Source organism: Prionailurus viverrinus, chromosome B2, assembly GCF_022837055.1.
Source record: "Prionailurus viverrinus isolate Anna chromosome B2, UM_Priviv_1.0, whole genome shotgun sequence".
NCBI classification, from domain to species: Eukaryota; Metazoa; Chordata; class Mammalia; order Carnivora; family Felidae; genus Prionailurus; species Prionailurus viverrinus.
Genome location: NC_062565.1, coordinates 140,392,500 through 140,536,678, shown reverse-complemented (window position 1 = coordinate 140,536,678; position 144,179 = coordinate 140,392,500). Strand labels below are relative to the sequence as shown.

At 41.6% G+C, this 144,179-nt stretch overlaps 1 protein-coding gene and 1 non-coding gene across 2 annotated transcripts; one reads left to right on the top strand and one right to left on the bottom strand.

Annotated features, from left to right (window-relative positions):
- The first annotated feature begins 42,561 nt into the window (after positions 1-42,561).
- NOX3 (NADPH oxidase 3) lies at positions 42,562-103,769 on the top strand. The gene is made up of 13 exons (XM_047860202.1): positions 42,562-42,606; positions 43,237-43,332; positions 43,437-43,547; positions 44,591-44,675; positions 53,567-53,712; positions 57,000-57,181; positions 60,402-60,531; positions 65,817-65,909; positions 68,377-68,630; positions 75,965-76,124; positions 88,626-88,772; positions 92,934-93,058; positions 103,643-103,769. Exons 1-13 carry the CDS (start codon positions 42,562-42,564, stop codon positions 103,767-103,769), a joined length of 1,701 nt encoding a protein of 566 aa, XP_047716158.1.
- On the bottom strand, positions 73,023-73,107 carry TRNAQ-UUG (transfer RNA glutamine (anticodon UUG)). The gene has a single exon. It is a non-coding gene; the product is annotated as a tRNA-Gln (tRNA).
- Positions 103,770-144,179: the final 40,410 nt, after the last annotated feature.

Genomic DNA, 144,179 nt, shown 5'->3' with positions numbered 1-144,179 from the left:
TTCTCGGAGTGCTAAGGTGGCTCAGTCGATTGAGTGTCCAACTCTTGGTTTCCGTTCAGCTCATGATTTCACGGTTTCGTGAGTTCGAGCCCTGTATCGGGTTCTGTGTTGGCAGCACAGCGCCTGCTTGGGATGCTCTCCCTCTCCCTCTCTCTTTGCTCCTCCCCCACTCATGCTGTCTGCGTCTCTCTCAAAATAAATACATAGACTTTTAAAAAAGAATAAAATAAAACAAAAGTTCAGGGTTTCTCAGCCATGAGACAAACCCACTCATCCGCATCATACCCATGGGTCTCAGGGTACAAAGGAAATATCATAAGCATAAAGTTCATGCTTCTCACTGTGCCATGAGTAATAACATCCTCTGTCTCTGACCCAGGAGTCTCATATCTTCTGCAAGCATCCATAAAACTGTAACAGGCTAACTTATTAGCTTGCAAATAGGATAAGATCTCAGACTTTTCATAGTTCTTGGCAGCTGTAACATTTACAGTGAGGTGACACCTTCAGATAAATATCTTCCCATGTAATAGCAGGAAAGGTTTGAAGGTGTCAGTGGAGGATTGAATGACACAAATGGAGAAGGGATGTAGAGGCTTAGTCTTTTTGAAGGGACCAAATTCATAGCATTGGTTTCTAGGGACTGTCAATGGAAGATACAATGACAAAGAAAGAATATGATAGAGGCAGAATTTCAGAACACAGTGATTTTGTTTTCATGGTCCATACCCTCCACACAGTTTATGGAGTTCACAAACAGAAAGAGTTGGCAGGGAGCCAGAATTGGGGAGGGTTGTGACAAGTATATTTTATAAGTCTGCAAAAAAAACAAAAAAACAAACAAAATATACACACACACACACACACACACACACACACACACACACTGTGACCATACAATGTCAATACCTTTCTAATCCTTTCTCCCATTTTTAAATTGCAAGCATGCAGTATATATTCTGATCATGCCAGGACATATAGATAGATATAGATATAGATGTAGATATAGATATATCTAAAGTAGTTCTACATGGAAACCATAACCTCTTTTTTCTTTTGGTTGTCCTGGCATGATCAGAATATATATTGCATGCTTGCAGTTCAAGAATTGAAGAAAGGATTAGAAAGGTACCCTTGTAGGGACAAACTGTAAAGCACAATATTCCAGAAGAATAAATGCTGTGGAATTGGAAAAATAAGTTGCACTGTCTACACTCATGGTTAGCACCTAACAGGGTGTCCCTATATCGTGTGTTCACTTTGTTCTTTTAGGACAAAAAAAAAAAAACATACCAAGATTTTGGATTATGAAACTCCTTGTCTTGTACTCAATACTATAATAAGCAGAATAATAACCCCTTATACATGCCATGCCTTAATCCCCAGAACCTATATAAAAGCCGTAATTCATGGCAAAAGAGACTTGCTAATATACTCAAGGTTTCAAACTTAAAAAAAAATTTTAATGTTTATTTTTGAGAGAGAAAGAACGTGAGCAGGGGAGGGGCGGCGGGGGGGGGGGGGTAGGCACAGAGGATCAAAGCAGGCTTTGTGCTGACAGCAGCTATCCTGATGTGGGGCTTGAACTCACTCACGAACCGTGAGTTCATGCCCTGAGCCAAAGTCGGATGCTTAACCAGCTGAGCCACCCAGGCACCCCAAGGTTTCAAACTGTTAAATGGGGAGATTATTCTGGATTATTTGGGGGGACCTATCTAATTGCTCCAGCCCCTAAAAGCAGAGAACTTTTTTAGCTAGAGGCAGGAAAGATGCCACAGAGGAGAAGGGAAGGAGATTTGAAGCACGGAAGGGATTCCATTCATTGTTGCTGGAAAGGCACCGCATGGAACACTCAAGAAACAATGCGGGCAGCCTCTAGGAGCAAAGGCTGGCTAGGAGTAAAGACTTTGCTGAAAGTCAGCAAGAAAATAGAGACCTCAGTCCCACAACCACATGGAGCTGAATTTAGCCATGAGTGAAACAAGTTCAGAAGTAGACTCATCCCCAGAGTCTCCAGAAAAGAGTACAACCCTGCCATCATGTTGATTTCTGCTTTATAGTACTCGAAGCAGAGGACCCAGCTACACTAAGCTGCACTGGGACATCTGACCCACAGAACTGTTCGCTAATAAATGTGTGTTGTTTTAAGTGCTAGATTTGCGGGAATTTGTTATGGCAGCAGTAGAAACGAATACAAATACCAAATACAAGAACTCCCTCTACGACCGCTGATACACAATTTGTATGAGGCTTTCATATTTGAGGGTTTAAGCAGTGATGACCCGATAAGCAAACCTATAGAGATGTTGCCAGTTTTTAATTCCAGTGTCATTTATTTGCCTACAGACATTTGTATAGTAAATGAAATAACTTGATGAATAATTGAAACTTTGCTATTTGATACCTTTTCAATTATTCAATAACAAAGGAGAATAAGAGTATCACTGCCAGAGAGTTTAAATAAATATTTCTCTCCTGAATTTATTTAGCTCTTACACTGTGACCATACAATGTCAAGGCTACTGCACTGGTAGTGAAGATTGGAAACTTCATTTGAATTACTCTTGTCGGCATTGAACATGAGGTCATTGTAGGTTAGGGGAGCACATAAGTTAGTATTTGCATCTTGTCCAGCAAATGACCTCATCCTTCTAAAAGGATCCTGTGGGGGTGCCTGGATGGCTTAGTCGTTTGAGCACCTGACTTCGGCTCAGGTCATGATCTTGCATTTGTGGGTTTGAGCCCCGCATCAGGCTCTGTGTGACAGCTCAGAACCTGGACTCTGCTTTGGATTCTGTGTCTCCCTCTCTCTCTGCCCCTCCCCTGCTTGCACTCTATCTCTCTCTGTCTCTCAAAAAATAAAATAAAACATTAAAAAATTTTTAATAATAAAATAAAATACAAGGATCCTGTTACTTTGAGCTAACGAAGCTAACTTTACCTTGAGAATAAAATCCTTCGACAATCTAAACAGCCACAAGATTGGAGTATTGTAATCTGCACTGTGGAGAGATGATAATATAACTGATCATTAGTTAACTCACAGCAAGATTATCTTTATTAACATACTACAAGAATAATACTAAAGAACTGCAAAGAGAGGAGAGGTGTCTCTGGGGTGCAGTGGATGATTTGGAAAGATCACATGTATTTATTTGGTAACTGAGTGAATACTCCAGAGGAGGGAATGAATTTCTGGATCATTAACAAGGTCTTAGCTTTTCACATGGCTTATCCCCAGGCTTTGATTCAATATTAAGGTAGAGTGGCTAATAGCAACAAATACCAATTCCCTCCTTCGTAAGGTAAATATTTCAGAGGCAAGGAGATTCAGCCCACTTTCAGTCGTTTGATGTCAACAACCACCAGGCTAGAATAGGGAAAGTGCTGGTACCTCCCTAGAGAACATCCTGCGAGAGCAGAACTCGCTAGCAAGAATTGCACCCCTGCAATGAAATCCAGTAAAGGAATATCAGAGAAATTTAGAGGGAAATTTCCATATTGAGTCAATTATTTCTAAAATTTCACGTGGACATCAGTAAAGGGCAAACTCAAAGGGGAGCTTACGGACCGAAGTCATGTAATCCTTCCTCTTCTCAACAACACCGACACCATCTCAGGCAGATAAAAATTTTTCCTGTTTGAAAAAGCCCTCCAGAAAGAGGAATTTCACAGTGTCCTATGACAACCCATATATCAATATGGCATTTTCAGAATTTTTATTTTCATATATAACTCCTCTGTTGAAGTCTGCTGCTTCTTGAAAAGTCATGCAATAAATATTTATTAAGTATCTATCATGGTCTCATTCTCTCTTTCCTTTATTTTCACAACTTTATTGAACTATAATTCGTATACCAAAAATTCACCCATTTCAAGTGTTTTTAAAGTGGTTTTAGTATATTCGGGGTTGTATAACCATCACCCATAATCTGCTTATATATAACCATCACCCCTAATCATCGCTCCAGAAAGAAACACATTAACTGTCATTCCATCATTCTTCCCTCCCCCTAGCCCCGGGCAACAATCAATCTGCTTTCTGTATCTATACATTTGTTTATTTTGGATATTTGATAAACATAGGAAATCCCACAAGATGTGGCCTTTTATCATTTTTTTTCACTTAGCCTAATGTATCAAGGTTCATCTGTGTTGTGGTACGTATCGGTACCACATTTCATTTTTATAGCTACATCACATTCTCTTATATAAATATGCTACCTTTTATTTACCATTTATCGAATCGATGGGCATTTGGGGTAATTTCCTTTTTTGATCATTATGAATAATACAGCTGTAATCGTTCATGTACAAGTTTTGTTAGACATATGTTTTCATTCCTCTTAGGTATATACTAGGAGTGAAATAATAGACCATACAGTATGGCTAACATGTTGAGGACTACCACACTGTTTTCTAAAGTGGTTGCATGATGTGACATTCCCACCAGCAATGTCCTACACATTTTTATCACACCTGCTCTTATCTTTTTTTTTTTTATTATAGCTATGTTGGTCAAAAGGACATGGTATCTCATTGTGGGTTTAACTGGCATTTTTGAAGTTAATAATTACGTTGATCATCTCTTCATGTGCTAATTAGCCATGATATATCTTCTTTGGAGAACTGTCTATACCTTCTGCTATTCTGAGTTCCTTGAGATTCCATATGGGTTTTGGGATCACCTTGTCAACGTCTAGAAAATAAAAAGTGGTTTTTGATAGATTTTTGATAGGGATTACATTGAATCGATAGATCAATTTGGAGAGTATTGACATTTTAACAATATTAAGTCTTCCAATCCATGAATATGGGATATCTTTCTTCATTCATTTAGATCTTCTTCAATTTCTTTCAGCAGTGTTTTGTGGTCTTCAGTGCACAACTTTTGCACTTTTTCTGTTAATTTGCCTTACTTTAATTTCCCTAATCATTTTTAAGTTATTTATTATTTCGTGTAATAGCCTTTTAAATCATCAGTCCTGTAAATTAACTGCCAGTATGCCAACTAGCCAGGTAGTTTGAAGTGTTATATATAAAAGCTCTTTAGGGACAAGAATTTTCTTTTCTATTGACTTTGAGTCTCTCTCTCTCTCACAGTATGCAAAGTAAAAGGTACTCTACAGGAAGCTAATTTGTAAGTGCTGAATGAATAATTTTTACTGAAGGTTAATTTATTATAAATTGCAGGAACTGAATGACTGTGAACATGGAAATTAAGATAATATGCCAAGAGATATGGGGGAAAGTCACCCCACAAATGGCTGTGGAAGACGTAAAATCTGCAGTCCCTGACTTACAAATGACCTTTGGCTGTATAGCAAGTTCTTTAGTGTATAAATCTCTTTTTCCCTTCCACCAACATGCATATCCATGACAGTCAGGGGCTTAGTCACAAGAAGGCCCTTCAGTCAACAACAGTGAGCAGCATTTTCGTTTTCAGATAGCAAATATTTTAGACACTGTGGCTATCAGTTCTCTGTTACAATTACTCAACTCTGCCATTATATATGGCACAAAAGCAGCCACAGACAATATATAAGTAAATGAGTGTGCCTGTATTCCAATAAAACTTTATCTATGAAAACAGGCAACGGAGCCGAGTTGGGCCACAGAACGTAGTTAGTCAACCTGGTCTCTTCAGGATGTGCCTATAACACCCTACGGTCCTTATTGACCTGTAGAACTAAATGCCACGTGCAGGGGTGGTGTTTCAGGAAAGAAAAAAAACTGTTTCATTCTTACAACACAGAGTATTAGAAGCACCTGTCCACCAGGCATCCAGCAAACCAAGAGGAAGACACACTGCCAACCCTACACATTTGGTGATGACCAGCTCCTGAGAGGGGAGCAGGTTCATGCGACCAGAGAAAGAGGAGTCACGTCTTTTCAAGCCCAGATTAGTCTGCGAGGGCGGTCATCGCAAAGTGCCACAAACTGCGGGCTGAAACAACAGAAATTTGTTTTCTCACAATTTTGGAAGTTCAAGATCAAGGTGATCAAGATCAGGGTGATCAAGGTGATCAAAGCGGTGTCTGTTTCTTCTGAGGCATCTCTCCTTGGCTCATAGATGACCGTTTTCTCCCCGGGACTTTACATGGTTTTCCCTCTGGGCGTGTCTGTCTCACAATTTCCTCTTCTTAGAATGACACTAGCCGTATTGGGTTAGGGCCCATGCTAATGACTTCGTGCTGATGTAATCATCACATTTTCAAAGACCCTATCCCCAAATACAGTCACATTCTGAGATACTTGGGGTTAGCACTTCAATATGTGAATTTGGAGCTGGCACAATTCAGCCTATAATAGCCTTCTCTTAGAGACCACTCAGAAATGCTGAAATCTAAAGCCCGTTCCTAAGTCCCCCTTTTATTTTTGTTTCACCTGTCCCTGGACCTATACATCCCATGTCCCTTTCCATGGCCACCACCAGCTGTGTAGAATCGTGATTTCCTCCTACTCTACTCTGCCAAAGTACAGATACACCCTGCCACCTTCCCTCTGATTTCTCTAGCCCATAAAGCACACGTAAGGCCATCTGAAGATTTTTAAAGGTTTAAAGTAGCAGGTAATAAATGCCCTTTTCCTCTTCCATAACTTAAATCTTGTTAGGATAGATACAGTCATACCAAGAGAGGTCATTCTATATATAATGGACCAAAGAAAGAGTTGCTTATTTTACTGCTAATGACAGTAATTCACATTAACATAGAACTTTACCACCAAAGTATATATGTAGCATCACTATTGATCCTGTCAACCTAAAAATTGAAAGCAACAGTGAGAGATAAACAAGCATTTCTTTGGGATTAAAGAATTATAATTCTTGGGGTGCCTGGGTGGCTCAGTCGGTTAAGCATCAGACTCTAGGTTTCAGCTCAGGTGGTGACCTCATGGTTTTGTGAGTTCCACCCATTTCGGGCTCTGCTCTGACGGTACAGAGCCCACTTGGGATTCTCTGTCTCTTTCTGCCCCTCCCCTACTCATGCTGTCTCTCTCTCAAAATAAATAAATAAACTTAAAAAAAAAAAAAGAATTGTAATTCAGGGAACACAGACTCAGGCCAAAACCCAGATAGTGTCTTACTTGTAGGTAAAAGCAAGGAGTTTTATGAGGAAAGGGTGGGGACAATCACCTGAGTTGAAGAAAAGGAAAAAAGTTCTCTATGGGTGTTAACAAGTTAAGCTACACAATTATACATTGATTGGCTGCTGCTTTTATCTTCAGAAAGTCTACAACTATCAGACTATGATCAGAATGTCTGTTCTCCTGCTGACTTCTCAAGCAGTGGCTTAAAAAGTTGCCACTTGGCCCAGTCTGAAGACTTTGGCCCAGTTCAAAGGAGGGCAGGGCAGGGCAGGTTTTCTGCAGTGGCCCCTCCGCCATTTTAAAATGGCTCCATTCATGTCAGTTTTTCATAATCCCCATGGTAGCCGTGAGGAACTAGTAAATCGGACCTCCCCAGTATACCAATGTGAAAGCTAGCTTTAGAGAATTTCGGTGATTTTGCCCTAGGATATGCGGCTAGGTTACACAACCGGAAAGATGCAGGGCTCTGACTCCGATTTGGGGTTATTGGGTCCTGATGTTGCCCATAGAGTGTAAACTGCGGCCTCCTTATTTTAAATGACAGTGAGGGTGTGGCATTGCTAATCGGGATAAAGGAAGTGAGGGTGGAGGGTAGACTCACTGAAGATTCAGTCCTTGGAGAAGGGGGACAAGGTAAGTAGGCTGAAATGTTCAGGAAGCACCAAACCTCAATCATGAGAGGGACCAGTGTTGTTCTCCTCCCTCCACATCTGCTAGGTTAATGGTCACCAGACAAAAGTCTGACATACTAGCATAGAACAAAAGGTGGGGGAGAAGATATATAGAGCTGCCTGGGCTCCCCAGAACCATTCCCTGAGAGGAAAGATGCAGAAGACTAGCCCAAGAGGTAGCTGTCTGCATGACTACAGGAGAGCAGGCTAGGAGAGCTATTTCAGACATGCCCAGCTAATGTTTCTTTTTTTAAAAAAAATTTAAGTTTATTTATTAATTTAGAGAGAGAGAGAAAGAGCACGAGCAGGGGAGGGGCTGAGAAAGGAGGAGAGAGAATCCCAAGCCGGCTCTGCACCGTCAGCTCCAGGATTGACCTGGTCCTCGAACCCCCAAACCATGAGATCATGAACCTGAGCCGAAGCCAAGAGGCCGTCACTTAACCGACTGAGCCACCCAGGTGCTCCCCGGCTGATGTTTCTTAAAGTGCAGCCTTCACAGGCACATGTTAGGCACAAGTTAGCCTGGGTCTGCCTGTAGCCTGTTTACAGAAGAAATGGTCTGTGGGGGACAAGACCTAAGGAGAAATCCTCACATCTGAATACCTTATGTCAAAAAGAAATTGTACAATCCTTCCCTCCCTATCTTTCAGAAAAGGCTTTTTTTTTTTTTTTTTTTTTTTTTTTTTTTTTCCTAAAGGGCACGATGCTTAAATCGTTCCAACCAAGACTGTGCAGAGCTCTTCAAAGGGGCTTCTATGGCTGCCCTTGGGAGATAGTGCCAAAACACATTAGATTGTGAAGCTCTAATTTGAAAAAATGTTTCTAATTCAGATCCTACAGTTTCCTTTAGTAAATTTCATGGTATTATTTCTCATTATACTTCCTCTTGGCACTATATATAATCCTACCCTTCTTTTTACCCTTCAGATGGCAGTCAAGAGTTATTGTGTCTCTCCAATTCATCACTTAGCTAAGACATATAAAGCATATTGAGTTATTTTAGCCACCTTCTTCAGGCGTAAGCCCTTAATATGATCTCTTTATCGTCCCCAGCACTCTGCTGGCAAAAGATCTCAAAAATGTGGAGGAATTTTAAAGATCACCTCAGTCCAGCCACGTAATTAATATCTAAACCCTGTTCCAGCAGACCAATAAAAAGAACCCCGAATAGCTATTCAGCCTGCAGGTAACTCAGAATCTTATGAGTCAATCTTTTCTTTATTTGCACAACGGAAGGAAATCTATTTTCTTGGGGTTTGTCATTGCTGTTACTTTTGTTCTAGTGGCAAAAAAAAAAAAAAAAATCTGTGGCTTCCAACTGTTGTTCTGGGTTCTCAGAGCAAAACAGATATTTAGTTTTCACATATGAAGCTGAGCAAATAGTGAAAATCACCTTCAGGTCCACTGAAATCTCCAAGCTTCTAGCTATAGTCAGGGAGTTAGGGTATACATTAGGTTGAATTATGAATCAAGCAATTTGTTTCCCTACCTGCTCGTCAGCTTGACCAGAGAACACAAAGAAAGCATCGAAGTGCTATTTCCTGAATTTCCATCCCACCCATGCCTTTTTCTGTCTCTGCATTGCTTCTTCCTCCAGAAGAGCCCTTACTTTACACATTTCCCCAATATTCACCTATATTTCCCCTAAGATCCCACTAGGGGATTGGTGAAAACTCTAACATGTGAATTCAGACCAAAAGTGAACTGGGCAGAGGACTTAGCCTTTTCTGGCCACATCATTACATGTTCCAGAGACCATCGAGATATAACGTGACTAAGTACATGATGTTGCAAACATCAGATGACCTAGCAGTCTGAAAGGAGTAAGACCTTAAGATCTGGAAAGTGCTTTTGATCCTTTTAAAGTAAACTTTCTTTGTCTAGCCTAGGGCCCAGCGCTGGAGATTAATAGTAATATGTCTCGGATTCTAGAGCAAACCTACATTTCAATGTTGAAAGAATCGCTTATGCAATTTGTTTTGGGAGATGACTCAACACTTCTGGCATAAGCTGCAAATCAGCTCAGCTGAACTGCATTTGCATCTGGGAAGTAAGAAGCTTACCATAAGCGTTCTCCTGTGATTACTCATATATTCAAGGGAAGAAAATTCTTTACCCTCATTTCTAGAAATCCCTTCATTCTATGGATGGAGAGGCCCGTTAGCTCAGCTGTCTATCAGGGCAGAACTCCTAAACCCTTCCTGACTGATGAGAAGTTAGAGGTCTCCCAGCAAGGAAATGCCACTGTATCCTGTGTTTATTTTCACCAATGTGGCCGAAGACATTATTTAACATATCATTATTGAATAAATATTATTGAAAAATAAGGCACATCCCCCCGCCCTTCTCACCCTGATTCCAAACCCCCTGAGTCTCCCCGCCTTTTTCTGTTCTTCCAGGAATGACACTTTCACTCTCCAGGAACTGTCAAGCCAGCACCGATCTGCTTAAAGAACTCCAGTGGTCACATGTGCTTCCAGAATGAAAGCCCAACTCTAAACTGGGAATCCAGGTTCTTCATGAGCCACCTGGCTCCTCCTTTTCTGGGCTGACCGCCCACATTTCTTCCATAAACCCTCTGAGCAAGGCAAAGCTACGCATTGTACCCGCCTCTGCAAACACACAGAAACCTTTTCATACCAGCGTTGACGTCCGCTGGGTCCGCTACTGTTTCCAAATGAATAGGTCCTACCTTCCTTCAGAGCCTAACACCGGCGCCGCCGTGGAGATTTCTTTGAAACTGCTCATCACCCCTGCTTCTAAACTCTCTGGGAACCGGTGTGATTGCTCTCTTGTGGCAGTTGTAGTCTAACACGTACTGTGTTCTCCTCTTCCTCCCCGCCCCTCGGAATGTCCTGTGCCAGAGCCTAGTACCGTGTTCGACTCCCTCGGCCCTCAGTGTTTATCAGATGGCATCAAACCTAGGCCAGGAACAAGTTTACTCGTCAACTCACATGCCACTGAAAAGGAAACCAAGAGAGAACGGATATATACATCGCATCCATACACGTTCATCTTAGGCCCAAGGCCAGCGTTTTAGAATACTGACCTTGGGCACTTGATCCAAGGCATGTGGGTGATTATCACCGGGTCTTTTGTTATGTACGTCTGTTGCTGTTAGAAGAAAATGACAAAAAAAAAAAAAAAAAAAAAAAAAAAAAAAAGCTCCTGAGTTGCTCTCATCAAGCTCAGGTCCTGATGAACCATCCTGGAGGCTGCTTTGCATTTCATTCACTGCTGGCTCCTTGACAGCTTTTATTCTACTGCAATGCCTCTTGCTTGCATTCCTCCTAACATACCTGGGTCTTTCCCTTAAAGCCTTTGGAGTTGTTGCAGAATCGCATTTTGTCTTGTCATCTTGAGAAAAATGGGGCGATTCAATTTCCTACCAACGTACCTGGATAATCCCCCTTTGCCGCTAATTCTGAAAAGGACCGGAGAGCGCAAAGAAAACATCCAAGTGCTATTTCCTGAAATAATTTTGTTCTCCCCAGTGCCTTCTCAAAAGTGACAGCAGAAGCAGAAGAAACAAGGTGCGGCTTCCAGAAGCTAATGACAGTGCCGCCATGCAGGAGGCAATAATTGAGTTTTAATGTCCTGAGCCGTTGCTGGTCATAAATCCTCTATATGTAAAACTCAAGCCTCTGCTAGGCAAGATTGATGGTTAGCAGTGTATATAATATTTATTAAACCTCTTTTTATGTTGCTTGGCAATCTGTGCACCATCAAACAAGTCGAAATAATTGACATTTAGCACATCAACCTGCTTTTGACTGAGAAGCATGACATTCATGTAGATAGTAAACATTTGGCAATTGCTGTAAATGTCTCCAAATTTAACGTCATGACCTTTTCTCAGGTAAATGTTTTTGGATAAAATGTAAATAATGATTCACTGTATGTCAAATACCACAGTATGTCAAATACTGTGCAATGTCAAGTTTACTGTCTTGCTACCCTCCAGAGGTTCATAGATTGGTTGACCTGTTGCATCTTTCAGTGAGTTTTATATTAAGACTCGCTATTATTTATTATAATCCCTCGGCTTTCCAAACTTCCCCACACACACACACACACACATGATATTTCTGACTAAGAAGAAGTGTGGTTTGGGTTTCATTGTTCAATTAAATGAAACTTGGCATTTAAAAAAAATCCATACTCCAGCATGGAAACGTGAATTCTATTTACAGGAAGGACGCATAGATGCCTCAGCATCCCTAGAAGAGGTGGCTTCGAACCATCCAGTGGAGAATGTGACTAAAGAATTCAAGGGGCCCACCTTTCACTTTCCAACATCTCTGGGTTCTGCCACCACATAACAAATGCCAATGTTATCAAAGCGCAATATAACTGTGTCTCGTTGAGCTGGTCTGTAAAAATTCCTCCTCATTGATCAATGTGAAAAAGGATCACTCTGATTAATAATCCAGAAGGTCCTTCCAACTGCACCACTGCATTTAAATGGTTTCCCCAAGAGGAGCTAGACATCTCCAATAATGTTCAGTCTCCACATGCCAAGTGCAGATGGAATTCTTCATGCACCCACCAGCTCCTTGACGTTCACCAGGTACTCTAGGCAGAGCATTTTGCAACTGTCGAAGTGGTTCCATTAGAGTATTTTAATATGACAGTAGAAAAAGATATGCATTGATGTGCTAAGAATAAAACTGTCGATGTACATTTTTTCTGATGTTGACCGATTAGACATAAAGCTTATCTGCTGGGGGAAGCTTTATATTATATGTGTGCCTTCTCTTTTTTTCCATCATATGCCAAGTCACAGTCAGAGCTATCAGGAACTTAGAGACCATTTCTTCCAACACCGTCATTTGGTGCATAGAGAACGCAAATGTTCCCGGGATTTGTCTGTAGTCCCAGGATTTCTCTATGACTTGTCCAAAGCTGTAGTCTTCAGTGACAGAGTGAAATTGAGACCCAAGTTCTCCTGCCTCCTAGGGGGAGAGGCACTCCCTCCCTCACGCCACTGAATTCATTCTCCAGTTCATTTAAAATTAAGGGGCACCTGGGTGGCGCAGTCGGTTAAGCGTCCGGCTTCAGCCAGGTCACGATCTCGCGGTCGGCGAGTTCGAGCCCCGCGTCGGGCTCTGGGCTGATGGCTCAGAGCCTGGAGCCTGTTTCCGATTCTGTGTCTCCCTCTCTCTGTGCCCCTACCCCGTTCATGCTCTGTCTCTTTCTGTCCCAAAAATAAATAAACGTTGAAAAAAAAAATTTTTTTAATTAAACTACCAGTGTCGTTGCATACAAAAGTTTGAAAACAATCATCTGACTCTCATGAAGTTGCCACTACAGGCAAATCCAAACACTGTGTACATATGTGAATATCTCTTGGAAGAGTGGTGGATTGTGGTTAAAAATAATGACGACGATGATGATGATATCCAACCTTTTTATGATGCGTACTACCTTCCGGACACATTTCTAAGCCCTTTACCTCTACGAACACCTTTAATCCTCATGGCAATATGATTATACAGGCGCTGTTATTATCCCCACTTTACAAATGAAAAAAAAAATGAAGCACGGAGAAATAAAGAAACTTGCTGTTAAATAAAATGTTCATCAAGTTAATGAGTCATTGCAGCTATTAAAAAGAATGAGCTTTCCATGTATATTCATGCTATAAGGCTTCCAGAGAATATTTTTAAGTGAAAAATATTCATTTATCTGTGTTCGTGTATGCGCATATGCATTGCTGTTGTTTGTTTTGTTTTAATCGTTTGTCAAAATATACTTTCCACGGTCCTGATCCTAAACTACCAAATCAGGATATCTCTACATAGGGTCTACACTACGGATTACAAAGAGACGATTGATATGAGCACTCTTGGTTAAGATTGCCTGCTTCCTGCTATTGAACTCAGCAGAGAGGCAGAGTTCTAATTAGCGGGTTAGAACAAGTTACATTAAGTCGTGAAATCCAAAAACCTTAAGTCCTCAAGACATTCATATTTTTATAAAGGAACAAATATACCCCACCTCCTGAGCTGGCAAAATACACACGAGCAGGAGAAGAGCCTGGAGCCTTTGCTAACAGTAAGCATCCATGAAATCTCTCCTATCACCAATAGGCCCGAAAAACAGCATTCGGAATTTTAATTGTTAATCCTTGATTTAGACCATTGAACTGCAATGCCCTTTAAGGCTAAACCAAATTTTAAATTGAATTCACTTGAAGGAGTTCATTGGTGACCTTTGAGAAATCAATTGGATAGTATCCCAGGAAAATAGATGATCTAACTTCCCTATGAACCGATGACCTTAAGAAACATGAGCTGTCCCTACCAAATACGGGAGAGCACTTTTCACAGTTAGATTTTGATGACAGCCTGTTACGTCCTGATGGGAAACTTTGAGTCCCCACGAAAAGAAGGAGCAAAGGGATGGACGGCTCTGAATTGGTAGTTGGCAGAAATACTGAGCAATTTTCTTAAGTACTTATTTTCGCCTTACCCACTCATTGCTTTGACTACTTGAATAAAAATTAAAGTCACTTTTGGGGCACTTGGGTGGCTCAGTCGTTAAGTGTCCGACTTCAGCTCAAGTCATGATCTTGTGGTCCGTGAGTTCGGGCCCCACGTCGGGCTCCGTGCTGACAGCTCAGAGCCTGGAGCCTGCTTCAGATGCTGTGTCTGCCTCTCTCCCTGCCCTTCCCCTGCTTGCATTCTCTCTCTGTTTCTCAAAAATAAGCATTCAAAAAATGTAAAAAAGTTAAAGTCACTTTTATATGTTTTTATTTTAACTCCAGTGAGTAAGTTAACATACACTGTAATATTAGTTTCAGATGTACAATATAGTGATTCAACACTCCCTATACATCACCCGGTGTTTATCTCATCACAAGTGCACTCCTTAATATCCATCACTTATTCACCCATGCTCCCTCTCCCCTCCCCTCTGGGAACCATCAGTTTGCTTCCTATAAAGTACTTTCTGTATTGAAACCTTTATTGTATTTTTTAAAAATATTTATGTATTTATTACTTATTTATTTTGAGAGAGAGGAAGAGTGCCCATATGTGTTAGCAGGAGAGGGGCAGAGAGAGAGGGAGAGAGAGAATCTCAAGCAGGCTCCGTGCTGCCAGTGCAGAGCCCGACGCGGGGCTCGATCTCGAGGTCACAGATTGTGAGATCATGACCTGAGCCAAAATCAAGAGTCAGATGCTTAACCGACTGAGCCACCCAGACACCCAAAATCTTTATTTTAAAAGCAATACATTTTCTTTTCTACAAAAGATGAAAGTCATTTGTACATAGGCAAACACTAGAGGTAGTCATGGAAATGAAATTTTCAGAGTGTAGATACAAAACATAGTAGCTATCACCATGAATTGTCATACCTATCCAGTGAATACACCTCCCATGAGTGGCCCTAGCCTGACCCTGTGTTCTTTCTGTCAGGGGCCCAGGATCCCTGAATATCCAGATTCAAGAGTCGCTTTCTAGTGACTGAACCTTATTTCCATTCTATTTCTCACCGATGGCGATGGACCTCTCTAAATGCCATACAACTTATTGCTGAAAATCCCCATCTTTAGAGACCCCTGACCTCCCAAGCAGCCCTAGACCCCTGGAAGCCCAAATCAGGCTCCGGTGTTTTAGTCCGAGACAGAGGCGGGACTTCCAAATACCTCTGTGACTGACTGCAACCGTTAGTTCCTAATTTTTGTGACATTTACTCATTTAATATATTTACCAATAAGTTTAGACAGAACAATGAGTTGACTCTTGCTGATCTGTGAGATCAGCAGAATCTTGGAGGTAAACTGAGAACTCGTCCGGAAGATAATGACAGAGGTGTTAAGATGCCCCCCACTCCCTTGGCTTTCAAAAAAGTGTTTGTCAGTCACCCTCTGACTCTCAGTAAGCCACGACCCGGGTCCCAACTCTTATCGGCCTAGGCGGCAGAGTTAAACACTGCTTCTCAGGACAGCCTTATATAAATAAGTTATGGACAATATATTGCCAGCTTCCACCACCTAATAACATCATGTATTTTTTATGTATTGTTGGGATTGGTGAGTTGGAGGCATATCCATTGAGATGGATAATGGTTGTCCTCTTTTATTTTATGCACTTAAGCCTTCTTATTGAGAACTGCATTAATCTTGTGTTTTATAATGGTGGATGCCAAAGAGGTGTCTCTCCCTCTCTGTTAAAAAAATTTTTTGCTTTTGTTTCTAAAGTACTTGCTACTTCTGTTTATCCCCTGCTTAGACATTTTTATTAGTATAATTGTTTTTGGAAGCATAAAGCAAAAGCTGGAACCTACAGAGACCAAACTCCTGTGGAGCAGATTTATGATCCAATACGAAAAACTCCCGTACTTTGAAATGCAGTCCCCAAAGTCAAGAAGGATTTGATGTCAGAGCGTTTTTAAATCATTTCCTAGAGGAGATCTAATGCAAGCGCCTGGAGATTGCAAGGTTCCAACAAATGGAGTTACATTTCCGATTAATTTGCATTGATATCAAGGAGTATTAGGTGATTTCACCATCATTAGTTTCAAATTGTTATACAGATTAAATAGCTATTTTACTCTAAATGCAAACACAGTGGCAAAACACAGAGCTCTGATTTAATTGGTTTAAATAGATTGTAATTTTGAGTATTTCTAGTATGACAGATTTTCCCAACCTGTCTCAGATAGGCGATGCTGCAAATGTGAGAGAGCAAACACCAGTCAGTATAAACACACCGTTACACTGTAGGAGAGAGAGCCGGAGCAGACATGGGGAACTTGGCAACTGCAAGTCTGCCCTGACTTTCTGACCAATGTCCCAGCTTACAGGACATCGGCAGTACAAAGGGACCCTTAAAAGATGCTGGAGACTGGCGTCTTTATTTTGTAGCAGACAAACCTGAGTAGGTAACTGCATTACCACACAGCTGTTTAGAGGAAGAGGTTGGGTAAGAATACAGGGCTCTGTCTCCTACAATGTTCTTTCCACCAGACCGTACTAGATCTACATGACCTTAGAAAACCAAGGCAGTTGTGTGTGCATGACCTTCTCTGCCATCTCTGAATGATGATCTGAAGGATCCCATGATCACTACCAGGGAATCTCATGTTAATATTGTTTCAAAATGAAACTAAGTGATAAGCGAATTGTTTTTGTCTGTCACCATACAAAACCATACTAAACACTTTTTTCTATTTTTGTTCTTTTCATTTTTATTGATGGTGCATGGAACTTATTTTTACTGTTTCTCTAACCTTGAAACCCTCCTTTTTTTTTTTTTTTTTGAAGTTTTTGTTTTAATTCCAGGGAGTTAACATACAGTGTTATGTTAGTGTCACAATATACAGTGTTAGGTCAGCGTACAATATAGTGATTCAACAATTCGACCCATCAATCGGCATTCATCATCTATTTAAGCCATTCCCCCCACCCCGGTAACCATCAGTTTGTTCTCTGTCATTAAAAGTCTGTTTCTTGGTCGCTCTCTCTCTCTCTCTCCCTTTGCTCATTTGTTTCTTAAATGCCACATGTGAGTGAGATCATACGGTATTTCTTTCTTGAAACCATCTTTAAGAAGTTGATGCTTTCTGCTCTTTGTCTATCACTTTGGCCTAGGGTGGAGTCATTGTGAATACTATTTTAAGATTTGAAAAGGAATATCAGTATCATTCCGATAAGGCTATGAAGAGCTGTCACATCTCTACCATCAATTACATAGCCAAAAACATGGCTATGTTGTCATGCTAAGCCTAAGAATGTAATTAAGATCATCAGAATAAGGGTCTGAGAGGACAAATCTAATGTTTATAAGCTGCCATGGTATGGCAATTTCTCAAAAATTAAAAATAGAGCTACCATAGGATACATCAATTCTACTTCTGAGTATTTATCTAAAGGAAACAGAATCGCTATTTCAAATAGATATCTGCACCTTCATGTCCCCTGTAGCATTACTTACAATAGTCAAGACACAGAAATAAACTAAGTGTCCACCAATGGATAAATGGATAAATAAAATATGATATATATATATATATAATTACATACTTTATATTATAGATTTGTGTAAATATATTAATAAAGAAAATATACACGTAATCATATATTGTATATGTAATATATCATAAAATAAATAAATAAATACATGAAATATTATTCAGCTGTAAGAAAAAGAAAATCCTGCCGTTTGTGGCGACACGGATGCACTTTGAGGGCGTTATGCTAAGGGAAATAAGTCAGACAGAGAAAGACCAACCACGGTATGATCTCACTTACACATAGAATCTTATAAAAACTCAACTCAGAGACACAGAGACCAGACTGGTGGTTGCCAGAGGCAGGGGTTGGGAGTGGGCAAAATGAGAGAAGGTGGTCAAAAGGTACAATCTTCCAGTCGTAGCATAATTAAGTCCTGGGGCCGTAACGTACGGCATGATCGCTACAGTTAATTATACTGTATTGTATATTTGGAGGTTGCTAAGAGAGTAGAAAGCAAAAGTTCTTACCACAAGAAAAATTCGTAACTGTGACATCACGGATGTTAATTTAACTTATTGCAGTGATCATTTCACAATATGTACATCTATCACATCATCAGGTTATACACTTAAAACTAATACAATGTTGCATGTCAATTATCTCAATTTTTAAACATTGAAATGTGTATGTTTTGCAATAGCCAAAATGTACTGAGCACTTACTGTGTGCCATCCCCTTGCCAGTGTCTTATATATCTTTTGCCATTTGATTTCTAGAATAAAAACTGTAAGGTGAATAGCATTAATGTTCCTGTGCTCCGTTGAAGAAAAAGAAGTTTGGAGAGAACTTGGTCAAGATCATACTGCTGGCCAAAGACAGAATGAGATTCTGATCTTTGCAATCTGATTCCAGAAGCTTTGCTATTGACCACTGTGATCTAACTGCTGTGGCATCCTTCCTGTCCTAGATTCTGTTGCGGGTAATTGACAACCCAAACTTGGTCAAAATAGCGTCCTGGGCAAATCTGACTCCAAAAATAGCATAATCAGAAAACAGCAACGTGGTTTCATTGAAGGGGTCCAAAGGCAATTCACTAGAGCAGATTTAGGAACTTTCCATCCTCAACTGTGCAGATAACAACTTCATAAGATTTGAAAGCTCTTTTTTCCAGTAGCCTCAATCAATTGCTTTTGATTCCTTATGCAAATGAACTTACAGATATGTAAATGCCAACTCACAGCAGAAACACAAACCTGATAAATCTGTAATGAATGCAACCCTTATTAACAGTCCATGGTTCCAATGAGAAGTCTTGTAATTTACAGCAATGACATAGTATTCTATTTCCTGTAAACAGCTACTGTAGTGATCCCAAGTTTGTAGCCTGTCACATGGGTGACAGCACAAGTACATATATAGCTGTTTGTTTTAATAAGTCAGATACATTGATGAGTATACTCTAGCAATAACATTACGAAATATATTTGTGAATGTGCAGGAACATTTACTTAATGGAACAAATTAAAACATTAAATAAGAAGTAAATATGATAGACAATGAAATGCAGCATACAAATAAAATGTTTTTGTGTGTTTTGTAATATTTGCCTGGTTACCTCTACATTTATCCATTTGTGCCATGTTTTTGGTTAACCTCAGGGTGACAGATGTCACCACGATCACATCCCATGTGAAGAAAACCAATCGTATCAATGTAGTTATAAATGGAACGGTAAGCCTACAACCAGTCAGCATACATAAGCACATGTAGAAATACCTTGGAGTCCTATTTCTGAAATATCGCTACCAAATACCAAAGAATGACTAGATTATCTGATGTCACTGCTTTGAGTAAGCTTTCCATTATTTTACTTCCAAGTCTAAAATATTGATAATGAGATGATTCATAGAGAGTGATGACAGTAATCTTTTACCTTTGTTATATCGTGAAAGGTCACTTGGTTTATGGACTTTTATAGTCACTTCTTTCAAGTAATTGTGTACTATATATCAGTGAAATCAGATGTATAATGTCAGAAGAGGAAAAGATGCTCCAGCCTAATTTTACTCTCCATTTTCCAGGTTGAAGGTCACAGTGATGTGTTTACACAGTAACTTAGTCTGTTCAAAGAAATACATCTTGGATAACTCCAGGACAACAGAAAACGATGTCATGAATCTTGAGTTAGTGATCCTCAAGCTTTCCCCCTGACACCATGGGCTTTGTTCTGTCTTCTCGCTCTGTAGTTGTCTGTTTACTGGTCTCTCCCCTACCCTAACTCATAAGCTCCTTGAGACGGTGGATTGTAACTTCTTCCTCACTGAATCTTCACGTTCCTCTTTGGATCCCCAGTGCTGGGACACAATAGACATGTGATATGCATTTGTTGAATTGATAAAGGAGGGATAAAAGGAGAGAAAAAAGGAAGGAAGGAAGCAAGGAAGGAAGGAAAGAAGGAAGGTAGAAAGAAACAGCGGAGAGAAGGAGGGAAAGGAGACAGGATGTAAAGGAATGGGGAGGGCAAAGGAAGGAAAGAAAGGAGGGAGGAAGGGAAGAGAGAGGAAGAAATTCTGTTCCATCCCCTTCATAAACTGAGAGACCCCACCCTTGAAGTCCTAGCAATGGCATAAATGTGAAGGAAATAGGAATTTCCAGATGAAGATATCCATGCAGATACTAATGATGCCAAGAAAAAGCATCAACCCAGTGTTCTGCTGCTTGTAATTTAGAGAAAATTCCTCTGGTTACAGTGTACTTGGAGTTCCATTCAATTAGGTTAATCAAGCATGAGATCATACTGATCATTGTTTTTTAATAATAATTTTAAAACACTCCAGTAGTGTTTATTAAGTGTCTGGTAAGGGTCCGATATGATGCTAGCCACTGAAAGAAAAGCAAAAGAAGTTGTGCAATCATCTATTCATTCAGCATTTATTGAGTATTTAGTAATTTGCCAGATGTGCTAACACTTTCTCTGCCCTTGAGATAATTACATTGTTCCTGGGAAGCCAGAGCCTGTAAAATAGAACACTATGAGATCACTGAGATAAATATAAGCATCTAATAACAAAGGTAGTATTAGCCAACATTTAGGAAGTACTTGCTATGTGTCAGCATGCTAAGCTCTGTACACGCACTATTTTATTTATTTCTCACTGTGTTATATACCCATTGTCATCGAAATCCACATTTTGCGGCTGAGAAAGCTCAGCTCGAAGCAGTTAAATAATTTGCCAAAGTCGACAGCTACTCGATTGTCTTTCTGGCTCCAAAGTTGATGTACTTAAACATCATACACTACAACCTCTGATCAGCTGCCTAAAGTTTGGGTTGTAGATAATATATTCTAGTGAATAGATACTCTGTTTGGACTAAAGTTATTGTTCTTAAAAAAGTTTCATGGAAGAGGGGCGCCTGGGTGGCTCAGTCAGTGAAGCGTCTGACTTTAGCTTGGGTCCTGATCTCACGGTTTGTGCGTTCCAGCTCCATATCGGTCGGGCTCTGTGCTGACAGCTCAGAGCCTGGAGCCTGCTTTGGATTCTGGGTCTCCCTCTCTCTCTATCCCTCCCGACTAGTGTGCTCTGTCTCTCTCTGTCTCTCAAAAATAAATAAATGCTGGGGTGGGGGGTGGGTGATGGGTATTGAGAAGGGCACCTGTTGGGATGAGCACTGGGTGTTGTATGGAAACCAAGTTGACAATAAATTTCATTAAATATATAAACAAATAAATGTAAAAAAATTTTTTTAATAAAAAAAAGTTTCATGGGAGAGATAAAACTTAAGATACAAGTCTTGAAGTGTCGACAGGATGTATATTATTTGAATAAATAGAAGGAAAATGCGATGATATAAAGGGGAAGGCACAGGATGGTAAGTTCAAACACGTGAGTTCAAGTTTATGCAAAATGATGAGATCTGTCAAGAAGCAGATAATTTAATTTTTTTTAATGTTTACTTCTTTTTGAGACAGAGACAGAGCGTGAACAGGGGAGGGGCAGGGAGAGAGGGAGACACAGAAGCTGAAACAGGATCCAGGCTCTGAGCTGTCAGCAGAGAGCCCGACGCGGGGCTCGAACCCACGAACTGTGAGATCATGACCTGAGCCGAAGTCAGACGTTAAACCGACTGAACCACCCAGGCTCCCTCACCACTCACTTAATGATACCAAATTCTGCTCCCTTTTGAATCCGTTTTCTGATTCGATTCATTGGTAGATTAATTTTAAAAATAAAGAAGCCCCTCCCATGTGCCAGGAAGTATTCTAGATATGTAACAACAACAGAACAAAACAAAACAAAACGACAATAGGCTATATTTTTAGGTCCTTTTTGGTGAAGTGAGAGATCTCTCCACTCCCACCCCTGTATCCCCATTCAGCCAAAGGCTGAATTTTCTCCGGCCAGCAGTTTTCAACCCAGGCTGCTTAGTAGAACCGCTTCAGGAAACTTTAAGAGATAATGACGCCCAGGCCAAATGCGAAAATTTGTACCCAACTGATTTTGAAATACCGCTGACATCTATGTGGTTTTAAAGCTTCAAAAGTGAGGGGCACCTGGGTGGTTCAGTCAGCTAAGTGTCTGACTCTTGATCGCAGGGTCTTAAGTTTAAGCCCTGCACTGGGCTCCACACTGGGCTTGGAGCCTACTTGAAAAAAATATATTAAAGCTTCAAAAGTAGTTTGAATTTGCAGCCCAGATTGAGGAGTATTGTCATAGGTGACAGGGAAGGGAGCAAGTACAAAGCCTCCCTGCTGGCTCGTGGAAGAAATTCGTAGATTCCTGTTGCACGGCAGGGACTATCAGTAAAAATAACTAACATGTTGTGTGCATGGATGGTGCACTATACCCAGGAACTGATGGACACAGCCTGATGTACCTTTACTATCACCCTATAAGTATTCATCATCCCGCTTACATGGCTGTGGAAACTGAGGGTCAGGAAGGTTGGTAGTTCAGCCAAAGTCAGCCGGCTGGTAGCAGCAGAGCCAGGAGTCACAGGAGCCCGAGCTGTGTGCCTCAATCCGCTGCCGGTCGTGTTCAAATCACCAATCGCCCCACCAAAGTGCCAAGGCTGGCAATGCCGAACAACCAAATCATTAATGCCCGCAGGTACACAGACCAAGGGAAAAAGCCAGAAGTGGACATTTAGGACTAACGCAAAATGAACTCTATTATAGGTTCTACTAGAATATTCAGGAATGTCATGCTGTCAGTTTCCAAAGTTGTCCTTACATCAGTTACTTGGCTGACTATGTACGGCGCAAATTTAATTAGCAGATCCAGCACAATCCAGATAAACCGCTAGACAGATAATTAATTCTGCTTAAACCTAACACTGAACCTGAATGGCATTTCTATTCTACCGTCCTAAGTGACCCAAAACTGAATGGATACAATGACATAAACTTAAATAATGATTTAGTAGAGCAATTACCAAACATTTAAATTTTCCCCCCAAATTATCTGCATGATAAAGAGTACTAACTTTGCACGAAAGTGAAAGTTTGTAAATTACTCAAGACAGGTGAGCAGAAGAGCATCACCAGCTGCCTTAAATTGTAACTCATTGGAACTAAAATTCATTTCAGCGCACACACAAATAAATCATGCCTGTCCTCAAGGAGCAGACATAAATATGTTCGTGTGTGTGTGTGGATGAAGCATGTTCCTTAACATGGAAGAGCTTAGATCAATCACAGCGTCTGCAGTTGCACTGGCAGCCACAGCGTTACCGGATCTAAATAAACAATGGATACTTTTTTAATTTGCAAGTGACAGAATGAAGAATATTGTAGAGTTTCCCCAGCAGACTGTAACAATATTAAGGTAAATCAAATTTTGCACCTCATTTATTTAACAACGTTGTTTTTCACTTGCTATAGGGTTTTTTAGCCTCTCAGAATACAAGGCTGCACAAATTTCCCAGAACTTATTTTTGAAAAGAAAAAGAAAAAAAACCGTTAGCTCTCGAACACTTAATTATAATTGGCTACGCTTCTTTTCTTTTATTAAGTGATAATTTATGAAAGACTACTTCAAGATCGTCTAAAATGCCTGCCTTTGGAAAGACTGAAGCAAGGGAATATGTAATCACTATGTAATGTAATCAGAATATTTAATTAACATGTAATCATAAAAGAAGAAAACAGTCTCATAGCATGTGTGCCCCAAAGTCAACAACAGGACTGTATTTAAAAGGCTATATATGCTTTTAGAAATATTTTTAATGGAGATACCATGTTTTTTTAATAAAATGTTTGCTCAATAATTCTTCTATTTCAAACGGAAAATAAAACGCTTGACCTGGAACAGTATTGAAAGGCGACTGCCTCTGGTTCTTAAATCAGTTCACACACCCTTCCACAGTCCCCAGCAGCCACAGGGCTCTGATCACTGTTCATTTCAAACGTTCGCTCCACCCCATAAATTTCTTCTTTCTCTTGAGTCCTGGGTTACTCTTCGGGACTATCCTCCAAAACAAGTCTTTGTTATTTTTAGTTTCTGGTCATTTGTTTTCCTACTTAAAGATCTATCGGAACATAAAGAAATGTAATCAAAGAAAATCACTGAGGAAAGAGGAGGCCACATAATTTTATATACCAAATCAGTGGCAAAATGCAGGTCAAGAGATGAATTTGATTAGGAATCATAAAGGCAGGGGTGTCCGGGTGGCTCAGTCGGTTCAACATCCGACTCTTGATTTCGGCTCGAGTCATGATCTCACGGTTCATTGAGATCGAGTCGTCCAGTGGGCTCTGTGCTAATGGTGAGGAGCCTGCTTGGGATTCTCTCCCTCTCCCTCTCTCTCTCTACCCCTCCCCTGCTTGTGTGCTCTCTCTCTCTCTCTCAAAGTAAATAAACTTTTAAAAAAAGAATCATGAGGGTAATACTCAGAATCATAACAACAAAGGTAGCTCAGAATCAAGTGTGTTTTGTACATTCTCCTATCCCTGGACACCAAGGGGGCTTAAAGCGTATTACTTTTTTTGAAAAGCTGCAACAAACGTCTTGCATATGTCTCCTTGGATACATGTGTGCAAGTTTCTCTAAAGCGAGTACCTAGCAGACTTGCTGGGTGGCAGGGTGTGCAGATATTGGGGACAGCCATTACCAAATGGTTTTCCAAGGTTGTTGTAACAATGAACACACCCACCCACGGTTTGGGACAGTTCCTTTCCCCTTATCTTTGCCAACTCCGTAGAGTCTGGCATTTTAATACTTGCCAATCAAGCAAGTATAAAAGGATACTTTGTTTCTTCAGTGTGTGTATCTCTAATTATTAATAAAGTTAAATTTCCTTTTACATGTGTATTGGCCAATTTGATTTCCTTTTCACATCCTCACTGAAACTCATTGTCCAGTTTCATTTGCCTAGTTTTCTGGTGGGTTTTTTTTTTTTAATAAGAATTTTCTTATATCTTCCTTATATTAAAGATGCTAATTCTATATCAGTTACATATGTTAAAATTTTTTCTTAATGTTTACATTGCTTTAAGTACATATTTCATGCATTATCATATCAGTTAGAACTTTAATTTCGATGTAGTCACACGTATACATCTTCTTTAGAGTTGTATTTTTTGTACCTTGCTGAAGATGTCCTTTTCTTTCCCAGATGATAAATTTATCTCCTGTATTTTCTTCTAATGGTTTCAAAATTTTGTTTTTCACCTTTAGGCACTTAATCCACACAGAAGTGATGTGTGCGTGATGTGAGATAAGGGAACCGATTATATTCTTCCTGTCTTGAAAGCCATGTTATCTTCTTATCATGTATTAAACAGCCCATCTCCTGCCCATTCGCAGAAGGTACCTCTCATATAAGTTTTCATACAAGACGAATATGCTTCTAGACATTATATTCTGTACCGTTCAACAATTGTTCTTATTCTTAACCCCTTCTTTTTATATTGCTTTATATTATATCATAGGTTTTTAATTGAGCTTTATATTGTCTTGTTACCTGATACAGTAATTGTCTTATCTTTGTTTGCACCTGTTTCTTCTGTTTATTTTGTTTTTAGGATTGTCTTAAATATTTGGGGGGAACTATTTTCCATTTTAATTTTTGAACATCACTCAAATTCTAAAAACTTAGTGACAGGATTTTAATTGCAAGTGCATTGCACTTAAAAACTGATTTGGAAGGACAATGGCATCTTCATCATTGTGAATCTTCCCATTCATGAAAATGGATATATTTTTTTATTATGCCAAGACTCCTTCAATGTTCTTCAACAAAGTTTTGTAATCTTCTCCATACCTTTTGTTAAATTTGCTCCTGGCTACCTTACAAATGATTTTGCCATTGTGGATGGGATTTTCTAATTGATTATATCTTAGAAATCGGAAATATATTAATTTGCATTTGTTAATCTTATATATATAAACTTTCCTGAAATCTTTTAGTAGCTATAATGTTTTGTCAGTTGATTCTCCCAGAGTATGTTTGTACATGATCATTTGCTGTCTGCCTTTTTCTTTGCAATTTCTCTATAAGTTGTAATTCTATTTCTTATCTTGGTAGCTGGGTTCATGAGAACAAGGTTGCATGATTATAATGAACACCTGTGCCTTATAAAGTATATTAATGGAAATGCTTTAAAATTGTAACTCTTACTATGAGATTAATATACTTTCTGTTAGATGCCCTGCTTTAGCTTGAACCCTTTCTACTCCTAGTTTAATAAGAGTTTTATCATAAATGAATATTTAATTTTATAGAATGATTTTTCTCCAATCACTGAAATGATTATATGGATTTTGATCTGAATTTGTTAATGTAGTGAGTAATATTTAGAGATTTCCAGATCTTTAAAAAAAAATACTTGAATTTCTTAAATAAACACTAGTTGGTCCTAACAAAATATTCTGTACAATCTTATATTCAATTTGCTGGTATTTTGCTTATGAATTTTACATCATGTTTCAAAACAAACGCCTATAATTTCCTTTTCTTTTACTTCCCTTATCTAATTTGATTGCCAGTCTTATACTAGAATGGGGTTGTTTTTATAAGATAGAGATCTCTTTTAAAGTTTCCATAAAACTTTCTTCTAGGGGCATCTGGGTGACTCAGTCGGTTCAGCATCCGACGTTGGCTCAGGTCATGATCTCACGGCTCACGAGTTTGAGCCCCGCGTCGGGCTCTGTGCTGACAGCTCGGAGCTTGGAGCCTGCTTCGGATTCTGTGTCTCCCTCTCTCTCTCTGCCCTTCCCCTGCTCACACTCTGACTCTCTCTCTCTCTCAAAAATAAAAATAAATACACATTAAAAAAAAAAATTTTTAAACTGTCTTCTAAAACTTCTTGGGCCTATTGTCTCATCATTGTTTGGGGAAAGGAGAGGGTAGGATTTTGACTATTCATTTTATGAATCATTATTGTTCTACTCGGGTCTTTTATTTTCCTTGTGTATGTTGCACTAATTTATATTTTCTTGGAAATCATATATTTTATCTATTTTTTCAAAATTGTACATTTGTTCATAATAACTCTGATGCTTTAAAAAAATCTCCATTTTGTTTGGTTAGTGGCTTCAGTTTTATCTTTGTCATTTTGCTATACTTACCTTTTATCATTTCATCCTATTAGTGATCACCATCCCTTTATTACTTCTTTGTCTAGAACTCTTTACTGTGTTACAGATCAGAGAGGATAATATTATGAACCCCCCATGTCCCTGTCTCAGACTCAAAGATAATGCAACTCTTGGCCAATCTTTATTTATTTGTTGCCCCATTCCATCTTCTCTTACCCCTTGATTAGTTTGAAACAGACCTCAGATATTATATCATTGCATCCATATATATTTCAGTATGTATCTCTAACAGTAAGGACTCTTTAAAAATATAACCACAGTAGCATGGTCATACCTGAAGATTCAAATGTATGTAATTAATGCCACCAGATCCACTCAGTGTTCAATTTTCCTTACTGGCTCATAAGTTTTATAATTTTATTTTTCTGTCAGATTTTTATTAAGGTCCATATACTGCAAATGGTTAGTGTCTCTTAACTCTCTTTAGATGTATAGATTTCCTCCAACTTTTGCATTGGTGTGTGAAGAAACCAAGTAGGTTATCCTACAGAGCATCTCTTAGTCTGGAATTTGCTAAATACAACGAGATATGAGTTTAAATAGTCCTCCTTTTATAGCCCATATTTCCTGAAAATTGGTGGTTAGGTACAGAAATCTAACCAAATAAAAGCTTAATATTTGGTTTGGGAAGTACTTCATAATGTTATGTACCATAAAGAGATTTGTAATGTCTGCTTGAATTTCTTTTTTCTTTCTCTCTCTCTCTCTCTCTCTCACTTGTTTTTTTTTTTTTAATGTTACCAGCTAATGGCAAAATTTGCCTAAATCCATTCTTAGTTGGAATTAGCGTTGGAGTTACAGTCAGGGTGCAAAACGATAATTTAACAATGTTATTATTTCCTTTGGAACCATAAACTTTCAGAAAACTTTTCTGAAAAAGAGGAATTTTTCTTCATCAATTGTTTGGTTCCCCTCAGTACAATTTAAACAGAAATATAAAATTAAAATGTAAAACTGTTTGGGCACCTGAGTGGCTCAGTCGGTTAGGCATCCAACTCTTGGTTTTGGCTCAGCTCATGATCTCAGTTTGTGGGATCGAGCCCCACGTCGGGCTCTGTACTGGCAGTGTGGGGCCTGCTTGGGATTCTCTGTCTGCCTCTCTCTCTCTGCCCTCCCACCCTCACTCATGCTATCTCTGTCTCTCTCAGAGATAAACTTAAAAAATTAAAAAATAAACTTAAAAAAAATTTTTTTAATGTAAAAATGTTTGATTTTTTCCCTCTATTTATCACTTTTCAAATGAATGAACTGGTGTTCCAACAGCTTCCAGAGGTGACCAAAAGGTGCTTCTTTTTAAATATCTTTTATGAAGTCATGCATTTAAACATATATTTGCTATTTTTATTGATCCTCAAATTGTCTCATCTCCGGCCAGTGGGAACTTTTCAATTTGGCTCTTACGTCTTCCTGACATGTCACTGGGAGTCTTTGAATAGATAGTTCCTTTGATTTCTGATATGACAAGATATTCTAGGCTCTCATAAGTTTCCTGCTCCAGGACCTGGATTCAGCACTTCTCCATGGATTTGTGGTTTCTCTTATTGGTAAATGGTATTTAGAAACCACAACCTGAGCCAACAGATGCTCATTGTCCATTGTCATGTCATTGTTCTTTTTTCCTCCCCTTAAGCCTTCTTAATTCACAAATGAGAAGCTAACCTTTTAGATAAATACATAGCTTGACTTTATACGAATGCCTCTGGTTCAACTTTGTAATTATAGAGTTTCTTCTTAGCCCCATTGGTCTCACTCTGGTGTCAGTTTTTCCTCACCATTGAAAGCCTTGGTTTTCCATGACGTCAATATAAATATTCATTTTCTTTATCCTTCATTACACACCACAGTCTCAGAATGATATTACCACTAAATGTGTATTTTAGTTATTTTTGTCTTTACGGTGTACACCTCCAAATGTAGTCCGGTTATCTTCTAAAAATAACTTGGAACAATCCCTCTTTGCATAGCTATTGTTCTTTCATCTTAATAATTCAGACTGAGCCCCCAGGCGCACCAGGAGTGTTTAGAAATAGCGTCCTGGGGGACCTGGGTGGCTCAGTCGGTGAAGCATTCAGCTCTTGATTTCTGCTCAGGTCATGACTTCACAGTTCGTGAGTTGGAACTCCGAGTTGGGCTCCACAGTCAGCATGGGACCTGCTTGGGAGTCTCTCTCTCTCTCCCTCTCTCTCTGTTCCTCCCCCACTTGTGCTCTCTCTCTCAAGACAAATAAATAAACTTAAAAAAAAGAAGAAGAAGAAGCGATGGAATCCCCTGCATCTAGCAAGGTCACCGCCTTGACCAGAAGTCTCAGAAATTAAAGTCATACAGATACATATTCACACAATCCATAAAATCCAGATGAAGTTTGGAAGCTTTCTTCATCCAGATGTTTTGATATTTGCAAACAGCTGAATCACTGAATTTTTTTTACCTGGACACTTGAGTTCATGCAGATAAACATTCAGTTTAATTTCTGGTGTTTATTTCAAAAGGTTTTTAAACGTTTAATGTATGTCCTGTAATATTTTGACCTTGAGCGTGATACTTAAGCACTGAGGCACTCAATGAGGATGCTCTATTGCATTCTAGATCATGTGACTTGAACCGAGGTATAAATGCACCGAAGAAAACCTAATAGATCCTACAGGTTTCAAAGCTTTTTCTCTGGGTGTACATTAAGTGGTTTTTAGGGGCGCTATCTTTTCCAGTTCATTATTTAGTCAATTGTCTGATGGAGACTTCACAGCTCCTCAGATGCATCATTTTCCTTTATGTTATCAGGTTCCTCAAACTTAAGGCCCATCTCATCCTAAAAGTTCTATTTCTTTTTTTTTTAATTTTTTTTTTAACGTTTATTTATTTTTGAGACAGAGAGAGACAGAGCATGAATGGGGGAGGGTCAGAGAGAGGGAGACACAGAATCTGAAACAGGCTCCAGGCTCTGAGCCGTCAGCACAGAGCCCGACGCGGGGCTCGAACTCACGGACCGCAAGATCGTGACCTGAGCCGAAGTCGGCCGCTTAACCGACTGAGCCACCCAGGTGCCCCTAAAAGTTCTATTTCTTAAAGGAGAAAGAGTCATATGTTTCAGCACTTCCTTTTTCTATGTCTTAAACACATCTTAACACAATTTTAAAAAGATATTTAAAAATTAAATTTATCAGGGTGCCTGGGTGGCTCAGTAGGTTAACATCCAACTTTTGGTTTTGGCTCAGGTCATGATCTTATGGTTCATGGGTTTGAACCCTGCATCAGGTTTGGTGCGGACAACATGAAACCTGCTTGGAATTCTCTCTCTTCCTCTCTCCCCATCCTCCCCTGTCTATTCTCTCTCTTTCTCTCTCTCTCAAAATAAATAAATAAACTTAAAAAATAATGATAGGAAAAAAAAACTTCTTTAAAAAAATTAAATTTATCCCTTGGCAATTTGATTTGTAGGCTAAGGAGAGCAAAGTTTTACAAATGGAATACTTTTAAATAAATCATAATTAATTAACTATGCAAATATATCAAATAAATTTGGATACATAGTTAGATGGCTAATTACAGTTCAGGAAGGTTAGAAATTGTAATACTATTTTTTAGATTGGTTAATATAATATTATAATTGGGGTTGCTTTGATCATGGGGAATGTTGGAGACAATAATTTTCCAAGCTTGGCTGATTTTGAAATCATATGGTTATGAGTATTAGCAGCTTAATATAAAATGTGGTGCTGTCCACAGAGTTAAAAGAAATTATTTTTGTCATAATAAACTATATTAATTTAATTAGTTGTATGTACAGTTATATTTTTCATTTGAAAATGAAAACAGAATGTTAGCTGATAGATCTGGTTTCTAAAAGCGACAAATCTTAGATATTTTAAGTCCATAGGAAAATATTTCTGCTTCCTTAGGTTTTATTATTTCATATGCCCTAGAATTTGTAGATAACCATTAATTCCTGTATTCCTTCGGTAAGTGTTCATATGGGTCTTGGCAACGTGTTAAGGGCTTCCCTCCTTGGTTTAACTTTCAAGCACACTCTCCTGGGCCATTGCAACAGCCTGCTACTTTACCTTCTGGTCTCCAGGCTCATCCATCCTCCACCCAGACACCAGGGTCATCTTCCGCTATAGCAATCTGGGGCCCGTACCCCTCTGGTTCATGCTTTGACATGGTTTGTCATCCCCTACGGTGGCAGTTCTAGGCTAACAGTCTATGAGTCACTTCCAGCCAATGGATGTGTTTCTTGGCCTCATACTGTGATGTAAGTCCTGTTTTTTGTTTTTTGTTTTTAAGGAGATTTCAGGGGCACCTGGGTGGCTCAGTTGGTTGAACATCTGACTTCGGCTCAGGTCTTGATCTCATGGATCGTGAGTTCCAGCCCCAGGTCGGGCTCTGTGCTGACAGCTCAGAGTCTGGAGGCTGCTTCAGATTCTGTGTCTCCCTCTCTCTCTGCTCTTCCCCGCTCATGCTCTGTCTCTGTCTCTCAAAAATAAAGAAACATTAAATTTTTTTTTAATTTATAAAATAATGAGATTTCATATAAAATTCTAAAAACCTAACTATTCTTCAAAAATTAAAAAAAAAATCTGATAATGTTGGCCCACACTGCTTCTGGAGCTAAGCAGAGGCACCTGGGGGGCCCCGGACTCCCTGACATCAGCTCCCTGCGATCTGAGTCAGTGATCTCTGAATGCTCACTCAGATCCAAATCTATTATTCTTCCTACAAGGCAGGAGTAGGTCGTATTGTGGCCCCCAAAGGATATGTCCACCTGGAATGTTGAAATGAGACTTTTATTTGGAATAAGTGTCTTTGCAGGTGCAATACGGTAAGTAATACAATAAAGGTAAATGATCTCAGGATGAGGTCATTCTGGATGAGGATGGGCCTTGAATATGATGACCAGTGTTCTTATAAGAGACAGAAAAGGAGAAGACACGGGGACACCCAGGGGAAAGAAGGCCACACGAAGGCGGAGACAGAGGTTGAGATTATGCAGCCCCACACTGAGGATCATGAAGAGTCCCCACAACCACCAACAGCCACGGGCGAGGCACACAAGGGATCCCCCCCTCAGAGCTTCCAGAGGAAATCAATCCTGCACAGGTTTGGACTTCAGACTTCTGATCTCCAGAGCTGTGAGACAACACATTTCTGTGATTTGAAGCTGCCAACGTTATAGTACTTTGTGAAGGCCGTCCTAAGAAACTAATAAGGGCCTTCAGGGATCTGGCCTACACCCCCACTGCCCTCTCTGGCCCATTCTGTCTTCTTTACCTCTGTGAGCATGCACACTGCCCTCACATCCATGTGGCTTTGAGACTGTGTTTGACACCTGCCTCCCTCCATGCCTGCCTTGGAAGACTCTTACATCTCTTTCTGCCTGGTTGAATTCCAATTTGTTGTTCAAGGCTCATAACACAGGACAAACTCCTTATAGAACTCCTCCCCCGCATCCCCCTAATGGAGCAGATCGCTGCCTCCTGCTGGTGATAGGGCACCTTGCCGTACAGCTCCTCTTTCTGCTGCTTACCACACAAGCTGAAATTATTCCAGGATAAGAAACCTTCCGGAGGAGCTCATATTTGAACTCACCATTGACGGGGGTTAAGGTCATGAGGGACGTGCTGGTTAATGTCATGGGCCAACTTGACGAAGCTGTGGCGCCCAGTCGTGTGGTCACAAACCAGTTGGATGTTACTGTGAAGGCATTTTTTTTAATGTACTTAATATATATATTTTTTAACTTCCAGAGAGAGAACGTGAGAGTAGAGGAGAGGGGCAGAGGGAGAGGGAGAGAGAGAGAGGGAGAGAGAATCTCAAGCGGGCTTCATGCTCAGCGTGGAGCCCGATGCGGGGTTCGATCCCATGACCCTGGGATCATGACTGAGCCCAAATCAAAAGTCAGATGCTCAACCGACTGAGCCACCCAGGTGCCCCAAAACGTATTTAATATTTAAACTAGTGGGGCACCTGGGTATCTCGGTTGGTTAAGCATGTGACTTTGGCTCAGGTTATGAGCTCACGGTTCTCGAGTTCAAGCCCCACTTTGGTGTCTCTGCTGTCAGCACAGAGCCTGCTTCAGAGTCTCTGTTCCCCTTTTTATCTCTGCCTCTCCCCCACTTGCGCTCTCTCTCTCTCTGTCTCAAAAATAAATAAACATTAAAAAAAAATAGTTTAATATTTAAACCAGTAAACTTTGAGTAGAGTATATCACTCTCCATCATGTGGGTAGAGCTCATTCAGTCAGTTGAAGGCACTAAGAGCAAAGCCTGAGGGTCCTCACCGCAGAAGGAATTCTCCCCAAGACGTCAGTGTAGAAACCCTACTTGAGTTTCGAGCCTGCTGCCCTACGTAACTTGGACTCAAGACTAACATCAGCTCTCGCCTGATTTTCCAGCCCGCCCGCCTACTCAACACATTTCAAACTTGCCGGCCCCCACAGTCACATGAGAGAGCTGCTTAAAATAAATAAATGTGTGCGAGTATGTGTCCCTGACTCATGGGTGTGCCCCTGACTGATTCAAGGCAGAAACAAGAGGGAAGAGCATTCCAGAAAGCCGGGACAAAAATACAGATGTGCTTCTGAGTTCGCACGTGCCCGAAACATGCAAGGAGACAAAGCTGACGTGGGGGCTCCAGGGCTACCGGAGTCATTTCAGACACAGACACAGTCAGAACACGAGACCTACCTACACAAGGGGGAGAGGCGGAAGATGAGGAAGATGCCAAGGCACCACAGGGCGTTTTGCAGTCATCCGACAAAACCATCTGAACCCGGTAGGAGTTTGGCCACGCGGTGTTGAGAAAGGCCAAATTGCACGCTGTACCACCTTCGTCACCTTGACAACACACCATCTTTCTTATGCCAATAATAGCACATCAAGAAACACCTAATACTAATTATAAGCCGAATAGTATATGGCTAAGACAGCTCCGCCTAAGGAAATGGGGGGTGGGGGGTGGGGGGTGGTATCTGAAAGGGGTTTGTGCCACTAACCCAGAGTGAGACAAGGAGGGAAAATTGAAGTTATGGACACAAGGGGTAAAGTCCGAAGGACAGATGGGTTTTATTCACAACCGGTATCAATCAGTCAAATAATGTGCACCCGTGATTTGGGATCCGTTGGATCCATTGGATCCAGTCACCTCGTGGAAGGGACTTTGAGCTGAAAACTAGAAGAGTGGCAGTCAGGGGCACCTGGGTGGCGCAGTCGGTTAAGCGTCCGACTTCAGCCAGGTCACGATCTCGCGGTCCGTGAGTTCGAGCCCCGCGTCAGGCTCTGGGCTGATGGCTCGGAGCCTGGAGCCTGTTTCCGATCCTGTGTCTCCCTCTCTCTCTGCCCCTCCCCCGTTCATGCTCTGTCTCTCTCTGTCCCAAAAATAAATAAAAAACGTTGGAAAAAAAAAATTAAATAAAAAAAAAAATCAAAAAAGAAGAGTGGCAGTCAGAGACTATAGCTGTTGTAGCTAGTATTTGCAGCCTCAAATAACACCTCCACTGGCTGGAAGGGTGGGTGGAGAGGCATGTGGGACTCAAACCAGCCTCAAAAGCAACAAGAGACGGATGTACTGATCTTCAGCTGGCTTACAGGAGGTCACCGTGCTTGACGAGCCCTCTAAGGTAGATTCTGCCGTTATTTGGCTTTCTCTCCATGGCCAAAAGAACTCCTAAGATATTGCAATGGGAAAACTACTTCTTAGCTTCAAATGATCCACAAGGCATCTTCGAGACAATTATCCTACCAAATGGCATTCTTCCACTGGGAAAACTACTTTGTAAGTATCGACTTTTAAACTTTGACATCAAAGGTACGCTCTCCCAGACGTTATGCTGTCAGTGGGGTAGGGCAGACTAGCACTAGATGACTGATCCTGTCTTTACATGTGCCAGAAACAGCTTAATGGCACCCATCTTCCTGAATAACATTTTTTTCTTTATTTGTTCAAGTTAATCAGCCAGGCAATCATGAAATGCCCCCAGCTCTGAAGACCAATCAAAACAGAAGCATTCACACACATAGGGGAAGTTGTCATCGGTGGTGTGGGAAATTCCTCTGTGCATCTGTCTTAAAAGCAACATGATCTTGGGCGTTTGGGTGGCTCAGGCGGTTAAGCATCCGACTCTTGGTTTCAGCTCAGGTCATGATCTCATGGTTCGTGGGTTTGAGCCCCGCATCGGGCTCCATGCTGATGGTGCAGAGCCTGCTTGGGATCTTCTCTTTCCCTCTCTCTGCCCCTCCCCTGCTCGTACTCACCCGCTCTCTCTCTCTCTCTCTCTCAAAATAAATAAGCTTAAAAGAAAAAAAGGCAACATGGGACAGACATAATGGGCTTGCAGCTCAGCTGTGAGATGTACTAAGTAGGAGATCTTAGCATAGTTGCTGAGTCTCTGCCTCACCACACCCTCCTCCTCCGTGAAACGCATCTTATCAGACCTTCCACAGAGGTCTCTGTGTGGATTATGTATCACAAAGTATGAAATGCCTGGCACCCGGGAGGCCCTCTGCAAATATCCATTCCCTACGCTTCTAGAGAGTGATTAAACCCTCCTTGATAGCACTTCCAGGCCCCAGCCTCTAGCATTGAGCATCCTAAGGAGAGAGCTTAGGAGATGGGTTTTGGTAATTCCTTTACCCCATAAACGACAACGATGGAAACAGAGGCGTAGTAGAGATGTAACAAAACAGCCAGTGGCCTGGGATATCATCCCAGGCTCTAGACCTGTCTCTCCGTTAACCAGCGATATGCCTTTAGACTAGTCCTTAACCTCCCCATCTCTGTTTTCTCCTTTGTAAAATGAGAATATCACTCGAAATTATCCCTAAGATTTCCCTCGGTCCCTAAGTATTATGATTCTAAGAAACTTTGACTCACCGTATGGGGCTCTGCAAACCATCTCTGAAAAAGATCCCTCAGTCTCTCTGTGTGTGCGTGTCCAGTGTGTTGGACGATGGTTACCATCATGACGGTGGACGCGTTTGTCCCAGTTTGTCAGTTTCTTGTTTGGTGCTTATTGAATACTCAAGAGAAACCTCGTTATGGTACGAAGCAAACCTACCTCCTTTCTTTCATTTCCTATTTTTTTTTAATTTTGTGTTTAGTTGAGCTTCCTAGTGGTCCTTTATCAACACGATGAGTCTTCAAAGTTGCAATAATGCAACTATTGACAGTTAGGCAGAATGATAACGAATTGCCAATGAGAAATGAACAGCAAACCATTTCATCCCAGCAGAGAGACACCACCGAAACTGTTGAATGACATTGGCAAAAGTGCAATGCCTTCCCCAGCCTCCAGTTCATATCTGATGGTTTTATTTTTGTAAAAATGCCAAACCTTTATTTGGTCCTCCTGTTCTTTCCTGAACTCTGATCAAATAGTCCCGCAGTTTGGCACACTACCTTCTAAGGTACTAGGAGCTGAAAAGTAAACTTTCCAGCTTGTCTAAATGGATCGTGGAAACAGAATATTTCAGTAGGTGTTCATTCGCTTCCTTATCTGCTCCCAGAAAATTCATGGCTGTTACAAGAAATATTTATTTATAGGAAGCTTGTTTTATGTTACTTTGCCCCCCCCCCCCGTCTATTAAATCAAATGGATGTAATTCATCGCGTGACTCCCCAGAACCCACCCCTACAGCACACCAGGGATCAGTGAGCACGCAGCTTGAGAGAGCAGCAGGGAGATGGTTTAGAACTGCTCTCCTCATCACAAATATGTGGCTTCAATATTTAGTTGTTGTGGCAGAAAAACGGCAACAAATACATGAACTGTAAACCATCTGCCTTGAAATATGTTCAAATATGAATGTTCATCTTGAAAAATGAGATCTATGGAATTCTGGCATCCACTTTGACTTTTGAGAGAGGAACAGCTTGAATATGCAAAGAACGGATTTCTAGACTAGCCTTCTTAAACTTTAAATTTTCGTGAACTCCGAAGTTAAATGATTCACTGCCTAGACAGGAAAACTGCCTTCTCGCTTTTCAACTTTAAGGGAAAATCCTGACTGCTTGAAAATCCGGGGACTGTATCTGTAGAGGGATTTGTACAGAATTCTCTTATGTGTTAAAAAACGGAGGAATGAATGTGCTTCCGTGTTTATTTAACATCTACTAAGTTCCAATATATGGTAGACACAATATAAAACGTGTAAAACGCATGATAACTCTGGCTTTCACCAGATTCCTAAAACACAAAGTTTAAACCGGCAAAACTGGACATTTTGTTGCCACTTAGTCTGGGGTAAGAAACGAAATATGCATTCTGCTGTCTTTTGAACCATTAGCCAAAGGTGATGCGGGAGTCTTATTAAACTCATCTTTTAGGAGACACAGAAACTTAAACTTGTTTGCCTCCCTCTCGTCTTCACACCATGTAAGTTTGAACTTGATCCACCTTTAGAGAGAATTCTGTCTAGACTAAATCCTCATCTAGGTCTTTGTGCTTCAGTGGGTCCCAGGTGTGCAGTCCCAACCACTCGAGGATGCGCTCACATTTCATGGTTCTTTGCTTATTGTACGTGCGCCTGCAGCCTCCCTACTACATTGGAAGCTTCTCAATGATGGAATCCAGACCTCTTCTGCCCACTGCGTCCAGCACCAAGTGATACATGCGCTGGTTTCAGTAACTATTCATTTGAAATTATGAAAGTTGTGTATAAATTAAGGCTCAGTCGGTTGAGCTTCCGACTTCAGCTCAGGTCATGATCTCACGGTCTGTGAGTTCGAGCCCCAGGTCGGGCTCTGTGCTGACAGCTCAGAGCCTGGAGCCTGCTTCAGATTCTGTGTCTCCCTCTCTCTCTGACCCTCCCCCGTTCATGCTCTGTCTCTGTCTCAAAAATAAATTTAAAATTTTTTTTAAATTTTTTTAAAAATGAAAGAATTATGCCATCAGTAGGGGAAAAAAGCTCAAACTGGATAAGGTTAACTACATTTGTGACCCGGCATCATTTTAAATTGATGTTAAGAGCGCACAATGTTTCCTGAAATAAAAATATGATATATTTAATGCAGCAAAAGGTAGGGTATTGATGATACATTTAATTAAAATTCATTTTGTGATCAGATATATTTATTATTTATTTTTTAATGTTAATTTTCTTTTGTGGGGGAGGGGCAGAGAGAGAGGGAGACAGAGGTTCAAAGTGAGCTCTCCACTTTCAGCGGGGCTCAAACCCACAAACTGTGAGATCATGACTTGAGCCGAAGTCAGACACTTAACCAACTGAGCCACTCAGGCTCCCCAATATCAGATATATTTTAACGTATGGGCTTGGTTTTTCTTTTATTCTGCTTTCCCTTTAAAAAATGGAACTTATATAACATGTAATTTGTCTAATATAATTACATAATTATCACAACAAATGCTCCTCAAAATAACCATGTAAGGATTTGAGATGATATGTGTTTATGTCTTATTTTTTTATTTTTTTCATCTTTTTAAATTAATACTTACATGTTTACTTTGCTTTGGGGAAAAGGCAAAAATATGTTTAGCACTTAGAAGAGGAAAATTTGGCAATGCTATTTTTACACTGTCAAGTACTCTGCTATATCTACAGGGAGCTTAAATTTTAGAATGCAAAAAAGTAGCAAAAGTTACGATCATCAGTCTTGCCCTGGAAGATCAAAGTGTTTCTTTGTTGGGTCAACTGTTCAACTAAGAAACCAATAAGGACCAAAATATAGTAGAGCAAATCCTGTCCTGGAATGTCATCTAGACAGAGTGGAATTTGTGTTCAGACACACAAGCAATTAGCCTACCTTTATAAATATATTTGTCCTGTTTCCCTCCTACTTTTCCCATTAAAAATAGTTTGTTATCGGTGATCTTCATAAAGGAAAAAACCCACATCATCTTTTGTGATGAACTGGAAAAGCCAGTGAGCATGTTCATTTAATTAGAAAGACTGTAATCTGCTTTGGAAACAAACAATGCAAATTTCATTTTGTTTGTTTTGAGGAAATTCTCAGATGAAATGGGCACTTCTGATTAGCAATGAAAACAACTAGGTGAAACTAATTCTGAGCATTTATATCATTTTAGTAGATTTTTTACAATTTTCTGTCTCTTTATATGAAATCCCATTAACCTGGCCCTGATTCTAGGGAAATGATTCAGATAGCCTTGATTTAAATTGTAATCTGTACTTCACTGAAGTAAAAACGGAGGCAGTTTGGGGATGATAGGCATCCCCAAACTTTCCCCAGGTAAACTTAAACTAATGAGAGGAACCACATCTTATGTATCCAAACAGAAAGCTTCCAGGAAGGAGCCCAGAGGCTGAATGGAATTGGATGTAGGCGTGTGGTATGAGATAGCTTGAGTCTTATGAGATCTGATTCCAATATTGTAAACCAACCAGTGGTGTCATCCGATTATTCTTAAATGTGAAAATAGAAAGGTTGAAATGAAAAGATACGTACATCCACTGCACAAAAGTGTTGAGCTCTGAATGAATTTGAATATAATTTGAAGTTCACATATTTTTCATATGAGTAAACTAAATATCAGTGCAAGTTCTACAAAAATAAAATGTCTGAAGAAAAACGCTGAAGTAAAGTCATGAGTTACACGCTTATAATGCAACCATGAACCATTTTTGTGGGCTCTAAATGAATAATAGCTATACACTTGAACACAACGTGCCTTTACATATTCAAATGAGGAATAAAACACATAGCATTTTAGAAATAAGGAAGGAGCATGACAAGATGTGTTTTTAAACCTAAGCCTTTACATTTTATTTTTACTGTAGCATTAGCGATAGTCTAAGCAATTAACAAAAAAAAAATGAGACTACGCATTATTATTCAACAATACATGCCTCTCATTTGTAACGCTGTGTGAAGAGTAGAGAAGGCTGGCAAGTTCCAGCCTTCGTCACACTTAGTGAATCTAAAATAGACGAGATAGTATAAAATTCTAGATGTATTCTCTCTGAATTAATTTTTATAACCCAACTGAATAAGGCCTCTAAGATATGTAAATCCTAAACACTTCAGAAATAACAAATCATTTCATCATGGAAGATTATTGGCTTAAAGAAATGAACATGAAGACTTTACATCTTTATACTGCTCACTATTAAACAGGCTCCTGAAAATTTTTTCACTCGGTGGACTCTAACCTCAGGTTAATGCTGCCAAAATACCTGTGCTTTTATCCATTTCTAGAGGGGGAAATTCCTCAAGAATGAGGTCTTTTTCTAAAGAGCAGCAACGTTGCTAGATTTTTACTGGTAAATCTAACACTTCTCCTAAACAAGGCAACATCTCCCATGAGTGTGAGTGTGTGTGTTTGTGAGTGTGGGCGTCTAAGTGTTGGTTAGGGGAAGTGGGGGTGAGGATCGGCTCTATGAGGTAGATATGATGATGAGCCTGAGCAAACAAACAGAGAAACAGGCTCAAAAGACGTAACGTAGTCAGGGCTGGATGACAAATAGAAAATGCAACCATTCGTCAAAATGCTTAACCTGCAATACCAAGTTCAAGATGTCTAGAAATACAGGTGTTTGAAAATGTACGTGGGATTTGTTCCAATCTAGTATGGTAAGCTGGCAGACATGGAGACACCTGCCTTGAAATAAGACTTTCATCTTATACATTGCTTCTATATCTTGGCTATTGTAAATAATGTTGCAGTAATCATAGGGGTGCATATATCCTTTTGAATTAGTGTTCTCATTTCCTTGGGGTAAATAACCAGCAGTAGAATTACTGGATCATATGGGCCATTTTGATTTTCTAGAACTCATTATCATTATGTTGAAATAGACAACATACATAATCACATATAATAACTTGTTATTTGTAATTAATAAATTAAACTAATTCCTAGAACTTAAATGCGCCCAATTCATAGGGATGAAATTAATATCTGTATTTAAGTATGCTAATGATGACCATATATTAGTATTTAATATATATTAGTATTTAATTTTTAAAAAGCACCGTATAAGGGAATGGCTAATAATAAAGTTGCTCAAGTCAGAACCAAATTCAAGTCCCAGTGGTTCCTACTGCAAGAAACTTCACTGGGCCAGTTTCCACATTTGTGTAATGGAGCTTTTAATAAGTACCCCATAGAGTTCATGTATGATTTAATTGGGCAATACTGGGATAGTTCTTAACTTAGTGCCTGGATTATTTATTTAGGATTTACGAGGAGGAGGAGAAAGAGGGGGAAGAGGAGGAGAAGGAGGAAGAGGAGGAAGAGGAGGAGGAGGGGGGAGGAGGAGGGGGGAGGAGGAGGGGGAGGAGGAGGACTTAGGTCAATGAAGACCAAACTATTGTTTCCACCAGGCCTAATTTTTTTTTAATTCTTGTGGCACCCCTAAACAGATTCACCACAGAAAGACACAGAAGCTTAGGCAATTGTCTCCTCCTATGTTCATCTTAATTGTCTGAAATTTTTTAATGAAATACTTGGGCCGGGACTAACCAGAAAATTGCTTCCATTGGAACCACTTTGTCTACCAAAGTAGTCATAGTTATTGTATTTAACTATGTATTTACCACAGAATCGTGGAATGGCCAGGTTCATGCACAGCCCCGCCTGGAATCACTATGTATAAAAGGACGTTCTCATCTATCTCATGGGTGGGCCCAGGGGGATTGGGGGAAACATAGGATTTATTCCATCAGCCCCACAAATGTCATCCAGTTCACTCTTCACAGTCACCCCCAAAGATCTTTTCTCTTTTCTTCTCCATCTTCTGAAAGACTCTTTAATTTGTATTTGTTTCCCACCATTCTCTATCTTCTATAAGGGAATTTTTTTTCAGAGGGCGGGGGGAAGAAGCAAAGTAGGGAAAACAAAATAGAGAAAGTTCAAGTGAAGTGTTTTGCTGTATCCAACCCTTGGCAATGAGGTTATTTCTCAAATTTACATAAAGACTCATTATCGTATTGGCTGCAATCATGTAGAAAATGAATGGGGTATAAAGTACATGAGGATAATTTCATAAAACGAGCTTTCTTTTCTTATGAAATCTTTGAGGAAGAGAATCATTAGACAGAGACTTGCCTTGTATTCACCCAGGTCAGGAGGCATGTCAGCCTGATGATGTGCCTTTGGCAAGAAGTCCTTAATTAGAAATTCCTCGAGAGCAGCTCCCACTAGGTGCTTCCTAAGACAAAAAGACAAAATAGTCTACCAGGGAAGCCCTTACTCGGGATACAACATCCAGGCTCAGGTGAATGAAAGAAATAATTTGCTGACAGCAAAAGAGCAAAGCTGTCGTGATGGCGTTCTGGATTTTGAATGAAAGTCTCTCCATCCTATTAGGAGTAAGTATCATTTTTGTTATTCAAGTTAAAATATATATATGAACTAGTCTTTGATTTTTAAGATAATTGTATAGGAATGCTAAATAGCTTGAAGTATTACTTTGGTAAAAGACTAAACCTTGTTAGAAAACATTCAGTAGATATATTTAATTTACCCTTACAGAATCATGTAAAGTTGTTTTTCGATTGAGTTCATTTTTAATTATTTTTGAAGTCAAGTAGTTAGTTTTTGCATAATGTATGAACCGTTTCTTAAATCAAATGAAGTCTTTGAATTAGACTATGAAATTGGAATTTTTCTGGAGTACTTTCTGAGTTGTTTTTAAAGATTTCCTCCTTTTGCCATCATTGACTTAAAACATTAGAGCAATGTTGATTAGGAAGGCTTTGTAATTTTCATTAAATGCCTTAAATATACCCGTATGTGTTTAGAAGTTTCTTTATAAAGTTAACAATTTGTTACTATTGTAATCAACTGTTAAAACGAATATATGGGAAATAAGTATAGAGTAAGTCTGATTAATATTGAGAAGCTCTTCATTCACCCTTTAAAAGAAGAACCCCAAGTGATTTTGAACGGAAGAAAAGATTGAAGATAGTATTGATTGGTCTCTTTTCATTCAACACTAGCTCTCGTGGCTGGGAGTGAATTTATATCTGTTTATCGACACATTCTCTTGGTATGAAGAGGAAGAGTCTTTCCTTTACACACGAGTTATTCTGGGCGTAAGTAGAGCTGGGGACTACACATTATCGTTTCGGAAAACATTCCATCTTCCCCAGCGTCCTTACTCTCACTGCATCTCTCTTGTGTCTTTCTATGTGGACAGTCAACACTGGCCTGGGCGCGAGCGTCTGCGGTGTGCCTCAATTTTAACTGCATGCTAATTCTCTTACCGATCAGTCGAAACCTTATTTCATTCATGAGAGGGACAAGTACTGTAAGTACTAAACTACTTAAAATAATTTCAGTTGTTGTGATTTACCGGTGTAAGTGCCATGAAAGACAAAGATGTACTTTACTGTGAAAGTCCTGATAATTCACGTGGGGACTGAAGTTTGTTTCTTCGTAAGAGAGGACCCAATGGCAAAAACCAAAACTCAGAAGTCTGTACATTTGATGTGACTTTCGTTCTTGCCATTCACTCTCTGCTTGACATTGGAGTCTTTGCTCAGCCTTTCTCCGAAACATTTGCTCCGTCAGAAAAAGATGGCTGATAAAATTGACCTGACTCACTAAGACGGATGTATTATAACAGTTTGAACTACCACGATTTCTAATTGAAAGGAACCAAATGAGCAGTGGAGTCAAATGCCACTAAGGACACATCTCTCTGAGCTCTCGGCCCAGGAATACACAATCATGGTACACAGAATTTCGTAGGTAGATTTAATGGGACTTAAATCTAGTACTTAAATCACAGTACACAGAATTTCGTATGTAGATTTAATAATTTCCTAATTATATTAGCTTCACTGTTTTGGATACTGTGTTTCCTGCTAAACAGCGTAATGCACTGTACAGAAAAATGAGAATTTCAATAACTCTGACTAGATGAAATGATTATACAATCATCATCGTAATTTTATGAATATTTAGATATAGCTGAACGTAATGCCTTTCTTTGTGTCATAAGGAATACTTTATAGACTACTTAAACCACATCTATGAGGATGTTGGTTTCCATCTTCATTTTGTAAACTAGTGGCCGCATGCATATTAGCAGGTTTATTCTAGAATTTTGACTTATAGCCAGGGAACTATACTTACTTACTCACTTTACTGACTTGAAATTTCAGCAAAGCCAGTAATAACCATCTGGTTTGTCCTTTGGGCTGATTCATGGCCGCTACCTTCTGTACCCCATAGCCCCACCTTCAGGAATTTAGAGGCAGAGCCTGAGTCCTGCTCTCTTACCACTCAGGATGCTGTCATCGCTATGATTTTTCCTTAAAATGAGACTTTTACTTTATGTCACTCTAGTGCTGCAGAGGACCGTGGAGGAGGCAATTAGACAAAAACCTCAAATTCCACAAACTGGTCGCCTATGGGATAGCCATTAACGCAAGTAAGTGTTTCTTATTCTTCTTTGCCCAGTGGATGTTACCAAACCTAATGCTTAACTTGATAGCTTTGTTTTAATTTCCCCCTCCGCCAAAGGCTCACCCTTAAATAAATCTTTGCATTCCATTTGACCAATAAAACTTACATAAAAGGATTTTTTGATTTCTAGTTTATACTCGCGCAGTTTTCCCTACCAAGCCTTCGATTTGGCAAGGAAAAGTTTATGAAACTTCATTTTCATTTGTAAAGAATTAAGCTTGTTGATAATACAACAATAAGTACCTGCTTGCAAAATGAATACTGTGCTCTTCAATATAATCCACACTGGAAAGAAAACTGACCTGTACTCAAAAACTCATTCACAGTCATAGCAAAATGTCAAATGGTATCATAGGCAGTAAAAGCAAAGAGAAAAGCAAGATCAAGTGAATAAGGTTCTGAATAGCATTGAGCTAGTGGATATAAAGGGACCTTGAAAAGATATGAAGCTTTACAGGATATAAAGTGTTATTGTTATTTCTTGAATAGGAAAACAAGAGAATTCAAGAGAAAGGCAATAAAAATTAGCCTCCAAGGCCAGGGTTAAACCCCGGTGAGGAAGAAAAGAAGCCGAGTGATAACCGACTCGTTTGTGGTTTTGTTGGACGACAAACACACTGAAATAAAAGGCTATCTGCACAATTAAGAGTTATGGTTCAGGACTGTTTCTCTCAAACTAATTTAACTATAAAATGTTTTCCTCATTTGTTTTCATCCTCTCATGCATAAAAAATAGCAGAGTAAAAAGAACACTCAACACAAACGTGGATTTAATTAAGCAACAAGACATGACAGACAGTGCCCGAGCGCCAATTAACACAACTTCGGGGGTGCGGAGAGGTTGTGGGGAGATTTCCCCATCCATTGTCTTTGGTGCCAGATTAAACCAACCCGGGGAACATCTGCGAAAGGTCTTTGTGGTTTGTTAAGAAATAAGGGTAAAAAGACATTGTGTCCTAGAGAGAAACCAGGCAAGGGAAGGAGAGCAAAAAAAACAAGTTAATGCGTCTTTATGTCCCAAGGCTACCATAGGGCTGAGTCCAGAGAGGGGTCAAAAACCCCCGACAAATGAGTTGACACATTAAGGAATGAAGACTCAGGGAAGCAGATTTCAGCTCAGACATGGAAGTCTTCCGGACCTTCCAAATTATCTAAAATTAGAATGAGCGTCCCTGAGAATACAGAGTTCCCTGTCATGGGTGGTGTCAGAGTGGAGTCCAGATTGTTCCTTGCAAGGCTCTTCAGAGAAAGAATTCAAGGATTCTCAAGGCTTCCTTTAAAATTGGGAAGTCTTCCTTTAAAATATTCCTAAGAATATTGGGGTGCCTGGGTGGCTCAGTCAGTTAAGCACTTGAGTCTTGATTTCAGCTCAGGTCATGATCTTAGGGTTTGTGAGTTCAAGCCCCGCATCAGGCTGTGTGCTGACAGCGTAGAGCCTGCTTGGGATTCTCTCTTTCCCTCTCCCTTTGCTCCTCCCCTGCTTGCTCTCTCTCGCTCTCAAAATAAATGAATAAACTTAAATATACACATATAATCTTAAGAATATTTAATCCCTGCATTAAAAGAGGAGATAAAACACAGTAAAATGGCCGGAAGAATATTATCACTACGCAAGAGGTTTAAGGCAGAACTGGACTCTAAGAGAAAGAGAGAAGGAACCAAAAAACCTACAGCATCAAAACACATCAGAAAAGGAAGCAAAAAATAAAAGAAAATATGTTATGCAATAGTTCTCGCCTTAAACCTTTGGGTATGTATATTTCTTTCCATGTAATCAGGTATCAGTAGAATAGATGCATCAGTGATGTATGTCGAATATCTCCCGTGTTCAAGATACACTAAGAGAAGCTGTAACCTGAAACGAGTATAGTCAGTATTGTTTTCAGAATGGAGTATAATTTATTTTTTTTAATTTTTTAATGTTTATTTATTTGTGGGAGAGACAGAGTGTGAGCAGGGGAGGGGCAGAGAGAGAGAGGGAGACACAGAATGTGAAGCAGGCTCCAGGCTCCAAGCTGTCAGCCCAGAGCCCGATGCGGGGCTCGAACTCACAAACCGTGAGATCGTGACCTGAGCCGCGGTCAGACGCTTAACCGGCTGAGCCACCCGGGGCCCCAAGAATGGAGTGTAATTTAGCAAGGGGAGCAGTTGACTGGAATCAGATGACCACATTATTTCATACCCCTGCTGCTGACTGGTCCTGTGATCTAAGTTTTTGTGTGCCCTTTCCTCGCTGGAATTAAAAGAACAATAACACAATCGATCCATCAGGAGATGTGCAGACTGGTTGCCAGGTAGGCCCTCTTGGAAACCTACCCACTACAAGGTCATACACTGGCCACTCTTGCACAGAGAGTCAAACCCAAGGGTAGGATGGCCCGCATGCTCCCTTCAGTGAGCGCTGCCTCCTCCTCCTCTCTCCTTTCTCTCCACACCCCCCTCACTTCTCCCCATTGGCAATACACAGCCACTGGGTCCCTGAGTGGTGGGTGCCTTTGTCCCTGTTAAATGCTCTTCCTTTCCTCCCTCAATGGCGAAGACGTTGCCATATCCGGGCCTCCTCACCCGGCCTGCCTCCCTCTGGGCCACCTTTCCTGCAGACCTCAGTGATGCCTCCCTGCCACCTAGGAAAATTTCTCAGACTCCGACGGCCTGGGGGGCTGAGATGTGTCTTCTGCGTCTCGGCTTTCCCGGCCCCTGGCACGTAATAGGTCCCCACCAAGTTGGGTCAGACCCGAGGATGAGTTGCAGTCGGCCAGCAGGCAAAAGGGAGGAGGGGGATTTGTGAGAAAGGTACAAGCCGCGACAGTGCAGAGGCTCAAGGACCCAGCAGCAGCTGGGGTGGAGGAAGCACAGCGTGTGGGCCGGGAAGAGATTCAAAATGATGCCGGTAGGCTGGGCCCAGATAAATTCACATTCTGCCGCAACCAGAAGAATCGGGACTCTCTTTCTCCCTCCTGCCCTCACAAATCCCTGGAGAGAAGGAAGTATCCCCTCGGGCCCTCTTCTGCTTGAACCCCCACTGCCTTGCGGGGCTCCCCAGCCCCCCGGGACTCCCCGGCAGGGTCAGACTGCTTCTGAGAGCCAAGGGCTCGTCCCCCACCGCCATGGCAACCAGCAGCGCGGGGCTGTCTCCATCCCCGGCAAAGGCAGGAGGGTGGGAAGAAAGCTCTCTGCTTCTCCCAAGCCCTGACATAGCAATTATTACATTTCGCACTAAGAAATGCGGCTGGCAACTGCGCTTTTAGAAGGGAAAAAAAAAAAAAAAAAAAAAACCATGCTAAGCCCTGGTTTCGTAGATATCCCTGTGCTTTTCACATTTTGTCCTTCTGCCGTATTCACTTGGGAACAGCTGAAAATGTCCCCGTGCTTATTTTATTAGCATCGCCCATTATGCTGCTTTTCAAATAGCCGACTGGCTTAATAGAGGTGTGTAACCTTGGAAGAAGTGCATCCACATCGAAGTTTGCATGCCAGCCCCTAATTTCTCACCCGTTCTTCTGTAAGCTGAACTGCAGGCTTTAACTGGTCAAATCATTAAAGGATGTAATTAGAGGCTGCTGGAAGGAGGCTGGGGAGGAGGAGGGGAGAGGCAAACTATCTATAATCAAGGGCATCACGGAAAACGCGGTGACAGGAACCCTTCTTTTGGCTTCCTGCCTTCCCGCTCGCCTGCCTATGATAAGAGCTGCCGGAGCAATTCTCCCACCGCTAATAAATCATTTTCAGGGACCTGTAACCCCAGTGGTATAAAAATCCCAGTATCACAGCCTCTTCGTTCTTATTAACGTGGATCTTTTTGGACTCTGCGGTCCACAGCAGACCTTGGAGATCCTTCCAGCTGAACAGTAGTACTGTGAGCCTGAGCTTCCTTCAAAGGGGGGGTGTAAATACTGACCCAGGCGGCATACATCCAGTAGGCGCTAGGCGTGTGCAATTACCCACGGGCGGCTCCTGATGAGCTGCTAAAATTAGTTTACAAACCTCAATAAACATAAGAGGTGCCAGAGGGAGAGGGGGACAGAGGATCCGTAGCGGGCTCCACCCTGACAGCAGAAAGCCCGATGCGGGGCTCGAACTCACGAACTGTGAGATCGTGACCTGCGCTGAAGTCGGAAGCTTAACTGACTGAGCCACCCAGGTGCCCCCTGTCTAACATGATTTAAATGAGTAGCATGCACGGGGTGCCGGAACCTATGTAGTCCTGCAGAAATCAGTCCACAAGCTTGAAAGTTTGGGGGGCCAGGTTCTGGCTGGTAAAGCACAGCCAGGATTTGTCCCTGGGTCCTTATTTCCGAAGGCTGCTTAATTAGGAGGTGACTAACTCCAAAATGACTGTTATCACTGACAGGCAGGCAGAAAGATAGCAAGAACTGACCGCCCTTCCAAGATTCTCCCTCAATTATGCTTCCTTTGATCTCCCAAAAAATGAAAAGAAGGAAAGAAAGAAGGAAAAGAAACTTTCTCAGGGCAACTGGCTCTAATTGTAGCCTTTATGATTTTTTTTTTGTTCATTCTTCAATGAAAGCTCCTTATTTGAACTCAGAAGTCCACACACCAATTAAATGTGCATTTTGTGGCTTGTCCAAGACCACTGCTCTCTTTTAACTGTAGAAGTACTTTGGTGAGAAAATAGGATTGTGGAAAGACCCGGTGACAGCATCTGTTAGCCTGGCATTTGGGCGGATTCTGGAAATGTGTGTCTTAGGCTCTCCCATGAGCTCAGCAGAAAGTCCTCAGAGGGGCCAGGGTGAGCACACCTGCATAACTGATGGTATCAAATGTGCCACAAAACTTAAAGAGCCCCTTTAAGCCAGTGTTGATTTTGAAAAATTATTAAAACATGCGTTTCGTGTTTGCATGGCTTTCACGTTGGACTACAGATCCCTTAGGGATGATAAATGGTCCCAGTCAACTTCGAAGGAGACGCGGGAGCCAGAGAGCTGGTGGGAAGCCGAGATATTGCCTGGTTTCAATCAATGCACCCATTGTACAGATAAGACAGCAGGCTGAAATAAATGAAGTAACTGAGAGGCAGCCTTCTCGTGTCCCTCTGGCTGTAGCAAATCTAGTTTGAGTAGCCAATCTAGTAACATGGCAGGGTTCTGATGAGTAAGAGAGGGGAAAATCGAACCATATCACTATTTGATCACATCCTGGAAGCAACCAGCAGATGACATGACTACCCACATTAAGATAACTGAGGTGTGTAAAGGGAAGACTAGAAAATAGAACATACAATGTCTGGAAAAAAACACAGCAAAGTCAGTATCTCCTGGGTTACCTACCCAGCCCCAGCAGCCATGGAGTTGGTAAGTGGGATACCTTAAGTTCCCAGCCAAGACCACAGTAAAATTAGGGTCAGACCTAAGAGGAAATAAAATGTTCGGACAAACCAAGTGGCACGGGTAGTTTGCCCTCTGAGAATTCCTGGGATAAATAAAATAAGATATTCTACTTTTTATCTTCTACGTGTAAAAAGAAAAACGAAATGGAGGTAGTTAGAGCAAAGGAGCATTTAAGACATGAATTTTAAAGTACATGAAAACAAAACAAAAAAAAGCTAGAAAGAGTAGTTTTCAACATATTCCCTCAGGAGCTACCTCTTAAAAAGCATCTTGAGTTTTCTCATACTATTTCATTAGTTTCTTCAGCTCTGTTATGGGAGACCTGGCAATAAGAGTACATAACTAGTTCAATATCTTTGCTTATTCAATAAGTGTACTTAAATTTAGTTTAACAGTGTCGAATTCTCACGTGGAAATCAATCTAATAGAAAATAGATTGTGATCAACAACTTCTTACCCAGGAGAAGGATGTTATAGAATGCAGAATATAAAAGACACAGGAGCTATCCTGTGTTTCCCTTCTGACTGTCACATGTGGATTATGGAATTGTAAGTGTTGTCACTTAATTTGGCTTGAAGCTCAGTATCTACTTCTGTAAAGTGGGGACAGCTCCTCTCTGGTGTGCTTTAGTCCACGGAGGAGAACTGAGGACAGCCAGGGGCAGAGGGTAAAGGGCAGAGAGGTGAAGGAGATTTTCCACCCACCTGCAAGGAGAACTCCAAAGGTTGTGATTATTCTTATGAGCCAGTTGACTCTAGATTAAAGACACCAAGTGAACCATTCAAAGAGCTTTAGCTAAGCCCGCAGGAGAAATTAGTTTTCAGTGAACAATAAAGTATAACAATTATGAATCAGTGAAAAGAAACAATATAACTTAAAGGTCAAAGATTGAGCTCTGGGGCACCTGGGTGGCTCAGTTGGTTGAGCATCTGACTCTTGATTTTGGCTCAGGTCATGATCCCAGGGTTGTGGGATTGAGCCCCGAGTCGGGCTCCACACTGAGTGTGCAGCCTCCTTACGATACTCCCTCTCTCCCTGTGCCCCTCTCCCTGCTCGTGGGCTCTGTTAAAAAAAAAAAAAAAAGAGGGGCGCTTGGGTGGCTCAGTCGGTTAAGCATCCGACTTCGGCTCAGGTCATGATCTCGCGGTCTGTGAGTTCGAGCCCCACGTGGCGCTCTGTGCTGACAGCTCAGAGCCTGGAGCCTGTTTCAGATTCTGTGTCTCCCTCTCTCTCTCTGACCCTCCCCTGTTCGTGCTGTCTCTCCCTGTCTCAAAAATAAATCAACGTTAAAAAATATATATATAAAAAAAGAAAAAAAATTTAATGGGCCCCCGATTCAGGCAAACAGGGTTTTATCCCACCTTTGCCGTTAATGGTCTACAACTGCCTGAACTTCTTGAATACTGGTCTGTAAAATGGCAATAAAACTGATACCTGAGGATTAAATGAGGTAATACGCATAAGCATTTATAATGGTGTTTGAAGTATACTAAGTATTCAATATCTGCTAGCCATGAGAAGTCTTACCTATTGCTTTTTTTAAACTTTAAGATAACTACCAGAAAACAGCAATTAGGAATACTGCTGAACATGTTTGTGTTCAATTTAGCAACTAGTTTCCATTTCATCTTGAGCATATTGGAAGAGATGGTTACTAGACAAACTTTCTAGCTTCGTGGATGCTGAGACTAAACAAGGCGGCTCCTTCACAGACACACCACATATAGTGACAAATGGAACACAAGGAAGAAACACAATGCCTTTTGGGTGCCACTCTCACAAAACCCATAAGGAGAGAGTCAACATCATTGACTCAGAAATACGATCATGTGCTTTGCCTTCTTAGATGAACTTCAGCCAAAAGCGTGTTCAAATTGAGTTCTGACGTGAAGGCTGCAGGAAAATGTTCACAATACAGGTATTAGCACTACCCCATCCGCATCGGCAGACAACCTCCTGACCCTTTCTCTCTTTCTAGCTCATTATCACTCCGCAAATCCTTATTAAGTACATACTGGTAGTAAGCAACGTGCCCAGTGTTGATGTTTCGAGATGAATAAGCCTTGAGGCGTCAGGTCCGTGGGGCAACATAGATGTAAATAAATATTCATAACAATAATTCCTGGGAAGTGTTATAGTCAAGGTATCATTGGTGCCTGTGGACCTGACGAGCAATTTCATAGAAAACAACTTTTGGGTTGGGTCTTAAAGCATGAATACAACTTTGCAGCCCAGAGAAGGGAATGGCTCTGATCGAAGAAATTCAGGGGGCAGGGAGAAAAGCTAAATATCTGTTGGTATTTCTAAAGAAATCTGCTGCTACAACCACAGAGACCAACATGCTACCAATATTCTCCGAAGTTTCTGCTGTTCCTTTCTCCTTCACTCCCCCACACCTCAACCCACCATGGGTAGTCACGAAAGATTCCAGAATTTGCATACAATGTGTGGAGACTATATAATATATTAGCCAATTCTATTTTGCATGGTGGACGGGGGTTCGGGGGTGGGGGGGCAAGGTAGCAACTGGGAAGCTATCTACACCCTGGGTGATGAATTCTCATTTCACACTTGAGTCTGATCCCATTGGCTGGTATCAGCAGGTCACCCAGTAGGGCTTCCATTTGTAGGGAAAGCATCAGGAGATCCTCGTCTGGATGTTGTGACTGCTAGCTTCCCCCCAGATTTCACAAGACAGGGAAGAGCGGCATTGAGCACAGTCTCCTCGGGCTAAATGATGCTGTGTTCCCAAGCTTGTTCTCTTCATTTAAAATTTAAACATCACAAATTCTCAGAATTAGAAAACCGAGTTTTCTTCTGAAGAGTACACAGAGAGGATTAGTTCTATAAATACCAGTTTATTTTGATCCTCTAGGAATAACACATGCAAATATATTGTGTATATGCGTATGTGTAGGAGTACATATACATATATGCTAAAATGTATAAAGGAAGAATAGAAAATATAATGTCTGAAAGCGAACAAAAACTCTTCCCTGGAATCTATCATAGATGTCATATGCACACATGTCCATGTATATGATATACAGTATTCTAGGATAATGCTCTGTGATTTCTTGGAAACTATATTACATAAGATATAAAATATGGAATACATATGTGTGTATATATATATCTCTCACAGGATATGTTCTATACAAAATACGGAATTATATATACAATGGAACATATAGGTAATTATGTTGTGATATCCTAACACCTATTCCACTTGCAGAATGAGCACATGTTTATAATTAAATTATGGTGACTTAAGATTGACTTCATTTCTTCCTATCATTAAAATGGATGTGGTGAATCGTACCATATCTTTAGAAGTAGCCAATCCACTCCATTCAAGACACGGTGAAAGATGCACAAATAAGTCACTCTTTGGAGATTACAAACACCAGAACAGAGAAACTTGACCGTAGAGACATTGCGTCGTTGAGTAACCACAAAGGAAGAAATCCAGATGGCGCATGTCTGACGTCCTCTCCTCAACCGTAGCCATCCACATCGTGGCACATTTGTGCAACCTGGAGCACTATCGCTGGAGCCAGTCCACGGAAGCGGAGGGACTTCTGGCCGCACTTGCCAAGCTTGGCAAAACCCCAAATGAGAGCTACCTCAACCCCATCCGGACCTTCCACACAGTGAGTCCTTGCAGGCTCCCGGGTTTCTCATCTGAAACACCCTTCCTTTCCCGATCCCTTGATCGGAAGCACTGTGTTTCAAAAGCTTTAATCAAAGAGCTGGAGAGAGGTTTCTGCCAAAGCTATTTTGAGGGGCACGTCGGTGGCTCAGTTGTTTGAGCGACTGACTCTTGATTTCAGTTCAGGTCATGATCCCAAGGCGGTGGGATGGAGCCCTGCATGGGGCTCCATGCTGAACGTGGAGCCTGCTTAAGATTGTCTCTCTCTGTCCCTCTGCCCCTTCCCCCACTTGCATGTGCTTTCTCTCTCTCTCTCTCTCAAATTAAAAAAAAAAAAAAAAAAAAAAAAGATATTCTTGAGACGCCGGGGTGGCTCAGTCGGTTGAGCGTCCGACTGCAGCTCAGGTCATAATCTCCCAGTTCATGAGTTCCAGCCCCACGTCAGGCTCTGTGCTGACAGCTCAGAGCCTGGAGTCTGCTTGGGATTCTGTGTCTCCCTCTCTCTCTGCACCTCCCCTGCTCACGCTCCGTCTCTGTCTCTTGAAAATAAATAATTTTTAAAGGTATTTTTTTCGTAAATGTTGCTAAGAGTTTATAAGCAGGAAGAAAAACTGATGCCCCTTAATTAATGTATATCAAAACATAATAAATAAACCCAACTAGGAAATGCAGCAACTTATTAGAACCCTGATATTTTACATTTTAAAGCAGCTCACGATTAGGTATTTTGCTGTTGTTGACGGTAGCATCATAAAGAATGTGAAGTGCCATCTAAATCCAGGGATTATAAATTGGATGTCTTCATTTTCGACTTGCAAATTGCTTTTGGATCTCTTCTCCTGTGTCATATTTTGGCACACATGTGCCTGGCTGGTCTGCCAAATCAGATACTGGGCAAAGCAGCTAATTTCATAATCAGACCTGCACGGCTAGTAACATCATTAATGCTAATTACCTGTGTGCCCAGAGTGGCAGCACATGTGAGAAACAAAAAGAAAAATGAAAAACGTAACTGCAGAGACCCGCCTATCGAGATTAAGACAATCCTCTCCCTTCTATCCGCCACCTACCCCTTTCTTCCCGGTTGACCAAAATACTTGAGCACATACTGCCCTGTTGGAATATGTATCCAACGTGGTGACCAGGCTAACGAATCAGTATTGCCCAAGAAGACCCCTAATACAATGTACTCCCGCAACGGAAAACCCTCTGTTGCCATCTGAGCCATCTCTTTCATGACCATTTTGCCCAGGCAGCCTTATTTGAAGAAGCGAAATTCAAATTTTGGGGGGAATTCTTCCATGGCACGTCCCTAATTATCCTGAGATGATTTCCAATATCAGGCCATTGATTAAGTAGAGCTACATTTTCCTGGCTGACAATTAGAAGCACAAGCTTCAAAGTTATGAGTTAAAACCAACGATGGCCATAAGCCCGTGGGAAGGCTTTCGGGGTCACTCATTGGAGCCCCACTATTTATCTTAGCACTTACTGGGGTTAACTATTTTCCCCCACCAAGGCTCTGAAAAGCTCATTGTTACAGACAACCAAGAATAAGCCTTAATATTTTGAAAAGCCTATACAGTGAATAGTACTTATTATGAATGCTTTTAAAGCAATTTAACAAGATAATCAAGTTACTCCAATACAGTCATCTCAAAATTTTAGAAGCAGTATACTGTGTAAGTGCTCCTTAAGTTCAAGTAATACCTTAAGGTGAATAATACCTACCTTGGGAAAAAGATCTCCTACCTTTGGAGAAAGATCAATAATACAAATTGGTACGTTTGGAGAAAGTATCAATGACACAAAGTGTACGTTATAGAGTATTTCTAAACAGATGCAACGGGGCTATTTGAAGAGATACACGGCAAACCAAACCAGTCTATAAAAATATGTTGCAAGAAAAAGGGAAGTGGGGATTTGCTTTAAAAAGCAAAGAAGAGTGATTTGAAATTAGCACATCCTATGATATAAATGGATTTCTAAAATGCCTGAGTACTGGGTGGCTCAGTTGGTTAGGCGTCTGACTTCGGCTCAGGTCAGGATCTCACGGTTTGTGGGTTCGAGCCCCGTGTCAGGCTCTGTGCTGACAGCTCTGAGCCTGGAGCCTGCTTCGGATTCTGTGTGTGTGTGTGTGTGTGTGTGTGTGTGTGTGTGTCTGCCCCCTCCCCCACTCACACGCTGTCTATCTCTCCTTCAAAAATAATAAACATTATTTTTATATATAAATAATTATATATATAAATATATAAATAATAAATACATAAATATATAAATAAACATTAAAAATTTTTTAAAAATTAAATGCCTGAGTACACTTGAAATAATAACATATCTTTTCAATGTTTTAGACATACCCTTTCAATTTTATTTCAACTAGTTGCTCCATGAAGTAAAAAGAAACAAGGAGAAGTCCCTATCCAAATTACCTTGAGATCTCACAGCAGCCCAAATTAATGAGATTTTACTGACAAAAGATACAGTGTGAGTTTATTGAGCTCATGGTCGGCTCAACGATGGTAACACAACATCTGAATCCCAATGACTTGGCAAGAATATGGAAAAGTCACAGCAAATACGAAGTGCTCTGTGATTCATATTCTAAAAGGCTAGGTAACCATCCTCTGCACTCACAGGTCAGAACTCTGGCCTTTTGACCGTGTCTCCCAGAGTAGAATAGCTGTATATTTATTGATCACCTAGGATTTACAAAGCCTTATTCCAAGCCTCCCTGAGGTGGCATGAAAGAAATGCAAGTCATGGCCCTTCCAATTAAAAAGCAAGAGCAAGGAATAACTACCAGGGGAACAGAATGTGCAGCTGCTTTATTAGGAGCGCCCCTGAGGGATCTCTCAAAAAAAAAAAGTGTTTATTAATGTTAACATGCAATTAAGCATGGCAATCCACACTTTTATTTTAAAAATCAAAAACTTGACACTTGGATTTATTTGCCAATATTTTATCTTAAAATGCAGTGTTACATATTGTCTTCATTTCAATTCACCATAATAACTTTGACCTGAAAGTTGATTTATACAGATGGAAAAAATGTAAATGATTAAATGGCATTTGATGAAATTTGAGCAAAGCAAATGTGTGCCATCAAATGGAACAAAAGAAAAGAACGGGGAAGCTCCCTTCTTGAGTCATAGGGGGACCCTTTTTGAGGCTAATATGCCCCTGATTCGAATGTTTTGATTTACTCCCTGCTTAGACTCTCGAGTATTGACCCTAACATGGAAAATAGAACCAAGATATCAATGTCCCAGTGCTTGTCTCTCTTAGAACACCATCACCGTGTTGCTGACGACAATTGCTGGTGTCACTGGCCTGATCATCTCTCTGGCTTTCATCTTGATCATGACCTCTTCCACCGAGTTCATCAGACAGGTCTCCTATGAGTTGTTCTGGTACACACACCATGTGTTCATCATCTTCTTTATCAGTCTGGCTATCCATGGGGCAGGGTAAGTCCATACTGTGCTCAGAGTGTAAGATTTTATCTCTGTGAACCTCAAAAACCATCTTAGAAATCCCTTTGGATAGGGAATCATAAATGGCACCGACTAAAGGAACATTCACCAAGGAACATTCCAGATGGTAACTGGAAAGAAGCAACATAGATGGTGAAGGATGTTTATTTTTCTTGCTAACTCTGCTGCGGAGACTTGACATGTTTATAAGATGCAGAAATTTTAATGAATGCTGGAAAACAGTAGACCTGTTTCGCTCAGAACAAATTTCTGTGATCCAAATTGCATGCGATTAGTCAAGATATCTATTTTGGACACCCAGATTCCACTTCTGCTTAACCAGAACCACCCACTAGGAAGCCCTGTGTTGGGGAGGGAATGGTGTGTGAGATGACGGTCAGACCCAGGCTCTGCCCCTAGTCATCAGGGTGGCCACGTGCAAGTCCCTTGTATTCTCTGGACCGCAGGGGACCTGAGTGGCTCAGTCGGTTAAGTGTCCAACTCTTGATCTCCACTCAAGTCATGATCTCATGGTTCGTGGGATGGAGCCCCTCATCAGGCTGTCCACTGTCAGTACAGAGCCTGCTTGGGACTCTCTGTTCCCCTCTCTTTCTGCCCCTTCCCCGCTAGTTCTCTCTCTTTCTCTCTCTCAAAAGTAAATAAACGTTTTTTAAAACTTCATTGGACCTCAGTTTTGCCATCTGACTTCTAGGATTCCTTCTCGCCCAAACATCCCATACAATGGGATTCAACACCTGTCTGAAACTATTACTCTCCTCCTCAGGAAGCTAGAGCAGACCGTGAAGCACGACACCCTCAAATACAATGTTTTCAGTTCCTTGAATAGTCTTAAAATGGCTCTGGACAAACCCACCAATGAATGTCTATTAGCTAGCTTCTTCCAACATTGATTATTCCATACACTGAGGCCTTTTTTTTTTCCATTTCACAATTTTCAAAACACATCCGTGGGCACGATCCATTTGACCCCAACAACAGTCCTATCCAATAAAGACGGTGATGTTACCCCCCACTTCATAAGGACGAAGCAGGTTCAGAAGGTTAAGTGATTCCCTCAAGGTCCCAGGACAAACAAATGCCAGGGTCAGACGTAGGGCACCAGGTTTCAGACAACCAAACCTTTTCTGGTCACAAGCCCCGCAGAAGAGCCCTTCACTTCCTCACGTTAAACAGCCCTCCACACCTGCAGGAAGGTGGCCGAAGAGGTCGCAAACGCCCTGCGTGGCTTTCCATGAGCTCTTCCTCTGCTTCCCACACCAGCAGACACCCTCCCCTATACAACTTTTCCTCCTGTCACTGCAGCTGCTGAAGCACGCCCCCCAGGGATGTCTTTTACCTGGAAAACCCGTCCATCTCTCTGCTCATCCTTGGAATCCTAGTCGTCAATGTTCACATTTACGTGCTGTCTGGCTAATGGCTTTCTAGTCTTTAAAATTTCAGCAGTTGCCTCTTCTGCATATATGATCCCTCACCCTGACTTTCTGTGTTTTGGGGAGCAGGATGGATGGTCCCAAAGGGCTCCCCCCTCAACGACCGTGCGTCCCTCTCTTTCTCTATGGATTCTCCTCCTGAGGCTGGGGCAGTTACCCCGAAGCACATTTGAGAGGCTCTTCATAATCCACATGTGTCTAGAATTCCTCGTCCCCCAAATTACACACACAGCCCCCTGATCCTGCCTCCCTGCCTTCACGCAAGAGGATTTCAATGGGTGGTGTTGCGTTGGAGATATTTTTTAATATCCAAATAACATTTCATAAGATGAAATATTTTAGTCATTTTAACTTAGTTGAAAGGCTTATTTTGGGATAAGGGTCTCATTTAATCCTCTCAGCTTGAAGTATTCTACAGCTACTGTTTACAGCGAAAAGTAATTTGCAAATTCTATACAAAATGCCAAGTAAAGGAGGATTATTGGAATGTGTTAAAGCCCACTAATCTTTCTATTATGGGATAGCGTAGATGAAGACATAAAAAAATTTTTAATTTTTAAAAAGATACTGCATCTGTGAAATGTTCTGAGGTTTCTTTAGGTAATCTAGGCAATGTTACCTAGAGCTTGAGAATGATGGTGTTAAAATTTACAGAATCTTTTCCTCGGGTCCCATTTATTATTCACCCTTCCTGTGTCTGGGCGTCATGTGATCACGGGAGATTCACAGATGTTGTGGTCTCCTAGCTCAAAGGGAGGTTATCAAGTTTGGATGACTTTCATGAAACAGACCGGGCCAAAGGCCAAAACAGCACTTCCCTAGGCTGACGTGTAAGGTCCCTAAGGCCATTGCCTCTCTCTCCTCCTGTACCCAACGGTGCAAAAGGGGACATGTAACTTCACATGTTACTGCCCATGACGTGAGCCTGTATGATGCTAGAGTTTCTCAGCACCCTGTTCCTCAAAAATAAGTCAATGTATTTTCTTCATAAACACCTAGGAATTGAACAACCTCCAGATTACATAGCCTCAATTCTTAGACTTTGCGGCCCGGTGCACCAACGGGGGTACCGAAGCGGCTTGTCAAAGGTCAGTCAGTACTACGTTTGGGGCGAACGTAGCATAGTAGGATTACAGGACTCTTGATCCAGTGCTCCATTCACGAAGGCAGGCTTCCTTTTCTCTCTCAAATTCATCAAGGTAGTTCTGAAGACATACTTCACACTGACCTATTTTGACCCTGTCACACACTGCGCCTGCTCGTGGTCACTGGGGAAAAGACATCATCATTCAGGACACTTCCTGCGACTTCACTTGAAAACTTCTAGGTGCGCAGACACAAACCAAAAAGGGTAGAAGTTAGATAAATCTGCAAAAGACCCAAATAGTACAAAGTTAGCCAATTAGGCCGAATCAGCAATCAGGACGCGATGTAACCTAATTAAATTCAACAGTCTACAAAAGGGTGTGTTCAAACAATTTCCCTTCATTATGAATTCTCTAATATAGACACTTTCAATTTAACACAGGATACCGCAGAGGGGCACTTCTTTTCTGGGATCTTCAAAGTTACTTGAAGCTTCTTAAATTCCTATTTTTAAAGATGCTGAGAGAAATGAATGACAGCCCAAGTTTCAAGACAGTTGAAGTGTTATTTCAGAGCCCGCTGCAGAGCATATATCTGTGGTATCACAAGACTGCACAAAATCAATTTGAAATATTCAGGTTTTGTTTTGTTTTGTTTTGTTTTGTTTTAATGGCAAGTCGGATTGTTCGAGGCCAAACTCCCGAGAGTCAACTGCTCCACAATGTCACCTTCTGCAAAGACCACTACGCTCAGTGGCAGACCGCTGCCCAGTGCCCCACGCCTCAATTTTCTGGCAAGGAGCCTTCGGTAAGAATGAACCCAAGAGCTTTTAAAAATAGCTGTCGCCACAGTTAAAATAACTAGAGCTTTGTGTGCTTGAGAAAAGAACAGCCCATGTCACCACTAGACAAAGCCAGCTCTTTATTAAGTGTGCTAATGGAGAAATCTAGTTATGGATCATTTTAAAAAGAGGTTTACTGCCAAAAGGGTTCTGTCTGTTTCGAAATGTGCTCTTGTGCTCCCACGTCCACGGGGGTGTCTGATATGGCAGAATGAGCAGCACCGCGGATATGAACGACCCTGTCTCCGGCTTGCCATCCTCTCTGCTCCGCAAACTCAGCCCCCTGCCCCCCTGCGGAACTGCCCTCTCCATTCTGGGAATTACTAGCCGCAATCCTCCAATGAACATCAAGCAACAACCACGTGAGAAGGATGCCCTCCTTATTAAAGCTTACCTTCTTGCTTCCTGCAGCTTTGGGGACCAAAAAAAAATTGGGGTACTAAATGCATTTACTTCCTATTCTAATTAAGCTCCCATAACTGAAATAATGATGTTAGGCAAAAAAGAGAAGGATGCCCTCTTTATTAAGCTAACCTTCTTGTTTCCTACAGCTTTGGGGATCAAAAAAACTTGGGGTACTAAATGCACTGACTACCTATTCTAATTAAGCTATATAACTGAAATAATGATGTTAGGCAAAAAGAGACCTAATTCATTAGAGTCGATCATCATGTCCCCAAGATCTCAAAAGGAAGATTTCCTAGGCATGCTGCAATGCCTTTGTGGCATAGGTACGTAGAAATAATGATTCTATTTGGTCTCCTCGGGTTTCTTAGAACAATGCAAACCTTGGGGCACCTGGGTGATGCATGAGAGCAAATAAATGAGGCCAGCAGATTAAAACAAGAAGGGAACAGGGTCCCCAAATAGGGATAATAGTATATAAATGGTGGAGATTCAGGAAATTAAGTCATCAGCTTATGACGACTCTAATGATTGACTTTTTCTAAACTCTTCAAATACATTAAATGAAGCCCTGGGTTTTAAAAGTGAAAACTGCTGGGAGGAATGTTTAAAACCGAGAGAAACGACATAGATGTGCCCGTTAGACTGTGGTTCTTTTAATGGTCAGTATAGATTGTCTCTGTCTTAAACTCAACTATCAGTAGCCACTACCCAGCCTGCATAGTAATGAGGAACAGGAATGCCTCTCTAAAATCTTCCAGCTACAACGTCTCCATAAAAAAAAAAAAAAAAAAAAAAAAATCAATACTCTCCCACACCTCATGAATACAGACCAGAGCCTGCTCCAGCAGTGTGCACTGACATTAATTACTATTAAAAGGGGGGAATCTTACCCATCTGTCTGTTAACTCTCCCCTGCTACACCGCCTTGCACACCCAAACTCATGTTGTCACTCTTTCTCATTATTTTTAATGGATCCTGGTTCAAAGCATGTGTGGGCTGTGCAATTACTGCTTGGCTGAAGGTGCAGTATTCTCTCTGATGTCTCATAGACACTGAGTCCGGGAGGCATCCCAAGGACGAGGAAGGGTTCCGGTGTTTCACTGCACCGCATCTACCCATGGCTTCCTCTTGGCCCCTCCTAACTGCATTTTCACGGTACTTTTATCAATGGAACATTTATCAATTCACCTTTGACGGGGCACCGCTGTCCGGGTTAGGACGCAGAATGCTTTGCACAGCGCCCCGTGGGCACCAAACTGATCAAGGGAACCAATTACCCCTGTGGTCCCCTTCTGTCTCGGACTCACAGACGCATCCAAGGCTCCAGACTCTAGAACTGCTCGTGCAATCTATTCTCCAAAGAAGCCTGGTCGTTCTCAGTCGGAGAAGCACCTTATTTTATTTACCTACGACATCGACAAGTGACAGCAACAACAGCAATAATAATAAGGCTAACGCTGGTTTAAATTATTAGGGAATGATGTCAACCGTACAGGAGGAAGCTTTACCTGAGGTAGAGTCAATTCAGCAAAACGTTTTCTAAAAGGCTGTTACATTCGTGCCGCTGCACGGTATGGAAGCTTCCGAGACGTGGTTCCTGCCCCTGGAAATCTTATTGTCTAGACAAAGAGGCCATTTTTAAACACACACATAAAATAAAATCAGAGCCAGCATGTTCTTATTTTCTTGGAGGAATGAAAAACCAGGAGGGAAAGTGGAAGAAACAAGTTTCATTACTGCAGCTTTTAAATCAATGTAGCTTTATTTCTATCATAAAATATTCACTGTAGCATGACTTTCAGAGTATTTTTGGAAAAGAAAAAGTAAAGCAAAGAAGCCACGGAGTATGTTAGCATTAAAGAAACTTAGATACCTAATAGCCCGCCCCTTAATTTAGCAGACGGAGGGCTAGCGGCCCAAGATTTAGCTTCTGACCTATGGTCACAAAGGCCATCCCCAGGAAAGCCACATCAAGAAGCCAGAGCTTCAACTCTGTGGCCGTGAACTTGCATCCCTACACACTTCAACATTCATTCTGAAACTCCAGCCTTCTCCCACCCCTCATTTTGTCTGCTGTCTGCTGCTATCTATGTGCACATACCCCTGACGCTGTATTTATCTCTGTGAATAAAGCTAAAACATTTAAGAGCCTAGAGGAAACCCAGCCAGTAATTTTCTCCACCTGTCTCATTTTACAAAACAAAAGATTTGAACACAAAAGGCCCAAGGCTCGGGGCGCCTGGGTGGCTCAGTCGGTTAAGCGTCCATCTTTGGCTCAGGTCACGATCTCACAGTTCGTGAGTTCGAGCCCCACGTCAGTCTCTGCACTGACAGCTCAGAGCCTGGAGTCTGCCTCAGATTCTGCGTCTCCCTCTCTCTCTGCCCCTTCCCTGCTCACGCTCTGTCTCTCTCTCTCTCAAAAAATAAATCAACATTTTTGTAAAAGGCCCAGGATTTGCCGCAAGGCATAGGGGAAGAACGGTCACCCAAGACCCAAAGCCAAGGCTTCTATGACTTAGTCCAAGTTCTACCTCACACGTGCCCCTCCTGCTCTGGGGCATGGCCTCCTTCTGTCTTTACTAATTCTTGTCTATCCAGGTTACTGCTGTAGGTAACCTACTGTTCACCTCTGGCCACCCCCATCCCTCACTCCTTAACTTCTAGGGGCTCCAGGAGCACCATCACCGTGTAACCAAACTGGGCTTTTTCCTCCCGGAGCATTTTATATACTAGAGTAGAGATAGAGCCAAGGATTAATAGCTTACATTCTCCTTCCTGACTAACTGTACGAGGAAGAACAATCCACTCCGTTTTATCAACATGGAAAAATCAGAGCCCGAGACTGATGTGACAGCACCAAAACGAAGTGTGTGATGCTTAAAACGTCCCAAAGTGGGCATGCAAGATTATTTGTGAAAATACATAGAGACTATGTGAGTGGTTTTGCAAATCTCTCTCTAAGCTTACACAGAAAGAATTGCATTCTTGCTATTATTTCTGTAAGCATCCACACCAATTCTCAAAACGCTTTCTGGTTCTTTCAAGCAGGAGAGACCTAAGGACTCCTTTGGTCCAACCCCATCCTTCTTGTCTACCCCCTTGCTATCTTCTCCCTTACTCTGTGCATCATATTGCCTCACCCACAGCATAGGTGGACAAAAGGTTTTGTTCCCTCTGCTATTCTGAACACGTTGCTGAACCCCACTGAGGCAGAAAAGGATAAGTGGGTCAAATTGCTTTGTGTGGCCTGCATAAATTGAGCCTTTATCAGGCAAACAAGAGGCTCCCGGGGAAAAAGCAAGGAGGGTTGATGTAGGTGAGAAGAGCTGCCATGCAAACAGACCCAGCAGTAAACAAAAGAGAAATAGAAACACAAGAAAGATAACGGAAGCAAAAATAACACTGAAGGGCTTGTGACCTGTCAACGCAACAGAGCAGGATAACGGGTAAGAGAGTAATGATCAACAGAGCAGGATAACGGGTAAGAGAGTAATGATCAACAAAGACGGCGAGTCAGCCAGAGAGGGTCTAGCGAACCTGAGTTCAAAAGAGTGAGACCTCCTTCCCACTCCCAAGGCCGTGTGCTAGGAGGAAGGTGGCGGTGCATTTAGAATCCCAAGCAGGGAACTTAGGGGAATTAGGAAAGACTTGAGTTCCAGTCCTGGCTCCCCAGGATCCAGTTCTATCTCCTCAGTTCTACCCATTCCCACAACCTCGGGGTTTTTTCTTCTTTAGATGAAGAATTGGACTGGACTTCAAAGAACTCTTGACACCCTCAAATTCAATGAAGACTGAGCCTCTAGCGTTTGGTAAAACAAGGGTCAGTACCAAGGCCGGCAGTAGACAGAAAGAAGCATGATTACACGGCAAGTACACAGGCCAGGCGGTCAGAGCCCTCTGGGGTCAGGTTTTTCTGGTGCACCTAACTGCCTTTGCGACCCCGGAAAATCTGTTTGATCTTGCCGGACCTCAGTTTGCTCTTGTGTCAAACACAGAGAATAACCATTTGCCTCGTGGGGTGGTTTGGTCCCCGACCTAGTATAAGTCTTCCGCCATTTTAAGTTACGTCCCTTCCAAGGGAGGAGGACGCCACACCCACTGGTACAAGACTAGCCTGCTGGCAAACCGATCGTTAATAATGCACGTGATTCTCATAAGAGGTTGACATAGGATGGGATTTATTAAGAATTAAAATGTTCACTGTCTCAACTGCCAAGAAGATGGTGGTGGATTGTGTTCTGATTCTGTAAATCTCGATTTAAAGTTCTGAGACACTCCTTTTAAGTTTTATTCCTGATAACACTGGATATGCATGCCTGTGTGGGTGTGTGTGGATACGCTTGTGGATTTGGGGGCTCCTTGAGGCAGACCCCCACGTTGTGACGCACTGCTGGCCCCCAAAAATGACTGTTCAAAATGCTTTTATTTAATTTCCCATGTCCTTTGTTGGCTCACGAATATCGTTTTGTAAGCCTTTGACTTTGGCTGAGTTGGGAGCATTTATGACCCTATCATATGTAACGTAAACATCAATCTGCTTTCCTATTTCTTTGCAAATTCAATTATTTCTAATTACATAAAGGCATCATTGATCAAGTAAGCATAAAAACCAATACAGAAGAGTTTAATCTCTTAAATAAGCTTGTACACTTCAAGGAATAATTGAATGTTATAGTATTTAATACAAGGAGATATCTTTATTGTTGATAACTGGCCCAAAGTTAAAGGAAAATGTCTGAATCCCATCATGTTATGTATTGATTTCGTTCAAATTGAAAATATCTGGATTCTATTTTCATTTCCTTTTCTTCTCTCTCTCTCTCTCTCTGCTACTCTCTGCAGGCTTGGAAATGGGTGTTAGGCCCTGTGGTCTTATATACATGTGAAAGAATAATTAGGTTCTGGCGGTTTCGACAAGAAGTTGTCATTACCAAGGTATGCATGTAGCTTTATGTCTGAATAAAAGCCTGAGTGTAGATGGAAATTTTTTATTAGCCCAAGTTTTTAATTTGCCATTTTTATTGCAGAACTGTCTGTAATTTAGAGGCCCATCTTCTGTTCTAATAATTGCTTGCATCCTGCGCATCTTTTAGTGTGACTAATTTTACTGAGGACAGGGATCAGGGCTCCAGACTGGTACACAGAATTCTGATAAAAGTTTACGGTGCAGCATAGAAATCATCTCTTTTTCTCTTTCTTTCCGTTTCTCACTAGGGGACTTGTTTCGGGGGGTGGGGGGGTGGGGACGGGCAGGAGGACTAAGCTTTACGTTGGTCATGGTAACTTCCAGTACAATGGCTTCCTTCAGCACACGAAGTCGGGGATTTTGCAGGCACACAAATAATAGACCTACATTTTCAAGGGCACACACTCCCACTTGGGGCTACTGGCGGAAGATCGGGGAACAATCACCCTCAGGTTCAGAGTGGAAGTATAACACGGAGCCCCACCTAGTGAGTGAGGGCTCTGGGATTTTTTGCAAATTTGCACCCCTCCGCACAGCTCTCCAAGTTTTACCATGTGCTGGAGGAAGATGTGAGTACCTAGACTAGGTACCTGTCTAGGAGACTGAAAAGTACCAGGTACCCTGCCCCCGGTGTTTTAAACCTCCAAGAAGAAATGCTGTGCTCACCAAACCTATATTGCTAATACAATATTAACAGAGTACTCTATCTCCTTAACTGTCTTCATGAAAACAGATGCATAGAAATTGCTTCATATTTCTGTTTTAAGCTCTTTCCATGTTGTTGCTTTTAAGTTAAGCACCAAAGGATATCAGGCTACGTCAAAAGCCAGACAGTAAAACTTCTGGAAATCCACTAGAGCCGTTACTAGGGAGACAATTTAACAGCAGAATCAGAACAAATATCAGTAGGGAGATGGGAAACAGAACTAATGGTTAAAATGCTGTGAGATTCTCTTCCAAATGGAAAAATACTGTCACAGGATCTAGACGTTTGATTTTGTTCCCACCACCTCCTGCCACAAAAGAGGCCATGGGGGCCTAGAGAGATTGTTTTTTGTTTTTGTTTTTGTTTTTTGTTTTTTGTTTTTTGTTTTTCAGAAAACGATGGAAATCGAGGAAGGGAAATTAGTTCTTTCCTTCCGGTAAGCACCAAGTTGCAAAGCTCTTTTTTTGTTGTTGTTTAAGTTTATGTATTTATTCTAGGAGAGAAAGAGAGAGAGAGGTAGAGAGAGAGAGAATCGCAAACAGGCTCCAATCTGTCAGCACAGAACCCAATGTGGGGCTCAATCTCACAAACCATGAGATCATGACCTGAGCCAAAACCAAGAGTCAGACGCTTCACCAACTGAGCCACCCAGGTGCCCTGCAAGGCTCTTAAAAAAGTGATTAAGAGGGGCGCCTGGGTGGCTCAGTAGGTTAAGCATTGGACTCTTGGTTTTGGATGGGGTCATGATTTCATGGTTTGTGAGTTCAAGCCCCACGTCGGAATTATCACTGACAGTAAGGAGCCTGCTTGGGATTCTCTCTCTGCCTCTGTCTCACAGAATAAATAAATAAACTTAAAAAAAAAAAAGCAGTAAGAGGAGTCCACCTAAAACTCAGAGCCTAAGCAGGACATTGGAAAAGACCCAACTAAAACAAAACAAAACATTTCACAGTGAATTTGAAGATTGGTTTCCACCTAGAATGAAAAAACTCACAGGGTTGGGGCGCCTGGGTGGCTCAGTCAATTAAGAGTCCGACTTCGGCTCAGCTCATGATCTCGTGGTTGACCAGTTTGAGCCCTGTGTCAGGTTCTATGCGGACAGCTCGGAGCCTGGAGCCTGCTTCGGATTCTGCGTCTCCCGCTCTCTCTGCCCACCCCCCCAATCATGCCCTGTCTCCCTACATCTCAAAAATAAACATCAAAAACATTTATTTGAAAAGAAAGAAAAAAAATCACAGGGTTAATCAACCAGAGATTGAGAAAATGTACAAATTGTTGAAAACAGTAACAAACTCAGACCTACATTTTAAAAACATGGAGATAATTCTGTATTTTAAGAATTCTGTAAGTATTTTAAGAATGCATAATTAAGTGCAATGGCTGATAGGCTAGCTTCTACTCTCTTGGTCCGGCTCAGCTGTGCTACCCAGAGTTTGGCCATTTGAAACCTAAAGTCACAGGCCAGACACCACATGGCACCGGGGTACAGCTACCCACATCTCCCACAGTACCCGGAAGGAGACGATCGTCAACGCTTGTTAGAGTTGCGCAGCCAGATATGAAAGGGATGGCCAAGATCCTTGGAAGTTGACGGCAAATGGTATATGTACATTATACCTCAAAAGAGCTGATTTCAAAATTTAAAAACGCCTGATGGAGCAAAAGCCAGTCTCTTCTTCTTTAACCTGAGGGGGTAAGAAAAAACAAATGATTCTCTTGCTCTGATTTAGGTAGTGAGCCACCCATCTGGAGTTCTAGAACTTCACATGAAAAAGCGAAACTTTAAAATGGCACCGGGGCAATACGTCTTGATACAGTGCCCGTCCATATCGTGGCTGGAATGGCACCCCTTCACCCTCACGTCGGCCCCTCAGGAGAACTTCTTCAGTGTGCACATCCGGGTAGCAGGAGACTGGACGGAAGCTCTGTGTAAGGCCTTTGGGGCAGGAGGACAGGCCCGGAAGGAGTCCTGGAGCTTGCCAAGGTCAGAGCCCGTTTCTTTTTTACACACAAGTTAGAATTGTAGACCAAATAAGGCATTTTAGTGCATCGACGTGCTTACCAAACCCAGCAATATCTTTATTCTAGAAGGGCAAGTTTGAACCCATTTTTTAACTTTGGGAACCTATATAAAAAGTATAATTTAGTAGATTTCCAGTAGAGGCAAGTACATGTCTTTAAAAAAAAAAAAAAAAAAAAAAAACGTTCAACAAAGGCAGGCAGCGATCCAGGAAGAAGGAGCATTTTGCTTCCTCAGCTCCAAAACCACCCTTGGCTAATTATATGCAGCCTGTGATGAGTAAGAAAGCCCTGTGAACTTTTCTGCTCTTACAGTCGGAGGTCTTTAAATTATATTTGCCATTTTGGTCTTCATAAGGAGGACACTTCACGGTCAGAATGAATCCGGTGGGCCCCATCCACTGGAGAAGGTGCTAAACAATTACAGATGGAAGTTCACAGAAGGACAAAGTGATCTGAGAGTCAAGAAAGGTAGTTGTGCCCCTTCATTCAGTCAGTCCTGCGTGTGTGTATACAACAAGTGTCAATTAACCTCCACCGTGTGTCAGAAATACGGAGATGCCAAGGCGCTGCCTCCATTTTCTAGGACCCCGGGGGGGCCGATGGAATCAATATCAATCTGCACGCAGAGGAGTTGGTTGTGCTGCAAGGGAGATGCACGGGGGGCGGGGTCTGAGAAGGGTAAAGAACACCAGTAGCACGTGGACTCATTTCCTAGGGTTGTGCTAACAAAGGAACACAAACCGGGTGGCCTAAAACAACAGAAACGTATTCTCTCCCAGTTCTCGGGGCTCCGGGGCTGAATCTAAGTGACAGCAGGGCCAAGCTCCGTCTGAAACCCTTCGGGAAGAATCTTCCCTTGCCTCCTCCCGGCCTCTGGGGGTTTGCCAGCAATGCGCGGTATTCCTTGGCTCGCAGCCTCCGGCAGTTCAGCCTCTGCCTTTGTCGTCACACGGTGTTCTTCCCTCCGTGACTGTGTCTCCGTGGCCTCTTCTTATAAATCCTGGTCATATCGGATGAAGGGCCCACCCTCCTCCTGTATGACCTCATCTTAACTTGATTAATTACATCTGCAACAACCCTGTTTCCAAATAAGGTCACGTTCTAAGGCACCGAGGTTAGAACTTCAACATATCAGCTGGGAGACACAATTCAACCCACAATGACAGCCTATTCAGACAGGCCTGGGCACCAGACCGAAGTCCCACCGTAAATTACCAGGCCTTGGCCTCCGTTAGCAAACAATGGCTTAAAGTCGATTCCCACTCTTACAGCTGGATTACCCAATAAGCAGGCAAAACCCACGTTCAAGGCCCCCGAAAAACACGGACACACACAAAAAATGTGGAGAAAAACGGTTGGAAGAATTTGACATTTCAAAAGACGCATCAAAAGTTTCCCTCTTCTCAGGGCGCCTGGGTAGTTCAGTAGGTCAAGTGTCTGACTTCAGCTCGGGCCATCATCTCATGGCTTGTGAGTTCGAGCCCGGCGTCGGGCTCTGTGCCGACAGCTCGGAGCCTGGAGCGCGCTTCAGATTCTGTGTCTCCCCCTCTCTCTGCCCCTCCCCTGCTCTCTCTCTCTCTGTCTCAAAAGTAAATAAACATTAAAGAAATTTTTAAAATTAAAAAAAAGAAAAAAAAAGAGAAAGAGATTCCTGCCTCTGCCATCCTTGAATGGTGTCAGGAACTACCAAGCAGTAGCCACCGACGTAAGAAACTAGGTGGCGAATGCTGTCAGGACGCACTTAGGATTGGACTTTCGGAGGGCAGGGCATTGTCTGTCCCTGCCTATATGTCCGGTGCCTGGCACAGTGTCTGATATGTATTGGGTACATAGTAAATATGTAATGAAGAGATTAACGAATACCCAGACCCAATAGGGATGCTTCAGCTCATTTATTTTAACAAATATTTACAGGTGGCAAACTAGGCACTCGAATAAACGCAAGGCTCAGGACCTATTTAGCCAATCGTCCCTCTTCCCCCCTCCCCATGAGACACTGAACTGTAACCGTGTAGCACTGGGCTTGGTCACGTTCACTAGGTAGGAAGAGTCACATGCCTTCATTTCAAAGCCTGGAACTGAAGAATGGTGTGATAACAAACCAAGTACGGTAAAACCTCGGTCTGCGAGCACAATTCGTTCCGAGACATGCTTACAATCCAAAGCACGGGTATATCAAAGCGAATTTCCCCATAAGAAATGATGGAAACCCAACCCAATTATTTGGGTTCCACAACCCAAAAATATTCATGTAAAAATGATTCCGATACTGTAATATAATACGAAATAACAAAGAAAATACACAATATTAAAAAAAATAATAAACAGATTAACCTGTACGTACCTTTGAAAACCTCCGTGGCTGGTGTGAGGGAGACAAGAGAGAGGAGGGCGGTTGTGTAGGACGACTTTCACTATCACCAACAGAATCACTGCTATCTGTTGGCTCAGTGGGATCTTTTTCTTTTCACGCAACTTTAACAAAGAACCTATCCAATGACCTACAATGAAGCAAAGCATTCCTAAGCTTACTCAGGCATGGAAAAGCAAAGGACTGTCCATAGGGACTCTGAAGTGACAAAAAATACCCTAGTGCTGGTTATGGGCACTGTCCAATGTTCTGAAACATCAAGGATCTCTGCCAAACACCACAGCCTGAGACCGAGCACCCGAGCATGGGAGACGATCACCCAAAATCGTTGTGAAGAGAAAGAGAGACACACACAAGACCTAATAGCTCAGTTGTGATCATGTGACCTGCAGCGTCACATACTGCTCATACTGCAAGACATCACTAGTTTATCAAACCAGAAATGTTTGCGTGTCTTGTGGAACACTCCCCCAACGAGTTACTCGCCATCCAAGGTTTGACTGTATAAGCATCATCTCTGGAGACAAATCAGCTGACAATACCTAACTACTACTCCATTTAAGACCTTCTCTTTTTTAATCATGGAAAGGAAGCAATGTAGCAGAATTCTAAGATTCAGAATGCAGTGCAAAGGCCTAAAATCGGGAGTAAAACTGGACACACGGAACATCCCTGCCCTCCTTTTGGCATTGCCCAGATCAGTGCTTTCATCCTGTCTCTAGCCTGGTCTCTGCTGTCAGTGTATACAGTTGCCTGGTCTATCAACCAACCTTCCCTTTTGCCCACCAGCTGGCATTTCAGCCAATACCCCAACAAGAACTCAGTCATGTTTCTCGGTAGTCAATATACCTTCTATCTGTGGAGTGCATCATCAGCTCAAGGCCCAACATGATATGTCCTCTCCCCTGCCCCCCCCCAGGTCTCCCTGGGCTTCTCTGCCCCACCTCCTGCCTCCCCGCCCACCCCCCCCCCCACCACCACCTTGCACTCAGCCGTTCTTCCAGGCTTCCTTCTTGTTTTTTCTCTTCTAATCACCTTTACCACTTCTATCCCCTCCATCTGGAGCACTCTTCCCCAGATCTCTGTTTGGTTGCTCCCTTACTTCCCCCAGGCATTTGTTCAAATGTCTCCTAGTGAGGTGTTTCCTTCCTGCCCCGTCTGAGACGATGACCCCCAACTGAAGCTCAACAACCACTTTGTCCCGTGCCCTGCTTCATTCTTCCACATGGTACTTATCAACCACCTGACACACGAAATATCTGCTCGTTTATCTGTTTACCAGGTATCTTCCCACGCTAGAATGGAAGTTCCATAAGAAAAGGGACATTATCCATTTGGCTCACTTTGTTGCGTTCAGTGCCTAGAATAGGCCCTAACTCTTAGTTGGTACTCAGTGAATATTTATTGAAGGACTGAAAACGAGTTGTTGGAAACAGTGCAGTTTCCCTTCATTTGTTAAACTCACTGATCTCTGCCTCTATACACGTGTAGGCATAATTGTCTAACTCTTCAATATATGAAGAATCAGAATTTTACTGGATTTCCTTGTTCGATTTTATCTATTAACGTTATTTTGTCTTTGAATTGAATCAAACACATGGGAGGGAGAAGTATAATTTTTCACTGCTTTGGACCCAGAAAGGATTTTTTTAAGTTTGTTTATGTATTTATTTTGAGAGAGAGGGAGAGAGAGAGAGAGAGAGAGAGAGAGAGACTGAGAATGAAAGTGGGGAACTGATAGAGAGAGAGAGGTAAAGAGAGAGGATCCCAAGCAGGCTCTGTACTGTCAGCGTGGAGCCCCACTTGGGGCTGGAACCCATGAACTGTGAGATCATGACCTGATCATTACATTTTTAAATTTTTTTTTAATGTTCATTCATTCTTGAGACAGAGAGAGACAGAGCAGAGTGGGGGACGGGCAGAGAGAGGGAGAGGGAGACACAGAATCCGAAGCAGGCTCCAGGCTCCGAGCTGTCAGCACAGAGCCCGACGTGGGGCTCGAACCCACAAACCGTGAGATCATGACCTGAGCCAAAGTCAGACGCTTAACCGACTGAGCCACCCAGGCATCCCCAGAAAGGATTTAAACCAGCCCGAGGAATCTGTGAGGCCCAGGCAAGAAGCAAACCTAGACAGAGAGCTGGGAAACTTCTTTATTCTGTGCCCAGGAAAAGGGAAGAGAATGGGAGCTATTTTAAAGCACTTTGCCTTCTGAGGTAAAACGGAGGAATTTCTCAGAGTTGATGCTAGAGATTTCAGTGACTAACCTGCTTCCTAGAGCCAAGGATTTCAGTTCTGACAGCCTGGGTTCAAAGCCCAGTTTTGCATGTGCTCTTAGAGAGTACATGTCACTGTATGCCTCAGTTTCCCCATCTGTAAAATAAAGATGATAACCGTAGTGCCTAAGAGTTTGCTTAGGTTTAAAGGTGACAGTCCTTTAAAAGCCCTTAACATGACGCATAGTTAAAAAAAAAAAAAAAGGCTGGCTATTATTATTAGCAAACCATGAAAGGTCACCGACCGCAGATATGTCCGTGACAGCAATGACCACAGGGAGAACGTGTCTATGAGCAAAGGCCATGGGTTCAGAGAGTCGAGGGTGGAGGTCGATGAGGCAGGTGGGTGTGCCGCGGACCAGAGCAACAAGGCACCGCACGGTGTGGATGCCAGAAAGGCTCATCGTTTTCCAAGCGGCATCCTTAAACTCTGGATCCAGATCGAAGAGGAAGTAGCTGGGTGAACTCGATGAACAAGAATTTGGGCAAAGAGAGTCGATTCAGGATTGCGAGAGGTCTCCGGAAATGGAGACGTTTGGGTCCAGAAAAGAACAATCAGGGCGTCACGATAGCTACCATCAACCATTGAAAGACCTGAGACAAGAAAGGGAAGAGAGCTGGTGCGCGTTTCTCGGGAGTGTGGTCAGAAGACAGAGGTCGGTGAGACGTGCGAAAAACTGTCTATTGCTTTGAACTGCCCCCCTCCGCCCCCGGCAAGTTAACAGCAGAATGCGATCAGCTGTCGGGGTGGTGGAAGGAAGGATGACTATATTATCTATATTATCAGGGCAGTTGGACTAAATATTTTCTCCTGCCTCTCCCAGCTTAGGTGCACAATTGTGATTATGAGGAAATTTAGCTATTGTGTGTTTCTGTGGATTGTGTGACACAATTCTTCTTTGCGTTTAATTGTTATCTTTTCAAATCAGTGTCAGAGAAGTCCCAAATACAACTAATTATAAAAACAATTAACGGTAAGACATTTTAATCCTTGGACAGTTTCATTTTTTCTCCCTCAATTCCCCTTATCTAATTATTTATAAAATAATCTACAGTGGGCTGAGATACTAACCCTTTCTGGTTAATGACCTTTTATTTTTATTCTTCCATTTCCATAAATCAATATGTAATAAAGCCTTATTAATTAAGATTAACTTGGAGAGAGTTAATTTGAATTATTAGGAGATCTGGCATATGGAATATTTAAAAATAAAACCCAATTGAACTTTCATGAACACAAAGTAAGCCCAAATGGGCCAACCTCGGGTGCCTTCTGCAGACACCCCTTAGGGAATGGTTATGAATAACTTAGAAGCCTTTTAATTAGCATATCTCTGTTCATATGTAAATGTGTGCTTTTGGAATAGTTGAGGTTATTTAATACATTCTGCTGACTGAAATATTTTAAACGTTCCCTTTACAATGTATTCAACAAATTGTTACCGAACAGCTCCATGCCACAGAGCATGCCAGGCGTTGGGACGCAGTGGTGAGCAAGGACAGACCCGGCCCCTCCCTCTGGAGAACTTGTTGCCTCGTGATCAAGAGAGACACAAATCAAATCACGCGCACACACCCCCAAAACTGTAAAAGTACAACAGTGATGCGGACTACAGAGGAGGGGTGCATGGGGCTATAAAGTACATAAAAGGGGATTTAGCCTTAGTGCAAAGGATCCACGAAGCTCCCCCAGGGATATGATGATTGACAGAAGACCTAATGAAAGGGTAACTATGAACCAAGACAGGGAGAGGGGAGGAATCGGGACCGAGGATTCCTAGTGATTACTTGGATCATCACAGGCAAAGGCCCTGTGGCAGAAGGGGGGTACTGTGTATTTTGGGGAAGGAAAGAAAAGCCAGTGTGGAGAACTGGTGTTGAGAAATGGAGTCGAATCCGGGGCCAGTCTCTTCCGGACCATGTTAAAGACAATCGTATTTATTCAGTAAATATGCTTCATCCTTACCAAGAAGAACTTGCTAAGCAAAGACAAAACATCAGTGCCGTTCCCGGCCTGATCATCACAGATTTTGAGCTCACGTAATCTGAAACAACAAGTTTTAGAAGTTCCACATACCTGACAAATGATCTCAAAATTATACTTACTCCAAATGAATGGCTTCTATTAGATGAAAATGATATGAACGCACTAAGATGTGGGACTGAATACGTAAAAACAGAGAAGAAGCATGTTAGCAAAAGGACACATAAGCCTTCTAAACCACCTTCCGCTTTATTCCTTTGATGGTGGAAGAAAGGAGAGGAGGGAAGGGGCGGGAAGGGGAGGGGAGAGGAGAGGCGAGGCGAGGCGAGGAGAAGAGACGGCCTCTTCTACCAGGGCCAAAACAAGCTTCTGGAAATTGTAAGAAGAGCTGGCCACGTGGAAGAGGAGTGAGCTCAAGCCAGAAAAGTCAGGCTTTGTCCTACCATGAATGCACCTGGGCCGGCCTGTCTGGTCGTCCCCCCGTGAGTCCAGGCCCCCAGTTCCTCATGTTAAGTCTAGGCTCTCCAGACAGGGCATTCTCAAGCTCAGAGCCAACCCCCCTGCACCCAGTTACAGACATCCTGCAAAGAGCCGTGCTTGAGGGTGGCTTTGTTTTCGAGAGCGTCGCGTCTGAACGTCACCAAGGCCACATTCTGTGATTGCAGGCTGGCGGTGGACGGGCCGTTTGGAACCGCGCTGACGGACGTGTTTCACTACCCAGTGAGCGTGTGCGTTGCTGCAGGAATAGGGGTGACTCCCTTCGCCTCTCTCCTGAAATCCATATGGTACAGATGTGAGTCGCACACCCAGCTGAAGCTGAGCAAGGTATGGAAAAAATCATTAGTTCACACTTAACGTGGATTAAGAGGTTCCACATCCTTCTATCTATCATCTGCCAATTCCTGGGGAGGATTTTAATTAACTATGAGGGATAAATTCAAGGATCCTTAACTATACTTACGTTCTTAAAAATCTCCATTCGGTATTACATTTATGAGAAGGGTTATGTCTAATCTTGTTAAAGATGACAAGACATAAATTTTATTGCTTCGTTGCCATTACAGGACACGTAATTGCTCATGTCAGTAAAATATGGACAGGCTGCAAATGGCTTTGTGACTGGGCGACAGTTAGTGATATTAACAGGAGGCCTTTCCCTTAGTCTCTTTGGCCTGATACTACGGTTGCAGGATGCAATTCAACATCTTCCCTCCGTGCACTCGTAGCCTTAACAAGAATGCCACGGTTGGAACTCACTGGCCTGCTTACTTCTCTTTTGTCATGTCTGATGTGTTCTCTGACTAGACACCTCCACGGTTACCTTCCTTCCTTTGTCCTGCCCAGAGACTGCCCATACTTTAACCCTCCGAGGCCCAGCCGTAGACACCAGAACAGCAGGAGAAAGGGAGCCATGTTGACGCCGAGGGGTGTCAATTCAGGAGGACTCGGGATATTAGGCGAGCCCGGTTCCGGTCCTGATTCTGTCACTTCTCGGGTTCACACTTTGGCTACACTTTCCCACCTGTCAAAGGAACTCACTTAATTCGATTAGCATGTCTGTCTAACATAGTTAGATATGAACATTAGTCTTATGATATGGCCCACAAAAGAGAACTCTGTGGTCATAAGAACTTAAAGTACTACAAATCTCATTCTAGGAGGTTCACATCATTTCTTGCCCTATTAAATAAGTTCTATAGAAAAGAACCTCATTCGGTTTTGTTTCACCCACTTTTGTCAAGCTTAGTTAGCCATGGAAACCTTCTCCACCTAACATTTATTGAGCAAGAGCATTCTTCAAAGCACTGGGGCAGTATGAGACTAGAAGAGCTCTAAAGTTGGGGCTTTCCCAACTAAGAAATAAGAATAAAACTAGCTATCATTTCGTGAGTTTCCAATGACAGGTGCTTGACATACACTTTCTCATTTGATGGTTATAACCTTCCCAACAACTTTATAAAGTAGATAATACCAAGCTTGTTTTCCAGATAAGGAAGCTGAAGGTTAGAGAAACCAAAGTGTGTTCCCTAAAAATACATGGGTAGTAAAAGGCAGAATCAGGATTCAGATTAGATCCATCTGGCTCTTTCCATGACATAACCAACATATGGTAGATATGACTGCCACCATTGTGTTTGACTGCCACCATTGTTATATAGGCAGACTGTGGGACTCCTGGCCAGAGAATCCGCCCCAGCCTCACTCCACCCTCACTAAATGCATCACCTTGAGTGACTCAAGTCACCTCTCTGACTGGGTTTCCCGATCTGCGAAATGGAGAAATAAGGGCCCATATCCAACGGGGAGTTTTAATACCAAAGAAGACAAAGAAATAATGTAATGTGCGAATAATGTGACGTAAATGTGTACAGAATGATATAAAAGTTCATTATCACTGCCAAGGATGTGGCTCAATTACCACTTCTACTACGAATAGCTTAGACCCATCAAGCCTTGACTACCCGGCAGATGGGAAGTTAGGCGTTTTACACATACTATCTCACATCATCTTTTGAAGGAACTTATCATTTTTATTCCCATTTACAGATGAGAAAAATCGAAGCTGATCACAAAGCTAATAGGAACGATAGCTTGTATTATCAAATTGTCATCATTGCCCTTTCAGATAAGTGACATCCTCAGTTTAGTCCTGAGGAACCCAAAGCACGGAGAGCTGGGAAATAGTAGGAGAGTCCGAATCCAGACTCTTCTTTTGCTAAAGCCCATCGCCTCTCCTCTCTGCCACAGTAAGTTCCAACAAAGTGTCTTAGTCTGTTGGGGCTCCTATCCCACGATACCAACAGAAACGTATTTCTCACCGTTCCGGCTGCTGGGAAGTTCAAGGTCAACGGACTGGCTGCCGCGGTGTCTGATGAGAGCCTGCTTTCTGGCTTACAGATGGCGGTCTTCTAGCCTATAGCTTCCCTGACAGAAGGGGGTGAGGGAGCTTTTTGTAGTCCTTTCTTCCTTTTTCATCGGCGAGAGTCCGATTTGTTGTCCGCAGTTCTCGACTCAGGAAAAAAATAGACGCAGAAGTCTAGAAGTCTGGAGTCTTTTTCATAAGGGCACTGGTCTCACTGCTGAGGGTTCCTCCTGGATAAACACATCACCTCCAAAATACCCAACTTCCCAATATTATCGCTTTCGGGGATTAGATTTCAAAATATGAATTTGGGGGGGACGCAGACAGTCAGTCTATGGTACAAAACCAGTAAAACAGCTACTGTTCTATTTATCTGGGCCTCACAACAATGCTTTGTTATGGTTTATGAGGATTTCTCAATCCCCTAAGCTTTCTCTTTCCTCTTGCTGTCTCCCAAGTAAAACTCACCCCTACAGGCAGCTTCTTCCTTCATGGTTTTCCCAACACTAAAGGTCATGTTATATTTCACATGAAGATGGTGATGGTGGGCCTGACTTTCGTTGACTGATTCGCTCAGTGAATAACTATTCAGCACCTACTACGTGCCAGGCCCTTGGATACAGACGTGACATGCCTCTCACTTTCCTCACACCAGACATAGAGCACCCCACCCTTCTCTCAGCATTCATTAGCCTTATGCTTTTATGTCATGTTCACAAAAGATCTCATTCCCCCTGATTCTGAGCTCCTTGAGTGCGGCTTCTTTGGATATGCACGATGAGATACACAAACACACACACACACACACACACACACACACACACGCTATAATTTTTTAATAAATCACCTAGTGAATAAATGTCTCCATGCCAAAACGAATGAACAAATGGCTTCTATGCCATTTTTGATAAAATCCGAGTTTACGAAGATTAAGTCATGGTTACTTAACCAAAAAAGCTACCTGTTCAGTAATGTTATAATTCAAATAATATGTTTCAATTATTTTACTACAAAAGGAAAAATTTTTATAAGAACCCACAAAATCCTGACACCACCTCCTCCTTCACTATTTCATTGTTATTTCTGGGCTCTGTGTTTGGGGTTTCTCAAGGCTGTTTCAGCGGGAGGGTTAAGCAGTTACCACAAAGCTATAAAACAGGGACATTGATCTCCATCCAAAAAAAACCCCCCAAAAAAAACAAAACAAACAAACAAAAAAAAACAGAAGCCAAAAGATTGGAAATAAAAAAAGATGTTTTTATAACTTACAGAAACTGGGGGCAATATTGGTGCAATAGTCCACCAAAAATAAAGGTCAGAATAATGGTATATGGCAGAAGAAAGCTAAAAGCATAGAATCACAAAATAACTTGAGAGGTCTTAACTTCCCAGCTTTGCATATGACCATGAAAGGTCAGAGTCTGTACTTAGACTGGGAAATGAGGAAATGATTTGTCTGAAGTCCCCCAGCTGGTTAACCGCTGAATCAGGGTCGGACCGTGTGTTTCCAATTTCCACATCAAGGCTCTTTTATGCAAGAGGTGAGATTTCATGCTATTGAAAGTTCAGGCTGCAAATTATGCTTAAGATTCACCTTGTTAGAGTCTACATGTAGCAGAAGAAGTTTAAAGAAGTTTTTCTGTTTTAAAGCCACTCTGTGCTTGTTTGAGTACAACTATCATTAGGCTTATGTAACTAATATTTGTCAGGACCGCCTACATGTTTTTGAAATATAAATACCCTTTCCATGAAACTGTCAGCATCTATATAATTTTTAAGTGCAGGGGAGCACAGCAGTACATATTTATCTAACAAGCGTCCTCACAATTATAGATCTGGACTAGAGTTTTCAGATTGTTCTCTTCTGTAGTAAGGAAAGGGGAAAATGCAGCCTAGGGGTTCTGAGCTGGAATTTTAAGCCTAGATGGTTAACTCCAATGAGATGCGATTTCCTCCTCCCTGTATAAAAGACCGGTTGGCATAAAGGCATACATTTTTACATACAAGCCTGACGTTGCAAGCCTACAATACTAACAAAACCTAAAGCTTTGTTGGTTGTTAACCATTGCGAACTGTTATCTCTTCACCCTTCTCCTCTGCCACGTTATTCTAGAACACTTCTAAGTTAAATGCAGGAGAATAGCCAATAGGACGCCTGCTGCTTCTTTAGGATCGTGTGTAGCGTTTTCTATTTGAAGCCGGGGTTTTAAATTTTCTTTCTAACTATCTTTTATTTTTAAAGATGGTGGGGAGGAGGGGGAGAAGTGGTTGGGAGGAAATTTCCCAAGAAGGCGAAGTAACAGCAAGTTAGAATGATGGCTTGCCAGGAGGGAAGGAAATGGGGAAAGGCTGTAAGATGTGAAAAGAGGTGTTTTCAACACAGGAGTAGGAGTCAAACTTCACTTGGTGGAAGGCAGATGCGCACAGGACACATCTTCGGGATGAGGGGAGGAGGTGTGGGTGGTTGAGGAGTCCCTGATACAACTTGAAGGAAGCTGAGTGCTGGGCGTGTAAATACCCCCTGGCAATGAATGTCCTCCAACGCCTGCCTAACGGGATGATTAATTCCACATCGCACTCGATTTGTGAAGAGAGCTTTTGAAAAAAAATTAGGACAGTTTGCTTGTGCAAACTGTCAAAATGATGAATGAAATAGGTGTGTACAAATGGGGAAGGGGGGATTGCGGGCATCAATATATTGGCTTATACATTTTAGTTCCCCTAATGTCACGGCCGTGTAGACAGGGCTGAGAGAACGGCCAACTGGAAGATTTGGTTCATTTTCTTAACTGCATATGTAATCTTCAGACTATAATAAGATAGATTACCAAAAAACTGAGATAATCTCATTTCTTCATAAATTGTCTTCCTTCATCGCCTCAATAATACATAACCATGATAATGGGTATTTATAGTGTGTCCCATGCAAGATGGCCTTGGGTTCTTAACCTAATATAATAAACAGATAATTCAAATAAAAAGACAGCATGGGCCAGTGGGAACAAGGCAAGGCGGCCAAGAAAGGCAAAAATCCATACTCTACTTAAATATATTAATAAAACAAAGGAGGGCCTGCTCTCTTTTCTAATGAATGAAAAATGCACTTAATTTAATCTGTTTAGTTTGAGAAATTATTTGCTTTCCCTTTTCCTCACACTGGAGCTCTGGCCACTCCTGGAATTGATCACCTCTGCTAACCACTCACAGTGCTGTAATAAATTGAACTGGGACACACGAGGCCACGTTTACCTCTCCAGAAAACACCCGTGCACCCCCCCCCCATCGTTCCCTAGACAGCCTCAGAAGACTTCAGTCCCCTATCAGGACTCACCCTTGCCCTGTGGGATAGTGACTAGTATTAATAGTTTTGATATTGTGGTTTATTAACCACACAAGCCATACGAGAGTATAATGTCCTTGTAAAATATTCAAATAAAATAGTCAAAAATCTCCCTCCATTGGCCTTCCTCCCCAAAGTAACCACCACCACCACTTTGTTCTCTAAGGGGTTCACCATTAAACATGGGGGTGTGTCTCATTCCCTTGCTTCTCCATGCATCTGCGCACGCACACCCACCCATGTGCATATCACGGTGTTATTTTATTCGTACATAGAGATGTGGGGAGAGAGAGACAGAGAGATGTGCACTTTGTTTTATTGTTTTTTCCCTTTATATAACATGGCTCAGCGTGCCTTCAGCATCAATACCTAGTGATTGACTATCATTTTTTTTTTCAATATCTGAAGTTTATTGTCAAATTGGTTTCCATACAACACCCAGTGCTCATCCCAAAAGGTGCCCTCCTCAATACCCATCACCCACCCTCCCCGCCCTCCCACCCCTCATCAACCCTCAGTTTGTTCTCAGTTTTTAAGAGTCTCTTACGCTTTGGCTCTCTTCCACTCTAACCTCTTTTTTTTTTTTCCTTCCCTCCCCCATGGTTTTCTGTTAAGTTTCTCAGGATCCACATAAGAGTGAAACCATATGGTATCTGTCTTTCTCTGTATGGCTTATTTCACTTAGCATCACACTCTCCAGTTCCATCCACGTTGCTACAAAGGGCCATATTTCATTCTTTCTCATTGCCACGTAGTACTCCATTGTGTATATAAACCACAATTTCTTTATCCATTCGTCAGTTGATGGACATTTAGGCTCTTTCCATAATTTGGCTATTGTTGAGAGTGCTGCTATAAACATTGGAGTACAAGTGCCCCTATGCATCAGCACTCCTGTATCCCTTGGGTAAATTCCTAGCAGTGCTATTGCTGGGTCATAGGGTAGGTCTATTTTTAATTTTCTGAGGAACCTCCACACTGTTTTCCAAAGTGGCTGCACCAGTTTGCATTCCCACCAACAGTGCAAGAGGGTTCCCATTTCTGCACATCCTCTCCAGCATCTATAGTCTCCTGATTTGTTCATTTTGGCCACTCTGACTGGCGTGAGGTGATATCTGAGTGTGGTTTTGATTTGTATTTCCCTGATGAGGAGCGACGTTGAGCATCTTTTCATGTGCCTGTTGGCCATCCGGATGTCTTCTTTAGAGAAGTGTCTATTCATGTTTTCTGCCCATTTCTTCACTGGGTTATTTGTTTTTCGGGTGTGGAGTTTGGTGAGCTCTTTATAGATTTTGGATACTAGCCCTTTGTCCGATATTTGACTGTCATTTTATTTAGTGCCTTCGGAGCATCCCAAAGTATGGGTAGCTCACAATTTATATAATGATCTTATTATTAATGAACATTTTGGCTGTCCAACAAGTCATATGAACTATAACGGGAACAAATGGAGGCACAAACAAGGAGAGTCCTCACTCACGGGGCAAAGCAGTAGCATAGCCATGAGATAATTAACGTTAAAGATCTTTTAAAGAAAAAGTCTTGGAGACTAAAAATGGTTGACAAAGACTGGCCTCCGTCTTATAATGGTTAATCAGAAAAATTATTCTGTAATTATATTTCCTTAAAACGGAACATGGAAGCCACATTAAGGAAGTTTCTCAATAAGAACAAATATTGCTTCAAAATTTGTTTGCGATTATATTCATCCAGAGGACCTTCACGACAACAACAACAACAACAACAAAATAAAAGCCGGGACAATAATAGCTACCACTTTTTGAGGATAACTAACATTTATTTATGTTTTCTAATCAGCCACAGTCTTTATCTTTTTGGAGAGAAAAACTCTCTTTTTGGAAAATGGTACTGATTCCCTCAGTGGCGAATCTCTGTCACCCTAGTCGTTTAGAGTTTCTGACGGTCCTGTATTTTGTTTTTGTTTTTGTTTATTTTTTTAATGTTTATTTATTGTTGATTCAGAGAGAGACAGAGCATGAATGGGGAAGGAGCAGAGAGAGAGGGAGACACAGAATGTGAAGCAGGCTCCAGGCTCTGAGCTGTCAGCACAGAGCCCGACACGGGGCTCGAACTCACGGACCGTGAGATCATGACCTGAGCTGAAGTCCGACGCTCAACCGACGGAGCCACCCAGGCGCCCCGACGGTCCTGTATTTTGTACTGCATGGGTATCTGAGCATATAGTTCAGGCTGCTATAACAGAAATACCATAGACTGGGTGGCTTAAACAGCAGATGTTTATTTTTTTCACAGTTCTTGAGGCTGGAAGTCCGAGATCAGGAAGCCCACATGATTGGGGTCTGAGGAGGCCTCTTGGCTTACAGATGGCCACCTTCTGGCTGTGTCCTCACATGACAGAGACAGAGAGAGCTCTGGTCTCTTCCTCTTCTCAGAAGGACACCAATCCCATCATTGGAGGTCCCATTCTCATGACCTCACCGAAATCTAACCTCCTCTCAAAGGCCCCACCTCCGAATACCATCACATTGGGTTTCAACCTATACTTTTGGAGACAACACAAACATCCAGTTCATAACAGTGGGGAACAGAGGGCGCTGTCCAGAAGGAGGCAAGGTCACAGTGTAACCCACTGGCCTTCTCCTGGGTGGAGGCCTTGGTCAAGGTCAAGGTCAACGCTGGCACTCCGTAAAATGCCTCCTGTGGGCTTTGCACACGCAGAGCCTGGAATGCACTTGGCCGGTGAAGGGGTTCCTCTTTTTGGACCACATCCTACAATCAATGCTGATATTCACAAACTGGCGCTGGAGATAAAGCATGGTTTCACCTCTTCTCAGTGATCACTGCCTCTATAATTCACAAGTGACCCATGGGAACACAGACCCCCCCAAGTAAAGCCGATGATTCCCTTTGCTCTGTCTAATATAGACATGCGGTATGCATTCTGGAAGCTCCTCCAAACAACAGAGAAGAGAACAGGGGTGGCAACTGACAGGTCTGAGCACTTAATGCACGTGTTAGACACTGTGCTTCCATGACCACAGGCACTCTCACCCTCACCATAACCCCGTAGGTTGTTGTTCTAGAGGGTGGTGGGCTTTCTGCCATTTTATGTACTCGGTCATCCAGGCTCACAGTAAATAACCTGCCCCCAGTTACGACCATGGGGATGGTGAAGCCAGGAGTCTAGAAGAGGTTAGAGGACTCACGGGCTCACAGTGTCCAACTACTCTGCCTCACCACATCATCAAACTCTGTCCTCAGGTACAATCTCCTTCCTTGAAGAGGAAATAAATAAAAAATTGTTGGCCCCGTTCCATCCTCGGGGAATCGATGTGGGGTCTGAAGAAATAGAGGTTGTACCTGTGGAGGTATCCTCTGCCTGTGTTCAGAGATGACTCTCCAGGCCGTGAGATAGGAGCCTCTCACGGGGGGGGGGCACCAGTGGACCCCCCTGGGAAAGTCGATGGGTAGCTTTTCTTATTTCTTTTTCTGAGATTGCTTCTCCAAAAGCGGCGCAGATCCATTTCCTTCTGACCCCAGAGTACCTTGACCTGGTCCAATGCAATTCTGCAGAATTCGAAGAGGAGCCCAGTTTCAGAGAGCGTGGGTGGCGCTCGAAACAGAATACAGCTCTGTGTGTCGCTCAGACCCAGGCCCTCCGAGGTGGGGGTGGCTGAGTCCGGTACGGTGGTTCGTGCCAGGAATGATGTGACATGAAGGCTTGTGACAGGCCACGTGCACACAGAGCGCTCTAAACCCATTGTGGGCTGCCGGAGTGGCCTCGCGAAACGTCTGCGGATCCATTATACCTCTAGAAATGTGTGCGACGAGTCCTGTAAAAGCAATAACTTTGTTACTGTGAAAGTCCTGAACTTTCATCTCTCTCCTGAGGATGACTTTCTACTTAACAAAACTTTTTAAAGTCGCCTTAAGTATTTGGGGCCCCGATACCAGCTACAGAATTCTGGAAACCGCGCTTTAGACAGGTAACTGATTTGGGGTGTTTTTTTTTTTTTTGGAGCCTGAGGAGGGGTGAGTGTGGGAAAGATCACAGAGGTGTAGCCTGTAGTTTGGGATATTTGTTCTACCAGCGACCGGGTCCTTCCTACTGGACGAAATGCGGAAGTCGAACTATCCTGTCCCTTCACAGTGAGTATCCCTCACCGTTAGAAGGATGAAAGAGAGTCAAAGTAAATAGCCTCTTTCTCCGTTCAAAGTCTCTTTTCTTCTTTTTCTGCCTGAAGCACTTCTGAGCCTATTCAGCTTTCCTTCATTGCCTCTTGCACCAAAGCTGCCCTGTGTCACCTGTAAGTCAATTACAGAGGGAAAAACACACAAAGCCATTAGAAGGAAGTAAAAAGTATAAAAGGCCCGGCAAGCCCTAAGAACGCTGACACACTGCGAAGCCACAAGAAAGCAAGAACAGGCATGATTTCTATTTGAAAGGGTGAGGGTCAGAGTGTGCAGGAAGCTAAGATGTGGGCATTTTTCAAGTAAGGATGATTGAGACTGGATTTGAAATTGACAGGTTTTCAAAAAAGTAAACAGGGTATTTTTCCTACATGAATGCATGCTAAGCACGTTCCTTAAGGAGTGGAAATAATAGAAAGTAAATCAATGATGTTTGTTTTAACCTGAATGCCACCATGAATGGTCCTGGGCAAAATAACCTACTGAGAGCAGGAAGCAAGGGGAGGTGCGTAAGCCAGAACGGCATTAAATTCAATCAATAGGTTTTCTGTTCCACCACGACCAAAGCAAGGAAAGAGGAAGGCTAAGGTTTTCAAAGAATAATTTACTTTTTCTAGGCTTATTTATTTATTTTGAGAGTGAGCGCTCCTACGTGTGGGAGGGGCGGGGACAGAGGGAGAGAGAGAGAGAGAGAGAGAGAGAGAGAAGCCCAAGGAGACTTCACACTGTCAGCCCAGAGCCCAACGCAGGGCTCAATCTCAGGTTCGTGAGACTATGACCTGAGCCAAAATCAAAAGGCAGACCCTTAACCGACTGAGCCCCCCGACTGCCCCTCAAAGAATAATTCAGATTAGGCACTACACAAAGTGAAAGGAAAGAGGATAGCAGTATTCATCACCAACCCAGGATGTCAAATCAGCCTCCCTTGCTTCATGATCCGTCCTCAGACCTGCTAGACACTCCCCCGTGCTTTCCCCTCTCGCGCAAAGTCAAGGGGGCCCCAAGCCCCATATCTGTGCTTCCTGGCCTCCCCCTCAGACCTCGTCTCTTGCTGCCTCCCCTCCTTCACAACTGCAGCCACACCAGCCCCCTGGCTCCTCCCCAGAGGTCCCACTCCTGGCTCCCTCCATCACTACCGTGATTCCCCTGCCTCCTTTATGTCTTTGCTCAAATGTCCCCTTCCCTTGACCATCTGACGTAGTATCGCAGCCCTTTCCAGCCCACCTTGTGTTGCTCCATAGTGCTGACCACCCTCTGATGTATTCCGTGTTGTGCTTTATCGTCTTCTTCTGCATCTAAACGCAAACTCTAGGAGAATGGCAGATTTTTGCTCTTTTGTGTGCTCTTAAAGTGCCAGAGCCGAGAAGAGTCTCGACATAGAGATGTAGGACACATTTGTTGAGTCAACAAGTGAGTGAATGAAAACAATCGCTGTACTCGTGTGTTGGGGGCGGTGGGGGGGGCGGGGTTCATGGGGCACTCACCAGAAGGAACCATGGCTCAGATTTACGACTGCAAAGAAACAGGCACTCCGTCGGGGGGTTACCGCACTTAGAGATTATTATTGGAGCTGTAGTGGTACCGTCTGACAAATATTGGGCTCTAATTTTTTTTTAAATTTTTTTTAACGTTTATTTATTTTTGAGACAGAGAGAGACAGAGCATGAACGGGGGAGGGTCAGAGAGAGGGAGACACAGAATCTGAAACAGGCTCCAGGCTCTGAGCTGTCAGCACAGAGCCCAACGCGGGGCTCAAACTCACGGACCACGAGATCATGACCTGAGCTGAAGTCGGCCGCTTAACCAACTGAGCCACCCAGGCGCCCCTGGGCTCTAATTCTTCAGAGAAAAGGTCTTATCCTCTAGCTTTTTTGCTTTTACTGACTTCATATTAGAAATTCCTGAACAAACCTGGGGAACATGGGCAAGATGTTTAGCCTTGAAATACATTCTGTGATCTTTTTTGTTTCCTCGTGAACTTGATCTGTTCATTAAATCTCATCTATAAGTTTCATCATGTTTGTGAGCTTGCAGGCTGGCTGGTGGAGAGAGGAGGGAACACCACCTATCAGAGGAGATGTTTGCTGATGGAGGTCAAGGCCAGCCCCCTGGTAGATCTCGTTAAGTAACAGAGATGTCTCTTTGGTGGGGGGTGCAGGAAAACAGTAATGAGTAGCAAGGAACAGGGCTGTGAGAAAAATCAGGAGAATTACCAGATCTTTCTCCTGTGGTTTCTTCCAGGCACAATTATCTAAAACTCAAAGCACAAAAACTAAGCCTTTATTTCAGCAAACCCATAATACTCCTTGCCACATGCCGTTTGCTAAACACAGAGAGTTTAAAAAAAAATGTTCCTAGACATAATTTCATTATAGTAGTTGACACACAAACTATTACCACCACCCACTAGCTTTCTTGGACACTGATATGTCTGGCTGAGGGGAAACTTCTGGCCCGTGTGGCTTCCTTCTGCAATTACCATAATCTCCACCCTCCGGAGGTCACGATGCGGAAGTGGATTAGCGCACAAGCCTTTGGGGTCTCTGGAGAAGAGAGTTCAAATCCCGAGCTTAGGTCATGAGTAAAGATGAAGGGGGTTGGTCTAACGGTTTATTCCCCTTGGGGAGCCGTGAAAGGCACAGCTAGTTATGATTATTAACCTCGCTGAAAAGAAGCACAGCCAGGAATGTGGTGAATTGGTCCTCATCCAGTGAAACTGGCAACAGCCCACAGACTCCTGACTCTGAATTCACTCTGGACTTTTTCAAACACAATGTGAATTTTTTCAAAAGAAATCACAGTGTGACTGTTCCCTGGCAGAGAGAAGCATGTCATTTTGCAGAAGTGCCCATTTGAGCTCAAATAATTTAATGGAGATAAAGCAGTCTGTGATTATCAGCACATTATGAAAAGCGGGACAGATCCACTCTCTTGTCTTCTCTCTTGACAGGTGTATTTCTACTGGATTTGCCGGGATCCAAGGGCTTTTGAATGGTTTGCAGATCTCTTACTCTCGCTGGAAACACTCATGAGTGAGCGAGGGAAAGCTCACTTTCTGAGTTATCATATATTTCTTACCAACTGGGATGAAAATCAGGTATTGATAAGACTCTTAAAATGATCAATATTACATACGTCATTTAAAAATAGAGCAAAGGGAAGAGAAACCATGTCAATAATGAGCTGTATGGTTATCTGGTGGCATGAAAGACTTATTTGTCTGTTCTTAAAAAGGAAAGAAGGATAAAATAAAACCAGATTAGAAGAGTTATTCAAATCATAGCAATGGAAAAATCTACAGTTAACTTGCTGAAGAATAGACAAGCAGATTAGAAAAGAGGTTAGTTAATGGAAGATAATCCCAAGCGTGGAAATCCAAGAAAAATTATGTCACCAAAAGTTGCATTTGTCATTTCAGGGACATCAAAGCGCATATTACTGGTTAACTGTATTGTCTTGTTCAGCTCCTGATTGGGTCTAATTCTATGCTTTCAGCTATTCAGAGTTAAATAGAAAAAACTCGCAAGTGTTTACATTCAACCTTTTGTATTGTAAAGTATGTGAATGTCTACAGAAAATCATCATTATGAATACATGATTTATCTAGAGACTTCTTTTTCTTAAGGCATTCTTAGAAATCGTGTGCACATATGTTTATTCACCTAAGATCAAGGTGGTCTTCTGTTGTGGCAGGTGTTTGGAAATGAAATATTAAGGTGGAGCTTCCCCAAAATAGTGTATATCAAAATATCACACTAGGGTAGTATTTCAGTGTTGATAATATTGAATGATAACTACTAAGTTCTAAATTTTTTTTAATTCCTCAAATATGGAAGCTAACAATGAAGTGATCCCCAGGTTTATGAAACTTTATGTTCTAATCAGCACTTCCATAGCTGCTTGGATTGATATTTACTTTAAAGAAAGTATGTTTGAGCCAAGATTTGCATTAATCACTAAATTTACAAATGAATGTGCTCCTGAGGGTGGGTGTTGGGCGCTCCTGCCCTCTGCCTCCCAGTCCTTCTTCTCTCTCCCTCCTTCTCTCTCTCTCTCTCTCTCTCTGTGTGTCACACACACACACACACACACACACACACACACACACGCACACACTCACACACACACATCCAGACCCCACAAGAGATCAGTGAAATTTGACTCTGAAATTCCAGTAAGATGGAGCTTGAAATTCAGTAGCTAAATGAGTTTTTAGGGTCTTATTTGCAGGAGGCCTTAAATATTTATTCCTCTGGGATAGTTTGAAAGACAGGTTCCTTGGGAACTAGGCCTAAAACATCTTAATGAATTAAATAGTGTTAATTATGTTTTCCAAACAAACATTTTCCTTATTCAAATGGGATTTTTGACTAATGATCCATTTGATGAAGTACAGACACAGCCTTTGTTTTTTACTTTCAAGTACCGTGCTTGCTTTCAGCTTCTAAAGTGAATTGATTTCAAGTGTCCATCCAGGAATTTCCAGTCATTTGGGAGTCTTGAGACTGAGGTTCTGTTTGATTTTTGTGACAATACAACTCTGCCCCGTCCTATCTCTGCCTCCTCTAAAAGTGTGCTGTAAGATACACTTTTTTTCTGAATACAAGTAAATTAAAATAGACGTGTTCCTAAATTTTTGTCGTGACATGTTGAAACTCTTTAGATGCTCAAATTCCAGGAAAAAAATAATTGGTGCATTCTGTCAGCGAGGAATCAAAAGGCTGTTTTAGAAGTAGCCAATTGTTAAGCTGAATTCAACAACCTCAAAGTGGCAGAATGACAAGAACAGAAGGGACAGATGGAAAAGGTATTATGAAGGGCAAATCAACAGGGTTTGGGAGATTAATTGAATGTCGGGCTGAGAAATATGGAACAAATATAATTCCAAATGTTTGAACATCACTGATTGGTAGTTCCACAGTACCACTAACCTAAGTAGAAAAGGGCCCTTTTTTCTATTAAATAATGCCCAAGCTTTTTAGCAGCTGCTTGAAGGCCCTTCCTGACCTGATGGCAAAGGACTTGTTCCATTCCATTCCCATCATGCCCCTCTGGGCTCCTCTGGCATGGGAGCCACTGAACAATGGCTCGTATTTGCATGCCTACAGGTTTTCCCTCTCTGTTCCCTCTCCCTGGCAATCACTTCATGTCTTCTGTCCTCCCCGCTGCCTACTGAGTGGCATGGTTCTTTAAAGCCCCACTCCCTGTATGGCCATCCCCAGTCGTCTTGGTCAAAGTGACTCGGGGCTTCAGCAGGGTAATTTGTTTACTTCTCCAGAGCACTTTGTTTCTGTCTCTAGTTAAACAGGATTGTGGTCTGACTTATGTCGTTGTAGTTGTGCACTTGGGCTTGCCCTTCCTTTGATGACTAGTTCCTCACAGAGCATAGACCTTCTCTATTTCTTTTTGTACCGCCCACTCATTCCTGCTTATAGCAATCGCGCAACAATTGTATGTGGAAGTAAATTGAAGTCACAAAATATCTGAAGATTCATTTTTGGCTACAATGATCAGTTTGAAGGGACACAAAAAATTCTACATAAAAATATGCTTGGGGAGTTCAAGTCCCAGGACACTACCCAGGCAGGAAGATGAGGGCGTGGGGGAGAAAGTTTGGAGTGATCTTTATAGACTATGCTAATTGGTACCATGAAAATGAAAGTTCTTTGAAGAGAAGTGCCCCAGAAGTGACTACAGACTGGGAAGGCAGCTGTACTGTGAGGCAGGAGAATGTCATAGGAAAACAAATGTAACATTTCATCTTTGAATAAAAAGAAGAGTCGGAGAGAAGTAGAAGAAACAGGATTATACAATGCATATAAGATCAAGGAAGTGTTCAGCCATGTGGTTGGTGGAGAAGCCAAGGAGAGCAGCCCTGGGTTGGTGTTTAGATGTGGCACCTAGTCAAAGGTAAATTGGTTGCCTCTGCCTTCTTATTTGCTCACAGCCAAAACCAACTCACTATCTGGCTCCAGTCAATCCTACTGTTAAGCAAGAGGGCTGTGGGGGGTTCAATACTGCCACTCTAATCCGGAGGCTGACACCGCTCCCTCTGACCTGGAGTTCCAGTTCTGATAACAGGGCTTCTGCGAGTTTTTGAGACTCAATCCCCAACTACCACCTCAGTTCTCACTCCTGAGCTCTTCCCTAAGACTTCATGCTTCACTCCTCCTCTTAATAAACCTGCCCCAGAAGAGGATCCCACCATCCTCTCATTATTGCTCCCTCTCCTGGAGTGGCTATTCCCAAACTCGACTCCAATGGGATCCCGGCCATCTGGAGTCAGACTTGCCTGATGGCAACCTCCTGCAGCCCGGGTTTCTACGATTCTACCATTGTGGGCCATCTACCTACTGGCCCATTGGGGTGCCTCCATTGTTTTCTGCTCACCCACCCTATCTCGGGCTGCTTTCCTAGCCTGATGAGGCCAGCCTGGGAGGCCAGGTGTGCAGCAGGAACCTGGGGTAAGAGTTGAGCCTAGCACTTGTTAGCCAAACTGGTGGGGAGAAATCCTCAGTAGACGGTCCTGTGCCCCAGCCTCTTATTTATCGACCACTACTTACCCGATGCCTGGGTGCATCTGTCTAATTTGAAGATAAACAGTTGGGCACAGAGCTCCAACCAATGCACTTGCTGTGCTTTGCCATCGTGGTCCGTCTGCCAGACTCAGCACCCTCCCAGCATTGAGCCTGGATGGTACACTTCAAACTGTCTCAACCCGGTAGGCGAATCTGATTGTCAGATCCAGCTTCTTCCTGGATATTTCCCATCATTTTAATCTGGAAGGGCCATTCTCAAATCCTGAGGTTTAATAAGTAAGTGAATGGGGGCAGGGGTAGAGATTAATTTTTGAGAAGTTTGGCAGAAAAAAGGAAGTAGCTTAACGCTTGCTTTCCTTTACCCATATTTACTGTATCGCTGTCAGCCTTGCAAAGAAAAATCTTTCCAGGCTCACATTATTGCACATTGACCATGGTGAAGGCCCTGTGTTTCAGTAGCGCCCCAGGCAGAATATAAAGATAAATGAGATGTGATGCCTATCCCAAAATGCAAAAGCAGTGATTTCTGATAATAATGATAAGCATTTCCAGCCCCATGAAGAAATTTTTCGAGTATTACATCTGCAAAGGAACATAATTACCTGATCTTTAGTAGCACGTTTCCATGGGGTTTTTTTTGTTTTGTTTTTTTGGTTTTGTTTGTTTGCTTGTTTGTTTGTTTCGGTAAGTGTCACCTGATAGCATAATTTTTCTTTTAGGCTGTTCACATAGCTTTACATTGGGATACAAATACTGATGTGATCACGGGGTTAAAGCAGAAAACGTTCTATGGAAGACCTGACTGGAACCACGAGTTCCGGCAGATGGCCTACACCCATCCCAGGTAAGGCATTCTCTTTCCTCTGCCTGTGGGAGCCTCGCAGGAGGTTGCTGGTCAAGTGGAAAAGTCTAGGGCACAGGCTGCTTCAGGCGCAGTAGTGGGCACCTTGGGCACCTTGTTTAGAGATAAACATCAACCTGAGAAATGGTGGTCATAGGGTTTTCCAGGAACCACGGACCTCTGCTTGACTGGCTTACAACATTTAAATATTAGCAATTGCGCTGAAATTTTTCCCACGTAAACTCGATTAAAGATGGTATTTCTTAAACTACCTACGTTTCGAAGAAATGTCCAGTGAACACGGTTGATCTCAACTTGCCCAACTGGAGAATTCACGTATGTCCAACTGTAAAATGTATCTCATGTGTTTAGCAAAGCAGACAAAAAATGTTATGAGACCAAGCAGAGATTTCCTATGGCGGTGAAAGACTCGGGATCCGGAGCCTGAGATCTTGGGTGTAAATCCTGGCTCTGCCATTATCACCTACTTAGCTGGATGGGTTATTTATCCTACCACGGACTCCTTCGTAAATTGCAACTACTAACAGTGCTTACCTCCCAGGCTTCCGTGAGGGTTAAGTGTGTGAAGACATATAAAGCATCTAAAGGAGTGAATTCAGCAGTGTTAGTGGCTATCATAATCATCGTCATTATTATATTATATACATATATATTATATATATATTACAATATATATTATATATATAATATATATTAATATATATAATATATTATATATAATAATATAATATAATATATATTATATATTTAACATATATTATATTTAATAATATAATATAATATATTATATTATATATTTAACATATATTATATATAATATGTAATATATTAATTGATATTAATTAATATTAATATAATATTTATAATTATAAATATAATTAATATTAATTATTAATATATTATATTAATATATTATATATTAATTGTAATATAGAATATAATATAATATAGAATATATATAATATAGAATATATAATATATATAATAATATAATATATTATATATTATAATATATTATAATAAATATTATATTATATTATATTATCATTACGTAATAAAGTTCAATGTAGAGAAGGACAAGCATTTGCTCTGGGGCCACAAGATGGTAGTGAAGTCTCTGTTTTCTGATTCTAGAAGTTACTGGCTCTATGACCTTAGTAAACCATGGACAATACCATGTAGTCACAGTGTTTTTTTCAGAATTTAAAAAATATATAGCTTGGTAAAATGCAAAGCACTAATGCAAATAGTTATCATTGTTATTCTATGTCCCATAAGTTGGTTTTTGTTTTGAATCCCCATCATCTATGGCTCTTGAAAGTCAGTATGTCTTCTAACTGTCTTTGTTTAAAGAGTAGTTTCCACATTTGAGGAAAGACCAAGGAAGTGAGAGAGTATGCCATGTAGCTAACTGGGAAAGAGCAGAAGGACAGCATGTGCCAAGACCCTGAGGCAGCAGACACTGTTCCTGGCATGATCCATGAGGCTAGTAAGGGTGGAATAGAGTAGGTAAGAAGAGTAGCAGAAGGCATATAGGAGAGGTAACTGGGGGACTTTTACAGACCGTTGTGAGGCTTTGGATTTTATTCTGAGAAGAGAAGTCACTTAAAGGTTTCAACAGAAGAGTGACATGATCTGTCTTATGTTTAATGAGATCACTTCTGGCTATTGTGAGAGAATAGATTATAAGTGCCCTCGGGCAGAAGAGGAGAGGCCCGGGAGGAGGTAAACAGAGGTAGTGGCTTGGATTAGGACAGAGCAGGTGCTGAGAGGCAGTTGGATGCTGGTATTTTGTGAAGGTAGAGCTGACATGGCTTGTTGATGGATTCGATGGGAGACTGGCATGACCCGAGCTAGAATGGAGTTTCCCTTACTCATTCGGGGATGACTAAGAAAAGCAACTCTGAAAGCAAAGGGTATCAAGAGTTCCTTTTTGTGACATGTTAATTTGAGATCCCTATTGTACATCCAAGTGGAGATTTCAAGTAAGCAGGTGAATATGAGTCAGGAGTCAGAGGAATTCAGGCTGGAGATATGCACATGGAGATGTCAGATGTGAACTGTGTTAGAGCCATGAAACTGGACGAGATGGACAAAGAAGCAAATTCAGAAGGACCAGAGTTCAAGGAACCGCCATATTTGGAGGAGAGGACAATATTTTCTCTGTGTACACGTCAGAGAGTTTAATATAAATTACTCTTAGCCATCAGATTAATCACGTCATTTACATCTTCTACACCCTGACCTTTCTTCTGTCCACTTTATCAGTATTGAACCATGAAGAGTAAATTAAAATCTAGTGACGTCTCTCTGACTAACTCCTTGTTTCCATCTCTCCTTGTAGTTGTGGTCTTCTGTCATCAGGGTCATTGCCTCATGAAACCTTCTCTAATTCCCTAGAAGGTTTTCTGCCCTTTGGAATACTCTTCTGGTGAATATTATTCATCTTTTGGTCAGTTTGGTTGCTCTTTCTTATACTCTCTTTGTGCCAGAGCTGTTCCATTTTCTTTTTTTTATTAATTGTCACTGAATTTGTGAGACTTCCCCCAGACCAGCTGTTTGAAGAAGGTATGATAAGGAGGGGTGTGTGGAAGGGGTGACCATGTCCAAGGTTCATAACCCATCCAGTTCAAACTCTGAGACCCCCAGCCAACCCTCTATACCCTGTGCCATGGCAGCCTGCCCTATAACCCCAGGCCCAAACCAAGAGCAGTCACTGCAGAGGCTCTGGACTCCTACCACACCACACCTGCATCAGCCCAAGAAGGAGGCAGTGGGAACCTTCTCCTGACCTTGAATAGTTCTGAGAGTAAAAGATTTCCAACAAGAAAGGCAAGGAAAAGCTTAACCTTTAACTTCAGGGCTAAGGGAGAGAGGGAGGCGACCAACTGTGCAATCACTTCTACCCTCAGGCTTGGTCTCAGCTGACCGGTAAGAACTGGACAAGGCCACAGAAAGTGGTCTTGGGACTCTCCAGGCACCACTCCTGAAACCCACCAGCTCCATTTTATTACCTGCCTTGACTTTTGGCCTGACACTTGGCCTACAATCCAGTTCCGGTGCCCCATCCTCGCTAAATGTGGTGCTTTGAACCCATCCCAGCTTCTGGAGCCTCAGAATCTGATTCCTTTGAGCTGCTTGCTCAATGCCCAGTCCCCTCTCCTAGACCCCCAGCCTCCTCTGAGACCTGAAAATCACCACTTTTCATCTCATTCCCACTGGGTGCTTGTCCAGAGGCAAAGATTGGATCATTTTATCTGTGGGTTTTTAAAAAGATTATAAGTAGAAAACTAACAAAATGTTACAAGAGCATATGTTACAATCATGACCAGATTTTTTTGGTTGGTATTTTCTCCTTTTGGAGAAAAACATCTATTCATTTGATAAATGTTCTACACTTTGTTTTCAATTATAGGATGAATGTTCCTACTTGCAGGCTTTTGACACAGACACATATATCTTTGCTTTGAGTTCTTATAGATAAGACCACTCCTTGTTAGGATTGGCCCTTATTGACTTGTTACGTTGTATTTCTTTATTTTTGTTATACCTGAAGTTTGCGGCCCAGTGGGGAAGACCTTTCAAACCAAACCATTTAACTATCTCCCTTCCCTCAGAAAGGTGTGAGCCAGAAACAGCACCAGGAGACCAAGAGCAGAACTGAATTTGCACAAACTCTGCCCAAACAATTATGGCAGGCAATGCTAGGAAGTGAGTCTGTCCAAGTGTCAGAGAGTGAGGAGTAGAAAACAATATGGAGGCCGGAGAACCACGTACTTGGCACTTCTCTCGTGGCCCTTGGGAGGAGAGTGCTCGTTCCTTTTCAGAAGCTGTAATCAAAGTTTAGCGTGTAAATGTACTTAAAACTCAGTGGAACTTTTCAGCACATGAGCTATGTAAACGCTTCCTGATGGTTGACTTCATCTCCCCCAGAGTAAAAGAGGCCACCCAAGGCCTTGTCACTGAATCAAGCCTCTACAGCATACTTCCCAGCCCCCAATTTTAAAAATAGTGTATTTGTAAGAGCCTTAGACCCTAGAACACAACTTGTTATATCGCTTCAACTGTCAATGTAATTAACATCAGACACACGTAGGCAAAGATCAATGATCATTTTTTCCCTGGAATGCCAGCTCCTCGGTCCAAGTCACCGGTAAAGAGCTTAGCACCCTCCTTCCAAAAGGCTTTTAAAATGACCTCCTTAAAATAATTTTGCTTTCTGCTGTGTAAAAGAAGATTTATGTTTAATGAAGCTTTTAATGAAGAAATCTCAGAAAGAGAATGCCAATAAAATCTAATTTTTAAACAAGAAAATCTAATTTTGAGAAGTATTTCAATATCCTGGCCTTTGTCCAGATATAAATGAAACACACAATCCAATTATTGTTCCGCACAAAGGACAAAGTAACATTAATTTTCTTCAGGATGGTTATTAAAGAGATAAACAGTATGTTTTTCCTCGATTATGTCAAGGATATGTTTGTTCCCAAGCCTCGTTGGCTACTCTTACAAGACAGGCTTTTCCTGTCATTAGCTCATATCTTTTGGCAAAGATGGGTCAGGAAGAATTGGTGGATTTGTTAGTGGGCTCAGAAAAGGTTCTTTGTTCTTGAGGGCCTTTGAAGTAGGCTCTCAACCATTTCTATTCATCAGCACGAAGCCAAGGATTCTTAGGGCTTACTCTTTTAAAAACATTTACCTGTTCACTCAAAGCTGGAGTTCATTCTGGTTCTAAGAAGAAGGAGTTAAATCAAAAGAAGAAAGGGAAGAGGGGCAAAAATATTTTTTTAAAGAACGTGAAAAACAGCACCAAAAATAAAGCTTGGAGGGAAGCAGATCAAAGAGAATAGTGCAAGCTCCAAAGGAACCAGAAAATTGCAAAAATAACAGTGATAGAGAAACAAATTGATGGGCACCAAAATGAATACAAATAAGGAAGAGGGAGGAAAAAATTAAAAAGACATCAAAGACCGAAAGTAGAAAATGCGAAAGTGCATTCTATTGTTTTTTACCTGCAATGAATTTTTGTAATTGTGTCAGCTGAATTACAGAACACAAGCATAGTTTCAGAAGAAGAGCAACAACTAATACCTGGATGTATAGAAAGGAGACCTCTGATTGATGTGCCCGAACTCATAGGCATGTGACACTTGTGTCCACTGCTTAAGCTGGACAGGCACAGAAAAGCACTTCAACCACAAACCAGTGAAAACCATTCTCCCAACTAAAATAGGGTTTGTTAATTAAACATGTGCATTGAGGGGCGCCTGGGTGGCTCAGTCAGTTAAGAGACCGACTTCAGCTCAGGTCACGATCTCACCGTCCGTGAGTTCGAGCCCCGCGTCGGGCTCTGTGCTGACAGCTCAGAACCTGAAGCCTGCTTCGGATTCTGTGTCTCCCTCTCTCTCTCTGCCTTTCCCCTGCTCATGCTCTGTCTCTCTCTGTCTCAAAAATAAGTAAAATGCATTAAAAATTTACTTTAAAAACACACGCATTGATAGTCATGTCTTAGTAATCTATAGAACTGTGTCTCTTTCACAAAAATGGAAGCTGTATGTCAATTTTTGTAAACATTCTCAATATGTTCCCAAGCTTTAACAAATATTCAGAAAATCAGGGAATCGTTTCCAAGAAGGTGCAGAGAATGAAAATAAATATATCTTTGCCGCATCTAGCTACTTTTTTGATAAACACACATTGTGCGCATACTAAACCGTCTGGGTTTCTGGACCACTCGTGTTTTAATTAATTGGGTAAAATGATTTTCCATAAGACTTCACTCTTTGCTCTTCCATTTCACATCGTATTTATCGTTTGCCACTTTTGGCTTATCCGCGGATAACTCCCCGTGCCATGGAGATGTGGAACTTTATGTAATGAATCATCATAAAAACTTTGGAGATTCGGCCATTTCTTCGTAACTTGAGTAGAAGTGTTTCTCTTATCTGGAAGGAATAAATAAAGAGTAAAAGAGCACTACCATTTGTTAGAACTGTTCAATCCAACCCAACGATAAATAAAGAAAGGTGCCGACTTACCATATGATTGGGAGATTCTAATCCATATTGCACAAATGTATTTTAGACCACCCATTGTTTTCAGAACTGTAAAAATACCTTTAGACTAAATTGAGTAAATGTGTCCATCTGGAACCACATTTGCTTGTGTGCACACTCTCCAATTCTCATTTGTACATGCATATGTGCAAAATGTTTTTAAATGATATTTTTAAGAAATTAACATTCTGATTATAGCATACAGGGCCCTCTATCTAATAGGATATTCTAAACATTCATTGTATGACTAAAATGTTCAGAATACCCAAAGGAAGAGGCTTCAGTGGAAATCCCACTCACGATAAATTACAGCTTGATGAGAAGAGTAAAGCCACCATTAACTTATGACTGGGATGTTGTTAGCATATTTCAGTCGTACCGTCCCACCAGAGGACATCCAGCCATATAGTCAAGTGAAGATTCAGTGGAAATCACTGGCTTTACTCTATTCACGGTAGTAAAGATTAGGGAGGGGGGTGAGCCAAGTGGATCTGTCATTCTGCAAAGTGTCTTTGATGACGTTGCCTCGAAAATCATTAGATATGACGAATATATTAGGATATTTCTGGATGAAGGTATATATACTGTAGTGTTTTATCTGGAAGGGTTGGCAGAAAAATGGCTCCACCCTTCCCTGGAATCCAATGCTACGAGACGACTACTTTTATCTTTTATTTCACTTTCTACTTGACCATGGCCATCCTCAAGGGCAGCAACTTGATCTGTGCTCCGCAGAGCTGAGCACAGGAGCCAGCATCAGCAAGAGAAGGGACGAAGAGAAGGTTGTGGAAGCTGGGACCGAATTCCTAGCTCTTTCCAAAGAAAACGGAGTTGGTGGGAACAGCAAGTCAGTTCTTAGCAGTGAGCAAGCACCGCTAGGGACCTTCGTAGCTCCTGATGAACCACCGAGTAATTAGGATGCGGAGAAAAGTAACAGAGCAGGCTGCTACAAATCAACCGGGAGATGGGTTTTCAAAAAAGCTGGCCAACACAATTATCATCTGTGGTTGTGAAAAGAAGGTGTTGTAGAAAATATAATTATACAATGAATCATTTGGAGGAATTTCTAGTGAAAAACACTCACGAGGAAAGATTAACCAGAAGTCATGTCCATTGTCTGATACCAAGTGTGTAGCCTTCCTTGTCTTCTTCCTAAGCCTCCATAAATCCACGGGAAGCTTCTGTTTATCGATTTTATTTGCAGAATGCACTCAGGGTATAAAGTAGTTTGATTTTTTTTTAATGGGGTTTAGGGTCTGCCCCTACAGGGTTATAACTTACCAAGCATAAAAGCCAACACATAAAAACAAACATACAATTTAAAGAGAGGAGGGCTCAAGGCAGCAGAACCTGGGAAGCCAGCAAGATGGTGGGATTACTCCCAGGCACACCCACTCTCCCATTTATCTGCTGAGCAGAAATCTCCTGGTGGGTGACATTTTGGATGCCTTTCATGCATGGCGTCGCTGAACTGTTTTTGAAAAATGCATCAACCCCACAGAAAAGAGCACAATGGTTATTTAGCAAATAAGAGGGGGACAGAAGGATTTTCTTTACTGTTTATCAGAGCTAAAAATAATACTGCTAATGTTAACCATCCTTGCAGCTCGTGTAAAATTTGTCCTTTTCGCATCAAAGTCAGCAGCCCAGACTGATCGATGCCGCTAATGTTGTCCTGGGTCCAACCCCTCATTCATGTGCAAGTTCCACAGCTTGCGGGCTGTAAACTGGAGAATAATGCCTTGTGTTTTTATACTTCTTTTACGGAGAATCTCTCTCCCTTTTTTTTTTTAATTCTAAGCAATAGGGGGTAATTAAACTTTATAGAAGAATTTTTTCTTTACCAACCCCATTAGGGTTCTGTTGCACTTGTCCATTGCCTCATAAAAGAAAAAACAAAACAAAAAAAAATACTGCCACATCTGTGCCTGAACCACTTTGTGCGGCTTCTCGGCTCTGATTCACACAGTGTGCATTCGTGACCAGAAATCTCCATACTTGAAACCACAAAATGCCGAGGAGGGTAAGCAGGGCAAGCGCAAGACTGTCATGTGTGGGGACAGTGACGCACAGAGTGTTAGTGAAGGGCTGGCCGTTCTGCCTCAGCAGAAGGCAGATAATGAGTGGCCTTTGTGAGACTTTTTGGCGACTGCATAACCATGACGGCTCCATGAATACAGAAGAGTGTGTACTTAGCTGTGCAGAGTAATAGCTATAACTTCAAAAGAGGCAGCATTGCTGTGAACTGCTGGGGACACCAGTGGTACACCCGGCCACTGGCAATCAGAATCCTTTGAAATGGAGTCTTAAAGGCAGAGCATCAAAGGGTGTCCTTGGGACCTGCAAACAGTCACTGTGGCTGCAAACGAAAGGGCAATGTTAGCCTGTTGGGAATGGGCCAGTGGGCAATCTCTTTGGTGACGCCTCCATGGACAGAAAAATATCACCACCCATAACAGAGCCTTTGAACCTAGATGCAAGGATACCTCTGGGCATCAGACACAAAGCCAAGCTGTGACTCCTCGCCAGAAAGAGTTTTGCCTGACCCATCTATCGTTCAAAATGTGTCACTCCAGAATTCAAACAACCCAGGGCTGGAGTGCCAATCCAGGAAGACTGTCATCATCGTTGGGATAACAGTCCACATCACCTCTTCTGTTCAGCTCTGCAGAGCCAACCCAGACACCCGTAATGACGACAGTCACAGCGTAAGCTGTTACTGAAGTTCACCTTGTGCCAAGCACGGGGTGGAAGGCTGGATCTGCCATGTCTTGTCTGATCCCCTCCGAGGTTCCAGGAGCTACGTGTCATAATGCACCCCATTTCATAGATCAGGAAATGGGCTTTGAGGAGATAGTTAATGTGCCCAAGTCCCCTCAGCAGCAAAGTGGCGGAACCAAGAGCGTTCTTAACCAGTGCCTTCAATTCCCACAAATACTGTAAAGTTGCTTCATTAAGTCATAAACTCGTATTTCTCAGTGGAAAATATTTTCTAAAAAGGCACTTTCTTAAATGTAGCCATGGGAATAATGCCTTCAAAAATACTACTTAGATATTTTAAACATATTGTCATTTACAAATGAGTCCACTTGATAAGTTCCTTTGAAGCTAGAGTTTGAAATGTAATTGAACCATCAATTTCTACCATGGTTATTACGGTCCTGGAATGCATAATTAAAATGTGGATTGGTCACATGGCAGAGAAGCATGTTAACATGCAAGCTAAGGAGAACAAGGCTATAGGCAAGCTTCCCAACAAAAGGCAGCTATGAAGAAGGAGAGGTATTCACTGAGCTGGACCTAGAGCCCCAGGAATTTCTCCAAGCCAGTGTTTCTCAAAGTGTGGCTCATGGGAGCATGTGCTTCGGGATTATCTGGGGGCTTTGCTCAAAATGCATTCCTTGGATTCAGACCTGGGAATCTGTGTTTTAACAATCTGCCTAGGTGATTTTATGCAAAGTACGAGAACTTTTGCTTTAGACTCAAGTAACTAATTCAATTTGTGCCAGAGACTGGAAAAATGCTATAAGGTGTAGAACATTGGAAGACAAAGGAAAACATAGTCCATAAGTCCCTAGAGAGACTGTCTGCACCTGACTTTCAGAGACAACCTGAATCCTTGCACCAGTGGGTTGTTTGTCTACAAGCAAAGCTGGCAGTCATGGTTCCAAGGGATTTGAACAACCCCGGGACGGCCACTATATGCAAAATACCTCTTCAACACAGTTTTCTGAAATGCCGTGACTAGAGATGACGACTTTTGGGTGACTCCACTTTCAACAATGTCTCTTCTTCCTTTCCAATTCTTCTCTTTGGCCTTCTTTGAAAACCAAAGGCATCCCAACAGCAGAAATAAACTAAGTTGCTATCACTTTAGCAAAAATCTTATTATCTATAAAAAGGCAGGGCTGAACAAGATATTCATAATAACTAACACTTCTAAAACCTTTTTGAATGCACTATCCCATTTTGTTCTTAAGAAAACGTGTGATGTAGCCATCAGCCTCTTTGTTTTACGCATGCAGAGACTGGAATCCAGGGTCTTACCCAAGACCGTGCAGGTGATAATCAACAGAGCTCAATACTCAACAAATGTGTATTTCCTACTATATGCCAAGCAGTATTCCAGGCTCTGGGATGACAGTGATGAGTGAAGCAGAGCAGGCCCCTCACATTCCAGCCACCGATCCAGGAGGAGGACAATCAGGGTCACCTGACCAGAAATCCAAGAGACAGCACCTCTGTTATTGACACCCTCTCCCCAGTCAGCAGGGCCCTGCTCGTCAAAGCCTCTTGGTTCCAGCCTGTGTGACTTAGGGTCTAACAAGATTCTGGAAACTGTGGGGAAGCATGGTACCGAGAGTAGGAAAGAGATCTAAGGAAAAGGAAGTGAGCGGAGAAAAGGAAAGTCACAACCCCAACCACTTCCCTAATTGTGTCAGTCCATCGTAGTTTCTGGCCAGCCTTGCCTCCGCATAACACACTCTTTCCTTGTTTTACCCTACTACAGCAGCAACATCGGCGTGTTCTTCTGTGGACCCAAGGCTCTCTCCAAGACGCTTCAAAGGATGTGCCGCTTGTATTCCTCAGCCGACCCCAGGGGCGTCCATTTTTATTACCACAAAGAAAGCTTCTAGACTTCGGAGAAAAAAATTCCGTGTATTACATACGTGGCTACAATCACATAGGTCAGCGCTCAGGAAATGTTTCCTGTAAAGGGCTGTATAGTAATTATTTTAGATTCTACAGACCATATGATCTCAGTAACAACTACTCTACTCTGCCATTCGAATGCATCAAAATAGCCACAAACAGTACGTCAAGGTATGGGCATGGCTGTGTTCCAATAAAACTTTATTTATGGGCATTGAAGTAGAATTTTATGTAAGTCCCTTTTGTCATGGAACCTTCTTTTGATTTGTTTCTAATGATTTAAAAATGTAAAAGTCATTCTTAGCTCATGGGCTGTCCCCAAATCAGATGATGTTCCAGGTTTGGCCTGCAGGTGGTAAGTTTGCTGACCCCTGTAGACATCATTGTTCTCAAACTTGTTTTCATGTTCAGCAGTGCATCCAATATGGAGACTGATATGGCTGCCTGGCTCAGAGTCTCCTTTAGAAGTTGTTTCATATTTCTGTCACCCTGATGGCAGAGACATCTGCCTTGTATCCAAACGTGATCTTTTCTGCTTAATCTTAAGCTTCTTTGTGCTTTCTTTTCATCCTCTATAGAGAAATCACCAATGGGGGTTACCTTTCACGAAAACCCTTTATATCTTGAAAGTGATAAAATCATCTCTTACCTATCCCTTTTCTAGTCCAAACAATACTAAATTCTTAACCTTTCAGCCTAAGATATATATTCTAGTCCTTCAATCATTCTTGGTGCTCTTCTTCAAATCTGTTTCCATTCCTTCACATCCTTTTAAAATGTGTTGCCTAAAATGAGACATAATATTCTAATAGATACATGACTAGTATTGGGGGGAAAAGTGATTTTTTTAGATCTCATGTGCCATGCTTTTCAATACAACTAAATTCTATATTTGCCTCTCTTTCCTTCCTTCCATATTTCTTTCTGATTCTCTTTTAATCCAGACTTTTCATGCGGATTCTCTCTTTAATGCGGACTTTTTTTTTCTTTCTCTGTTTTCTTTTTTCTTTGTAAGTAAGCTCTACACCCAACCTGGGGCTTGAACTCACAGCCCTGAGATCAAGAGTCACATGCTCTACCAATTGAGCCAGTCAGGGGCCCCTACTGTCACATTTTGATCTATGATCATCTTGACACTTAAGCCCCAACTCAACTTCTGCCCCACAAATATACTGGGAATTTCTTCTTAATTGTATACTCCCACTGAGGCAATCTATTTTTATCATGCAGCTATTTTCCCCCCAAAATGTTCCCAAAGTATTCCCCACATCTTACAGTTTTCTCTAGTAGTATTGATTAATCTTTTAGAATTTTCCTAATATTTCAAGATTGTTTTGAAGTTCAGCCCCCAGATAATAATACTAGTATTTAGCTTCATGATATCCACAAATTTAATTAGCAAAATCTCAAATCTTTTGTTTAGGTTTTCAACCAAATTATTGAATCCAAAGAACTCCACCATGAATTCTTGCAACTACCTGATAATATGAGTTCCCAGTTGGGAAGAGGTTAATGATAACTAGCCATTGAGAATTGTACACAACATCATACTCTCTTAGTTTATAATTAACATGTCATACACAACAGAACAAAAACATTTCTTGAAGTTAAAATTACATTTTACAAATGCTTCTTATCTTTGTAGACCGTCATTCTGCCAAAAAAGAGGATTAAATTGGTCTGACATGATTTGTTTTTACAAAGTTAAGCAACCAGTTAAGCTCTTTCAGAGATTTCTAAATTATAAATTGATCATTTCTTTAACTTTATCCTCAGATACTGACTCTGATTCTATGATTTCTAGGGCCTATTTTAATATACACTCCAGGAAAAAAGGTGGATATATTTCCTGATGTCTCAAAAATTATTTCTACTGCCTCTGAATTGGAATTTCTTAGTACCTTTAAGTATCAGTTGATAGATATCACTCAAACCCTACTAATTTTAATATGTGCAGTATTTCCGTGTGTTTATTTCTCCATTAAGTTTGATTCAGTCTTTACAACAAGAACTTTCTGCAATGTATACATCTAATCTTTAGCAGGAAAATTAAATGTATTAAAAGATTTTTCTTGGTTGTATTCAATTATTAGTTTTCTTTCCCTGTCTATTTGAAAATTAAATGCACTCTTTAGTCTTTGAATTTTGTCTAATAAATTAAAATGTACTTGTTCTTAAAAACAGACCTCTTAAAAAAAACAGATTTCAATCTCTCTACATTTCTCTCAATTATGTTATAAACCTAAAATTGTTCTTAAAAAAAATAAAGTCTTGGTTTAAAAAAACTGATTTTCCTGCATCTTTAAAAAAAAAAAAATCTCTGTTCTTTGCATCCTCCTTTTAGTTTTGACCCTTATGCTATTTCCCTACATACTGTGTAGAATCTGACATATCCTCATAGAAAAAAAAATCTATAAAAAATCAGATTTCTTTAATGTAGCAATAACCAATAGAAATTTTAGGTTTTGTTTTAAAGTGAAAATAATCTATTCAAAATAGAAACAAAAATGTAGCAAACTTATAAATTTATTTAATATATATGGTGCAAGATGATTTGATAAATGACCAAACATTTATAGAGAGACATTTTCAAATAGATAGAAACAGCACATTTCTAAATGGGAATATCAATATTTTGATGCTAAAAATATCAATTGGTTCCAAATTAATAGGTTACACAAAAATGCAAATCAAAATTTAACTCCTCTTTACAATTTTTTGATATGTTAGATATTCTAAGGTCCATTTGGAAGAATATATGAGAAAGACAGAAGCAAAAATATGTGAAAAGGAGAAAGAAAGGAAGAGAAGGAGAGGCGAGAGAAAGGAAGGGAAGAGAAAGGAAAAGAAAAGGGGTATCATCGTGAAAGAGAAGACCCTAATATAACCAAAAGGAAAATGCTAAATTACCTACAAATGAACAATTAATCTGACAGCTGCCTTCTCCAAAGCATCAATAGAGACCAAGATAGCGAAGTAATACCTTCCAAGTGCTGAAGGAACATGACCATCGTTTGAGAATTTTGTACTGAGTGAAATGATTACTCAAAAGTGAAGGCAAAATACAGATATTTTCAAACAAAAGAAAACTGAAAATTGATCTCCTTCACTGAAATGACCACAGAAAGATATATTTAAGGAAGGAGAAAATTCAATTAATGGGATACAAGAAGCAGTGATGAGCAAAGAAATTGAAAAACATGTTATCAAAAGCTCTAAGCATCGACTGTAAAAGAAAATTATTATTTCAGGAGGAATGTCTTTAAAAGTAAAATGGAAATGCTAGACAACAATAGTATGGACGATGGGACCATAACACTGGAATCAAGGTATTCCAAGGTCCGAATACGTTCAGGAGGATAAAAGAAATATTGATTCAATGTAGCCTTTGTAATTTTCTATAAATAACTTAAAAGGGATAACTTGAAACGGATTCCCTACTCACCACTATTCCTTTTAACCTAACTTTCTCCATTCTTGAGTTTTTGTTGAGCCTCAAGTACTAATTTTTTGGATCGTCAAGCGATTTGTTTTAAGAAGGACTCATGAGTGTTATATTCCCTGATTTAATTCATATTTGAGAATGCAGTCTGTTGCTTTTTCACTCAACTGATAGTTGGCTAGATGTAGTGTTCTTGGACCATATTGCCTCCCCCCCAGAATTTTCTAGATATTACTCTAATATTTGCTGTCATTGAATATTGTGGTAGTGATGTACGAGGTCAAATTTATTCTTTCCCCTTTATAAATAAGTCACCTTCTTAATGTTTTTTTTTCAATGAAAAGGATAAATATGAATATTCAAATGAAGTGGGATAAGCAATGATTATAAATAACCTCACATCTGTTCAGGACAGATTAGGCTACCACATTGGTTACCAAAAAAATAACCCTGTAAATGTTCTTAGTTTTTTGGATTTTGGCATTTCAGCTTAGGGAGAGCTTATGGACTTGGAATTCAGCTTCCTGTAATGTCTCTTTTATTCCTCACTGCTTACAATTTTTTAATTAGTTCTATAAGGATGTTGCTTGTAATCCCAACTTATTACCTTAGATCTGCAATCTTCCTTTTGATCTCATTCTGTTGTTTCATAATTTTTTCTTTCTTCTCTGCCTTATTAACTTAATATTCTCATTAATTTCAGCACTACGTGAAGCATTATTGAGGAATTACCTGAGTTATAATTTCTACTGGATTGGGTTTGTTTTTGCTAATTCTACATGGTTATTTCCCCTTATTTCCTATAGTATTTCTGCACAGTTTCTATGCATCCAATGTATATGTTTTATTACCTTGCTCATGTTAGTTAACTCTGCCCAGACATTGTAATGATTCTTCCATATCATGAATACTTTTGGAGGGTTTTTCTCAGTGCCTTCTCTCAGACCATGTTCTCTCTCTCTCTCTCTTTCTTTCTCTCTCTGTCTCTTTCTTTTTTACTCTAAAAGCTTTATTGAGATATAATTCACATACCATAAAATTTATCCATTTAAAGTACACTATTCAAAGTTTTTTGTATAATTATAACTTGTGAAATACTACCACAATTAATTTTAGGGCATTTTTACATTTCAAAAAAGGGAACCCATATCAACCAACAGTCATTCCCTATTTTCCTCCAACCTGCTCCCAGCCCTAGGCAACCACTAAGGTGCTTTCTGTGTCTACAGATTCGTCTATCCTGAACATCTAAATGGATTCCATTTCATATAAAAGGAACCGTGTAATATGTGGTCTTTTGTGGCTAGCTTCTTTCACTTAGCATGTTTTCAAGATTCAACCACATTGTGGCGTATATCAGGATTTTGTTTCTTTATTTTTGCCAAATACTATTCCATTATGTACAACACTGGGTTGTTTCCACGTTGGGGGGGTTGGGCGCATTGTAAATAATGCTGCTATGAACGTTCAAGTACAAGTTTTTGTGTGGATCATGTTTTCTCTTTTAAACTTTGGCTTTAGCCTGGATGTTTCATGTTTTATCCACTTTTTGTGGTCTGAGAAAGCAGCAGCTGGGAAGCAGCAGTATGCCAGAGAGGAGGGAGTCTCGGCTTGGGGTGGTGGTATACAGACTAAGTTGGATTTCCTGGGCTCCGTTTTAGCTTGTGAGATTATTGACTGTCCTGTATCTTGCTTCGCTCTAGCTAACGGGGGCAAGGGAAGGAGGATAGAATACATTTCTGTAAGGAGATACTCCCAGGCTTCAGACTCTATCTCCCAATTAAGTGTGAAGCTTGGTTCCTTCTCTTCCAACAAGAAATGTCAGCTCTGCTGATTTCTTTCCCAATTCATTCATAACTTCCCATCAGAAGAAGGAAAAAAGTGAACACTCTCTCTCTTCGCTTCTTTCCAAAACCGAGGGTATTTAGTGAAATGTTTCAGGAATTTTTTGACTCGTGATGGGACTCCAGACTAGTAGGCTGAGACAGAAGCCCAGTCATACTGCTGGTCTCCATTCTGCTCCAGAATCTTCCATTCTTTTCCTCTTGCAGACACGTTTTGAAAATGTATTAGATTAGGTTTGTCCTTTATCTGGTCTGTTCACCAATGTGTGTGTGTTTGTTGCATTATCAATCAACTCTCCACAGTCGAGTGTCCACAACTTTCTCTCTTTAACACAATCCGATAAGAACATTATCTCCACAACCGTAACTATCTTCAACGTCCACCATAACCTCCAGGATGTGAAATCCAACTGTGTTTTGTTTTGTTTTGTTTTGTTTTGTTTTGTTTTGTTTTCGGCTGCAACCGGAGAAGTTGACCACTTCTCCCTTCTTGCAACATTTTCTTCTTTTGACTTGGGTGACACAACAGTCTCTGTTTTCTCCCCAGCTTCTTCTGTCCAACTTTAAAATGTTGGAGTGTCCCAGGAGTTGGCCAGAGTCCTTCTTCTCTTTTTCCGTCTACCTTATTCCCTTGAGTAATATCACACATTCCTATGGCTTCAAACACCATCTGCTTGCTGATGAGTCCCAAAGCTAAAACTCCATTGTAGACTTGTCTAAATTCCAGTCTGATATATCCAACTGCCTACACCACCACTGGAAGTATAACAGGCATTAAATTTTCCATATCCAAAACCAGGCACTTTATTTTTCTCCTCATAACCCTGCTCTTTCTGCATCTGACTTCAACTTAGGTCATGATCTCAGTTTGTGGGTTCAAGCCCCGCATCGGGCTCTGTGCTGACCCCTCAGAGCCTGGAGCCTCCTTCAGATTCTGTGTCTCCCTCTCTCTGCCCCTCCCCTGCTTGCTCTCTCTCTCTCTCTCTCTCTCTCAAAAATAAATAAACATTAAAAAAAATTTAAAGAAATTACAAGTTAATGCCACCACTTAGGTATGTTCCAACATAGGCAATCTGTCCACATTTATAGGCAAAGCTGGTCCATGCTACTAGCACAAATAAAGCCTTGCTTATCCAGTTAGCTAGTGTTTCCCTTCTCTAAGAGGTGGCTGGCATCCTAGTTTTTATCTACGTAAGTTGACTTGTTACCAGATAATCTAAAGTGTGTTCTTAGACCTCGACCAGACTTATCATGCTAGACTTTGTTCTCTTCTTTTTTTTTTTCAGTTCTTACATTGTTCTGCCTATCAATTTCCATAAGAATTTCTGCAGCCTTCTAAGTTACTTTCTCCCAGTTCTTCCTGTCAGACTGAACAGAAGAAAAGCTGCCTTAACAATTCTTTGCCAATTCCAAGTGCCTTCAAATTATTATAAAAAATTCTGATTGATCTTAAAGGAAACAGCTCAATAATGATCCAGTCTCAATATATTGACTCAGTTAAGTAATCCCCTAAGAAAAGACCATCACTCTTACCTTATTTATATGGTAATTTTGTGCCACACCATCCAAATTTCCAGCCAACTTACCACAAAATCCAAATGTACTTTTTAAAAAAGTGTTTATTTATTTTTGAGAGAGATCAAGAGACCAAATATGAGTGGGGGAGGGGCAGAGAGGAGAGGGAGACACAGAATCCAAAGGAGGCTCCAGGCTCTGAGCCGTCAGCACAGAGCCCCACGTGGGGCTCAAACCCACCAGCTGTGAGATCATGAACTTAGCCGAAGTCGGACGCTTAACCGACTGAGCCACCCAGGCACCCCAAAATCCAAATGTACTTTTGAAAAATGTTTAGAAGTGAAAGAACAGCACCAAACAATATAAGGTGCCAGTAAACAATTCTAACAAAATGCATGAAAACTTCACAAAGAAAATATAAAACTCAATCAACCATATCTACCCTGAGCTAACATGAACACTAATTGTTACTCCTTCACTCCCCGCTACCCCACCCACCCCCGGGGGGCTGTGGGATGGAGACCTGTCAACCATTTGTGCCCTGCACTAAACAAACATCTAGCAGAGGCTTGGGGGGAAGGGGGGAGAGGGGGTGTGCGTTACAGAAAGTAAGGAAATCTAAATATGAAGTCCTGGGCCAATTCTCCAGAGGCCAATGTGTTAAACCAACCCAAATCAACACGGCAAAGGATCGGAGATTTGAACTCTGGTGAGGACTACCACCCAGGTTGCAGATTGGCCTCCGGGGAGCACACAAGTGGAGCATACCAGAATAGCAACGCAAGGCTTTGAAAACTAAATGGATACTGGAACCACAAGCCACAAAAGTGGGCCAGGATGTATGTTCTGAACCTAAACCTGCTAACTGCCAGCTAAAATTAAAGCTCTAAATAAGAACCAGAGTGTCATAACATTATATTTAAAATGTATAGGATACAATCCAAAAATTTTGTCATACAAAGAACTAGGAAAATCTCAACTCAAATGAGAAAAGAAAATCAACAGACGCCAACACCAAGATGACACGAATGTCGGAATTATCCAACAAGACTTTTAAAGCAGCTATCGTAAAAACGTTCCAACAGGCGACTGCAATCACTCGTGAAGCAAATGGAAAAATAGATAGTCTCAAGCAAAGAAGATATACAAAGAACCAAATGCAAGTTTTGAACTTAGAAACGTAATCACTGAAAGAAAAAACTCACCAGATGGGCCCATGGGAGGTAGACTGATGCCCCAAAGATGTCTACATCCTAATCCCTGGTACTTGTGTATATGTGAAGTTGTCTGGCAATGGGGAATTAAGGTTCCAGAGGAAATTATGGTTGCTTTGAGATGGTTCCCCCAAGATGGGAAGATTATCCTAGATGATCTGGGTGGACCCAGCGTTATCTCAAGGGTCTTTAAAGGTGGAAGAGGGAGGCCGCGGAGTCAGTCAGAGTCAAAGAAGATGTGACGCCCAAAGTGGAAGCTGGAATGATGCGATTGACGGTTTTGAAGATGGAAAGGGCTAGAAGCCAAGGAATGCAAGCAGCTTCTGGGAGCTGGGGGAGGCAAGGAAACCACGTCCGCTGGAGCCTTCAGAAAACAACACAGCCCCCAAACACCTTGAGTTTAGCCCAGTGAGATGTATAGTGGAGTTTGACCCCCCCAAAAATAATAATAATAAGATGATAAATTTGTGCTGTCTCAGACTTTGGGATGATTTACTATAGTAGCAATAGATCATACAGATGGAAAGGAACAATACCATCAACGCGTCGGTGTCTTTCAAAACAATCTATAAATTCAAAGTAATTTCAGTCAGAATCCCGAAAAGGTTTTTCGTGAGATCTGGCAGGCTAATTTTTTAAATGTGTTCTAGAAGAATATAGGGATAAGAATAACCCAGACACAACTAAAGAACAAAAATGGTCAAACTTTTTCTGTAAAGGTCCAGATAATACGTATTTTGGGCTTTGTTGGCCACAGATGGCCTCTGTCATGTCTCCCGCTTTGATTTTGTTTATTATTCAGTCCTTTACCAACGTGAAAACCGTTCTTAGCTCAAGGAGTCTATAAAAATGGAGCACCAGCTGGGTTTGGCCCATGGGCCATAGTTTGCAGATCCCAGAATTAGAACAGCATGAATAAGCCTCATAATCATATTGAGAAAAAAAGTTGTAGCAAAATATACACAGAGTAGAACCACTCAAGATTGAAAATGCAAAATAATGCTATTCATACAAACACACACATAATCACATACATGGAAGTAAACACAAATGCACAAAAATTAAAGTACAAGTTCCAAATTCAGAACCATTGCTAGATCTCTTTTTTAATGTTTGTTTATTTATCTTGAAAGAGAGATTGAGAGAGAGGTAGCACATGTGAGCGAGGGGAGGGACAGAGAAGGAGAGAGAGAGAGAGAGAGAGAGAGAGAGAGAGAGAATCCCAAGCAGGCTCTGCACCGTCAGCTCAGAGACTGACACAGGGCTCCAACTCACCAACCATGAGATCACGAACTGAGCTGAAATCAAGAGTCGGGTGCTTAGCCCCCTGAGCCACTCAGGCGCCCCACAATGGCTATTTCTGATGAGAAAAGAGAATGGGAACACGCACAGGGCTCTCATAGTCTCAGTAATATTTATTTCTTAAACTGCACTTTTTAATTTGCATTACTTAAGGTGTAATTTTGTATGCACATGATACATTTCATAATATGCAAGCATCTGGGTAGATTTTTGCTCTGCTAGACTATGAATGATTCCTCAAGTCACTGTGGCTCAAATGGAGTTTCCTCCCGGAATGGACTGTCCCAAGTTCGTCCTCGCCGAGTGCATCTTATAAATTGCAGGTGAGATTTTGGACACTTGGCTTTCTGGGACTGAGGAAGATGTGTCCAGCTCTTCATTGTGTCTGTGGCAAGAAAACCTGACTTATCTGTCAGTGACAGAGGTCTAGAAATTTCCCAGAAGTCTGTAGTTAAAGAGCCCCAGGATCTCCACCACTGCCATCGCTCAACACACACGTCCATTTGTCTCAACCACTGAGGGATTGGGGGTTTTAGGATTATACCAAGATACACCAGTCCACGAAGATGGTCTTTTCTAGTGCTCAGTATCTTCGGCCCCAGATGCACTATCTGGACTTCTAGGAACCTCTGCTCCACTTCTATTCATTTATTTTCTTTGAACTTTGGAGTGAGGGTCAAAGTGTGGTGGAAACACAGGACAGACAAAATACGAGAAGAGGTCTGGCGCGAACATTCCAAACTACGGCAGAGTGAGGGCTGGAAGGCAGACCCAGCCCAGGTGCAAAAGCAACTGGGCAGGGATGACACAGCGTGATGTCCGAAGAAGAGCTGTGGGTCAGGCAACAGTGGGCATTAAGATGTGCAAGAAGAGATAGGCACATCCCTCGAAGGAAGTCGACCAGACTAGCAAAAACCCCAAGTGGGGGTGGCGAGCACCTGCGTGGCTCAGTCAGTTAAGCATCTGACTTAGGCTTGGGTTGTGATCTCACGTGGTTCGTGAGTTCGAGCCCCCCGTTGGGCTCCACACTGACAGCACAGAGCCTGCTTTGGATTCTCTGTCTCCCTCTCTCTGTGTCCTTCCCCCACTCAAAATAAATAAATAAACATTTAAGAACAAAAACAGGGGCACCTGGGTGGCTCAATCGGTTAAGCGTCTGGCTTCCGCTCAGGTCTTGATCTCACAGCTTGGGGTTTCGAGCCCCGTGTTGATCTCTGTGCGGACAGCTCAGAGCCTGGGGCTGCTTCAGATTCTGTCTCCCCCCTCTCTCTGACCCTCCCCTGCTGGCACTCTGTCTCTCTCTCCCTCTCTTAAAAATAAATAAATGTTAAAAAAAAATTAAAAACAAAACAGCAACAACAAAATCCCAACAACAACAAAATCCCAAGTGGGTAGCATATTGGATTGAAGAGAGCAAGTCTCAGCACCAGGAAGCGAATCAGGGTGCTGGTTACACAGCTGGATGTCAGAAGCAGCCATCCATGGACTCACTTGAGGTCTGCAGGGTGGCGAGACCCAAACCGGGGCTCAGTTCTTAGAAGCAGAGCACGCAGGAGGCATCACAGGGCTCTGGGGTCTGGGAAGCTGGCATATTAAATTCCGTGGGATGAGACAATGGAGCTGTTTAAATCCTGCCCATCTGTTGTTTGAATCGGTCCAGGAACCAGGGCAGAGCTAAGCCTTGTGGTGAATGGGAAGACTGGCCCAGCTCCTGTGATCTGGGGAAGGTCATGGAAAGAGAAAGGAGAGGGCTATGGCTCTTCTGCTTCCGCCTGTCTGTTTTGCTTCCTGCCCCTCTCCCTCCTGTCCCCACCCAGGCATTAATTAATTATTTGTACTAACATCTGCAGCACAGTTTTCAGATTCACTGCTGGTACAAAGAAAGCGACGCAAAATAAAGTTATGTTGCTGTATTTTTTAAATGGTGCATCTTTGTTTGAAAATTGCTTAAGTTTTGAAACGTCTCCCCATCCGGCATGATTAATGTGATACATAGAGCAAAGCAGCAGAGTGAGTGGAGAATTAGCCAGCGCGGGTTCACCCTAGAGGCATTTATCTTTGCTTTTTTTTTTTTTTTTCCCACCCCCCTGGTGCCTGCGCTGAGCCTGAGGGTAAGCTGACACTTTTTTTTTTCTTTTTTAACAAATTAAGCTTCATTTTCTTTTTTGCGTGTGTGTTAAGAACCTTGAAGGGAATGAGCAATGTCTCCCGGCCTTAATACCAGCTGCCATGGCAGGAAAGAAAGAGGTGACAATTTCCTGCAGATTCAGAATGATTGTTTTAATGGGGCTGTGGCCGAGGTAACAGGCGCAAAGAGAGCGTGCGGCCAGGAACAAGCAGGCTCTCTCCTTCCCGAGCCTCGCGCTACATGATGTAACATTTAGCTTCTGGCTTAAGGTGCATCTCTCCTCTGCTTTGATTTATCCTCACTCTGGCAAATCACAGAGATATGTTACAGGAGATGCATTTAGAGCTGTTGTTATAGCTCATTGAGGAGCAAGGCTGTTATTCCCATCAGAGAAATATCTCACGTGTAGCAGGGTGAGTGACCTAGAATAAAAGGAAAGAAAGAAAAAGAGAGAGAGAGAGAGAGAACAGCAATGTAGATGTTATGCTGGGATGAAATTGTATTCACCTTGATTGAAAACTCTTTTATTATGAACATAATTTAGATCAGAATGGTAAATAGAACTCGTGGGCACCTTGCCTGGCCGGTTGCTGCTGAGTAGTACACAGCCGTTCCCATAATGTAAGTGCATATGTGATGACTGTGTTATTGTGTTTATATATGAAAGCATTATGCTCCATCAAAGGAAATGAAAAATATCTTCAAGGGTTTGCTCAGTCAGCTTCTTTAGCAGAAAATGCTTGGAGGTGTGGAATAGCAACAGTGGCCAAAATACAGAGTATCAAAGAACTGTGCAGGTTTATGTGGAAGTTACGTATGTATCCAAGAGTGAAATGCTGACCGGACCCTGGCATCCTCAGAATAGCTCCTGGAGGGGCCCTGATTGTGATTCGCCTTGAGCACAAAGTATGCCCAGAGCCACTGGGTTGGGTGCGACGTTGCCTAAGACGGTGGTGCTCTTTGCAAGGAGCTCACAGTCCACCTGAACAGGCAAAACAGATACACATAGAGACACCATTAGAAATGCAAGGGTGGGGGGCACCTGAGTGGCTCAGTCGGTTAAGCGGCCGACTTCAGCTCAGGTCGTGGTCTCGCCGTTTGTGAGTTCAAGCCCTGTGTCGGGCTCTGTACTGACAGCTCAGAGTCTGGAGCCTGCTTCGGATTCAGTGTGTCCCTCTCTCTCTGTTCCTCCCCCTCTCGCACTCTGTCTCTCTCTATCTCTCTCAAAAATAAACAAATATTTTTTTAAAAATTAAAAAAAATGCAAGTGGGGGGATTTCAAATGAGGTGCTAAAATGATCCAAATTCAGGGGCACCTGGCTGGCTCAGTCAGTTCAGCATCTGATTCTTGATTTGTGGCTCAGGTCACGATCTCATGGCTTGTGGGTTCGAGCCCCTCATCAGGTTGTCTGCTGACCATGCAGAGTCTGCTTAGGATTCTCTCTCTCCCTCTCTCTCTCTCTGCCCCTCCTTTGCTCTCTCTCTCTCTCTCTCTCTCTCTCAAAATAAATAAATAAACGTTAAAAAATATGATCCAAATTCAAAGGCAAATATCCCAGGAATCCAGCCTCTGTCTCATCACAATGTGTGTGATCATATACATATATTTATAGATATACGTATTTATTTACATTTCTGTGTGTCAAAGCCACACTATGGACCACAGATCTGAAAGACAGTGGAGGCATTTGTCTTCCCATCACACCCACAGCAGTGTAGATGAGCATCTGGACATTTTTACCGTGTCGAGTTGTACTTGACTACCTACCACACAGGGCAGCCTGATGCCGGACGCCGAGGACGGTGCAGAGGAAATCAAAGGAGATAAACAGCTCTGAGCTCCACGCTGTGCTGGAACGATGGGAAATGTTTCGCCTGGTGTGCATCTGATTCGTTGCAGTTCAACAAGAGCAGGGACCTTTGTCTTATAATCAACATTGTATTCCTCTCACCTAGAGGTGAGCTGGGCAAATAGAGCATGCTCGGTAAATATTTGTTGAATGAACAAATGAATCAATGAAGCCATGTGGCAAATTGGTGATGTATCATTACCCCACCTTACTAATGAGGAAGCTCAGATTCAGAAATCAAACCATTTCTACCTGATCAAGTAGGAAATATACATTGTAACTCATATTCAAGACTAATTAGGTCTGACTCCAAAAGACCAGCTTCTTTCCACATAAACATTGTTTCTAAAAGGCAAAATGCCCAAGCACGCCCTCAAGGGGCTTACCATCAAATAGAAAAGCAACACTCAGCATGTAAATGATCAGGACAAACAGCCTGAGGAAGGACATGATTCAGAGAAAAGAGAAGGGGCATGGTCAGGGCTTGGGCATAGGATTTTCCTGAGCCCTCCTCACACACACTAAGCCCCAGCATCCTGGTCTCTGGCAGCAACTACCGACCCATGCACATCCACATCTACGTCGTGAAGGGGAGGGTACCGTATTTTCCGCACCAAAATAACTTAAGAGTCAGAATGGTCAACAAATATAAAATTTAAATTCATGACACCAGTTTACCAAAAAAAAATTGTTTTCTGAATTCTGCTCTTGTAAATTTCTATCAGATGAACTGGGAATACCCAGAATAGTTCTCTGTCATTTTCTGTTTTTCTCACACCAGCTCGCTATGGGAATCTGTATCACTTGTAAAAGGCCAGCTTGACATGGGTTAAAGGTACCGCTGACAGGTGGCAGGATGAGGGTGTGCTCAAGCACATAGAATCTGAGGTCAGATGCTACAGCCAGATGCCAGGAAAAATATGCAAATTAACCACGTTTGAGAGGCTTAGATGATCTAATGCAACAAAGGGGAGATCAGGCTATTACGCTCCCTTAACCAGTCATCAATTTTAGTATCATTAAGTGAAATAACCTGAAATTAGTGGCTGCCAATGCAACGCAGGATGAAATAGGCAGCAAGGCGGGTGAAGGATTCTTGACAAATGTCTAACCTCAATCCAATCAGGACTTTAGGGACTGGAGATAAAGGAACAGGCTAAATGACACCACAAGGAACAACTAGATAAATACAGAAGAGGGACATTATAAAGGACAACAGTCCTGGTCCCTTCAGCAAGCCAATGTCAAGGTTTAGGAAAAACAAAACACATAAAAAACAATGCTGGACTATAAAAAAATGGAAGGGAAGACTTTTCTAGATCAACAGATGTTTAAGACACATAATGCGTGTGACAACTGATGGGCATTGAGGAGGGCACCTGCTGGGATGAGAACTGGGTGTTGTGCGTAAGCGATGAACCACGGGAATCTACCCGAAAAAAACCAAAAGCACACTTTACACACTGTATGTTAGCTAACTGGACAATAAATTATATTAAATAAATAATAAATGTGACAATTGGATTCTGGTTTAAATAAATGAACTATAAAAGACAATTATAGGGAAAAACTGGGGAAATCTGAGTATAGAGTTTTAGGTGATTTGGGGGAATTATTGTTCATTTCATCAAGGATGATGTTCTCGTTATGTAAAAAATGTCCTTATTTTTCGAAGTGCATATTGAAACAGTTAGGAGTATAATGTCATGATATTTGTAACTTAGTTTAAGTACTTACAACCGCCCCGATAAAGACACAGATACAGAAAAATATGAATAATTACTAAATGTGGAAGAGAGGGTTATGGATAGCTCTTATTCACGCTCTGGTTTTCAGTATGTAAATTTTCGTCATAAGACAATTTTAAATGATGACATAATGCCTGTAAATTATTTAACCAAATTCCCGGCACACAACACGTGCCTATTAGCATTGGCTTATTTCATGATTATTGTTTTTATTATTTCTGGGCCATCACTGCTGCTACTGACGCCTGTCAACCTCCCTGCAGAGGCCACCGCCGTCCAGGGGCCAGAGCATTACCACAATGTGAGTGCTGTCTCCAGTCCCTGCCTAAGCTGCTAAAGCCAGTGTAACTGGGGCATTGAGGAGGGCACCCGTTGGGATGAGCCCTGGGTGTTGTATGGAAACCAATTTGACAAGAAATTTCATATTAAAAAACATAAAGCTTTTGGCCACTCATTTTTTAAAATATTTATTTATTTATTTAGTTTGCTAATTGCATGTTGATTTTTGGTCAATTAACTATTTTCACTGAAATGTTTCCATCAGTGACATTTTATGTATTTAATTATTTTAATTATTACTTTAATTTCATTATTTAAATATTTATTTAATTATTTAATTGTTTAGATGTTTTTTATTTACTTTTGGGGGGGTGGTGGTAGGGGCAGAGAGAGAGGGAGGCACAGAATCCCAAGCAGGCTCAGGCTCCGAGCTGTCAGCACAGAGTCCGACGCGGGTCTGGAACTCACGAACTACGAGACCATGACCTGAGCTGAAGTCGGACGCTTCACCGACTGAGCCACCCAGGCCCCCCTTTCGGTCACGCTTAATGCAGCCTCTTTCCTGGGAGCTAGACCAGAGGAGAGCCTATGTGGCCGGCATTGTGCCTGACTCAGAAACACAGCTCTGAATACAGTGATGACTGAGCTGTGCTATAGTGGGGAGAGGGACGGGGGAGGGAAGGCTCCTGACCTTGGCTTCACCTCCCCCATGAAGGGAAAACAGAGAGAGGACACTCTAATCCTCACTCACTCTTCTCTGAGGCGGGGGATTGCTTTACCTTATTGGCAAATTTGGGAGCGAGCACTAGACATGGACAGAACAGCCCCTGCCTGTGCAGAGCATGTTATCCGGTGTGCCCTCCACTTGCCTAAGCCATGCTCTCCAGTATCATAAAAAAACTGGCCTTTTTTCCTTAATCTCTTTATTCCATTATCTCATTTGGCTGAGAACTTAGAAGAAAAAGATAGTTTGTGTCCGCCTCCTTGAACCCCAACGACCTGGACTAAAGTTGTGAGCCTCTGATTTTTCTATTGAGATAAATTCTTTCCTGGGTCCTACATATAACTAGGTCTATGTTCAGCCCTGGGGTCATGCAGAAAGGCCCAGAAATTCCTGAATGTTAGGAAAACACAGCCAATTTGGGGTATCTGTTCTATGCTTTTAATTTAGCTCAATATACTAGATATTACTAGATAACAGAATTAATTTGGCAAAAGGTTTTCTATGAGTCTTATATTTCAGAAATGTTCAAGTTGGAAAACGTTCTGAATGAGGCTAAGTGAAATATGAACTCACCACTAGCTCTCCTAGATATTCTAATTTTTCAAATTAAAAAAAAAAAAAAAAGCGAACAAAGCTCCAGACGTTACGGGCATGGAATTAGTAGGTCCTTTAGGAAGTAATTTTCTCTATGGTTTGAGAAAATGCTAAAGTCAGTCTTGGAGTTGAAATGTCCATGGCATGTTCAAGCCCTCCCAGTGACCATCTTGGCCTCGTCTTGCCCAGTAATTTCAACCATCGGGAGATGAATTCCCAGGAGGATACGTCAGCAAATTCACAAGGCAAAACAACGGATACCGTGGACTTTTATGGCAGCACAAAACAGCTGCACGTAAGGCAAATAAAAGCAATTATTTGTAAATGTTTTTCAATTGGGGTAAAATGTGTATAACCACATTTACCTTCTCAACTGTGTTTAAGGGCACAGTTCAGGGGTGTTAAGCACAGTGACATTATTATGTGACCATCACCACATCCACGTCCAGAACTTTCTCTTGCAAACCTGAAACTCTGTACCCATTAAACAATAACCACCCCCCTTTCTCCTCACCCCGACCACCTGGCGGTACAGTATTTATCTTTTTGTGATTAAGTGATTTCTTTCATATCCTTTGCCGGTTGCCGAAAGTGCGCCCTGTGGCGCCTGGGTGGTTCAGTCGGTTGAGCGTCCGACTTCGGCTCGGGTCATGATCTCTCGGTTCGTGAGTTCAAGCCCCCCGTCGGGCTCTGTGCTGACCGCTCGGAGCCTGGAGCCTGCTTTGGGTTCTGTGTCTCCCTCTCTGTCTCTGCCCCTCCCCAGCTTGTACTCTGTCTCTCCCTCTCTCAAAAATGAATAAACATTAAAAAAATTTTTTTTAAAGAAAAAAGAAAGTGTGCCTTACCGTGAGCCTTTTTGCCTGATTAACCTGGCAACTGCGTCAGCAAATAAGCCAGGCTGTTTATCATTCGGAAGACTACATCTTTCCGCTGGACTTCTGAATCTAGCCGTCACCATGTCAAATAAACCCCCTGTGCCTAGCCTGTTTGCTTTGTCTGAAGTTCCATTCATAAGGTCAGAACACTCTCAGGTTGGTCTGGTGCAAAAAGTTCCCTCTGTACCAACCTCCGGAGGTCTCCCACACGCGGGGTCAGCCTGGGCCATGGGCCACAGATGCCAAAAAGAGGGCCTGAAGCCAGACTCAGCCAAAACTAGCAGTCAGAAAACTAAAGGCAAGGCCGTCAAAAAAAAGATAAATGTCATCACAGACGAAGAAGTCAAAACTAAAGTAAGTCACACTGTGCATTTTCTTTAAAAAAAAATTTTTTTTAATGTTTATTCATATTAGAGAGAGAGAGAGAGCACGAGCAGGGGAGGGGCCAAAAGAGAGGGAGACACAGAAACCGAAGCAGCCTCCAGGCTCTGAGCCGTCAGCATAGAGCCCGACGCGGGGCTCGAACTCACAGACCGCAAGTTCATGACCTGAGCCAAAGTCGGAAGTTAACCGACTGAGCCACCCAGGCTCCCCTCCACTGTGTGTTTTCAACAGTGCCACTGGAGGACAGCAACTCGCTACACGGGGCAGATCCTGACCTCTACCAGCAAGATGTGTCCAGTGTATGAGTCATACCAGGAAAATACTTCATATTCTCCATTTTTATTGTTTAATATTAATAAACTATTTAAATATTTCTTAACTCAATCATCTCATTCCTACCTACAGAGATACCAAATCCAAAATCTGAATGGAGTCTTGCTTAAGTGTTATATTATTTCTTCTACATAAACACCTTACTTTATCATTAAAAAAAAAAACAAAAAAACACTTTGGTCTGAAGACCCAGATGAAAGTGATAACTTTTGTCTTGAATAGTCGTTAACTCTTTTGGAAAGTGACTTGGGGAAAAAGAAGTCAAAACTAGTTTTTAGTCCTAAAACAGCATCCACTGAATATCGTGCAGCCATCATTAGAAACAATATGCAGGAGCAGTGATGTATTTCTCAAACTGAAACTTGTGTATGTAAAACTCTACAATTAATTCCGGAACCTGGCACTTATTTTCTCATTTAGGAAGAGTTTGCCCTTCTAAGCCTCAGATCCTTCAGGTACATAGTCAAGCCAGTATTTTTCAAAGTTCTTTGAGGTCCTGACATGGTCATTTCTATCATCAACGAAAAAGAAAACAAAACTTATTAAAGAGTTAAGCAATTAAAACATAAGAGTTCATTTCACATGAAAGTGTCATAGCCCTGGAAATCACATCTCCCTGCGCCAGTCATCAAGCCACTTGGGTACATCATTGTTCCTAATGTGCAGTCCACTACAGAGCCTCAGAATGTTGAAGATAGAGTCTTAGAGACCAACTGTGTCAAAGTCTTTGTGTTTTGGTTGAGGCAAATTAGGTCCAGACCGGTTCAACTCACTTAATTAAGGTTTGTATCACTGGAAGCAATATTCAAATCTCTTGAACTTATTTCTATGCTTTTTTTCATCACACCAAATAAAAATATCTAAATAATGAGAAAAGAAATTGATCTTTATCTGGAAGCCAACCCTTACGAGATTTCCAGAGTCATCTTGCTGTGACTAAACTTCTCCAAGATGAGGGATGGTGCTGAACAGAGAGGGGCTAGGTTGGTGACTAATAGATAGTGTTGGCCACGATCCATGTACTGAACTGCCTGTCATAACACCTTTGTAAAACAGGCCTGCTAACGTGGGGGAGGATAAATGTTTAACAATCACAGGGACTGAGTTGGAATCATGCCTGGGTTTAATTTAAGTCCTAAGGCAAGAAGCTTCAGTTCAAGTTCCTGAAGGAATGTGCATTCTTTGAAGAAATGTGAAGACAAGCAGATTTCCAGACTCTGAAAATATAGACAAGTGAATGGTATAGGAAGAGATGCATAGATTCACCAAGAACCGGGATATCTTCTAGGTAAATAGCGTCTATACAGAAAAAAAGGAGTCAACTGTGTGAGGTAAAATAGTTGAGGATATTTTTCAAGTTTCAGAAAGTTTAAAATTAAGAAATCTTGAGGGAAATGGATGAAAATGCAATATCTGAGTTATCCAAGATTCAGGTCGAGCAATCAGGGAGGAAGAGGAGAACGTCTCTGAGAAAAATGAAAAGAATAAAATACGGATGCCCTAACTAAGAACTAATGAATCCGAGAAGTGGCGAAAGACCAATCCAGTATGCAAAGCTGCTTCAAACAAACACTAAAGACTTACCAGACCAAATGGCCAGATGGGAGTACTTGGCAACAAATGAGGGCTATGATATAATTAGCACGTAAGGGGCCAGATAGCCTCTTGCTGCCAAACAAAAACTCTGTACAGGAAGGATACGGTGTAGGCACACAGGAGGGGACGTAGCTTCGTATTTTAGGACATCTTAAAGCAAGTTGCAGAACTTTATGGGAAGAGGAAATAAAATAGAATCACTGTGGGTAGGAATGCCATACTTAAGTATCTAGATCAGAGGTTTGGCAGATTACAGCCTACAGGCCAAATCCAGCCCACAGCCTGCAAGCCAAATGAGGTTTAAGAAGAAAAGATAATATTTCAAAAGACATCATATTAAAAATAAATGTGCCCAAGTAGAAAAATACAAGAAGTGTCATACATAGCAGAAGAGATGCAAATAAAAAAAATTTTTTTTTAAGCGAAAGGAGAATTGGGGATATTTCTGACGAACCGACCCCAGTATTGAAATCTTTGTTGGAAACATGGGAGGCAGAAAGACAGCAAGAGAATCAATGAGACCAATTGATTGATGATCACAATATAAAAAGACCATGCCAGTCTGAAAAGGAGATAACAGAATGAATCAGTTTATAAAGGAAGGCATTAGTGACATTCCCGCTCCTAAATTAACTTTTGAAGCATATCGGTCACAGATACAAAATCAAATAGCAATAAATAAACTAGATGTTCTTGGCCGAATCAATAATGCATTTTGTCACAATTTTCTATCCCAAACTGGAGTAATCACTGGAAGTAAATGTGCTCTACCCAAGAGTTTAGAAGAAACTCAAGGGTGAAATTTTGGATCCATTGAAACTGTGTAGACAGATCAATTTAATAGAGGGCCGCCATAGTGTCAATGTGACAGGCATTCATGAATAAGGAAAAAAGGATATGATTCCTTGTGCATTTAAGAACAAGATAATCTATAGTAAGAAAGGCAAGGTAGCTTCTGAAAGGGAGATTATGCTCCTCCGATATTTTTAAGGAAGTATATGGGAAAGACAATCCAATGCATGTCCTCTATATAAATACTTACTAAGACTGGGATAAGATTCCATGAAAAGCTATGCATATTTAATAACATTTCTTATTACAAAAGCCATATATATTCTTTGTAGAAAATGTGGAAAATACAGAGAACCAAAATGAATAAAATTAAAATCATCTATAACCCAGCTAAACAGAGATGTCCACTGTTAATATTTTGCCATATATTATTTGGGACCTAATGTGGAATTTAATTAACTATTTTATCTTCGGAGAGAACGAATACCAGCTCCAAAAAAAAAAAAAAAAAAAAAAAGGAGAGAGGCGCAAGGATAAATATTTTTTAAATTGTTCCAACTCACAAATGGAGGCTAAGATGTAACAAGAGACTGTTTACAATAAAATCTTCAGGTTTGCCCATGACGCTAACTTCTTTTTAATAATGAAATATTATGCCATTTATGCAGAGGAAACTGAAAATTTCACAAGACTACATATGGGAGCAGAAAACTGGCAGATGAAATTCCTTATGGGCAAGTGTGAGAGACTTTGGGAGACTGTAAGACCAATTATCATGGAAAACGATGGATTCCAAAGTTTCAGTCACCGTCTAGAACATAAAGTATGCTGTCATTGCACAGTCTACCTTAAAGACAATGTACTCATCTGACAAAAGGATTAAAATTGAGGCAGAAACCTATATTCTACTCTCTAAAATAATTGTACATCCACAGCTAGAATGTGCTGTGCATGAACACGGGCCAAAATAATTCAAAGAAATGATCAAAGAGGTCAAAGAAGTGAAGACACTAGCCTATGCGAATCAATGTTAGTACTTGCCATTCTCAATTCTGCAAAATCTAACTCACAGCTGAAATCTAAATGAGATAAACTCTATAAAATAGTGATAATTCTAGATTAGGTGATCGTCTTTCACCTAGGGTGCATGGACTTTAGATGATCTATAAACTCCTTAAAATGGCATGCACATTTGCATGTATATATGCATGTACATATGTATGTACCTATTTACATATATTTGTATATAAATATGTATAAATTTTTATATATACATGTATATATATATGTATATATGTAAAAATGTCCTCCGTTGAGTGGGTACATAGTTATCAACAGATTCTTACCAGGGTTCATAACTCAAAATCTCAAGATCTAGTGGTCTAGATGGTAAGCATATAGATCTGGTCACTAACTCCTGGGAGCAGATCTTGAGGCTTAAAAGAGAAAGGTTAAGAACAAATTAAGTTGTATTTACCCCACGAAAAACAAACATGTACAAGTTATTTCCCTGAGAAATGCCATAGAATAAGAAGACATTGGATTCATGAGAATGTCTGAGGGAGATGATTGAAATAGATCTCTAAGCTTCTGATATTGGGGCTCCATGAGAGCAACGACTGAGGTCTGTTTTGTTCACCGCTCCATCTCTAGAGTTTAGAACAGCACCTGGCGTATCGTAGGCCCTCGATGATACTTGTGGCTCACCCAAGAGCTAGACTGATCTTGGCGGTACTATCAGAGGCAATGGCCGTATGAATCTGTCCCCGGTGGCACTTCTGTTATTTCCAGGGTGAGGCTGTTCCCCTCATTCTCTTCCTCCCCCAGCCACATCTCATTTTCTTGCTTGAGGATCTACCACTATGAGAGCCCCTGGATCGTGGGGGAGAACATGGCACCATATCAGCAAAGAACTATGCTAATTTGGCCTTGAAAGAAAACAGGGGGAAAAAAAACAAAAACTAGACATGAGATATCAAAGCAATAAAAGTTTATAAGAGTTTATGAACATAAAACGTGTGTAAATGGAACACTGTCAAGCAGATTAATTAGTTAACATTTGGAAAGTGCATTGAAGATGAAAATTGCCAAATAAGGGTTTTGTACATTGAATCAATTTCTCACTGTTACAACCGGATGACATAAGAAACCAGTCTACTAACATCTGAGAAAAATATTCTGCCCAATTTAGGCTATAGAGGGTCTTTGGCCTTTGGGAAGCTGAGCCCAGCATAACCTTTCTCTCGGATTTTGAATAACACGTGTTTCCCAACTACGATGGGGTTAGAGCTCTGGAGCCCCAGTGCCCTGTAGCTCTCTGCTTTTGTCTGCCAATTCCTCTGTCTCTCTATGGGCCCCCTGCTGGAGGCCTCGTAAGGCCAACTGAAGACTTTGTAAATAGCCATGTCAGATGCTTTGCTTCCAACTTGAATTTAGATTTTGTGAAAATAGGAGTTTAGTCAATATTCCCTGGATGGATGGCATGCTATTCTCGAACAATATGGAAAGAAACCCAGCATGACAAGAGCCGGAGCTCAGTACCAAGAGCTGCCTCTGGCTTGTGCAGTCGGAACAGATACTCTCCCTGAAAGCGGGAGTCAATGAAGGGAGAATCTTGATTCAGAAATCATCTGGGCTAGGAAGCCAATGGCACGTGAAGCCAAAGTCTTTCAGTATGAATTGTCTCTGGAAAAAGAAAAACAAAAACAATAACAAGAAACTACCTGTTTGATATAGTTTTACCTGTCCATCTATATAACATTTTTATTGTGATCAACCTTTGTTTCGATTTATTTAAGTTTTAAGATCCCTCCTACGTCCAAAACAAATTGAGACAGCTTAGAGATTAAAATGAAGTGCAAAACACGAAAGCGTTTAGGGATAAAATAGGATAGATGATGTATTCCTATGCTGGAATTCATAAGACACAGCAAACCCTAGTAGAAAAAGTATTGGAACTGATGTTTAAAAAGTCTGGGCTCCAGCCATAACTCAGTCTCTACTGAACTGTGTGGTCTTATGTAATCTTTATCCCACTGGCAAAACAAAGTCTCTGGAAATTTTTCAACATGATTTTTTTTAATGTTTAAAAAATAGAATGGTGGCATTAGTCTGTCAGGCCAAATGGTGCAGGTGAGCTTGTAGAGAGAACCGTTAAGAGGCTAAAGCATAACCCAGGCACAGGGGGTTAACAGTACAAATGGAAAGAAAAGGAAGAAAAAAACGCTTTTTAAGGAAAGCCTGACAGAACTTGGAAACTGACCAGATACCAGAATGAGCAACATGGAAGCATGACGTCACCGTGAATAGAAACGGAAACGGGAAAAAAAATGTCTCCGGAAGAGGAAGTGAGGTCAGGACTGAGGAGGGCAGGCTCGGCGAGTGGAGTCTACAATGACTGAAAACCATCCGAGTGAAATGTCACATAGTCTTGTCTGGAGATCCAAGCTCTGAAGTCATTAGCGTTTCAGTGAAGGAGCAGCTAAGAACATGCATGAAGCGGAAGGGGAAGGGGAGGCCTGAGGGCTGAGTTAGCCAGGCCCAGAGAGCCAAAAATAGGCCCTGAGACCAGGTGACTCAGGACCAAGCATTTGCCTCTGTCGTTAATGAGTTCTAATATTTGCTCTTCTCAGTTGTGCCTAATCCCATTCAAGAGTTCGCAAAAAGGAAGCTTGCGAGGGAGGATGAGCAGAGAGAGAAGAAGCTAGAAGCGGAGTTGCTGGCAGGTGTACTGTTGGCTGTGATGCATTTTTTTCAGCATTCATTCTTTTTTTTTTTATTGAACAGACCCACTTAGTTGTTTGTCCTTTTCTGAATGCATATTGACTCCAGACATCCTGGGATTTCCGGAACTACTTAGGTAAGATCAGCGTGTCTTCAATCTGTGTTTTACTTAGATTGCCCCAAACCTGCCCCTGTCCATTCCAAGCTTCCGTGCTTCAAAGGATCCTTTTCTATGCTGGGCTCACTGTCAACCTTCTCCAGAAAACTTGGGCAAGTTAGTCACGAGTTTGTTAAGATCTCTTTCCTACCATTAATCAAGGGCAATTGCACAGATCCCGTATCCAACTGCATGAGTCCCCCATGATTCCTTCTCATATATAATAACACTCAGCTTTGTTAATCCTCAGAGGCGGGCAAAGAGTTCCAGACTTTTCCTTTGTATGATATTTACTACTGGCCACATAATAAATTACAGACCAATGTATTAAATTACCAAAATACTCATCAAAAAATTTTTCTATTTCCCTCTTTGTCCTTCCCCTCCTAATCTCATCATCAAAGACACCGTAGTTAGTAAAATAGAGGGAAATATAATTTGTTAGAATAATTAGCTTCTATGAAATGTAAATTAGATATCTCCTCAGTACAACACACATATATAGTATAATATTTATTACAGTTATATGATAATATATATTACATATAATTACTATTATACTTACATTATTATGAATATATTGTGATGGAGTATTTACCATCATAATATGTGTTGTAATAGATATACGTCTTAGTAATTGGAAAACTTGATGTCACTCAGATTTTTTAAATAAGTTCTAGATGAGATTATCGATGTAGTTTATGCTAACATTTGCTAAGCCAGCTTTCCTAATGATACTCGTGTAAGACACAAGTACAGCAATAATAAGGCCTGACAAAGGAAGAAATGGTGTGTATGATATAAGAGGAAGAGGAACAAACTGCCTACCATTACTATCAAGGATAGAAATTGGACGTGACTTTGCCTTTCTTGGAGAGCTGCCCCTATCCCTGATGGTCTATGAGTAAGATTCTTCCAGTTCCTCCCTTCCCTGGCTCTCAGCTGCTCCTGAAATAATGTCAGTCTCAAACGGAAGCGAGTTAAGCTCTTAGGGATGGCTGGGGTACAGAGTAGCCACAGCAAAATAGTTTTCATTGCACTGACTCAGCCCTTCTCTTACCTTTTCTATCATTCCTGTCTCTTTCCCTTTAAATGGTCACGGTAGCGGGGGCACCTGGGTGGCTCGGTGGGTTAAGCTTCCGACTCTTGATCTCGGCTTACTTAGGTCATGATATCATGGTTCCTGAATTCGACAGCGCAGAGCCTGCTTGGAATTCTCTCTCCTCTCTGCCCTTACCCAGCTCGTTCTCTCTCTCTCTCTCTTTCTCTCAAAATAAATAAACTTAAAAATTTTTTAAATGGTCATGGTAGTAAGCCAAAACAATATAACTTTTGTGTTAAAGAAGCTGTTAGATTCTCTGCTCTTGAAGCACAGAAAATACAACAATTTACAAATTTTTCTCTGTCAACAAAACAAAAATGAAATTCTGTTGGTTTAGTTAATGTAGCGGTAACGTTTACTCCTGTTTTTTTCCCAGTAAGAACATTGATTCCGTAAAAAGACAGCTCTATCTTATCATGAATATGACTAAAACTAATATATTATCTGCAATAAATATTAAACTTGAATTAACAATAGCACTATTTGCTATCCTCGATTTTAGAAAAACTTTCTAGAGAGGATTTGGATGAGTTGAGCCTCCTTCAAAGCCAGCTGGTGAGCAGGGACCATGGCAGCAAACGAGGGTCAGCCCCCGGTGGAGTTCTCCTGTACACTTTTATTATCACTTAGATAAGTGAACTGAGAACATGCTAATTACATTTGGAGGGAATGCTCCACAACTTTAAGATCTCGTCTAAAATTAATAAGGATCACAAGCTGGAGACGTGAAGACAGACATACACAGAATGAAATTGGACGGGGATTCATGAGAGATTGTCATCATCTAAGAGGAAGAGGAACAAACTGCCTACCATTACTATCAAGAAAGCATTTCCTGACTATTCGCCAAGCCAGGGGAGATAGAACTACGGTGGAAGAGGTTTAAAAGTAGGAAAAGAGCTGACTGTCAGAGAGGAACTTAACACCCTACGTTAAAAGCAAAACAAGAGAGACACAAACAGTTATGAAATAGGCACATTTTCTAAGTATAACAGACCTGAAATAGTCAATAAAAGCAGAAATTGTGGGGGTTGGGGGTTCCTCGGCCCTTCTGTCTACTCGAGCATTGCACATAACACCTGCGATGTCGCCTGTTAGTCACTATCTACAGAGTGGCACGGCTATCTTCCTCCTTGGCCCTGTATCTGTTCTGTCTTTCCAAGTGTACCTATCTGACTCAACACAGGCACTCAGTAAACGTTTGTCGAATGGAAAAGCAAATCAGCGTTCTGTTTTGCCTTGAGAAGCACTTGGGTAAAAGTCAGGACTCCTGACTTCTAACCTTGCCTCAACTGCTCTGGGCATTTGGATGTGGAGTAAGTTGTGATGAGGAGTCTCTTACCTTTTGAACACAAAAGAGTACATCTATTACTTCTCCCCTACGTCGGGCTCATGCTGGGAAAATTTTGGACTGCCAAATCCCCTTCATTAGGTGACAGGTTTTTCTTTTTCCCTTGAGACAACCAGTGTTAACGCACTAAGTTGATATGATTATTGCCGAGAGCTGAAAATTACATTTTTATAGTCTGTACAACTTATGACTGGTAAATATTCCCCTTTTTAAAACTGAAAATAGATCATTGCTACCCTTGCATTACCACTGTCAGAGACCAAGCCCCCAAGTCGAAAGCAAGTCTTGATCCTACCTATGGGTCCTTCTTGCTCCAACAATCTGGAACTCTGTATAATTTGGGGTTACACCCTAGAAAAGAAAAGGCTGGTCCTTGATAGCAGTCTACATTCGAACATACATGATTATGGATAATTATTTGTGAAACGCAGGGAAAGTGAAAACAGGGAAAGAAAATATGAAAGGAATCATCAATTTAAATAGAAGCCAGAAGAACGTACATTGGCTTTAAAAAAAAAAAAAAAAATTCCTCACAACAGGCTTTTCCATGCACAACACAGAATTACCAGAGATGCTGGTGAATCCCATGGTCCTCCCTCACCAGCCAAAGAGAGTCAGGAATCCATTTCACAGTATGTGAGCCCCAGTGCAACACCCCCGCCAACAAACGTATGAAGTACAGATGGAGAACTATGTTATTTATTAACCATGGTCTCAGAGAATGGGGGGCGGGGTGGGGTAAGGGAGAGGAGAAAAGCAGAGCAAGAAACACTGCCTTCCCAGGAGACAGAACGGAAGGAATAGAGAGATTCCCATCTAGAATCTAGGGTGGGAAGCCTGGACCCCCTCTATGCCATCGGCAGGCCCCATATAGCCACTATCGGACTCAGGAGACACCCTCCTCCTGGCTCTCCTTCAGCTACCCCATGCCTCCAATGGAGATGGTCACCTTGTCTCATTCAGGTTACTGGGCGTAATATCAGGTTTAGGTACTTTGACAAGTTGAGAAAGTTATGAAACTGTAGAGTCATTTTGAACATTTTTAAGAAACAGGTAAGCAGGGAGGTGGGGGGGATGGGGGAAACGGGGGATGGGGATTAAGGAGTGCACTTGTCATGATGGGCACCAGGTGACATACGGAATTGTGGGATCACTGTATCGTCCCCCTGGCACTAATATACTATGTTGCCTAACTGGAATTAAAATACAAGCTTAGAAGAAAAGAGATCAAAGCCTGAAGCCCAAGAACAGCAAAGAAAAGATGCCACATTAAACAAACAAGCAAACAAACTGAAAAAGGACATGTGTCCTCTCCTGGTAGACCACATAAAAATCAAGTCGTCAAATAAAGATAAAAACAGCATGGAAAAAACACAAGTCTTCTGCTTCACATAAAGCACGCATACCTTTTCTTGTACTTTGTACATTTCCAGTTGTGTCTTACAAACAATAAAGATGTCACTTTTTCTGTCACAAAGAAAAGGACAAGCAGCTGTGTGCACCTGGGCTGAGAGAGCACTATTGCCTAGAGGTTGGGGCGTGGGCTCCTGGCTACCTTTTCAGCCTCCGATGCTCTGATCACAGGGCTAGGGAGGGCAGGTTCTCAAACCCAGTGCCTCCTGGGTTGTGCTTAGGAGGTCGACCCAGAAGGTGTGCCCTTTGCTGACAATAGCTTAAAAAAATTTCCAAATCTTTCTCCCCTTAAGTAAGAATAAAAGAACTAGAAAAAGGAAGAAGGAAATCACAAAAGGAAAAAAAATAAGGGTATATTGGGGAATGTGAAACATGAGGGAAGGAAATAAGAAGAGGAGAGAGGAAAAGATCAGAGAGAGAAGAAGGACTTCTTGAGAAGAAGAATAAAGAGAGAAGCTGAGACCGGATACAGGCCAACTTGAAAAGGAAAGGTAGAATGTGTAAAAACACCGCCTTCGCTGAGCACAGGAATAAAAGCAATGCCAAATAAAAGGCAAAAGGAAAAAAGCACTAAAATGAAAGAGCTATCAGAACAAGAAAAATGTCATGTAGAGATAAAAGAGACCAAAAATTGGGGTAAAAAACTCCTCCGAGCATTTTTATTTAGTTATCTAAGGAAGAATATAAATTCAAGAGGACAGGGGAACTAAGAACGGCAAACAGTTGTGTAAGAACTTAAATGATACCAAAGAACAAGGAAGAAAGGAGACAATGATTGGGGCAAAGGAAAAACTCTTATATAAGAAATCTTCAGCTGCTAAATTAGGTTAAAAGCCTTGTTGTCAGCATCGTCATCAATAAAAAGAGTTTATTGAACTCGCTTTGAACCTGGCAGACACAGGTAGTGAGAACAGAGAGCCCCCTTGGAGAGGAACCAGGACAAATCAGAAAACAAAGTAGTTACCCCGGAGTAAAAGCTCCAGGGCACACAAATCAGTCTTTTATCTGCCACCTGACACAGACAAAGCCTTCTAAAAATATTTGTGAAATGAATGAATGAATGAATGAATGGATGGATGGATGAATGAATGAACGAACGAAACTATGAATAAATCTATGGGGCTTCAGAAGCCTCCTGTATACCTGTGGCTCCCCACCGCTTGTGGATACTCCTTTCCCTCCTCTTGTTCTGCCAGCAAAAATGACAAAAGCCCTCTGATCCAAGGTCACCCCAGCCCCATTTTCCACGAGCAGGGGAGAAGGAAATGGTGAGAATTTTCAACTTTTCACAGCATTTATGAAATGCCTCCTTTTATCCCTGGCAAGCTGAGCAAGCCAACATAATTATCGTTAATTCAAGGCAACACTGAGATGTCTAGTAGTCATTTTATCGACTCCAGAAAAGGAGAGCAATACAGGTGAGAATGGCCAAGTAGAAAGGCCCCCTGACACCTGATTGAGGGAGATTTTGTAACTGCTATGGATGGAGTCAAGGCAGCTTCATTCAGAATATCTTTGAGAAAGTGATATGTTGGTTGGGTTTTAAAATTGGAAAATATAGGGCTTGAGGATCTTAAACTAGGGAATGGGATACACTCAAGCACACACACACAGAAACACACACACACACAATGATACTACACTTCACGCAGTCAAAATCAACAGTGAGAATTCTAGTGTTATTTAAATGGCCCTGAACAAAGACTGGAACACTCTCTCCAGCTACTTTGATTGTTTTTATAATAGACTCTCCATCCTCCCTGCCTAAGCCTATTACTAAATTTAAGGCTTTTTTTTTTCCTTTAAGGAGTATCCCTTTCTAAGGCAAATCCTGTGATAAAACTAAGGAGACACTAGGCAATAATTTAAAATAATTAAATGTATGTCAATCTCAGGCTTGAAAGTATACAACTATAAAGGACAGTTTCAGGATAGAGTTTGTATTACAGAAAGTGATCTTAAGACCTGGGGAATTTCTCATCAGTTCCCTGAGAGCCAGAGAAGCAAGACTAAGAAATATAGCCAGGCTTCAGAAGAGCAAATCAGAGTTAGACAAATACGTGTTCAGGTTAGCCCAGAGATTTTCAGGTTGCATATTAAGGATGGCACATTTAAATAAATGCATTTAAAATCATAGCATAGAGTAAGCCATGTTTCATTTTAAATTGTCAGGAAACCCATTAGAAACTGCATGGACTTGTCCTTTTAAAACATATAATATTTAACTGGGAGGCTTATTTTAAATAGTATTTTGAAGAGTCACACACATTAATGGAATTATCGAAGGTCGCTGGGTGCATGAAGTTTATTCTGTATTTGAGGTTAACTGGACTTTCTTTCATGTCTGCTTTCTTCAGATCTGAAGTAACCCAGGTGTTCAGAGAGCTACTGGGATATTATTACTGCCTTCAACTCTAAAACATCAAAATATTAACATCCGTTTCTAAAGTGAATGCAATTGTTTAATTTATATAATATGACTCATTATTTTCTTAGCTTGTGACACTAGAAATGGGTGTTATTTTTCTCTTCAACTGAGCAGAGTTTAAACTCAGACTCATGGATAAATCAGGGTCACAGAATCAGAAATTAAGATGGTTTACACAAGAAGAGAATAATAGAATTTTCTTGGAATTAGAAGGAAACTTGGCACTCATCGTCATCACTTAATAAATGCATGTCGACCTGAAAATTTTACCAATAATGAAGAAACTGAATCTCAAAAGAAAGTGCCAATTATATGTGAATCCATCCTATTCACTGATTATTTTTAGTAATTTCTATTAAAATGGTCGAACTTTTTTTTTTTTGTAGTACAAGACAAAGTGGAACTGCGCAATGACATAGCCATGTGTCAGAATAAATTTTTGCTGTTGAATTCATTGCCAGAAGTCACTTTTTAGTGGTCATGGGGAGCCTTTTAATGAGACCTAGGAGGGAAAAAAAGATCAGATGACCATAATAAATGATAGTGCAAATGGAATGCAGTTAGGCTGAAATGAACCAGAAACATTGATCCACTGACCTACCTGAAAGGTAAACGTCTCCTGGAACAAAGAGGATCTCTTCTTATCAACTTTCATTTATTTTTTAAATTTTTTAAATGTTTACTTATTTCTGAGAGAGAGAAACAGACAGAGCACAAGCGGGAGAGGGGGTGAGAGAGGGAGGCAGACAGACTCCGAAGCAGGCTCCAGGCTCTGAGCTGTGAGTGCAGAGTCCGACGTGGGGCCGGAACCCACAAACTGTGAGATCATGACCTGAGCCAAAGTCGGGCGCTTAACCGACTGAGCCACCCAGGTGCCCCTCTCGTCAACTTTTAAAAGCTCCTGATGGCACCATTTAAGGCCACATAAAAAGTATTTGCCAAAGGAACCCTCGTGTACTAGAAGACCATAAGTGAAGAGCTAATTCTCAGAAGAGATATTGGTCATACTGGATCGCCGCGGGAGCAAGTGAAGAACGCAACACAATCTCAGAGCACTTTCCTTGCTGAAATGTACGCATTCGTTCGTTCATTCAGCTGATGTTACACATATTCACAGCCACTCCAGTGAATTTGTTAGGCAATACTCATGCCTCCGTGAGCATTGTTCTTTTTTTTTTTTTATTGAAACAGAAATAAGTAAGGTGGAACATTCACCCCACACTATTTTTATTTATTTGATTTTTTTTTTTTTTTTTGGCCTGGGTGGCCACGTCTGATTCCTGCTTGGGTAGTGATTGGAACAGAATGACAGATGTGGGAGCATGATTCAAAACTCAACCAGGGCAACTCTTCCAAAAAATAATTGAAGACTGTGTTCAAGCCTTGCATATACATAGACACCTGCTATATTTGCATAGCCCAAGCTTGCAGGAAGCTTTAATCAATCATTTTCTGTGTGGAATTATCCAACCAGAAAACCATTACTTATTTCACCAGAAAAAAAAATGTGTTTTTCCTTGCTGCTAGATTAGTTAGCATCTCGTCTCCCACTCACCTCCCTCCACCAGCTAACAAAGTTTATACCAAAATATATGGATGGATCAATGTCCCAGTTTATAAACAGTCTTGGCTTTATGTTTAAATCCCCAAAAAGGCATATTCTGTCACTTCCTTTGCCAATATGCATAAAACTTCTATCTTCCCTCACAGACCTCCTCATTTGTATTTATTGAGTGTTCCTTAACATGCCAGGTGCTAGGAAACTAATAAACAAAAGAAGGAGACAAATATTCATTAAATAATCATAAAAAGTATGTAATTACAGATCATGATGACTGTAGAGCATGCTCCAAGAAAGGAAAAAACAGAGGAATCTGATAGAGTTGTAGGACCAGAGAGGTCATGGGTTAAGAAAGAAGCAGTAGTTGAGCTGAGATTTGAGTAACTAGACATGAACCCAGCAGAAGTTGGGAGGGAGGGATCAAGCAGCAGGCGGGGGGGGGGGGGGGGGGGGGTTGGGAGAAAGATGCGGGCAAGGAAAAACATCATCTGCAAAGGCCCTGGGGCAGGAAGGAGGCTGCTCACTGAAGACCTGAAAGGCTTAATAGAATGCAACATAGAAAAAAGTTGTGGAAAAGTAGAAAAGTTGAATGAGATAAAGCTGGAGAGAACTGGGCCCAGAGCATGTGAAGCTTTGCAGACCTCACAAGGAGTTTGATCTTCAAGAGCAGTTAGAAGTCATCCAAAAGTTGTCAGAATCATATTTTTAAAAGCTTCTCCTGAGTGCAGGGTAGGAAACATACTTCAGTGAAGAGGCCTTCCAGTCGACCTGAGTTAGATGGCCACGGTGCCTGCTGTAGAGATACATGTGAGTTAGAAAGGAGCATACTCATTCTAGGGCCACACAGGACTTGGCTTGGTTAAATAAACATATGAATGTTAATAGTGAATCAGCCCTCAAAACAATTTGCACTCATTCTTCCCACTTACCATTTTAGAAAAATTCTCTATACAGATGGTAACGTTAAAAAAGAGAAAGGATAAAGCTCCATCCAATAGTAGTGTTTTACAAAACAAGGCACGTGAACCCTTACATGGGACTTAGTTCACGTTATAGATGAGCAATCTTTAAGTCAGTTATTTTTTTCCCTTTCGAATATTTTTGCAAGGGACTCTTCCAGTTTTCTGATTTATTCTCTATATTTGTTAATATGTAAACGTTCATAGCTTCCCATTTGGAGCCAGATCACTATTTTTTAAAGTGTGCTCCCAGAAACTAGCTCTTATGGATTTGGTAGATGCTACTTACAACACTACTTTTTAGTAAAGAAACAATGATAAGCAATATTTAACAAGCTTCCTCACTGAAGGGCTTTTCAGAGCCCTTACTATGCTAATATGCATTATGAACTTCCAAGAGAGAAGTATGTAGAACATCCCAACTCATGTGTCCAAGGAATGCTTTCCCCTAAATCATCTCAGGAGACTGACATCCTATAAGATCCTTTGGATCACAGAGCCATATACATATTGGCTTAGCTCCTTGAACAGGATTTTACATACAACAGGTCTTTATAATTTGTTGAATGAATGAATGAATGAATGAATGAATGAATGCATGAACACACGGATTAAGAGTTGCAAATTCTAAGACTAAGTCTCTTAGATGACAGAGGGCCATCATTGGAAAGACAGCCACTCACTACTCAGCTCCAACCAGCTCATTGACACGAAATATTCCAATTTTTTTTGAGAAGCCAGAAATCTACATTTTTACATGAAATTTCATTACTTTTTAAATATTTTAAATAACTGCAGGTCAAACGGGACATCGAGGCTGCCAGTTTTCAACTTCAGGGGTGTTCTGAAACAGATTATTCTCACCACGTAAAACAAAATTACAGCGAACAGCCGGAAGAGTTTGCTCCAGCGGAATAGCTAAGAACCCTCCTGTGCAATCCATAAAAGCTGTCCTCCCTTTTAAGGAACTCACACTGTCCATTTGAGGAAAATTAACTCCTTTGTGGCCTGGAGGCATCTTCAGAGCCTGACAATAGGTATCTTCGCAAATAATACTGTCAGACTTTGAAAGAAATAATTATTTCATTAAGATAAGCACATGTTCTCCCTATTTAGAAAAGATCAGGTCATTCAGGAATAAAGAGCAATAGAAAAGCAACCCCACTTGGGAAAGTGCATTATTACACCAGAGGCAACACTTAGATACAGAACACAATCAGACCAGAGTTTCATTACAGATGGGATTCTTTGTTTGCTAAAGAGAAGAAATGCCATTGCTTAAAAGAAAGTCCACTCTCAGTTATTTACGTTGTGATTCATCATCTTATTGGTTACCCGGCTCCCCCGTTTTTCCTCTCTTGTTTAGAGTAATTGTCCTTTTCAATATAAAAGGGTACAGGAAAAAGTGCACCTATAGGTTTATATTTCTTAAATTGAATGAAAACTGCTACACACACACACACACACACACACACACACACACACACAAGCTCCATACACACAAGCTCCATACACACAGGGTTAGGTATTCTCTGTTCTGGTTTTTTGTCTCATTTGTGCTATTGCAATAATGACTGGTTTATTGCTTCTCCTTTGCTTAAAATTCTGCTTGTATACCTTTTCCTTTGTTTTATCATTTAGAAGTCTAGCACAAATAGTGGGAAAAAATGAGAGTGGTAGCATGTTTCTACTTTGTAAAAATCAATTGTATTTTTAAATGAAGTGTTAACCTGAAAAAAAATGAGATTTTTTTTACTGCTAAGGGAACCGTATATAGATATAATAACACCTCTCTAATCTGGAGATAACTTGTTTCATGACCTCAACAATCTGAAACATATCTAAGAAAATGGAATTGAACTAATAGGTCTGTGAAAGCCAAAACAGATCATAACAACTTCATGTCGTCAAGGAAGTTCTTCTTTAAATCATTTTAAAACACTTTCATAAGCATAATCTCATTTGGTCCTCTTAACAGCATTGTAAGAAAGAAAGGGTTGGCAATATTATCCCCATTTTCCAGATGAGAAATGTAGGGTTACCATATAAGATTTCATCCAAATCAGGACAATAGTTGGGGCCCTATTAACTATAACGCCAGGACAACAAATGTTAAATGGGTTGATCCCAAGCAAACGAGAACGTATCATCACTTTAGAAATATGATGGCTCAAAGCCATGCCCTTACATAAGGAAGCCCTTCAGGCCTTCTGTCAGAGCTTATCTGCTCCTTGTAATAAAGAGCTGATGTGTTCCAGTATGAGGCAAGATGCTACCGGTAGGTGACAGGAGAGGGGCACAGAGTCAGCCTAAAAGGACAGGGTTGAACCTGGGAGTCTCACACAGACGAATTAGACCAATGGTCCGAATCACAATGATTAGGGCATTTAATGAATTTGTGGCTAATGTCTGATTCAAATATCAAATCAGTGCTAAGCACTCATGCAGCGCCTAGACTTTGGATTCAGGCGATGGAAGAGTCTTGGTCTCAGGGCTTTGTCCCCAGTATTTCCAGGGAGTAGCTGGGCTACTCGGGGAGTAGTTGGGATTGGTCGGGAGGGGAGCTACCCAGGGAGGAGTTGGGATTGGTCGGGAGGGGTAAGAAATGATGAAGGAGAAAAGGACAGCAAAAGCTAAGAAGGTAAGTCTGGGAGAAGAGAGCTGAATTTAAAGCAGTCCCCAGTTCGAACAGAGGACAGAGCTAAAAGGAGTAGCCGGAAAAAGTTGGGGATCTTAGACCAGGCACGCGTGTCAGGCTTCTAGGGCAATAGCGACTCCTGGGGAGTTCACATGGCGAGGGACGTGAGGAGCACATATCAGATTTAAGGCAACCATACCAAACCCAGGAATGAGGCTTCTAATTTCTGCTAGGCTAGCGGCTAGCAGAAATTAGATGCAGCCAGGCAGGAAGAAGGGAAGAACAGAGAGTCTCGAGCAAACCCCAATTCCGACAAGCTTCATCATCTCACCATCTTGGTCACCCACTGTGGGTGGGGAAAGGGACGCTGCTGGGCGCAGGCAATGTCACCGTCAGAGAATCGCTGACCAACTGACGCCTGGAAAGACACAGATGCCCTTGAACTAGTGAACAGGGCCCTGCACGGGCTGAGCAGGATTCTGAGATCCAGGAGTTCCCAAGGGCCCTCGGTTAGATGGTATCTAATGGGCTTCTGAGCTCTAAATCAATTTTTATTTTTTAATGACAAACATGATTCTTCTTTTTCACAAAGGCCAAATTATATGCTGTTTAAAACGGTGTGGCCAAAAATCACAGACCTTAGAAAGATCATTTGTCCAATTAATCATGTTAACTAACATGGAAAGACCTGGGTGCTTTAAGAGGAAGCCCCCTGACCTTCTCAGAAGCCTCAATTATCCAGAAGGAAGCATTCAAAAAGTGTCTGAGAGTGCAAATTTCATTGCAACTAAGTTTTATTTTGCTTTAAAAGATTAAGAGCCTTCCAAATTTTTTTTCCTAAAAAAAGGGGGGCGCCTGGGTGGCTCAGTGGGTTAAGCGTCCCACTTTGGCTCAGGTCATGATCTCACAATCTGTGGGTTCAAGCCCCAAGTCAGGCTCTGTGCGAACAGCTTGGAGCCTGCAGCCTGCTTCGGATTCTGTGTCTCCCTCGCTCTCTGCCCCTCCCTCACTCCTGCTCTCTGCCCCTCCCCCACTCCTGCTCTCCCTCTCTCTCTCTCAAAAACGAATAAACATTAAAAAAAAAAAAAAAGATCAAGAGCCCTCCAAAATTAGCACATATATCCCTAAACACTTCTTAGTCCCCACCTCCCACTCTTCACCAGTGAGTTGTGATGTTCAGGGAGCTTACTGGCATGCTCTAGATCTCCTATTTTCCTCTGGAAATGAGGGGATTCGATATCTAAGATCAGGGGTCATTACACTAGAACCCACGAGACAAACCCGGCCTGACATCTGTTTTTGTAAATACACGTTTATTGGAACAGGCACCCTGCCCATGACTGCTCTCCATCTGCGATGGCAGAGGTGGGAGCCGCGGCAGCGACTGTAGGGCCCCCAAAGACTGCAACATTTATCATGCGGCAGACTATTTACTACTCTGCAGAAAAAGTTTGCCCTTACGTGACTTCATTATTCTTTTTAAAAATATTTATTTCTTTGAGAGAGAGAGAGAGAGAGAGAGAGAGAGAGGGCACACAGGAGCGGGGGCGGGGCAGAGGGAGGGGGACAGAGGCTCCGAAGCCGGCCCTGTGCTAACACACCATGATTTAATTATTCTTGATTTTATAAGTGTGAACAGGTATACAAGTACCGAAGTCTGTATATATGCATTAGAAAACCTGCTCCCATTATGAATGATTTCCCTTCCTCAGAGCTTAGACCTCAACCCTTTCTTCTCTCTCTCTCTGCCTCTCTCTAGTACTTTTCTCACTGATCACAGCACTCACCCTTTACCTCCCTTGACAGCCTTTTTCTGGTGCTTACTGTCTCCTTCTCTCTCTCTCTCTCTCTCTCTCTCTCTCTCTCTCTCTCTCCCCCCCCTTCGTGTCCATCTTCCAGAAACATTTGTCCATGATTAGCCCCATATAGCTAATGATGCTTTGAACTGATACAGTATTTTTCTTTAAAAAACAAAACAAAACAAAACAAAACAGAGGCCTCGGGTGCCAGTCAGTTAAGGGACCGACTTCAGCTCAGGTCATGATCTTGCGGTTGGTGGGTTCGAGTCCCGCGTCGGGCTCTGGGCTGACAGCTCAGAGCCTGGAGCCTGCTTCGGATTCTGTGTCCCCCTCTCTCTCTGCCCCTCCCCCCTTCATACTCTGTCTCTCTGTCTCTTTCAAAAATAAACAAGCATTTAAAACAAACAAACAAACAAAGGCTACATGGCACCTGGGTGGCTCAAGTCCATCCAGCCTGGGACTTGGACTCAGATCATGACCAGGGTTCATGGGTTTGAGCCCCACACCCCGCCCTGCACTGGCAGCGGGGAGCCTGCTTGGGATGCTCGGTCTCCCTCTCTCTCTCCTCCCCCCCCCCACTCACTTTCTCTCTCAAAATATGTCAATAAACTTAAAAAAAACAAAGGCCTTCAAACGTGGTGTGACATGGCAGCCAACACAAAGTAACTTTTTAAAAAATAAAACACTATACCCCTCCCTCGTTCATGCTCTGTCTCTCTCTGTCCCAAAAATAAATAAACGTTGAAAAAAAATTTAAAAAAAAAAAAAAATAGGGGCGCCTGGGTGGCGCAGTCGGTTAAGCGTCCGACTTCAGCCAGGTCACGATCTCGCGGTCCGGGAGTTCGAGCCCCGCGTCGGGCTCTGGGCTGATGGCTCGGAGCCTGGAGCCTGTTTCCGATTCTGTGTCTCCCTCTCTCTCTACCCCTCCCTCGTTCATGCTCTGTCTCTCTCTGTCCCAAAAATAAATAAACGTTGAAAAAAAAAAAAAAATTTTAAAAAAAAATAAAAAATAAAACAAAGACAGCATCGAGGTTGTCTCCCTTCCTGCAGAAATGACCACTGAGCCCCCGAAGCCTCAGCCGCACGGGCATGAACCCCGAGCTTGGCTTCAACTGGGCTGTGTCCCTGCCGTGCTCTGCTCCTCATGCTCTCAACCTTCCATTTCAAGGGGAGGTTTCGCCTTCATCTGAGCCCTGCTTTCCCAGACCGTGACCCTGCCCTTCCCGTCACTGCTTCCTCCGTTTCGTGTGCACATCTTCATGGTCTTTGGGTCGTAACAGAAACATTTGGGCTCAATATCATCTTCGCTCCACGAAAATCTCTCCCACGTTCTTCTCTGTTCTCCTACATCATCTTAAATCACATCGGAAGCTTCCCTTATCCACCTCTACCGTCAATATGCTTACCATGGAGCATTCGATGGCTACCACTTGTCTCCCTTGACTATCCCAATATGGAATACTTAATCGGGCAGCCAGTCATTTGTATTTTGGAAATCGGCATGGGGCTTCCTTTCCCAGTGTGCTGCTATTAAGAGGACTAAAGCAAACCACTAACACAAACCATGATGCGGCTTTTTCTCTGCAGTGAATCTGAGAACAAGCAATCCAGTTCAACTGATCACAAAGCACCGGACACCCCGTAATTATAGTTACACCTGCGGTGGTGTGGTCCTGGTTGAAGAGGGGAGTTCACCGAGAAAGCACGTGTATAATGTACTTTGAGCATCACTCTGCAAACTGCATTATCCACACTGCCAATGAACATCCCATACTAACTGAAAAGCAACTAGGACAGAGGCAAGAGCATTTTTATCCTACAGTGCCTCTAGTACGTGTAGGTTTAATAACTAAAAATAAAAAGCTAACATTTGTGACCACTCGACGTAGGACAGTCCCCCTGCATGTTAAGTACTTTAGAGAATTATCTCTTGTAACCCTGCCCAGGACCACTGCCAACAGTGGTTTAGGTCGTAGACTGCACAAAAGTAGCATATCTACGGAGAATGTCGTATCACAGCCATGTTACGGTTTTGAGATTTTTTTAGAAATTTTTATTGCAAGTTCAAATTTAGCTTCAAAGATGAGCAAGTTACATATTTGTTAACACAGTTTTGTGGCAGGTGACTGTGAAATGTCTTTTTCAACAGGATTGATATATATCCTTTTCTACTTGGACTTACAAAGGAAGAATATGTTTGATCATTAATAATTTGATGATCTAACAACATTAGGATAACTTCTGTTTCTAAATAAGAAGTTGCTTTCTTACTGAAATACTGATTGGTTTCTTAAAATTAAAAAAAAAAAAAAACTCTATCAGTGCCAATATACTACAATTCATATACTCTGCCAATTTGTTTTCTGTACTGAGTGGGATCACAGAGTTCCCATTTTAAATATACAGGCACTTTCTTTATGAAACAAATAACTAGGTAATAACTAATATTAATTTAGCATTAATAATATACAAAGTGAGTATTAAATTGACAAATTAGAGGTTACTATGTAACAAGCTGCTAATTACATTAGAGCACTTGTTTATTTGTTGCTATGGAAATTTCATAATTAACTGCTATTAAAATTTTTGGCTTGTTATGTATCTATTATTTTTAAATTTGATTTTCTAATTATTGTGATTAAA

Coding starts and splice junctions, on each gene's coding strand:
- NOX3 (XM_047860202.1), top strand. CDS start 42,562: ATGGCGTTCTGGATTTTGAATGAAAGTCTCTCCATCCTATTAGGA. Junction 65,910..68,376: donor AAGAAGTTGTCATTACCAAG/GTATGCATGTAG, acceptor GCTCTGATTTAG/GTAGTGAGCCACCCATCTGG. Junction 68,631..75,964: donor GAGTCCTGGAGCTTGCCAAG/GTCAGAGCCCGT, acceptor CTGTGATTGCAG/GCTGGCGGTGGACGGGCCGT.